Raw genomic sequence first — 133,092 nt, 5'->3', positions numbered from 1 at the left:
TTCACAGTCGCTGTACATAAAGGAAAAACCCATGTCCTAGCCGACCACCTGTCGAGAATCCCAAACGTTGAAGCCCCAACGGGAGTCAAAGATTACCTCCCTTGATGCTTCTCTCTTCTTCCTCGACATCAAACCTAAATGTGCGGTCAAGATCAAACCCTACCTGGCCAATGGCCTACTCCTTGGCCAAGCTTTTAAGAAAAATAGAGCTTGCAAACTCACTAAGGATGCAACACCATATCAGCTAATTGTAGGCCAATTATACCACAGGGGCAAGGATGGCATCCTGCGAAGATTTGTGTGCGAGCACGAATACGTCAAGGTGCTCGAGGAAGCCCACTTAGGAATTGCAGGAGATCATTTTGCCGCTGATGTTACAACATGTAAGGTGCTCCAAGCTGGCCTTTGGTGGCCGACTCTCTTCGGAGGTGCAACTGAATTCATCAAATGGTGCGACCCCTACCAGCATGTCCAATCCCACACAAGGTGGACATGATGCCCATAACCAAAGTCTTAACCGATCAGCCCTTAGAGAAATGGGGCATCGACTTTATTGGACCCATAAGTCCAGTAGCTAAAGGAACCAGGGCCAGATACATCATCTTGTCCATAGATTACTTCACCAAGTGGGTAGAAGGGAGAGCCACCGTGAAGGCAGATGTGAGATCCACCGCCAAATCCTTATATGAACAAGTTATCACGTGGCTTGGATGTCCCTTAGAGTTAGTCAGTGATCAAGGAAATCATTTCCTCAACAAAACGATAGCAATCCTGACTAGTGAGTTTATGATCATACATAGGAAGTCAATGCCATACTACCCTAGGTCAAATGTCTTGGCTGAGAGCTCCAATAAAACATGATGTAAGATCATAGCTTGTATAGTAGAGGCTAGTCATACTGACTAGAAGCATAAGCTCATAGTGGCGTTATGAGCCTACAAAACATCCTACAAGGTGGCCATGCATTGTACCCCCTTCAGCCTAGCCTTCGGGGTGGAGGCAATGATGCCAATGGAGTATGTAGTGCCTAGACTTTGTCTTACCATTAAGGAAAGGCTTATAGAGAATGTGTTGGTAGAATAGCTAGTTGACCTTTAAAGGTTAGAAGAGACAAGGTTGCATGCAACCTACTCTCTCTGGGTGGAGAAGGCCTGATGCAAAAAGTGGTTTGCTCCCCTCTCTTCTCCCCTCTCCCCCTTCCCTCTTTCTCTCATGGAAACACATTGCAAAAATCCAAAAGCCGCTTGAGTGGCACCTGTAGACAGCTTGTGCCTTGCATTGCTCTCACAAGGAGTAGCTTGGAGTGGAGGCTCCATTGGCATCTCTTAAACATCTCCACGACACGTGAGTCACCGTCGAGACCACACAGCCTAAGAAGCTCACATATTGCTTATATTATTCAAAAAAGGAGCAGCATGGATTAATGAAAACATAAAGTTCAAGTTGTTCAAGAAGGGTGATTTGGTGTTGATGTTCAACACATAGTTGGGAAAAATGCCAAGGAAGTTTAAGCTAAGATATGATGGCCCATTCAAGGTACTTGAGTCTTTTGATCAAGGCACCTTTCAATTGACTGACCTTCATGGCAATGCATTTGACAAACCAATGAATGGTTTCAGGCTAAAAGCTTATATTGGGCGTAACCCCACTCAAGAAAAGATAAATACAATCTCTCTGTAGCTCTCTACTGACATCAATCAAGATGATGTTTTTGTTTCACCTATTCAAGTTGAAGGATTTGTGTACAATAAACTCTGACAGAAGTTCAACCAAACACAAAAGAAACGAGTTGTCTCATCTCCAGCAAAACTTAGATATGCTCTAAACCATACAGATACAATCACATAAGTGGTGAAGGTATAGGGGAGTTAGCATGCATGGCCACAGTGGAAATCCTAGACCCAACAGTGATCTGATGCCAGTTCGCTCACGAAGGGTCCGACTCCAATCCAATTGCTATGATGCCGACTAAGAACTTCGAGTACGATTCGAGTCTGACTAGTGTGACTCCAATCCAATGAGTGCGTGCGAGTGGACAAATGACTCCGACTCCAATCCAATGAGTCTTTTCGAGTTTGCTCTGACAACACAGATCCGACTGAAACGTCTGATTTCGATCTGCTTCAGGCAAAAGAAAAGACTATGCGTCTGATTTGACCACTGATTTGGCATCCAACCCAGCTCTGCTGACATTCCAAAGAGACTCCGACAGTGCCTTAACTCTCCACCAAAACCTATGCAATCTATGCCATGCATACTGGATTCTCTGTACCGATCGCACCACCCAAGGATGTACGAGGTATTCAATCGAGTCCTATCGACAAGCCTCTGCCCTCGGATAAATATCTCACTTCCACAATCTTCATCCTCACCAACCCCTGCCTGATGAACTCCATCATGGAGTATAACACCCGTAGTGCCAAACACAAGATCAACACTAGTCCCTCCCAATCGCCGAAATGCACTGCCAGTTCCCTGCATGTCGAACTGACTAATCGTCAATTGCCACAACACATCAATGCAAGCTTCTCTGACACAAGTGATCTAAAAATGGCACCTAAGAGAAGCCATCAGCTCACACTTCCTAGCACCTCAAAATAGCAAGAGCCAACCCTTGAGCTCTTAAGCAATACAGTGCTCCTCGCGCAGACATGGGTTGCAAGAATTTTCTCACCCCTGCTTGCAAAAGCCCACGCAAGAGCCCGGCCTAGGAAAAATCTATACTCATAGTGGACCTAAATCAAAGGGAGAACCACCCCTTCCTCTGCTAAAGAAGCAGATGCTCATGGCCAGCTTTGCAAATTTCAAGGTATCGGTGGATCTCTCCAAACATCAGAAGTGGCTAAAGAAAATCGGTTTATTGTAGTATGCAAGCTTACCTTGGACATCATGGAAGGCGCCCCATGATGCACTGGCACAATATGAGAGCTTCCAAAGAAGCGGAGGTATGCTTGCAGAGAATGTAGTGGTTTCCCCTGAAATTATAGCACAGGTCTTTTAGCTACCCATTATCAATGAGGAGGTTGTGTATAAGAAGGATGTTGATTCCGACATGCAGAAATAATTCGCGCCACCAGAGACACAGAAGAATTCTTTTTTATCAATAATGTTCACGATTCGAAAAGGCGCCAATAGTTTGGTATTTAGAAAGGATGCAGTTGCTAGTAAAGACAAATACTATGAGTAGAGATTCTTATGTGACACTGAGTGCAGCAGAGAAGGGGACAAAGATATCGTGGGCACATCTACTCCACTCACGCCTTTTGAGCGAGATAGCCAGAAAGGATTTGAGTGCTTCAAATGCTCATTCCAAGATAGCACCATTTATTGCTGGCTTGTTTGAATTTGCTGGCCAAATCAGTACGAGGAACCCAGAGGTAATCGTTCATTACCGAGAGGAGTGCACCAAAGTAATGCAAGACAGCCAGCAGCATGAGGAAGAAAAGACAAAGCAAGCCATGCTTCAAGCTTTGGAAGATGCTCAATACTCCAAAGATGAAGCTACTCTGGCCAATCTTTAGCAGAACACCTCTAGGATACACCCTTAGCAAGAGAAGAGCTGTTAGTTAGCCCAGTAGAGCCCAAATCTGCCAAGAAAATTAAATTAAACTTCGAGGCCTTTTCCCCTATCCACAAATTGACAGACTTGTAGCAATCCCCAACACAAGATGTGACCAGTCTGCCATAGCAACATGAATAGTCTCTAGCATGGAGGTAAAACATGCCCTCACAGTCTTGTAGAACTATTTTGATAAGCAGAGAAAGGTACAGATGCAGCTGCAAAAGCAAGTGCAGGAGTTGACAGAAGATAAGAAGGCAGTACAAGAGTATATGCCTAAGCAATTAGAAATGCAGAAGAAGTTCAATGACACTCAATCTAAACTAGAGGAAATCAAGAAAGAATATGCCCAATACAGAGAAGTGCAAGACAAGCAAATCTCAAAGCTCACTACCCAGGTGAGAGTACAGAAGGAATCCCTACCAACTATAATAACTTGGCCACAGGAAATGAAAGTAGAATTTTTTCTGCAACTAGATCAAATGGGTCCAACCCACACAGACTTAAATATTGAAAATATTATATTGAAGGAACAAATCCATGCATTGGAAGGAGTTGAACAACAACTCAAGGACATGGTAGAAGAGGTAGAGAGGATTACCAAAGAGCGAGCAAGGAAAAGCGAGCGTGATTAAACAACAGGCAAGCGAGCAGCCCTTAATCCACTATATGATTAATCAAATTTCATTGGAGAGAGGAGTCATGCCCCAAAATGATATTGCTTCCCTCCTTCCTTCTCATGCTATCACATTAGACTCATTATGGAGAGAGATTCAATAGTATATAAAATATATGATTCACAAAAACAAAGACTACTTAGAGGGCACATTGTTCGAATTGCACATCTCCTTCCTTCTCATATATTTTACATTACAATAAATTTGGCAAGCAAACATAGTGGTACTGAATACGAGATTTGAAAAAGAACTAACATTGCACACAAGTTTTACACTACATATCATGCCTGCCATGCTTATATGATTACATATTCCATACATGCATCATGAAGACAAATATCAGGCTACACATATCCTTCCTCCCCATACTTGGTATCTTCCTCCATACACCCATCCAAAGAAAAGGAGTAGCCTACACATCATATTAAATACCTTTCTCTCCTTACTTTCACACTAAAATCCTTATGGAGAGACAACAACATAGGAGCAGGTAGAATATAGCCAAGACCTGCTCATACTCTACATGTACATATCATGCCTTCCATGTTTGCAGAAGTACATCTTCCAAACGTCTGATCCAAAAAATGGAAGGCATGTAGAGCAAAAAAGCACATTACATCTATTGCATCTTCTACTATTCACATTAAAGGCTGACATATCTTGCCTCTTATGCTTGCAGAAGTATATCCTTACTTCGATTACAAAAACATCGAAGGATCCCTACCTCTGTAATCTACATGTTCAGCAAAGAACAACAGAATGTCTTTCACATCATCTAGTCTATGGAAGATGGATTTCTTTTTCTAGCCAGTGCTTGAAACAACTCAATCTTAGTCAACGCTGCTTGATGCATAAACTGATGCATTGTATCACTCAATCCCAGCACTACAATGGACACAAAATATATGTGCTTGCAAGGCATATAAGGAGTTTTACTTGTCTCCCTTTGAGCAAAATCAAGACATGTACAACGTGGGAATTCTGAAATTGAGACACAGTATGTTAGAACTTTGGAAATTGAACCTGATGTACGAATGTGGAAAAGATGCACCTCATTTGGAATAATAATGCTCTCTCTTACAACCTCCCCATTCTCTGCAACTGCCTTGCTTATCCTTTCTTTGAATTCTTTATTCAACCTAGTTCTCCATGACAAGCTTTCCACCACGACGAGACTGGCGCACATGGCTTGGCGTATGGATTTTTTGCATACGAGATGGGAAGCTCATGACACCAATAGCATCATCAGTCTCAAATACAAATCCTGCCCTTACCAGGGTCTCCCTCTCATCCACAATAATTGATGTCCCACATGCAACCTTCCACACACCTAGAGAGTTTCCAGGAACACCTTGAATGGAATTATCCGCCTTCCATGTATGGGTCACAGTACTATTGCAAAACCAAACAAATTGTTCTGTTAATCCATTGGAATGTTGCCTTCTTCCCTTAAAGCAAGGCGCTGGCACACCATTGCTTGCACTTCTACCAAGTGCGTTGATCATTGCCCCACCGTCTCCGACTTTCTGTCAAGTAACCAAAGCATGTGACAACACTATGTGCTTCAGTTCTCCTAATTGCCCAATTGGCATCATGAATGTTTGCCTCTCTACAAACTACCTAGTTTGTAGGATTTAAAAAATCAAGTTGTCATCTTTTTCCAATCACTCTCTTTGTAGTGACAGTGATGTATTCAAGGTGATGACTATCAAGTGCACGGACCACAGTTGAACATATAGAACTCCTTTTTCTTCTCATACTTATCGGTTCTGTCATCGGTCTATCCATCTCTGGAGAGTCTAACCCAGCCTCTTCAATCATAGTGTGACAAATCAACAAGCCTATTTCTATCTCCTTTACTAGATCCACCACCATCAAGTATTCTTTGTCGTAGAACATCCAAATTCGGACCTGTACCCAGGTGTTTTCCATTCAAAAAGGCATTATAGTGAGCACTCTGAAGGACACTCATTGCAAGATCTGTAGCACAAGCTTCATACAATGTTATGTGTCTTGCATACCCATGTGCTACTCTCATGCTAGAGTGTTTTGTCTCCGAAAGATTTACTATAGGAACAAACCCAGAATTTTTCTCTTGCTGCAAAAACATTCCCCCCCATTGGTTGACTCTAACATCCCACCAAGCCAACCATGGGTGGAGTGCTAGCAACTCACCCTCTTTCACATGCAATGGAGACCAATACAAGGTCAATGTTCTCTTGCATTGATCTGCAGAAGCAGCTGTCGTTGCCTCCCTCCATTTCCTACATAGAACCTTATGCTCCTCCTGAAATTGTGGCTTAATGCATCTTTTGGTATGCTCAACCATGCTCATCTCCCAGTGAAAACCACAAGTCCTTTCTTTACCCTCCATTACATTTTCAGGCCCACCATTGTAAACTGTGTGGATTACAAGCCAATTTGCTCCTGCTCCATCTGCCATGAATCCTCGGAATTCAGGTGGTTCAAAACCATTCTTCTCCATCTAAATATTCAAAAGCTTCCAGAATTGCACTTGTGCATGGGTATCTTCCACCTTGAATTCACATATAGCTATTGTTAAGAGTTCTCTTATGTAAGGGTTATACACATGAGCACCCATAGTTGACCATCCTTTTACTCAATGGACATGGTCAAAATGCACCCATTGTGATCCAAGGCTACCTCCTGGCCGCATTCGATTCACCAACCCCTGATCCTAGACCAATGGTCGACATTTTGAAAATATGTGATTGTTGTTCATCTTGCAACTACCCAGGAAACAAGATACTTTGCACATATGGATATCTGCATCTCTTTTTCAAACCCAGTATTGAATCCATTTCACCATCTCCTCCTCTAGCATCACATCTTGCACTCTGCACTATTCTCTGAAGCCTTCTCCTTTGTGTCATTGGTGTGATTGTATCCAAAACCTCTTCAAATTGTTGGTAATCTAGAGATTCCATACTCAAGTATCCAAAACATCTACTCATCCTTACAATTCCATTGAAAAAGTCTTGTGAACATGTTGAATATTTTGTCCATACATGACCATCGGCATTTTGTTCCATTCCAGACATTGGAGATCCATCAGGCAAAGGGGGGAGTTCAAAGACAACATACCCATCATAAGTTTTAGGCAATTCAACAACCTTCTCAACTCTAATTGCAGAAGTTAACGCAACATGCAAAGAACTATTCAAAGGCATCTTCTCTATAAGTGAAATAACACTATTCACTTCAGCATTTTGAAAGTCACTATGAGAATCTTTCCTTCTTATCACCTCAACTCTGAAGGTTGAATGTTGTTTTCCATTGATCTTGTACCCTTTTTGACCATCCTCCAAGTCCACCAAGGGAAGCACTATGGCAATGTCATCCACTCCGATTTCTTGATGTAGACTAATCTCCTCATCCACAAGGTGAAAGTGTTCCTTGAGATCTACTAGGGAGACCTCCAATAAAGGAGTGTCGTAACGAATGCACAATGTTTCTGATTCTCCAAAGCGAATGAACACAAATGCAGGCATGTTTTAGATGCACAAATGAACACTAAAGGATTGGTGCCACCCACTACGAGAACAATTTCATCAATTTGCAAGCGCAAAAGAAGACAGAGCTCTAGAATAGCTAGCGGCTCTTCATTTACAAAAGAAGATGTAGCTAGTAGAAGAGTGTGATAAAAAATGACATTGCCAGAGAAGAGGTGGCATCAAAAGAGCAAATGGAAGCACAAGAGATGGAAATAGAAGAAAAGAGGTTGATAGAAGAGGACATGGCAGCGGAAGAGAAGATGTTGATAGAAGGAAGAGATGACAAAAGAAGAGAAGACGTGAAAAAATTATGTCTTTGAAAGGTGGCGAGTTAGATGGCGCCGTCACAATTATCTTCATAAAGGCTCCATGACATGGTTCATAATATCCTGTTTCTTTTCCATGAAAATGGTAATCATTTCACAAGATGGTAATCTGAATAAAGGCTCCATAACTTGCAAACACGAATCTGGTAAGAGGAAAAATTTAATATCCTTGCCTATAAAACTAGAACGTTGTAACTTTAATGGTAGAATGTTAATTAATGCATACATTTACGCATGAAATGCTAGTCATGTAAGAATGTTAATTTTAGTAATGATAGCATTAGTTAGTAACGCATGGGTTAGTCATTCAATGTTATTAAAGACGAGCTGCAAAGCTGGGCTATAGTGGACACTGCACTAGTATACAATATATGCAGTGTACACTGCACTACTGTAAATAGTGCAATTCAGTATGCTCAATGTACATTGCATTGCAAAGATGTACAGTGTACTGGGCTCTCACATTCATTAAAATGCCAGGAGACAAGTAGGCCATGAAAGATTACTGGCTCTTCTTTTCCAAGTACTTATTTCCCATCCAGCTAGTTCTTCTTTCTCTTGCACTCATTTTCCATGATGTAGGTGAATTGCTCTGACGCTCTGAAGTGTTGAATTTGTTGTAAGAGATATGATTGTCATATATCTTCTAAAAGAATCCGAGGTAACAACAGGAATGCGAGTTCCCAAAAACAATGTAAAGGCATTAGATTAGACCTCCAACGCCCTAGCGATAGCCTCTCTACTCTGAGTGAACTTGCAAGAGACCCATGATCGACAACTAGCTTGTGTAGTTCTTCCAAAAGCTTAGTTGGATCAATAAGAAAGGAACCGAACGAGAGAATATGTTTAAGAACAGAATCAATATGAACCATTACCTTCTGTCAATATGAACAGAATCAAGTATAGTCAAGATTTAGTGAAGATTTAGTAATAAATCCTTCCTTGACTCAATAGCTAAATCTGGAAGCGAGGCAACTAAAGGTTGGACGTAGAAGGCAAAACAAGGCATGGACAGCAGAAGGCACACACACAACGGGTAGTAAAATTGGACATTCTCTCTCTCTCTCTCTCTCTCTCTCTCTCTCTCTCTCTCTCTCTCTCTCTCTCTCTCTCTCTCTCTCTCTCTCTCTCTCTCGCAGACCCATTTCTCCAATGCTTGCTTGTCTCGACTTCGCGAGCTTTCTTCCATCGCTCTCATGGATTCTCCTCGCTCTTATGCCAATGGCCACTCTCCTTCTCTCCCCCAAACGGTCTCGGATTCCTTTGATCACCGCCTCCAAGAGCTCCGACAGCTCTTGAACAATCCCTTGCGCATCGTCGGCGTTGGCGCCGGTGCATGGGGTAGCGTTTTCATCGCCATGCTACAGGATCCTTATGGACACTCTCGAGAGAAGGTGCAAATTCGCATTTGGTGACGAGCTGCTAACGCGGTCGACAAGGCATCCGCTGAGCATTTGTTCGAGGGAAGATGTGCTGAGGCGCCTTATACGTAAAGTGGAGGGCCACTCAAGGTAGTGACGAATTTGCAGCTTCTCTTCTCATGCAGCTTCTCTTCTCCCTCCTCTCATGCAGCTTCTCTTCTCCCTCCTCGCCTTCGCCATCACCCTCGATTCGCCATCGCTCGCTCCTCGTTTCCTCCCTCCTTGGCCTTCTCATTTTTGTGTGGAGCGACAAAAGGAGGTGTTAGTTGCTTTAGTCTCTCCTATGCTACCAAGTCCAAGTTACATTATCAAGATAATTATAATATATTATCAACTTGCTTTACTCTCCCAAATATGGAAAGTAGGTTAAGTTTCATTTTGGAGATTCTTCCCAAATAGTGGATTTCACAGAGCTATGTTGGCTACCTCTATAAGGGATTGTGGAAAAGATCGCTCACCTTTTTGGGCCCGCTCGCTTTTTCTCGCTCGCTCTATCGACTACCCCAGAGGTAGATGGAGTTTTCCTCAGCTCCGCCAAAATCAAAGATAAGAAGAATCAGTTGGTAAAGACGTCTCAAGACCTATGGTCAAATCTCAAAAAATGCATGTTCGTAATTGCTCAAAGACCTTATGATGCCTTTGCATCTGCTGCATATGCATACGATATCATGGCACATGAATTAGAGATGCTCTGATCTACTACACAGGATGCGAAACAAAGGTAGATGCCCATGCATGATGACACATCATTGTTTGATTTGAAAGCATAGTTTGAGAAGATGGCTGCAACACACTAGCCGAACCTGTTAACAGAGTTGGATGCAAAGCACACCACATTCATGGATGCCACATATAAGGACATAGAAAACACAGCAACCCCAAGCCATGCCTTAGCCCCGGGTGTAGATATTGCAGAAGAACAAACAGCATTTGAGGAGGAATCAGAACTGAACAAGTACTGCAAAGAGGATGCAAATGAAGAGAACCCAGTTTTTGATGAGGGAGCAGTCATAGACCTGAACTCCACGTACACCATCAAAGTTCAACTGATGGAACTTCTAGTGAAGGGTTTGAGTCCTCCACTTTTTGCAAAAAAGTTCTACCACTGGGTGTGCCAGGTGTTGAGGATGACTCCTCCACCCATGTGGACCTCAACCAAGGAGGGTTAGTAGACCTCTGGTAAGGGGGGGTTACAATAGCAAGTAGTGGATACTTTTGTAACTGTAGGGACAGTTATAACTGTCCCGATGGCCTTATCCACCACATCATTTCTTGGACTATCTCTATTTTCTAATTGTTATCCGATTGAGGTTGGATGTTGTTATAAGCTGAGTTGTTTCTATATACTGTAATACAAACTATACATAATATTTACACTCTACAAATGATTGTCTCAGCTATTTGTATGCTTTGTACTGTCTCTTTCTTTTCTGACATTAGTCAAATTTAAGTCCCAACCCTGGCATTCCCATTGCTGGGCAAGAGGGAGGCAAGTGGGAGCCTAGTGGCAAACCAAGGGAGGACTCTCCAACAATGAGAGGACAATATGGAATCCTCCATTATTTTAATGCCCAAGCCTTCCCATTGGCTGGTTTGCTAATCACAAATCTTAAGGGACTAATCCCAAGAGGACCTTTTTGAGTCCAAAATTTGCCTAATGCATTTCCCAAGCATAGGCAGAATGGGATAAGAAAGACAAATATGCATATCATTTGATTAAACAAATGTCCAAGATGTCATGTTTGGATAGCTCAACATAGTGAAGATTGATATAGTGTACATTGTCATAGATTGTAATTCCAAAGGGGAATGTAGCTACACCATGTTGATCAAGCAAATCAAGATCCTTGGTACATTGATATCGATGCATCATCTCACACGACAAAGCATCAGGAATGGTTCATAGATATGAAACCATTAGAAGGACTAAATAATGTTATCTACACGGCAGGTACCATACCAAGTCTAGTTCAAGGGAAATGCATTGTCCCTATGAACAATTTCATTGGTACGAAAGGATTGGTGAAGATGTACTCTATGTTCCAAAGCTCAGCAAGAATCTCTTGCCAGTTGGGCAAATGACAAAACACAACTATCGAGTCATTCTTTGATGCACTATCAACATAAATCCAAAGGACATTAGCTAGTGGGAAAAGTAGTCAAGGAAGGACGCTTGTTCATAATGCTAGTTTCAATACCAGACTTGCATGCAATGTCAACTCAGCACAATAACCGATGCCACTTTTTGCAATATGGCATAAGAGATATGGACATGTCAATTTCAAAAGCTTGATGCAACTAAGAAATTAAAATATGTCAATTTGAATACCAAAACTTCAGTTCCTTGGAAAAGTTTGTGAAGTATGTTGCTTCAGTAAAAAGAGAACCAATTTTGGCGAAAGCACCTCTTGAGCAAGAGGTATTCTTGATTTGATACACACAAATATACAGGGTTATGCACAGACCCATATCATCAACGGCTTAATATACTTATTGACTTTCATCGACGACTACAGTAGATATTGTGTTGGATCTTTTTTTTGAAAGAGAAATCTAAAGTATTTTCTAGATTTCAAGAATTCAAAGCCATGGTAGGAGAACCAAACAAGTAGAAAGATCAAAGTCATCAAATAGAGGAGGTGATGGTTAGCTATAGTGAAGAGAGCAAAGCATACAAGTTGTATAATCCCATCAACTGCAAGGTCATAATCTCCAGAGATGTGATTTTTGGTGATGAATCATCATGAAAAACATCAAATACATAGGAGATGATTACATCGATTACTCAATCACCTACAGAAAAGGTTAATGAAGAACAACAAGAATTGCCAGAGAATCCTCCAACAGAGCAGCAACTCAGATGGTCTACCAAAGAAAGCAGACCACTAGCAAGATTGATATATGCTCAGAAAGGAAAAACAATTCAGATTGAAACTACTAATTATGCTCTTATGACTACCATCATGGCCACATAAGAGCCATTGTACTTAGAAGATGCAGTTGACAAACCAGAATGGCAAACTGCTATGAATGAAAATAGAAAGAAAGTGATGTAATGCCTGTGTAAATGATGAGTGGCATCCATCAAAGATGTACATTATATCAAAGGCTCACAAAATTTGATATCCATTTAGGTTTCCACAATGTCAAATGTTGTGAATTTGGGGTGCATAAAGAACATAGATATTTGATATAGTTGTATGAATGATCAAAATAAGAGGAAGCATTTGCTTATAAACAAATCTATCACTTTGAAATCATAATCAGTATATCACACATTTACTCATACTACAACTTCAATCGTTTAATATAAGATTCTAGTTTCGAGGCTTGATATATATTTGATCTCTTAATTTAAGTTTCACTCTTATGACTTGCATTACTATCCCTTAAATCATTTTTAAGGTGTTGTTGAGATGGAAGGAAGATGGAAGGAAAGCTATAAGGATGCATGATTTTATGTACCAAAAACAATGTGACTAGGTTGTTATTATGTTTGGAATACATATAGGCATGCAAAATAGTGCAAGATAGAAGCAAAGCAAAATACTAAAAGTGTGGGAGTTTAACAATGTGTTGCTACATTAACAAAAGAGAAAAACAATGTTGCCACATTGCTCCAACCATTACCATTATGAACAAGCTAAGGGTTCTATAATACAATGCAATTTAATATTGATTACTACAAGTTAATGTAATCGAAAGCTTGAAAAACATCTGAGTGGTAAGTTGTCTTCACGCACAAATGTTTTCTATTACACGTGCTTGCTTTAAGTAAAACTTTAAGCTTGTGTATTAAGTTGGTCATTTTAAATAGAACATCCCAAAAAATAAAGTTTGAAAGGATATAGAACATACAATCATTATTCAAGAAGCACATGATATGTACACTAACAAGGGATAAGAGACCAACTTGTGCACTGACGATATAGGAGCACCCCTAGAATGTCTCAATGTGACCTCTTCCATTTTATCACACAAGGATTATCTTACATGTCCATCACTATTTTGGATGATGGACATCAAACAAGGACTATCCTACATGTCCATTCCCATTGGGATGGGATGGATGCACTCTTTATTGAGTTAATTGAACACGACCATCACTTGGTAGTATTGGCTTGAACAAAGCCAAGCTTGGTTTCCTATGATTGTTTAGGGATGGATTTTTTGGGGGGTCATTGAATAGGGATTTAGGAAATATTTATGAGCAAATGACAAACCAAGATTTTATTTACTTCATTTTAAAATAATGCTACAAGGGTTTCTACAATCTGTTTTTACATGTTCCTCCTATTGCCTCCTTCTATTGCATTGATTTTTCTTTGCAAATCTAATTCATGCATTTTGCATTGATTCTGCATGTAAGGTAAACAAGGTGCATAGGACGCAAATGATGTCAATGGATGTAAGCACAAGTCAATTTTTGCGTTTTGAAGTGATTATACAACTAAGATAAACCAAGGTGCATAGGGCACAAGCATGTCAAGTTTTGGTTGGTTTAAAGAGCAATTACAGTGGGGCTTTTTAAAGCTCAACGTTGAGCTTTATCTTAGAGATGATGATAGCAATAGATCTTGGACATAGCGGCCTAAGTATTCCACACATTTTAAAGGAACAAAGCTCCCCCCACATAAATCATATGACACATCACCTCAAGGCTCACTCATCCTCGAGACACGCATCTATTTCTACCACTGCTTCTAGATTCGACAATAGATTCTTAGGGTGGGCTAGACATTTGTACGTCTCCCTCTTAGGATTCAATCCCATAGGCCTCTTTGGAATTCCACTAACATTAAGATAGCTCCCCCCCCCCACCCTCTCTCTCTCTCTCTCTCTCTCATACACACACACAAATGCGTGCATGCACGAAGAGAGAGAGAGAGAGAGAGAGAGAGAGAGAGATGCATGTGAATTGAAAACATTGGTATAGTCATGGAAATTCATAAGCTAATTGTTTTATCTCATTGTGGAACTTTTAGTCTCAAATTTGTTTGCGTATAAGATATTGTGAATCTGTCACTCCTATATAAAATAGCTTAAATATATAAGTAAGTAGCATTTGAAATAAGGTACCTTCAAGTAGTGCAAGCGTCACTCTAATTTAAATATGTAAATAGTAGATGAAACAAGGCAACTTCAAGTGGTGCAATGCAATAGACAAAGTGCATTTAAATAATTGTCAACACCATACTCTAACTCATTAGACTACATATGAAGGCACACATGAAGATAATGACCGCAGTCTTCATCAAACTCGAAGTAAAGTTGACCGCGGTCTTCATCAGACTCGAAGTAAAGTTGACCCTTTCATATTGCTCTTGTACCCCCACTAAAATATGTCATGCTTTATATAAATTTTAACTAAAAAACCAAGGTAATCATTCTGTCATAGCCTTCAAGGCATACATTACTAAATGAAGAGCCACATCAATCGAAAGTGACATGGTGTTTTCCTCCTAATTATAGCATGATAACGCATTGAGAACCTCCATCAATTCATAAAATAAAGGGTGGGGCCTAGGATGATAATGCATTGAGAGGCCCCATTGTTGCATAATAATAAAGGCAATGGCCTAGCATGATGAAAGGATGATCAAAGTACAATGAGGGCATAAATGAAAGCCAAGCCACAAATAAACTGTCACGATTCATGAACCACCTAGAGACTATTTAAGATTTACCACATAACCATTGGCCTAGGAAAAAAAGTACATCATTGAGTCTTTTTGTAGGTCACTTTTTGCCATTTATCAAGAGCAGATATGTTAGGGCCTTATTTTTTGCCATTAAAAAAAATTTATTATGCTCTAAAAGTTACTTATGCTTGAATAATCCATAAGGGCATATTGGAACCAATAGTATAATTGCATTGAACATAAATGTGGAGAGCAATATGTAGGTTTAACCATTTTACTTAACCTTAGATCTGTGCTATCCTCATCTACTATCATTGGGTGTTACGAGAATACTTGCATTTTTCATCTATTGCATTACTAGAGATTTGTTTCTCATCTACTATCATTACTAGCTCTTGGCAACATTGTTGAGATAGTACAATATGACCACGGGCAATACCTTCGAGGGCAGGTAAGGACTCGTTCCCAAGCGATGCCTACATAGCAAATGTGCTGCGTTTATGCCTAGGCTTCATACGTTCCCACGACAGGTTTTGTAATGCTAGGTGCCAGAAAGTGGCATATCAAAGCCCTGTTGGAATAGGTTAATTGGACTTTCCACCAGGGCAATACGGGTCTTGAGGATGTAGAGCCAATCAACCTTTTTGCGAGGGCGCGTTCAAGATGGAAAATGGAGCATGAGCAAAAAACGCTAGGCGATGTGGTTGTTGCTTGCTCTATGCGAGGAGCATAGTAGACATGCTACGTCTTGCGGCACGAACGTGCTCTAAGGTTTTGATGACGCATGGCCAACCCGCTTGGAGAGGTGACCCTTAAGGCTTACACATAAGCGATGTGACCCTTACACATAAGCGATGATGTAATGAAAACGAAAAAGACCGGGGGCGGTTGGATAAAAAGGCTGGGATCCAAGAAGGGCGGCAGGGGCACCTACCCACCTTACTATAATTTGGCAATTTCAATTATAGAATTGCTGAGTGTAAAACATAGGCTTTCCATCAACTTCTCTTCTCTGATGATGAACTTCTCTAAGCTGCAAGGTCAGCTGGACGAATTCCATCAAATGGGCGATCTTGTTTTGGTATCCAATTGACGGATTTGCACATCTACGACGCTAACTGATCGGTTTACTCAATTGGGCGATCTTGTTTTGTCGTCAACGTGATCCATTTGTCTGCTGCTGAATTGACCGATTCCTGTTGTGATCCCCCATGGAGTCTGCTCGACGCCGCTTGCACACCATCAACACGCACTTGCTTCCCTCCACTCCAGGTTGGTTCCTCTGCCTTGCGCTCTCTCTGCAAAATTGAGTCTGCAGCTCGCTTGCACACATACGTGCTGCCTCCAGTTGCTTCCTCTGCTTTGCGCAGTGCCTCCCCTGCCGATTTTCGAGACTCCAATCAATCTGAGTGCTCTCAGATTCATTGGGTCGTATTTGGTCTCCTCGAACAATTAAACAAAATCGACCACCTGCTCTCTCTCTCTCTCTCTCTCTCTCTCTCTCTCTCTCTCATGATCCCATTGGCTCCAGTTCAACTTGTGAATCCCTTCCCCTGTGTATAATTTGCATTGGGTTAGTTTACGCCCACTCTTTGGATGGTAGTCTGCAAATCGTTGCTGCTACGAAGAAGTGTATTTAAACGCTTTGCGTCGTCGTTGGAAGGCGGAACGAAAGATGGCTGTGCTCGCACGCTCAAATAAGGACTTTGGGGACCGTGGTACCTTGGTGCCATCTACACGTCGGAGTTGTGCCACTCTCCGCGATCTTCTAGACATTTGCCAACCTATGCTTCTGTTTGAGCAAATAGGTCATGTACCCATGATGCTACTTTGCTCTCGAAGCGACAACTGTAGATTTAAAAACGAGGCATTTGGAGATGCTTATAATTGCAGCAAAACAAATTGCGTGCCTTTGTAACGTGTCAGAAAGCTGAGGCATGGTGCATGCCAACTTAACTTTTCATTCTACAAGGGCTCCTCTGATTCTCGTAGATTATGCTTAACATGACTGTGTTCGTAAAATTAACCATAAATTTGGTTTTGGCAATAGTTTTGTGCAAAGAGGACTCCAGAGTCCAGTGTCCATTTATACGCAGCAGGAGCGTAAAGCTTGTAATCCGAATCCTCGTTCCGCCATGAATTCACAAGAGCTTATTGAACTTATCAACAAATGGGCCATACAGTATTGGGGAGAGAGGACCCCAATGTCACCGCTTTTTTTGACAATTTCACTTCTCAACTAATCTAAGATTAACCTCTTTTCGGACTTGGCATTGTGTCAAGCAGCCCTATAGTGCATTGTTCCTACCTTTAGACCGTTGTATGGTGCAATTGATGTGTTTTTTGCCATTAAACTGCTCAACTTTTTGTATCCTTTTGTCCCACCTTTGAAGATAGGGACTATTTTATTTGCTTGCCATGCCTTTAGGGCCTTGAAGTCTTCCAAAGCTCTTAACAATGCAAATGAGGATTTCCTTTTATTTCTGCCCTCCCATTTCAGCATATGATGACAATGGTGAGAGGCACCTGCAAAATGTTAGGATTTGGTATGTCATAGGGGCGAGCAGATCTGAAGCACACTAAGGGCTAGTACTTTGTCTGCCTTGTAGACAGCATGCATTGTTGCCATGCGGGGAGATCTTGGACCAGATCTGGCTGCCACATGGGCTGCAAAGGATACCCAGCCATGGGTGGCTGGAAGGCTTAACATTGGGCAGGCTTTGGGGCTTTAATAGGGCATGATTTGCCATGGAATGGACCCAACCTGGGTCAGATGTTTCCAGGGGGTCCAGGCCATGTAAAGGTGTAACATGTGGGGACTAGCTGAGTGGAAACATAGCTGAACATACAAGGAGAACTCAAGCATGAAAGATACAAGAGATCTACCTAACTATAGTACGCTACTTTATTTATACATGGTTGCCAAATCGGCATACGAAACTGTGCTGAGACCACTCCCCTAACTATGACATGTGGGAGATGGAACTATGCTGCAGAACTAGGACACCCAAATGTCGCTCATCTGTTGGAGGCTGGGAGCTGAGTCCTGAACTGAGGAAGGCTGAGTGAGTGAAAAGGGGGACTGAAGGCCCTTATATAGGGCTGGGAACCGGCCAACCTTGGGCCAGCACAACCGACTGGCTGGTCGTTTTTGGCCAACCAGGCTGCTGGTCCTTGCCTATAAAACCAAGCTGTTTTGGGCCGTTTCAGGAAGGCCTTGGGGCTGCCTATGCAGGGTGCCCCTCCACATTGTGTGCCTCCCTCGGAAACCCCCAAAGCTTGCCAAATATGCTGTGATTTGCTGACTAGGCAGCTAGTTGTCACTGCTACTCGGGTGTTGGAAGGGTCACCTCCCCGTCTGGAAGCCCCCATATGAGGAGAGCATGGGGGAGGTAGACCAGGGGATATTGGGGCTGCCACATGGGCAGCACACAGTCTGCCATGTAGGCAGCTGTCAAAGCAGGGATCCATGGGCCTGCAAAAGAGACGCACAGGTGGTGGCATAGGCAGGCTGGAGGCGCCTGCATGGCGGGCTGTCTGGCAGAGGAGATGGCGCAGAAGGGCGGGGCAGACCAGCAGATTGGGTCGGCCACATGGAGGCCAGGTGGAGCAGCAAATGGGGCTGCTAGTGGGCAGTGGCATGCCTTATATAGGGCTGGGCCCTTGCCTTGATTGGAGGGCCAAAGGCCCTAGAAGTGTGGGCCAAAGGGCCCCGGTTTTAGAGCCCTTAAAGGGCTTTACCAGCAGCAGACTGGTCGGCCAGTATGAAGCTGACTGGTCGGTTTTTATGACAGGTCCCTGGGCCTATAAAAGGAGGGCCTCCAGCCCGCATAAATCATCACTTGGAGCAGCAATTCAGGGAGCAGAAAGAGCAGCAGAACAGCCACCTGTGGGCCTCTATCCAGGAGGATTCAAGTGGGCTGTAGAGCTGCCGACCTAGCTCAGAGTGCTGCCCACCTAGGCTGGTGCAGAGACAGCAAGGTGGAAGGGATCTGGACATATAGTCTACAGAAGCTCGAGGTGGAGCATGCGGGTTCGAGTCTAGAGATAACTGGCAGATAGGAGAAGGACCTTGTGGTAAGATCAGAGGACCACACCATTGGTGGGACTCTGGATCTCTCTCTTTTGTATTGTGTCCATAGCTTTGGACGGAAATATATTATTTTGGTGGTTTCTCTATCTGGCTGGTTCATTGTCTATTGATGAGTGTGCACATCTATTCTATGCACATAAGTTAAGAAGTTTGTGATTCCACACCCCACATCACACTGTGTGAGCTCCTGGGCATTACTATCAGGCTTCTGCTGTGGGTACTCTCTGTTGGGTCATTTCTAACAGCTTGACCCTGGTGCATGTGACATTCCCCTCTTCTGAACTTGTTGCTAGGTGGATACCTTGCAATGCTTTGCCCTGGCGACCCGAACTGCTCCCTTGTGGCTTGTGACTTTGGGAACTAGGAACAGACCCCCGTAGCTCGTGCCTGACTCATCCTTGGACTAAGGCTCACAACCCTTTCACGACGTACGACAAATGGGTCAGACTGTGTGTCACCATGCTCCCTATTGTAGGGGTGCATGTGACATTCCTTCCTGCTTAAATTTTGGATGATGATAGCTGCTAAGGGACTGTGTGAATTTGCGAAGCGAATGTGATCGTGATGACCACCTGCATGAACTGACTGATCCTCTCGGGTGGTAACTACAAGAGAATAAGCTGTTGAAACTGGATGATCCCCATGGGTGGTAGACCCAAGAGTCTCATCATCTGGGCATGCAGGATGAGTTGAGCTGGCCCCACGGATGGAAGACCCCTAAGAGCACGCTGAGGAAATGGCTGCACTACCCCCATGGGTGGAAGACCCTGAGGCACTGCTTGTAAGTTGTAGCTACCGTGGAAATTGAATGATCCCCTAGATTTTTTTGCAAACACGGTCGAGTTTCAAAAGAGAGTTTGTTTGAGTATACTTGTGCTTTCTAAGTTAGAAATGTATTTTTGCCTCTTTGCAGAAACGAGACATAAGTGTAAAGTGCCTTTTAACTTTTTATGTTTTAAATAAGAGAGAGAGAGAGAGAGAGAGAGAGAGAGAGAGAGATTCTAGTTTTTTGGAAGTTTTTGTTTCTTGACTTGCTTGTTTATTTTTGCTTAAGTCACCTGCTTCGTTTCTTCTTTATTTCTTGTTTTCATTCTCTTTTGTTTATTTGACGTATTTTAGCAAGCATTGGGTTTGCCCAAGAGACTCCGCGGGTCTTTAGAAACCCAGTATAGCTGCTTATGCTTGGGCACTGATGACGACATAAGTGTTGCTTTGCTTGCTAAGTATGTCTTCCTTTTGCTTTTCATAAAAGTTTTTGTTTACCTCTTTTTTCTTCTCTTTCATTTTCTCTTTTATTTTCTTTGTAGATTTTTGATCTTTAGAACAACAAAAAATTCTAAATTTGTATGATTGGACTTATTCTAGTCTTACAAAGGTATATTTTTCTATCACCTTAGCGGACATGCAAATTCTTTGAATTTTCGTCCAAGTGGTGATCAGCTGTTCAACTACATCGTTTTATCTTATGCGGGTGCAGAAGCCCCAACAGCTAATCTTATTCTCATTTATTCTTATTATTATTTTAATTCTTTTCTTTTTGTTTATTTATTTATTTTTAATTTTTAATTTCTGTCTCTCTTCCCCTTACTTTTATTTTATTTATAATTTTATTTCTTTAAAAAGTATGCTTTTGCGTTTTGTTTTAGTTGCTCTCCTTGGTTTATTTCTCTGTTTGATCGCTTTTTTAATGAATTTTTAAATTTATTGGTAACTTTCCTTTTCTCTCTCTCTTTCTTTGGTGCTTCTAGGTTGATTAAGCTCTTACAGTGGCCTTGGGGCCCTGGCTAACCCTAACTGTATTCGCCAGTTTGGGGGTATATTGGCTTTAGCGATACATGCTATGATGAATTCGCCTTTTGGAAACCAACAGGGCAATCTCCTGGGATGTCATCTGGCTCCTGTGACATTCCCTTGTAGTAGTAAGGGAGGAGTTACCTTAGGACGAGTAACGACTGTGCAAGCAAGCCCCCCCCTAAATACTAGTCTCGCTCCTGCTAGAGTTAGGGGTTATAGCAAGGGAGAAACTGCCTTGGGATGGGCAGGGAGAGTGCAAGCAAGTTCCCCAATGTTGGATCGTTTGACCTCACCGAACAACATTGGAAATTCTAGTGATGGTCTTGTCTCTTTGGTAGGTGATTTAGTTGGGTCTAGCACTGTAAATCAAAACAAAAAAGTTAGAAGAAACATATATAGAGAAAGGTATAACTTTTTAGCTAGGTCAAACATGAATAATCTTCATGATTTTGGGGAAGGTAACATTAATTGGTCTAACTTTAAGGCTTTATTAGTTAGCACTCATTATACTAATAATAACATAAGAATTCTTAATAAACTAAGACGTCTTAGAAACAAGCATCTCAAGACTTCTATTTCTATTAGTCCTATTCATGCCACGCAAGTAATTTATGTTGTCTATAACATACATAGTAGTAATATGCTTTATGTAGGACAAACCTATAGGACAGCTTTTATTCGTTTTCAAGAACATGTTAGGGAAGCTAGAAAAATTCATAGGAAGAATTCCTTAATTGAGAATTCAAAACCCTTATATGCAGCAATGGCAAAGTCTGGTTTTGAATCTTTTCGTTGCTTTCCCATTGAGCATATAGAGGGCCATTTTAATAATGCCAAGGACTTTTACAAGGCTGCTCGTCCTCGTGAATTGTTTTGGATGAGAACTTTACACACTTTCTTCCCAAGAGGTTTTAATTTAGAAGGAAAATCAACTCTTCGTAAAAATAAAAGAACCTCTAAAAAGAACCCTTTGATGTGGAGAACTCATATCAAGCCCTTTAACATTCATCATTACCAACATAGTCATACACCTAACATCGTATGGAAACCTAAAGTTATGTTACGAGGTTGTCCTAGCTCTCCTGCAATCTCACATGTAGTTCGTGAGTTGCCTCCCTCACTTCCTCTTCCTCCACTTCCTCCTCCTTTAGTTCCTTTAACTTCCTCAGTTCCAAGAGTTTTTGCTTCTCGAGACTATAAAAGAAGACTACTCTACCTAGATAGATTAATGTCACTGGGTCTTTTTTCAATAAAAGTTTTTGGAAAATATAATGTCAAAGTTCTTTTTAAACTTCAATACACCTTGGAAAACTTCTCTTTTGAGGATTTGAATCTAAATAAGCTCCATTATATACAACTTAAAACTTCGTTGGATCGCTTCTTAAAAGTAAAAGCTTCATTTCAAACCAAAGAAGTCTATCTAAATAAGGAACTCTTGATTTGTATTTTTACTTCTCCCTCACTTGACAAGATAGGCTTAAACTCCATTTTGAAGTCTCCTGAAGTAATGGATTCTCTCCCTCATTTTGTGAGAAGAATTTGGAAGCATCCAGTAGTAGCTTGGAAGTATGTAAAAACTTTAGGACAAAAGGCTTTCAACTATGGAGAGATAGGTAAAAGGCTTTCAGAGCATTCAAAATCTTCTATCCTTAAAGAACCTTGTTGTTGTAAAAGTAAGAGATTCCAAAGCTTTATTGATGCTGATTTAGGACATGTAGTCACAACTGATACCTCAATTTTGCTTTCTAGTAACCTAAGAGACCTTTTCATGAAAGGCATAAAATTTCGATTGTACTCTTTTAAAGAGTCTTGCCTTTTAAAAGCTATCGATAAGGGAATCTCAAAGTTTGTTTTGCAATTAGAAGAATGTTTAGGAGTTAAAAATATCTTATCAGAATGGAAAGGGAAGATTTTGAAGAAAGTTGCTTTGAAACTAGAAGAAGTCCCTTCGGTTATTTGCTCAAAGAAAAGTAACCATCTTTCGAAAGAAGATGAAACTCTTCTTCGAAAATTCCATAGGAATTTTGTCATTTCTTATGTGGACAAATGTTCCAATAACTTTGTTTTTATTTGCAAAAAGTTTTACTTAGAATGTCTTTTGAGAGAAGTGAACTCGTCTGCCAAAACTTACGCCCCCGCCTTAGTTTCTCAAAAGGATTTGATCTCAAAACATCAGAGTTTTTGCAAGTCTTCTGGGTTTGTTTGCAATCCAAGCATACCTTTTCTTTGTGCTGCTTGGAAGTTTCACAAAACTCCAAAAAAGCCAAGATTTATTGCAGCTGCTTGTGAGACTACTTTGACGAATATCTCTAAATGGCTAAGCTACTACTTCAAAGCCATGTTGCCTAGTGTCCATGAACTTTGGAGGGACTTATTAAAAGAGGCAGATGTCCCCTCGAACTCAAGCTGGATTTTAAATGACTCTGTAGGAGTGATTCCTGTTGTAAAATTTTTTAATTCCTCTCGAAGCATTCAGGAAAAAGAGTCTCCTATTCTCCTTCAAACCTATGATTTTACGACGCTTTACACAAAGATTGAGCTGGAAGACCTGAAGTTTAGAATTAAAAAGCTAGTAGCTGAAGTTTTCAAGCTGAGATTTGACAAAGATAGATGCAAAGTGCTAAAAGTTGAGAAAACAGCCTTATGCTTTGACTTTTTGTGGCTAAAAAATAAAGATCATGACATAGGTTCTAAAAAGAAAAGATACACAAAGGTAGTAAGTGTAGAAGATGTTTGCTCTTGGATAGATTTTCTTTTAGATAATCTTTACATCACAATAGGTGATTCTTTGTTTCAACAAGTTATAGGAATCCCCATGGGCACTAATTGTGCCGTCTTTTTAGCAAACTTTTATCTTTTCACTTATGAATTTGAGTTTATGCAACGTCTTATTTCTATCAATACCTGCCCTATCATTTTACATAAGCTTAGTCAAGTTAGGCGTTTTATAGATGATTTATTTGTACCAGATGTTCCTAACTTTCAAGACTTTATGTACAAAGACGCTAGAGCTTTTGGAGAAGGAATCTATCCTCGTGACTCTTGTGAACTGAACTGCACTTCAAAAGGGGATTCTTGTGTTTTCTTAGATCTTAGACTTTCTCAATCTACCATAGGATTAGAGGTTGATATATACGATAAACGTGAACAACCTGAATATAGTGGTTTACACATTATAAAAATGCCTCACATTGACTCAAACATTTCTGATTTGGCAAAATATGGAGTCATTTCTTCCCAATTCCATAGATTTTCCCGCCTTTGTACAACTAAGGAGTCTTTTATCACTCATTGTAGTAATTTGATCACTTTACTATTACACAAGAGGTATAATCCAAGGAAAATAATGAAAAAAGTTCGCACATTCTTAGATATGAAGTCTTTTATCTATGGTGTTTCGGCCTTAGGTTTGTTTAGAATGATTGAACTTAAGCTGAAAACAAAAAGCGGGGAGCTGAATAGCCCGTTTTTCTTTTAGTTTCAAAAGAGAGTTTGTTTGAGTATACTTGTGCTTTCTAAGTTAGAAATGTATTTTTGCCTCTTTGCAGAAACGAGACATAAGTGTAAAGTGCCTTTTAACTTTTTATGTTTTAAATAAGAGAGAGAGAGAGAGAGAGAGAGAGAGAGAGATTCTAGTTTTTTGGAAGTTTTTGTTTCTTGACTTGCTTGTTTATTTTTGCTTAAGTCACCTGCTTCGTTTCTTCTTTATTTCTTGTTTTCATTCTCTTTTGTTTATTTGACGTATTTTAGCAAGCACTGGGTTTGCCCAAGAGACTCCGCGGGTCTTTAGAAACCCAGTATAGCTGCTTATGCTTGGGCACTGATGACGACATAAGTGTTGCTTTGCTTGCTAAGTATGTCTTCCTTTTGCTTTTCATAAAAGTTTTTGTTTACCTCTTTTTTCTTCTCTTTCATTTTCTCTTTTATTTTCTTTGTAGATTTTTGATCTTTAGAACAACAAAAAATTCTAAATTTGTATGATTGGACTTATTCTAGTCTTACAAAGGTATATCGAGTATGCCAGGCACTTCGACCCCTGCCAAAGAATTTCCATATCCCACAAGACTAAATGCCTCTTATAAGAGTTCTCATGGACTAACCCTTTGAAAAATGGGGCATCGATTTCATAGGACCTATTAGTCCAGTGGTGGCGAAAGGGACACAAGCCCGATACATCATCGTGGTGACCGACTACTTTACCAAGGGGGCAAAGGCAAACGCAACCAAGATGTAAATGCATACGGGTGAAGACGTGATGTGCGATGAAGGTTGGTAGGGAGAGGCTTATGGAGTAATGGTACTACCACTAGTCCGGGGTACAAACAAAAATACAAAATTAGATAATTTCTCAGACCTGCTCCCTCCTCTGCTAACTGAGTCCCCATAACTGAGTCACCATAACTAAGCTTTGCTGCTAGGACTCCCTCCAACTGAACTCAGATCAGAAGGAACCATACTGCTTTGATACCATGTAACATGCGGGGATTGCCTGAGCGGAAACATAGATGAACATACAAGGAGAACTCAAGCATGAGAGATACATGAGATTTACCTAACAAAATACAAAATTTGATAATCTCCCAGGCCTGCTCCCTCCTCTGCAAAATGAGTCCTCGTAACTAAGCTTTGCTGCCCAGACTCCCGCCAACCTAACTTAGATTAGAAGGAACTATACTGCTCTGATACCAATGTAACATGCGGGGACTAGCTGAGCAGAAACATAGATGAACATACAAGGATAACTCAAGCATGAGAGATACAAGAGATCTACCTAACTATAGTACACTGCTTTATTTATACATGGTTGCCAAATTGGCATACAAAACTGTGCTGGGACCACTCCCCCAACTACGACATACGGGAGATGGAACTATGCTGCGGAACTAGGGTACCCAAATTTTGCTCATATGCTGGCTGGAAGCACTGCTGGAGGTTTGGAAGTTGAGTCCCGAACTGAGGAAGGATGAGTGAGTGAAAAGGGGGGCTGAAGGCCCCTTATATAGGGCTGGGAACCAGCCAACCTTGGGCAAGCACAACCAACTGGCTGGTCGGTTTTGGCCGAGCGGGCTGCTGGCCCTTTTTGGGCCATTTCAAGAAGGCCTTGGGGCTGCCTATGCAGGGTGCCCCTCTTGTCCTCCATCCACACTGTGTGCTGCCCTTGGGAACCCGCAATGCTTGCCAAAATGCTGCGATTTGCTGACTAGGCAGCGAGTTGTCACTATCACCTGGGCTTGACCTTGGTGCATGTGACATTCCCCTCTTACTGAACTTGTTGCTAGGTGGATATCTCGCAACGCTTTGCCCTGGTGACCCGAACTGCTCCGCTGTGGTTTGTGACTTTGGAAACTGGGAATGGACCCCCGTAGCTCGTGCCAGACTTGTCCCTGGACTAGGGCTCACAATGGGGTCACGGCATACGACAAATGGGGTAGACTGTGTCACCATGCTCCATAGTGTAGGGGTGCATGTGACAATCGATCAGGGAAGCCTGTTTGGAGGTCGGCCATATGGTCTGCACAGGTCAGCCAATATTGGACATGGGTCGGTTGATTGGTTGGTTCAGCTAGGTTAGCAAGTTAGGCCCCATTTTAGGGGCTGGTTGGCCTGTCCAGCAGCCCCAGCCACCCCTCCACCCCTAGAAAAAGGAAGGTTTGGGCCATTGTCTCCATCCACCCAAAGCCATAGATTACCAGGAGGGATTCTGGCTAGGAGCTTGAAAGAAGGTCCAACTCTCTTTTTTTTTTTTGGGGGGGGGGGGGGGGGGGTTGTGTTGGCGAACAAGGCCTCCTATGAGTGGAAGCCTGTGTGACAACTGTGGGGAGGCTTGGATGGTGAGTAGTCCGTGTCCATGCAACGGCGCAGTAAAGGAATCACCTGGTTCAATGCCCATGTTTAGGGCCCACTGCATCAACCAAGATGTTTGCACACCTGGTTCAATAGCCAGTGAACCATCTATTTGAGCTGCACATTCGGATATGCAAATCACCACTGGTACTAGGCCCAAACCTCTTACATTAGTAAAGCCTAACGGGAATGTAGCTGTGTCTCCATGCATGATCCACAACTCCTTCCCCTGCTGCCCTAGCCACTTTGTCCATCATCCTGAGGATCTGACTCTCAACATCAGAATGGGAGTCCATTGCACTTACCTGTGGGCATGGAATGGAAGCACTAGAAAGGTTGAGTCGAGCTTCCAACTATGGCAATGGTGCCCCCTTTTTGGAGTAAAATTAGGATTGATATCTCGAGTGCCAGCAGGTACAAATCTGGTATATCTAGATAGTTCTAGGGCCTGGCCTCTAGAATTCTGGTGGAAGAGACTATCCTAGGCGAGGCTTTGGACCTGGGGTCCTCAGGAAAGGGGAGGACTCCTGCACCGACTCTGGGCCCCTCTTGACCCTGTGAGGAAAAGGGCTGATATCTCGAGTGCCAGCAGGTACACATCTGGTATATCCAGATAGTTCTAGGACCTGGCCTCTAGAATTCTGGTGGAAGAGACTATCCCAGGCGAGGCTTTGGACTTGGGGTCCTTAGGAAAGGGGAGGACTCCTGCACCGACTCTGGGCCCCCCTGTCTTGACCCTGTGAGGAAAAGGGCTGAGATTGAGAAGCCGCGCTTTGACCCTGGGGTCGGGGAAGGGGTGGGTGTGTGCGGCTAGTAGGGTGGAAGAAAGAAGCTCTACCTGTGTATTCCCCGTATGCGCATTGAAATCATCAAGGAGGAGTACCTCTCCCTGTCGGTAAACCTCCACTAAGTCCTTATAGATCGTTTCATAAGGGCTGTGACCGTTCGTAGTGACCTCGCACGCATAGGATGATGTGTCTGGAGGGAAATAGCACACTGCAATAAAGAGCGGTGGTGTGTTAGGTGGCTGGAATCATAACCACATGTGTCGTGCAGGCTCCTCCTTTCGCACCACAGCTATAAGTGGCCTCAAATGCGATTTAAATAGGACTAGGACTGCTACCCCTCCAGAGCCTCGTATCCCATTGTCCTTCTTGTCTCTTGCCCAGAGGCTGATTTGTAGGTATATCCAGTGACTGTAGGTAATCCTCTTTCAGGACTCTCATGTGTTTCAGTATAGAATATCATCTCCCTACCATTGTAGCTTTCTGAAAAACCCCCTGGATCTGACTGTAGGGTGCCATTACAATTCCATACTGCAATTTTCAACTCATGCTGTCCTTTACCCCATGGTCTGGGCACTGTCATACATTATCTCCATTTGCATCCTCTCCTTTGTCTTTCCTTTCACGGATTATGACCTTACGATCCCTATAGACGCCCATTTGCCCTCTCTCTTGCTGCCATAACACATCATTCCTTCCTTCCGATGTTCTTGCTGCAGTAATGTAAGATCATCATCAAGGTATATCTTAGTCCCTTTCAAGGTGGCTCTCATGCTCATAAAAGTGGATCTATCCATGGCAGTCCTGAACTTTATTATGAGCGGCCTCGTGGGTACATCATCTCTTCTTACTCACCATGCAGCCTCAAAGGTTAGATTGATGTTCGTCTTAGTCATGAGCGCGTTCACATCTGCCATCGGGGTATCTCCCACTACCAAGCCTCTTGCTAGCACATTAAGGGCTTTATCACTTCGTCTTTTTTCCTCTTCCAATGCATCAGAAATGAAAGCCTTTTCCAGGGCTGCTGCACCTTTTTTGACCACTTCCTTCCATTCCATAAATTTTTCCTTCCCTTCTATTATTTGCTGTGTAAATTCTGCATGCTTGCCCTGCATATTAGCTTGAATTACAGCCATTTCCTTCCTGAAATTTTCATTTGCAGGTTTCATCTCTTCCAATGCTTTCTGTGTTTTCTCATCTTCTCATGCCTTGAGGGAGTTGACCTGCTCTTTGATGGTGCTCAGCTCCTCATTGAGAGGTGGCTGAAATTCACCCTCCTCTTGTTGCATGCATGCTTTTAGTACTTCATTTTCAGCTTTGAGTATAGCAACTTGAGTATGCATATTGGCTGGCTTTCTCTTCAATCATTCGAGTCATATTATCGTGCATTTGTTTGAGCTGAGTATTCCACTCTGCTTGCATTTCCTCCTTCTATTTATTGAAATCCTTTTGCATAGAGTCTCTTACTTTGTGCATAATCCCATCTCCCTTGGTTTCTTGACACTTTTCTGTAGTGACTCAATCTTGGCATCTTGTATCTTGATGATATCCTTAGATGCTGATATGCATGCCTTAGCATTTGTGTCATCCACTTTCTGGATATTTGCCCCAATGGCGCTATATTTTTGTTGCTTTTCCCCACGTGTCTTGTTACCCGGTGAATTATCCATTTCCAAATTTCAAAATCTGAGTCTCCCCAATTATAACTGCTGTATGTGAGAGAACCCTGCTGAATATAAATCCAAATCTGATGCTATAGACCTCATTGGACTTACATTCTGAGAGAGCTCTGTTTTTCAAAATAATTCTGTTCTGGTTGTCTTGATTGAATCAGCTTCACTGTTTGTATTCCTTTCTTGATTGTACCCTTGAGAATCGTGAAATTATTGAGAGAGAGAGAGAGAGAGAGGTTTTAATTTGGAATGTTTTTTTACTTTTGCAGGGGAAAGCAATGGACTAAGAATTCAGCCTACAGTTGGAGAATTTTATATTAGTATGTGCTCTCCTTGCCTTACATTGCTAGCTTCCAAAGTAATTTGTCGTTGCTTTCTTGCGCGAGTTTTGCTATTTCAATACAACATTCGACATATTGATGGGAATAATTCTATTTGAATACCACTTTAGCCATTAGAAACATAGTTTTAAGTGGTTATGTATGTATCTTGTTACAGAAGAATGAAGATGCATACATATATACATACATTTTTTGCTTCTAGAATTCCTTCCTTCTTTTCATTAGGAGTTGAGGCTGCAACTTGGGTCTAGGGATTAGAAAACCAATGTAACCACGCATATAGGCTGATGATGTGTGCATGAAGGGAAGACATGTGGGCAGCTCAATAGGTTTTACATATTTACCTAAACCTGGTTAGCTATTTACTCACCTATGGGCCAGGGGAGGCCCTAGAAGGTGGAGTCAAGTGGTTGGGATGAGTAATCCTAACTTGAGTGTTTATCTAGGAGTTCTAGATGGGAATGGGGCTTGTATGCTAATTACAGCTATGGATTGTGGCTATACATTGGCATAGGGGGCTAAGAGTTGAGGACTCTGATCAATAGTGCTTCCTACCTGGATTGGGGACTGACTAGTTGTAACTATGGGATGAAGTCTCTAAGTTGGTTAACGGAGGCCCAACCCAAGAATCATAATCTTTGGAACCCAGGAGCCATCAAGTTTAGGTGACCTATTCTGGTTAAGGCGGACACAAGCAGATTGAGTCAAGACTTGAGATGCAACAACATCCGGGCTCTTCCTGTCTCTTGGATGCTAGTCCCCCACCTCTTTGCACCCATCCCGCTTCCCCTCCTGACGCCATCTCTCCCCCCGCCATGCCTTGTGATCCCCTCTCCTCCCCGTGACTTCCCCCATCTCCTCCACTTGTATCGGGCCTTCCCCCCACTGTGTGCTGTAGAGGCCCACTTGCTGCTCCTGGTCGCGGGACCTTTTGCCCCCCCCCCCCCCCCCAAACCGCGGTCGTGAGCAGCTGTTGGAGGTACTCAGCTCCCTGCTCCTGCAGCATCCTCGTTTGTGTGAACTCTTTTCTTGACTTTGCTGGTTAACTAGCATAGTTGGCTATCAATTTGTGGGTTTGCAGTAGAGTATCTATTTCCTATTGAAGCTCCTTTGTTTGGGCCCTTTTTGGGGTTGCTACTCTTTGCAGAATCCTTGTTTTTCTCCTTTTTCCCTATTTTCCCATCTCTCTGTTCCTCTTCCTTCCTTCCTTCTGCTAACAAACGCAGCTTTTATTTTTGGTACATAATCTTGGCAATGACCTTTTTGGTCTAGCAAGAGGGGCTCTCATGGCAACTCCCTCGACTCTCACATCCTTTCGGATTACACTTTTCACGGAGGACAAACTACAGGTGAAGATTGTCATGGCGAGCTTGGCTTTAGAGGGTGACCTCATTCAACAGGTTACCATCTATGGGAGAGGTGTTTTTCTCCTCTAGCTGAGTTCACTTGACATCACCTAGGCCCTTGTCGAGCAGAGCTTGATTTTCCTTGGCCCACATCTGGTGTTCTTCATATTGTGGTACCATGGTTTCACAGTTGACCATATGGATGCAACACACCCTATGCCACACTTTTTAGTGACTCTCTCTTTCCCTAGTCTCTTGAAGAAGTATCGTTCCATTTTATCCCCGAGAAGGATGAAACCGGCCTCTCATTACTTCAGAGGGCAGTGTAACTAAACCTTTAATCACTTCAGCACTTATTTACAGCTCACAAAGCATATATCACAACCATTAACCATTGCATGATCACCATTTGACATTTACCCATTTGTTCACAAACAAAACCACTGAAAAAGGGATGGAGGCTAGAATGTCCCTGCTCAACAAACATAGACAAGTGCACCCGATTGGCCCCAAACACCGTGGCGCCCCTTTCGGTATTTCTTTATATTTCACAGTGAAATGATTATAAGTTGCATCTGGGAGACCTTACCTGCAACTGAGCACGCAGCCCCAATTCACTGAGCTTTCGCAAGGCTTTCAAGCATAAAACACCATCACATAAGTGCACTTAACCCATAGGCTCAATCCAAAGACAATCTCTTTTCCGAGTGCAATTCCATTGACTGTCCAGATGCAATCACATTGCACCCCAGCTACACTCTCTTTGAGTGGTTTCCAGATGGCATTCACAAAGCTTTTCAAAGCTCCAAAATAAAATCAGCAAAGTACCCAACCAAAGAATGACTCATGTAGCATTGCCTGGGCACCTATGAACCAAGAAAGAGGCGGCACACGAGCCCAACCTATAGCTTATGGCAAAAAGAAATTGCAGCAGCAAAATCACAACTCACCAAGCCCTGAAAACTCGAGCCAAGTCCTCAATTGCCAAGAGGACATAGTAGCCAATGCCCAATTGCATTCGCAGCCGAAGAGGAATGCAAAGGCATGAAGAAAGAGCATTTACAAGAGCCGACCAGCAAGAATTCCACTGAAAAATGCGAAAGGAAGCACTTCTGTCGCGAAGAAGTGGGAGTTCTTGGGCTCAAAAGAAGCGTGCTTGAGAGAGGAATGCATTGAGAAGGTTTTGGAGAAGTTTCATTGCCAGAAAGTCCTCCAAAATTGAGAAAAACCAGTCAACCAGTGCGTGGGACCACTCGAAATTCAACAGAAAGATGTAGCTTTGCAAGAGGAGAGGCCCAGGAGGCCGTAGAAGCAAAAAGGTCCAGAAAAAGCCACTTTTGTAAATTCGACCAGCAAAAGAAGTGCTCAGCTCTGCCCGTTCTACCAAATGCACAGAGGGAAAAGCATATCACTACAAAGGGGAGGCAGAGGGGAAGCCATCGGGCCAAACGGAAGTCGAGGAATCCAAACGGGTGAGGAGTTGAAGAAAAACGGAATTCAGCTGAAGGAGGCTGAAAAACCAGTCCAAAATCTCAACAAAGGGAGAAGATGAGAGAGAAAACCACACATGTGAAGTTTAGAAGGCCCAGGAAGGTCCAGGAATGGCAAAGGAGCATGTAGAAGGCACTAGAGCCACCTGGAACTCTAGGGGGCCACTGAAGGTACATGGCCCTCTAGGGGGCCCATTAAAAATGCCACGTCATCATTTTTAAACAACCACTCTTTTAATTCCTTGGAATGCCTTTGGGCCTAGAGATTAATTACGCTTATGTGCTAGGCACCATGCCGCGTTTAATTACACATTATTAAGCCCACGCTTGGACTTTTAAAACCAAAGTTGTCACAGTCTTGTAGTACATTAAAGTACTTAGAATTTCACGCCCCCGTGATACTTACCCCTCTCTTGAAACAACAAACCATAGTTTGTTGCCCCAAAACACAGGAGCGAGCATGAAATATACCATGAAAGAGTATACAAGAAAGCCGCAGCTATAGTATACAGGGACTGTGAAAATATGGCTAGGAGAGGCATGCATCCATCCATATACACTGCTCAAAATCTATGTGATCCTCGGCGATCAATAGTCAAGATGCATCAATATCATGAAGTCTCACATCAGAAATACTGTCAGCTCAGTATCTCGGATGAAACATACTGTGTCATCGAGCGACCTCATGAAATCACGGTGAGCCTATCTGTACTGAGGGAGTGGAGATGCTACCCCCCTTCGAACACTAGGTAATGCTCCAGACGCTCGCTCTGCTGAACTACCTGTAGGAGCGCGGACCGCAGTCGGCTCTAACTGGAAAGCATCAAGGTAAAGCTGCAATATCCAAGGTGAATCTGCCAGTTCACCTTCCTCCATCCATTTCGCATCAAGTGATGGGTAATTTTGAAATTTTACCAAGTAGCGACGGATAACTTTACCCTTGAGCTTTCTATCTCTGTGTGCTAGAATCTGCTCTGTTCTTCCACTTCAGGTTGTACCTCATCAGGTAAACCCTCGGCAACATCTCCATGATATTGCTTTAATAAGCTCACATGAAAGGCATTATGTATCTTCCAATGCGGAGGCAACTTCAGCCTGCTGTAAGCTACCTCGTTTATCTTTTCAGAAACCTGGAAAGGACCATAGTAACGCATGTTCAGCTTTGTGTACAACCTTTCCTTGCCTTTTTTATTTTTCAGCCTTGCCTTTTGAAAACACAGCAAAACCCAATCACCTTCTGTGAATACCAATTCCCTGTGGTGCTTATTTGCTGCTCTTTTCTGCTTGTCCTGACTTCTTTGCAAGACATATTTGATCTTCTTGTAAGCCTCTTCAAGGCTTTACACAAAACGATCAGCTTCGAAGATTTTCTCTTTTGTATGCAAAATGGGAGGTATCTTCTTGGCACCTTCCACTATTTCAAAAGGGGCTTTACCTATGGATGTGTGCACCGTATTATTGTAAGCATATTCCAGCAAAGGCAAATAATTCTGTAATTTGCTTTTGTGGTATGAGACATATCATTTAAACATATCCAGGATAGTAGAGTTTTCCTGCTCCGATTGTCCATTAGACTGAGGGTGAGAAGATGATGAAAAATTCAGCGTAGTGCCCATATTTTCAAACAGCCCTATCCAAAAGAGGCTGGTCATCCTCGGATCTCTATCATTGATTATGGATTCAGGCATCCCATGATACTTGAAGACATATTGCAGAAACAATTTGGCCATTTGATCTGCGGTAATTTTCTTTCTTACTGGCACAAAGTGGGCTTGTTTGCTAAACCTGCAAATTATTATCCACAATCCATCATGTCCAGTAGGAGTACGTGTAAGATCACACGCAAAATCCATAGCTATGCTTTGCCATGATCTATCCGGAATTGGCAAAGGGTGTAACAACCCAGGTGCCTTTTGCCTGTCAAACTTTGCTTTCTGACAAACCATGCATGTTCTCACATATTCTTCCACATCTTTCCTCAAAGATGGCTAATAAAAGTATTGCTCCACTGCTGTAATTGTTGCTGTAATTCCTGTTAGAAAATACCCAACAGAGGGTACATGTAGCGGAAGACTTATAGTAATGCCTAGGAGCTCACACAGTGTGCGGTGTGGGGTGTGGAATCACAAACTTCTTTACTTCTGTGCATACAATGGGTGTGCAGACTCATCAATAGACAATGAACCAACCAGATAGAGAAACCACCAAAAATATATATTTCCGTCCACAACTATGGACACAATACAAAAGAGACAGATCCAAAGTCCCACCAATGATGTGGTCCTCTGATCTTACCACAAGGTCCTTCTCCTATCTGCTGGCTATCTCTAGACTCGAGTCCGCGTGCTCCACCTCGAGCGTATGTAGACTTTCCGTCTAGTGTGTTCTCCACCTTACTGCTTGTGAATCAGCCTAGGTGGGCAGCCCCTGCCAAGCTTTGTCTGCAGCACACAGATCCCTGTTCCACTGCTCCAACCTGCTTGTGAATGGCTGCTCCAGAAGGTATAGTGATCTCAGCACCTTGCTGCCCTAGATGACAGCCAAGGTCCCAGCCCTTTCCTGGCTAAGTCTGCAGCCCTTCAAGCACCTCTCTATCCTCCTGAATGTAGGTCCAGAGGGTGGCTTCCTGCTGCTCCTTTCTGCCCTAGATCTGCTGGAAGCTTGATGTGAAATGAGGCCCAGGGCCTCTCCTTTTATAGGCCCCAAGGCCTGGCAAAAATACCGACTGGTCAGCCCTAATCTGGCCGACTCAGTCTGTCTGAAAACGGACCCCACAGCTCCCCATTTATGGGGCTGTGGGCTGCCCTTTTGGGGCTGTGTGCTGCCCTTTTGGGGCTGTGTGCTGGCCGACTTTGATTGGCCAGCTGACCAGCCTGCTAGCCCTATATAAAGGGCAGGGTACTGCCTTATTTGCTTATGCAGGGGGCATTCCACTGGCCAGCCCATAACCAGGCCTGTCTGGCTGGCTATACCCAGTCCAATCAGCCTATCTACACAGGCCGACCCTGCTGCTGCCATATCCAGAGCATGTTGCGCCTGCCCACAAACCTCGCTCAATAGCTCTCCACGTAGGCTTCTGTACCTCGGGATACCCCGCCAACCATGAATGCTCCAGATCTGTCCCAGATCCACACATCTAGGTAATCTCTCTTTGGGCACATCCTGCCCTAGGTCTCCCTTCCCCACGCACTCCTCATTTGGGGGCTTACAGATGGGGAGGTGACCTTTCCAACACCCCCTCTCACCGACACATGTCGGCCCAATGCCAGCACGTCGATGACGATGCTCCAGTAACTCCGTGGTCGTAGTCCTCTGGAACTCTTCGATGTCGAAATCTTTTCCTAGCTTTTCATCTAGTGGCTCCTGCTCCACCAGGTCCGGTTCCGCTTCCGCACACCATCCTGGTACACTGGTCCATCTCTAGTAGCACCTCTTGGTACCACCTCCTTCAGTCACGTTCCCGCCTCTGAACTTGAGCAATTGAGCTGTCACGATCTTCCAGTCGTCCCCCTCATAATGAGTGAACAACCTGGAGTCTTCCAGGCACCATGCTCTGAGGGTCTGTTTCAACCCGTCCTTCCTTTGGCAAGGTCTGCAACCAATGAATATTTCCAGATAACGTGGACCATGAACTCTCGCTGAGTTCTCAAGCAGGTACTCTTCTGGCTTCAGTACTCTTTGTCCATCACCTTCTAGCAATCTGCGTCCAAGATTTGAAGAAGCATTTGAAGAAGCACCAATACTTCCCCTTCTGCCTTCGAAGTCCTTCCAATCTCTTATCACGTGAGACAAATGAAGAGCAGAATCTCTCCACAGCATGCTATAAAGGATCAAATGCAGAATATCAAATACATACCAGACTGTTGTACTGCTTGAATGTTCGCTCTGAAAGCAAACCCTGTACCTCAATGAGGCACCCGCCAAGATCCTGTGTAATCCTGTACTGTCCCCTTTTGAAATCCAGCATCCATCTGACCATGAGACCCCAGGGCTTTCCATGGAATCCACCCTCGTGTCAGTGTCAACAGCCACACACCTGGAAGGTACCAAGCTCTCCATGCTGTCCTTCACCTTCACAAAGGCATCTGACTCCTCGTCGACCCACATCTCTATGTGAGACATCCTCACTGTGATTTCTGGATCTCTGCTGTTTATACCACACAGCAAAGTCAGCCAAACTCAATTTCAGTAAACCAGAACTCTGAACGCACCTGACTGAACCTGAGTCACCCTCCTTCTCGCAAGGGCACAATCCTCCAGTCGTGGAAGTCGATTCCCTAGAGCTTCTGAATCAGGGTCATCCTTCAGCAAGGTCCCTGCCTTCAGGCTCCCACACCTGTGAGCCTCCTACTTGGGCTCTGATACCATGTTAGAAAATACCCAACAGAGGGTACACGTAGCGAAAGACTTATAGTAATGCCCAGGAGCTCACACAGTGTGCGGTGTGGGGTGTGGAATCACAAACTTCTTTACTTATGTGCATACAATGGGTGTGCAGACTCATCAATAGACAATGAACCAACCAGATAGAGAAACCACCAAAAATATATATGTCCGTCCACAACTATGGACACAATACAAAAGAGACAGATCCAGAGTCCCACCAATGATGTGGTCCTCTGATCTTACCACAAGGTCCTTCTCCTATCTGCTGGCTATCTCTAGACTCGAGTCCGCGTGCTGCACCTCGAGCGTATGTAGACTTTCCGTCTAGTGTGTTCTTCTCCACCTTACTGCCTGTGAATCAGCCTAGGTGGGCAGCCCCTGCCAAGCTTTGTCTGCAGCACACAGATCCCTGTTCCACTGCTCCAACCTTCTTGTGAATGGCTGCTCCAGAAGGTATAGTGACCTCAGCACCTTGCTGCCCTAGATGACAGCCAAGGTCCCAGCCCTTTCCTGGCTAAGTCTGCAGCCCTTCAAGCACCTCTCTATCCTCCTGAATGTAGGTCCAGAGGGTGGCTTCCTGCTGCTCCTTTCTGCCCTGGATCTGCTGGAAGCTGGATGTGAAATGAGGCCCAGGGCCTCTCCTTTTATAGGCCCCAAGGCCTGGCAAAAATACCGACTGGTCAGCCCTAATCTGGCCGACTCAGTCTGTCTGAAAACGGACCCCACAGCTCCCCATTTATGGGGCTGTGGGCTGCCCTTTTGGGGCTGTGTGCTGCCCTTTTGGGGCTGTGTGCTGGCCGACTTTGATTGGCCAGCCGACCAGGCTGCTAGCCCTATATAAAGGGCAGGGTACTGCCTTATTTGCTTATGCAGGGGGCATTCCACTGGCCAGCCCATAACCAGGCCTGTCTGGCTGGCTATACCCAGTCCAATCAGCCTATCTACACAGGCCGACCCTGCTGCTGCCATATCCAGAGCATGTTGCGCCTGCCCACAAACCTCGCTCAATAGCTCTCCACGTAGGCTTCTGTACCTCGGGATACCCCGCCAACCATGAATGCTCCAAATCTGTCCCAGATCCACACATCTAGGTAATCTCTCTTTGGGCACATCCTGCCCTAGGTCTCCCTCCCCCACGCACTCCTCATTTGGGGGCTTACAGATGGGGAGGTGACCTTTCCAACAATTCCCCTATGTCCTGCATATGGAGGAGCATGACTTTCCATTATGACTTTTTGTCGCATCTGATCAGTGACACAGAGTCGTCCATGCATCAAAATGAAACCCTCTTTCAACATGATCATGCCTTTGACTATCAGAAAGCTGATCATAAATAGTTGAAAAATTAGCATCATTAACATACTGATCTTTCATCACATCTAGGACATTGTTGTAAGCAATGCTCAATGCTGAAACACTGGGTTTCTTGGAGACTGCTTCAGGGTGTGGTTTCTTGGAAAGTGCATCAGCCACGACATTTTTGTTACCCAGCACATGTACAATTTGAAAATGAAACATTGAGAGGAAGTTAGCCCCTCTCATGTGCTTTTTAGATAATTTTCTCTGTGTGAGAAAATATCTAAGTGACTAATGATCTGTCTGCACATAAAAATCAGCTCCAAGAAGGTAATGTTTCCATGTGGTCAAAGCATGTGTCACTGCTAACATTTCCTTCTCGTATGTCTGCAAGTACAATTCAGCATCTTTGAGAACTCTACTCTCATATGCAACCACTCTGCCATCCTGCATCAAAGTGCCTCCTATGCTGTTCCCACATGCATCACAAGTTACAGCAAAGGGTTTTGCAAGATCTAGCAAGATAATAACGGGTTCAGAATATAACTTTTGCTTCAGCTCTTCAAAAGCTGCATTTTCCTTTGGTCCCCAGCGAAACGGTATAGCTTTTCTTTAGTAAAGCATGCAAAGCAAAGTACTTTATAAACCTCCGATAGTATGAACACAACCCAAGGAAGCTTCTGACTTCATGCAGATTTTTCAGAATTGGCCAACTCCTTATGGCCTCAACTTTTGCAGGATCCATCTTGACTCCATCCTTTGACACTATATGACCAAGAAAATGAATTTCATGCATAAAGAACTCACTTTTCTTGGTGTTTATTAACAGCTTGTGTCTTTTCAACTCTTGAAACACAATAGTGAGGTGTTTCCTATGCTCCTGCTCATTTTTAGAGAACACAATGATGTCATCGAAGAAAGTGCCCACAAACTTTCTGTGTGCTCTAAAAATTCTGTCCATCATTCAGGTGCATTAGTGAAACCAAAAGGCATCACAAGGAATTCATATAAGCCAAATGAAGTGCGGAAGGCAGACTTGTAGACATCTTTAGGCCGTATCCTTATCTGATGGTATCTACTTTTAAGGTCAATACAATTGAACATTGGTGAACCTTCCAACCGATCCAATATATCATCAATGCGTGGAATTGGAAAACGGTTCTTAATTGTGACTTTATTAAAAGCCCTATAATCAATACACATTCTCCAACTGCCATCCTTCTTTTGCACAAGCAACACAAGGGAGCAGTAAGGAGAATTACTTGGTTGTATTAATCGCTTTTCCAAGAGTTCCTTCACTTGTGACATTATCTCTTCCTATTGTGTCTTACTGACACAATAGGGAGGTATATTAGGCGGTGAGCTTCTTGGAATTATATCAATTTGATGATTCTCGGGCCTCTTGGGAGGTAATTCTTGAGAGTGCATCTGAGAAACAATCCTGAAAATCTGAAATAAAAGCAGCCCTTTCTCTATCTAAAGCAAAAAGAGTAGAGCCTTCCTGAACTGGTTGGCTGTCCTCTTTGACAAAAATCAAGTACGCTGAAATATGACGCTTTATTACATTGGAAATACAAGAAGCTGAAACTACAGGGATGGACTCCCCTTTCAACTTTACATCAAGTACATGATTTTTGCCTCTATGAGTTAAAGAAATCTTCTTGTTTCTCATGTGCACATCAGCCCCCACCCTGTACATCCAAGGCATCCCAAGCAAAGCATCACACTCTGGCAAAGGCATAATGTAGAAGTCCTCTGCATCCTGATATCCCTAGATATGCATCCTCAACTTGCCAATGATAGGAGTGACAGGTGTGTTGGCCATATCACAGATGCTGGATGGCCCCATTTCCTCAGGCTTGATGCCAAGCCTTCCTGCCATATCAGGAGTTATGAAATTCGCCTTTGCCCTAGAATCAAAGAAAAACAAACAATTCTGATTTCTGAATTTTCCCCATGCTGTGCACATCTCAGTCTTTTTCGTTTCCTCTTCATCATGTGCACGTGGCAAACTCCCAATCACATCTGGAAGAAGTCCTGCGGAAGGTTTAGGCCTTTTGCCCTTTTGATCAGCCTGTTTATCATCATTCTTATCATCATCTGACTTGTCTCTTTTCTTGGATGGGCAATCATAAGAGCGGTGTCCCTCTCCTTTGCACATAAAACATTTGTTTTGCTCCATGAGTGGCTTTTTCTCTTCATCAGATAACTTGGTACGAGGCTGTTTATTAGGCTGTCCATGCCTTTGACCAGCTTTGAATTGGGCTTTTCCTCCCTTTTGAAACAGTCATTTGCCATACTTTTTATTTTCAGATTTGATGTCCTTCTTATCCTGGTGTTTGGCAGCCCATTTGGTGTCTTCTTTCTTGCTGTCTATAAAGCCCAAATTCTTCTCGTGCATCCATGCATATGCTGTCCTTGCATTCTCAATTAATTGAGTCATAGAACCCACCTTGGTTTTGATGCAATAATCACGTAGCTCACTAGGCAATCCACAACAGTACCTCTCTATTTGCTCTTTTAAAGAAACATGCCTATAAGAGCTCAATGGTAGTGAAACATCCCAAAACCTTTGGGTGTAATCATCAAGATTCTTGCAAAGTTTGTATGACAAGTCATGCCAGTGTGAAAGTACTTCAACTTCAAAAGTTGGAGTAAGCCAAGTAGAAGAGAACACTTGCTTAAATTCTAGCCAAGTAGCAGGTGCATCTCCATGAAGCATAAGGTTGGTGTACCACTTAAGTGCATTGCCTTTCAAAAATGTGGCAACCTTCCTCATCTTGGATGCTTCTGTAAACAAAACCCCAAGAAATGCAGCATCAAACTGTTGAAGGAATGTGAGGGCTTTGTACCTGTCTCCTACTCCATTATATGTCTCAAACTTGACATGAGAACCACCATCCTTAAATTCTTTATGTACATTTGATGTTGGCTGTCCCAAAAGATGGCTGTATTTTTGCAGCATTCCCTTCACTAGGGAGAGCCATGCTTGGCTGAACATTAGGCATGGGAGCATGTGCTGTGGCTTGCATGCCTGGCTGCATTCCCACATTGTCATACATGGCTTGCTTTCTATGCCCAGTTGGCGGTCGAAATCAACATAGCATCAAAGATAGAATCTGTAACAAAATATTCAGGTTGCTGTCTCAAATATGGTTGAGGTGTTTGAGCCACATTTATGGACTGCACATTATTATTTTGAGGAGTAGAAGTACCCAAACCAAGGCCTTGTGCTGGCTGCTCATACTGTTGCATTGGCTGTACTTTTTGTACCTCTTTCTCAAGTGCTCTTTTGGGGGATTCCTCTCTCTTGGAAGTCACTTTCTGAGTCATTTTTGATGGCTGTCCCTCATGGGAAATTGATGCATGAGTGTGCTGTCCGCCATGAGAAGTTGATGCATGTGTGTACTCACTCTTTCCGTGCTTGTGCTTTCTTGATTTCTTCTTCTTCTTGGCATTTGTTTACACAATCTGAGCCAAGTTTTGAGTCAGCTGAGTCAAAGCAGTCACTGCACTTGCAAGCTGTGCATTCAACATAGTAGCATCATGTAACTCACTGCTAGAACTAGTATCACCGTTGAGCTGAGTTGTAGCTTCATGTGTGGCCTGCTCAAAAGGCATTTGTTGTGCTCCCTCCTGCAGCTGTACACTAGCTGGATCATTAAGGCTTTCCTGCCTTCTCCTTTGAGGAGTTGTGGAGCTCTCTTGCTCATGGGTACTCACCATGTTTATGGCTGTAATATTCAGCTGTCAAAAAGTGTAGCAAAGATATCCTTCCACCAAACTACCGAGGCCCACCTCTTGAGGAAGAGTGTGTGGTATCCCGGCAATGGAACCAATGAAACCAGCCTCTAATCACTCAGAGGGCAGTGGAACTAAACCTTTAATCACTTCCGCACTTATTTACAGCTCACAAAGCATATATCACAACCATTAACCATTGCATGATCACCATTTGGCATTTACCCATTTGTTCACAAACAAAACCACTGAAAATGGGATGGAGGCTAGAATGCCCCTGCTCAACAAACATAGACAAGTGCACCTGATTGGCCCCAAACACCGTGGCGCCCCTTTCAGTATTTCTTTATATTTCACAGTGAAATGATTATAAGTTGCATCTGGGAGAACTTCCCTGCAATTGAGCATGCAGCCCCAATTCACTGAGCCTTCGCAAGGCTTTCAAGCATAAAACACCATCACATAAGTGCACTTAACCCATAGGCTCAATCCAGAGGCATTCTCTTTTCCGAGTGCAATTCCATTGGCTGTCCAGATGCAATCACACTGCACCCCTGCTGCACTCTCTTTGAGTGGTTTCCAGATGGCATTCACAAAGCTTTTCAAAGCTCCAAAATTAGCATTGCCTGGGCACCTGTGAACCAAGAAAGAGGCGGCACACGAGGCCAACCAATAGCTTATGGCAAAAAGAAATTGCAGCAGCAAAATCACATCTCACCAAGCCTTGAAAACTCGAGCCAAGTCCTCAATCGCCAAAAGGACATAGTAGCCAATGCCCAATTGCATTCTCAGCCAAAGAGGAGTGCAAAGGCATGAAGAAAGAGCATTTACAAGAGCCGACCAGCAAGAATTCCATTGAAAAATGCGAAAAGAAGCACTTCTATCGCGAACAAGTGGGAGTTCTTGGGCTCAAAAGAAGCGTGCTTGAGAGAGGAATGCATTGAGAAGGTTTTGGAGAAGTTTCATCGCCAGAAAGTCCTCCAAAACTGAGAAAAACCAGTCAACCAGCGCGTGGGACCACTCGAAATTCAATAGAAAGCTGTAGCTTTGCAAGAGGAGAGGCCCAAGAGGCTATAGAAGCAAAAAGGTCCAGAAAAAGCCACTTTTGCAAATTCGACCAGCAAAAGAAGTGCTCAGCTCTGCCCATTCTACCAAATGCACAAAGGGAAAAGCATATCACTGCAAAGGGGAGGTAGAGGGGAAGCCATCGGGCCAAACGGAAGTCGAGGAATCCAAACGTGTGAGGAGTTGAAGAAAAACGGAATTCAGCTGAAGGAGGCTGAAAAACCAGTCCAAAATCTCAACAAAGGGAGAAGATGAGAGAGAAAACCACACATGTGAAGTTTAGAAGGCCCAGGAAGGTCCAGGAATGGCAAAAGAGCATGTAGAAGGCACTAGAGCCACCTGGAACTCTAGGGGGGCCACTGAAGGTACATGGCCCTCTAGGGGGCCCATTAAAAATGCCATGTCATCATTTTCCAACAACCACTCTTTTAATTCCTTGGAATGCCTTTGGGCCTAGAGATTAATTACGCTTATGTGCTAGGCACCATGCCGCGTTTAATTACACATTATTAAGCCCACGCTTGGACTTTTAAAACCAAAGTTGTCACAGTCTTGTAGTACATTAAAGTACTTAGAATTTCACGCCCCCGTGACAAAGGGATTCGTATGGATCCGTAAAAGGTAAGAGCCATATTGGAATAACCACATCCTACAAACCTTCAAGGTGTTTTGGTATAGCTCTAGAGTCCTTGCCTACAACAGCTTCGGTTTTGGCTAATAACGGGGTTTTCGCTCATGGTGATCGTAGAGTACACAAAGTCCCTACTAGAGCAGATCCTTCTCGAGACCTTGGGCAAGGGCAGGTTCCGTCAGAGGGTTGAGGTTTTAGGATTCCCAGGGCAACGTCTTTGGTGAGGACAGATGGGACACTTGGCGAGAGCCTATCCTCACAGTATAGGTTGAGCCACCACTGAGCTATAGCCTCGCTTAGGTCAGTAGTAGTAGCGGGAGGGTTGTGCGGACAAACCACCTTGTATAAATAGACATCAGCACAAGATGCAAACCCATAGCTCTATGGTTGAGCCTTTCGAGGGGGCTTGGAAGCGGGTGGACCACAGGAAACCGAGTACGCAGAATTGCAGATGTTGGGCAAGCCGGCAATAGCAGGCAAGCGGGAGATTCCCATGGCCCAAGAGGAGTAGGCAGAGGGATTCCCTGTAGGACGAACCCTGGTGCTTCGGATGAGGTTTTGATGATCTCCCGATGAGCTTTCTTAAGACAATACTGTAGGTCCTCCGACCGGCTCAGGAATTGTTGACCCAAGCTCTGGCTTAGGAGAGATTGCTCCTTCCCAGTCTTACCCCCCCCCCCCCCCCCCTTGGCTGGCCCCCGGCACCCCCTTCCCTCTACCCCCACCTCTTCCATGCCCCTTCTCTCCTCTTCTCCTCCATCGGCTTGCCCTTACCCTCCCCGCCCCATCCTGTTGCCATTGCAGGCGAAGCTGCGCCCTCACTACTCATCCCCTATCATCCCTCCCCCTTCCCCTCCCCCCTCTACCATAGCCTCTTTCCCTCCCTCTCCACCTAGCTAGTCATTCAGAGCTTGCCTCTACCTAGGTCCCTTGGCGAGTGTGTGGCTTCATCATCTTAGTCACTTCATGCCTCCTCGTAGGCTCTCTTTCAAGGCCGGTACTAGAGGCTTCTCCTTCCTCTCAGGTTCCAAGGCCAAAGTCTCAACTAGGACAGCCCCTCATGCGGGAGTTCTAGCGGTTGAGTCCTTGAATCTTGATGTTTGACTACCCGATTGCTCTGGAGATGCTAATGCTGATTTCGCAGCCTCGGAAAGGAGGTTCCATTGGTGCAGTTGGGAGCCCTTCCCGTCTTTTCTTGGGCTTCAACTTCGTATTCACAAGAGAAGAGCAGTGGCTCTTCTCTTATGATGAGGGATCACATGTTTAGTATGATGGAGGAGTGGTTGGGACAGCAAGGGAAGGAGTTGTGGATCACACATTGACACATGAATACCTTTGAGCTTGCTTTCTCGTGGGATAAACAAGGCATGGGTTTGCAATAGCAACTATGCATTTAGGACCCAAGGCACACTTATGTAGGTCATACATTGGCCATTCAATTAGTGTGCGAGCCTGCTAGGTGCAGAGACAATGTGTAGCTAGTCATGCCTTTGACGTGCCGTGGCATAGACACAAATTTGTGGTAAACGTCCAAGGGGTGGTGAAGAGAACTAATGTTGGTGGAAGGGTGAAAAGACTAGTGCCATGGGCACTATCCCATGCATGCTTCTATGGTGTGATTCTCATCTTGGCTGAGGGACTTTGAGGCGGTTCACAGCTATGAGAGTCGGAGATCTAGGCATCCGTGAGCAGGCATCCATGACGTCTGGAAGAGGCACCACATTTGGAGATTGGCTCTCTTAGCTGGCATGTCTTCTCCATGACCTCGAGTATCTCTCCATCGACATCTCTATATTCAGATTTGTTCTGAACAGTTTGTATCGTGTATCAGTCTACCTTTACGCTTTGTGTGTTTGGAGCTTGTGGTGTCATCTTTGATTCATCCTTTGTAGCTTGAGTGCTAGGACGTATTGTAAGCAGATGAAACAAGCTCTGTACGGATGCGCATTTACTAGCTTGTGTGTAAGAGCTTTTCTTATTAAAGACATTTCGACTTGTGTGGTCTATCATTCCGGGTTTTCTTGTTAGTCAGATTAGTGATTAAGTACATTCATTTGTATTTCGGTTTGCCAGCAAAATTACTCGCCATCCAAGCTTTTATTTGAAATCACAGAAGTCCACGATTGTTGATGCCTAGGCTTCCATGCATAAGAAGGCCTTGTCCCCCCCCAAGTTGGAACTTTGCGAATTGGAATGTGCATGGCCTTCTTGATCGAGCACGTCAGCAGCCGTAGCAATTGATTCTTTGTTAGGAGTTTCAGTGGGCTTTGGTGTGATGGGCAGTAGTTTTCCTTTTGATTCAAGAGCACATGTTCTTAGCCGTGGACATCAGATGAGAGTGGGGGCAACATGGGTATGCAAGTTATTGCTTACCTTCAGGGAAGAAGGGGTACTTGTTAACATGTTTCAATGCACCTTGGTTGGTATTTGCTATTGTTTTTGAGGGTCTTGCTTGTCCACTCTTTCCTACAGAGGAAGTATTGATTGTTCTTTCATGCATCCTCCTCTATTGGAGGAATTACACAACAATATGTCCCTTGGGTGTGAGAGATGTGGGGGCGGATGGAATTTATCTCTACAATTGCAGCTAGAACCAAGATGCCCTCGAGATTGTGTGCCTAGGAGAAATGCCCGATTGCACAAAGGATGGAGTACTCTTTTTATTTGTGAACCCACATTCAAGGGGTAGTGGTTTCAATGGAATTTGTGTGCCCAGGCTTCGAATTGCTGTGGAGTGTGCAAGATTCTGACCATGTTGACAGCCAAGGGCTTTCTGATTGTGGGTCTTCTTTTGAATGAGGCTGTTAAGAAGGATCAACACTTACATGACCCAAGAGGTGCTACAACATATGAGGCAAAGAATTATACCACTTTTTCTTTTGACCTTAGGGGCATACATGATGGTGGATGCCTTCTTACAGTAGGGCGCCTTGGTATTTGACCATCACTTGGCTAGGATGATTGGACTTATTCTAAATTTGTATGATTGGACTTATTCTAGTCTTACAAAGGTATATCACTTGGCTAGGATGGTTGTAATAAAGGAAAAAATCGCACCAAGTTAGTGGGGCTTAGGACTAATGGCAAGGCTTAGAGACGGTTAGAAGTGATATAGTGGAGGGGAATATATCAGTATACCTCCCACTCATTGTAATCTACTGTAGCTCTCTTGCTTTCATGCCAACTATATTGAGCACTCTCTCTCTCTCTCTCTACATACATACATACATACATACATACACACACACACACACACACACACACACACACACACACACACACACACACACACACATATATATATATATATACATATATATATACACATATACATATACATACATACATACATACATTCATACATACATACATATATATATATATATATATATATGTATATATGTATATACATATATATGTGTATATATATATACATTATATATACACATATATATGTATATATACATATATATATATGTATATATGTATACACATATATATGTATATATTTATATATGTATACACATATATATGTATATATATATACATATATACACATATACAATATATATATACATATATATGCTTAGACCCACTACGTGTCACTTGTTTACGGCATAGAATGTATGGGTTGCTCTTCTCCAGCTTCACAACCGGAGATCACCAGATAATGAGGGACCATCCACCGAGCACTTCGCACATGGACAAAAGATCTTGACCCCAATGCTAGCATAGTTGTTCAACCATGCTGTATGCCATGGCTTCCCGCCTACTTAGAGCAGCACCACCATAGTATTGATATACAAGGCAGGCGATCTCATGGAAACTGAGAACTACCACACTTTTATGATTGGCCACACTCTGGCTAAGATATATCTAGAGACAGAAAGAAAGAAAGATGTATTAATGTCTGTAGGAGGCCTGGCGGGCCTATGAGACAAAGTGCAAAACCAAACGGTAACTCAAACAAGCGACTAAGGGCTGAAGCAAAGGGCTCACTAAGGCCCTTGCTGAAAGCTAAAGTGCTAAGCTAGTGAACAAAATAGTAGAGTAGCAAAGTATCATAAGAGTATCAGGTGCTCAGAGCTAGCGCTCCTAGTACATGCCCAGGTTCCATATATCTGGAGAACTTGGTCTCTCTCTGATGAGTTGTGAGGAGCTCTCGTATATGCGTCTGTCAAGTTGTCTCTCGAAGTGGTAGGGGGCGTGGTCTCCTCGATCTCTATATCCGATGGGCTACGTCAAGGGTGACCCCTCGTATCTGACGGTCACCTCTGAGGAGGGCTGAAATAGACCGGACCTCGATCATGCGTGCTCTGGTCCCTCTCCGTGTCACATGTGGAGTGCGTATCTCTCGTCTAGTAGCATCTTGGTGGAGACTCCCACTGCTAATCCATGATGCTCTCATCTCATCAAGCTCCTCTTCCTCAGCCTCCCCGGCAGCTGCGTTAGATGCATAGAAATTTGTAACAAGTGTCTATGCTTTGTCGATCTTGGTGACCTCTGGCATTAATCCCTGCTGCTCTTGGGTCTGTCACATCAGTATATCTCTCTGTCATCGCATCTCAATCAGATAGAGCCCAACAAAAACCTGATCGGTAAAATGGATCAGCTGTGTAAGTGGACCAAAGCCATGCCCCTCTCTGAAAGAGGCAATGATATCGCCCTCGGATCTCATAGTAGATTGGGCAGACACATAGAAAGTGCTCCTCTATCTCGATCTCCTCCATCCGGCATAGTGTGCAGATACTCTGCTCTCTAGGTATGCCTATAGCTCTCCCTACCTCAATCCTCAGCTGACGTGATGAGACTTGCAACTGACCGATGGCGATCCTCAATGCATGTGAGACTCTCCTATCCTCGAGGTACTGAGGTTTGATGACGAGACCATGGTCAGAGACACTCAGGAATTGGTCATGGTAGAATTGGATCTTGGTGGGGAACTCCTGTCCCCCCCAAGCCCTCCCTATATGGAGCTGGAGGAGGTCCAACCGTATGATACGGTTGATCTCATCTTGTGGGATCATCTCGGGTGGTGCATCCATGCTATACTGAAAGGGGGAAAGCCTGTCCATTTGAATGCCGTGACTACCAAACCATGTGGATACCTGTGCGTACCATGTTGTATCAACACCGCTGTTTGCAAGTCGCCTTGAAGACTCCAATGCTAGGCTCGGTATTCTCCACTTGGGTAAGGCCCAGACTTACTGTCTGAAAGATGGCATCAACTTGGAGAGGGGTCATGGTGAACTCTGCCTATATAATCTGATGGAGGACTGAGGGCGTACTTCGAATCATCTTGGATCCCATAACCACTTGTAGCCTCTCAAATCTCTTTCACCTTGTCGCTGAAATATCACTCCCCCAGAAAGGTGCTGCATACATGGCAATCGGTCCCACTAGCATGTCAAAAAGCCAACCCTTCGTTTGAGGATCCTGGAAATGTGCCTGGAAGCACCGCCTCTCTAGTCGGGCTAGAGCACCCCCTCCTCGTTAAGTCGTGCTGTACGTGTATGGATCATCGTGACACCTGGTCCGGTGAACACTACCCCCCACTGCACTATCTCCATTGGCTCGTCTCGGTATGTGAAACTATGGTGACGAGACACTACTCGCGAGGTGTTGAAGATCATAACCTTGGTTTTTCGAAGGTTAACCACCAATTCTCTCTCTGTGCAAAACATCTCCAGAGCCTCTAGATGTTTTTGCAATCCTTCTGCTGAGGATGATCAACAGAGCCACACAGAGGGTCACGGGCACTGGGTTCTTGGGCAGGCAGGTTTTCGGAGACAACACTCCACCCTAGACCACATTTTCACCCTTGTTGTCTATCATTCAGGAGGATGTCGAGGCATCAGAAAGTCTACACCTGCTTCGTAGACTTTCGTAAGGCATTTGATACTGTCCCATGTTCTCATCTGATCAGGAGGCTACAGGAGTATCAGCTCCCAGAGATCATGATCTAGGGGGTCATAAGTCTATATGAGTCCGTCAGAAGGAGGGTACATGCTCCAGGTGGTCTATCAGACTAGGTTGAGAGCAATGTTGGAGTGAAACAAGGCTGCCCCTTCTCACCGACTCTCTTCGGGCTCTATATTGATGAGATCACTCCTTTGTAGACCGCCTAGGCGGAGAGGGTTCACTTCTAGCTGACCTCATGGTGCAGATACTATTGTACGCACATGACATAGTCCTCATATCATCCTCAGCAGAGGGACTCAAGAAACATCTAGAGGCTTTGGAGGTCTTCTGCAGAGAGAGAGACTGGACAGTTACTCTTGGGAAAACCGAGGTTATGATTTTCAACACCTCGTGAGCAGTGTCTCGTCGCCATAGTTTGACATACCGATACGAGCCAGTGGAGATAGTGCAGTCCTATAAATACTTGGGAGTAGTGTTCACCGGACTAGGCTTCACGATGATCCATGCAGGGACGGCACGAATTACGGACGAGGTGCTCTAGCCCGACTAGAGAGGCAGTGCTACCAGGCACATTTCCAGGACCCTCCGATGAAGGGTTGGCTTTTTGACATGCTGGTGAGACCGACTGCCATGTATGCAGTATCTTTCTGGGGGAGTGTAAACCTTTCCCTCGTAAAAATATAGCAGAGACACTCTCATTTCTTTCCCTCTCTCCCTCTCTCAACAGAGACACTAGGGCCCAGGACAACAATCGGGCTGGACCCCCCCGAAGGATTTTATTACTTGAGAGAAGATGAAGTACATAGTTCAGCGTAGAGCTGTTCATACATGAAAAATCCAAAACGTGAATGAATGAATGAATCATTACATGAGCTCTCAAGCTCCCCTTCTTGGCAACAAGCCACTTGTCAATTTCTACACTACTTTCCTAATTACATGCCACTAAGGGCAACTCTGGAGTCTTCGAAGCACTTGGTCATGCGAACCGCCTCCTAGACTCTGATTAGGCTCCCGTAGCGCTTAGGAAAATAACTCTTCCTACCTGCAACAATTAATTAAAGCGCACCACCATGGCACCCATGAATTGTTAGCGCTTTGCATGCAAACAACACATTGTGGACTAGTTCTAGTCATGGTGGGCGTCCCCATTGAACACATGTGCACACATAACAAATATAAAAATATATATTTATTCTCTGGTTGACTGAAGTCAACTCTCTTGATCATAATTAAGGAGCTTTGACCAAGGGTCGAGGTGCCTTAATTATAGCCAAGTCTCTCCAACCAAAGTTGGCTTAACTCTCCAATCGAAGTTGGCGCATCTTGGTTAACCGTGGTTAACCCTCTTGGCGCATGCCAAGTCTCGTTGACCGAAGTCAACACTCTCTGACCGTAGTCAGCTCTGTAGTTCTCTGGTTAACCGTAGTTAACCCTCTTGGTAATAAACCAAGTCTCCCCGACCAAAGTCAGGTTTACTTGACCAGAGTCAAGTATCTTTGACTGTAGTCAATTCTTTGACCATTAAAAGAACTCTTTGACCATAATTAACACATATAAACTCTTTAATTATGATTAAATAAATGGTCAACTGTACTTTGACTTAGGATATTTACATTGTGGTGACAAGGAGTGATTGCAATCAGCTTGCTGAGCCATTATGTCAATTCTCTCAATCTTTCACTTGTGCAAACTATGGCATAATAGCAAACTTGTAGAAACGGTTGGCTGGCCTGTTTTGACCGCCACCGTTATGCTCATTGTATCAGTTATCTTAGTCTCATAGACCTTCACGGTCTCCCGAAGACTTTAATAAACTTTCATTCTTTCATTCTTTCTCTCTCTCTCTCTCTCTCACACACACACACACACAACACACTAGGGCCCAGGACAACTTGTCGGGCTGGCCCCCCCCCAAGGTATTTTATTACTTCAAAGATTTGAGTATAGATGGTTCAGCATGGAAGCCGAGTTACAAAAATTCCAACATGAATCAAAATACAAAGGAGCTCAAGGCTCATCTTTTGGCAAGTTGCCACTTGTCTATTTCCTAGCCTAATTCTAATCCCATGTCCATGGGTAAGGTCTTTTGGGGTCTTCTTAGCACTTGGTCACGTGAATAACTCCTAATCGCTCGCGAGGCTCCTCAATGCCTAAGTCTAGAAACTTTTTTATACGTGCAACAATTAAATAAAGCGCATAACCATGGCACCTATTAATTGTTAGCGCTTCGCATGTGAATATTAATCTCTGGACTAATCCTAATCACTGTGGGCGTCCCCATGAGGCAAACATAGCACATAAACATAGAACAATTTCTTTGGTTGACCAAGGCCATCATAATGAAGAGCGTTGACCGATAGTCAAAGCGCCTTAATTACGGCCAAGTCTCTCCAACCGAAGTTGGCACATCTTGGTTAACCGAAATCTTGTTGACCGAAGTCAACACTCTCTGACCGAAGTCAGCACTTTAATTGCTTGGTTAACCATCTTGGCCGAAGCCAGATCTTTCTAGCCAAGGTTAGGCTTACTTAACCCGAGGTTAAGTATCTTTGACCGGAGTCAAGACTTTGACCAAATAAGTAGCTCTTTGAACATAATTAAATAAATGAAGTACTCATTAATCATGATCAATAAATGGTCAACTTATGCTTTGACTTTGGAATATTTACAACTTGGTGACAATGATATTCAACGACAGAGTGGAAGAGATTTGAGGGGCTACATGTGATTATGGGATCCAGGATGATTCAGAGCAAGCCCTCAGTCCCCCAGTAGATTATACAGCCAGAGTTCGCCATTACCCCTCTCCAAGTTGATGCCATCTTTTAGACAGTGACTTTCCTTCACAGAGTCTGGGCCTTACCTCAGTGGAGATTACTGAGACTAGCATTGGAGTCTTCCAGGCGACTAGCAAAGAGTGGTGTTGATACAGCATGGTACACACGGGTATCCACATGGTCTGGTAGTCACGGCATGCAGATGGACAGACTTCCCCCCTTTCAGTACAGCATGGATACACCACCCAAGCCGATTTTCCACGAGATGAGATCAACCGTATCATACTAGCTCCACACATCTAGTTCTTGGGGGTAGAGGAGCTCCCCACCAAGATCTAGCTCTACCATGACCACTTCCCTAGGGTCTTGGAGCATGGTCTCATCATCAAACCTTGGTACCTCGAGGATAGGAGAGTCTCACATGCGTTGAGGATTGCCATCGGGCAGCTGTGAGTCTCGTCACATCAACTGAGGATCATGGTTGTAAGACACGTTAAGACACGACACGTTAGACACGCTCCAGACACGAGTGTCTAAAGTGTCTTAAAGATAAGACATGTAAGACATGCCATTGTGGTTATAATAATAAATATTTAATTAATATATGTATAAGTATACAAATGTACAACTTGCTAGCATAGCTAGCTGCTAGATTCTAGAAGTACAATAAGCTACACTTAAATAATGCAAGAAGAAACAATGCACTTGTACAATGTAGTTAAGAGTCAAGACTCATCACTCAAGACTTAAAAGTTAAAGTTAAGACTCACGACTGAAGAGCTCACAAGTTTTGAGAAAGGTTTAAACTGACAATTGAATCTTGTCACATGTGACATGAATGAAAACTGCATCTCGATACATATAATTGAAAGGAAGCTTTCGACTCACAAGACTCAAATCTTTGAAGATTCATCCTAATCTGAATCTATTAGGTCACTGCCACTGCTAGATCCAAAGTCACGATCAATGATAGCATGGCTAAGTCAAACTCAATGTGTGTTGTTACTCCCCACCCACCCAAAAAAAAAAAAACGCAAGAGTGTCTAAAGGTGTCTTAAGGTAAGACACGTGTCTTAAGTGTCTTAAGTGTCTTATCATAAGACACGAGTGTCTTAACAACCATGCTGAGGATTGAGGTAAGGAGAGTTGCAGGCATATCCAGAGTGCAGAGTATCTGCACACTATATCGGATGGAGAAGATCGAGACAGAGGAGCATTTCTATGTATTTGCCCAGTCTACTATGAGATCCGAGGGCGATATCATTGCCTTTTTCAAGAGGGGCATGGCTTTGGTCCACTTACACGGCTGATCCATTTTCTCAATCAGGTTTGTGTGGGGCTCTATCTGATTGAGATGCGTCGACAGAGAGATATACTGATATGACAGACCAGAGACCAGCAAGGACTGATGCCACAGGTCACCGAGATCGATAGAGCACAGACACTTGTTACAGACTTCTATGCATCTGAGTCAGCTGCCAATGAGGCTGAGGGAGAGGAGCTTGATGAGATGAGAGTATCATGGATGAGCTATGGGAGTGTCCGCCATGATGCTGCTAGTCGAGAGACAGACACTCCGTGCGGCACGGAGAGGGACCAGAGCATGCACGATCGACGTTCGGTCTATTTCAGCCCTCCTCAGAGGTGACCACCAGAGACCAGGGATCACCCTTGACGTAGCCCAGTGGATCCAGAGATCGAGGAGACCACGCCCTCCACCACTTCGAGAGACAGTTCGATAGATAGAGATACGAGTGCTCCTCACAACTCATCAGAGAGCCACCAAGTTATCGGGATATATGGAACCTGGGCATGTACTAGGAGCGCTAGCTCTGAGTACCTGATACTCTTCTGTTATTTGCTGCTCCGGTATTTTGTTCACTAGTTTAGCACTTTAGCTTTCAGCAAGGGTCTTAGAGTCCTTTGCTTCAGCCATCAGTGGCTTGTATGAGCTACCTTCTTGGCTTCGCACTTTGTCTCATAGGCCCGTGACGCCTTAATAAATCTCTCTCTCTCTCTCTCTCACTCTCTCACTCTCTCTAATGAAGCTATTTGCCTTGGCTTCCTATGCACCTGACCCTTAATACCATTCCGCCTATTAACAAGGCAAGGGATCCCATGAACCTAGAGAACTACATCATGATTGGACATGCCATGTCTAAGATCATGCATCATTACTTGATACTGAGGTTAGTCGAATTCGTAGAGATGCAAGGGCTTAGATAGAGGGGCAGGTCAGGTTTCGAAGTGACCGCAGGACCATGGATCACATACTCACACTCAGGTGTATCATTGTTACGGGTACCTGAATTTGCTAACCACGACTACCTTTGACTTTGGGGACTAGCCTAGGGGAAGTGATACTTCCCAGAAGTCCCTAGGAATGCATCCAATGCCTAGGTGCAATCACTAGGCCCAAGTGCTAGGCCAAGGCAAGGTCAAGCGTGGTCTAAATGTTGGGCCCAAGGGAAACCAATGTGTCATTGGTAAGGTGGGTTAGAGTTTTTGAGTGTGTCATTGGTAGTAGGGGTTAGGACTTTAATGAAGGGAGGGGCTAATGTGCCACATGGCAATTTCCCCTGCACCCTTCTCTCCACCCCCCCTACATCCAACGTTTGAAGTAATTTTGTCAAACACTCTCTCTAGTTGATCACGGGAGTAGCACCATGAATCACCTCCGAGCCATATCTCGCTAAGGCTAACGAGCAGACAGAGACCTTCGTTACAAAAATCAACGTGAATAATTCCCTTCTCTCTTCTCTCTAGCCTCAGCAAGCCCCAATTCCCTAGATAGATCTAGAGGCTACATGTCGTCCATATAGGGCCTTCCTAATGCAACATTTCACTCCTCTCTTGGGATGTATTAATTCCTTTGCCCCTAGGCACAATCTTTGCACTAGACCCTTGGCCTTAGATCTACCTAGTCTGGTGCTATCAGCCCTCACCTAGGACCTTGACATTAAATCCCTCCCGATCATTTACATGAAGCGCAAACACATATATTACAGAAATAGATCCTTTAAGGGAAATGTCGAGTGATTCTTCCGAGGTCATGCTACCTCGGCTAGAGCGTAACAATCCTTCCCTCTTCAGACATCAGCGTCCTCGATGATAAAGTCTGGGAATACTCTCCGCAACTGATATACGGATTCCCAGGTAGCTTCGGATAGAGGCTGACCATGCCATGCAACCAACACCGTGGATATCTTCCGATTTCGTATTTGCATTGTTCCTCGGTCCAGGATTCTTGTTGGTTTGCGTCTTGCAATATCCTCTATCTCCTGAAACAAAACCACACCTTCGATTAGTGAGTCACCTGTATGTAAAAATTTCTTTAAGCGCGAAACATGAAAAACCGGGTGCACCTTACACCCCTGTGGCAATTCTAATTTATAGGCTACACTGCCTATTCTCTTTAGAATTAACCACGGCCCACAGTATCGAGGTGATAACTTAGCACACTCTCCTGAAATCAGCGACTTCGAGTGCGAAGGGACTCTGAGAAAAACTTTTTCTCCTTCCTTAAATACTCTTATAGACTGGTTTTCATCTGCATACACCTTGGCTCTATCCATAGCCTGGCGGATATTCGCTCTCGCAAGTGCTAGCATCTCCCGCATCTGAACCACAAAGTTCGCGGCACTAGGCACTTTCTGAGGTACTACAACTATAGTTGGATTTGCTGGTCTATAACCATAGTTCAGCTCAAACGGACTGAACCTGGTAGAGGAATGTTTTCTATCATTGTAGGAAAACTCCAACAATGGCAACCACTTGTCCCATGTATGTTGCCTCAATGACACATATGCCCTCAGCATATCCTCTAAAGTCTGGTTGACTCTATCGTCTGACCATCCGTCTCAGGATGATCCCCACTACTCATTCCCAACTCAGTCCTTAGTGTCTCAAATACCGTTGTCCAAAAATGACCGGTAAATATGACATCTCGGTCTGACACTATGGATCTAGGCAATCCATGCAGACGAAATATATGTCTAATGAACAAATCCGCCACTTGCGGGGCACTAACAGACTCTCTAGTCGGAATGAAGTGAGCCATCTTGGTTAGACGATCAACCACCACAAGGATAGAATCATACCCTCCTTGTGTCGTAGGCAGCCCTACAATAAAGTCCATGGAAATGCTCTCCCACTTACTTAGTGGTATTTCCAAGGGCTGTAAAAGTCCGAGTGGCTTCACCCGCTCGGCCTTGCTTACCTGACACGAGAAACACTGTGTCACATATTCATGAATATGCTTTTTCATCTTTGGCCAAAAGAAATCTCGCTTCACGAGATCATATGTCTTCTCGACTCTTGGATGTCCCGCACACGGGCTATCATGGCACTGTCGAATGACTCTCTGCCTGAGATCATTCTGACTAGGTACTACAACCTTGCCATTTCTAACTAGCATACCATCCCTTATGGTATATCTTGCATATGTTTGGCCTTTTCTGGATGTCATCCTTCTCACTTTCCCCGGGTTTCAATACATGAGCCTTAGGCCATAAGCTCTGGACAAACTCGTCCACCTTTTGAGTTTCTCTTATCTCGGTCATTAGAGCATTCTCTAATACCGTGAAACTCAGGTTGTGCATAATGCGAGACAACGCATCAGCAACCTTATTGTCTTTTCCTCTTCGGTACCGAATCGTTAGATTAAATTCCTGCATGAGCTCTGCCCACCCTAGCTTGGCGGCCCCTCAAGTCAGGCTGTTTACAAAAATGTTTCAGAGTATCATGATCCACATCCACATAAAACTCTGAACCATACAAGTAATGCCTCCATGTTTTCAAAGCATGGATAACAGCATGCAACTCCAATTCATGAGTTGGCCAATTCCTTTGGGAGGGAGAAAGCTTCTTGCTTTCAAAGGCTACTGGCCTTCCCTCTTGAAGGAGAACTGCTCCTACCGCAATGCCACTTGCATCGGTTTCTAGGAACAACGGTTTCTGGGGATCAACTATTTTTAACACCGGTCCTGTGACCACAGCTTGTTTTATAGTGTTAAAACTTTCTTGTTGATTCTGTCCCCATATAAAAGGTACTTTATCTGAGGTCAGATCAGTCAATGGCGATACTATTCCGGAATATCCTTTGATATGCCTTCTATAAAACTGGACAAATCCCAAGAATGATCGCAACGCCGTCAAACTCTGAGGGATTGGCCAAGTTAGTATCGCAGCCACTTTCTTCGGATCCATTTCTACCCCCTGTGGAGTAATTATGAACCCTAAATATTCAAGCCTAACCATACACAGTATAGTTTTCTTTTTATTTACATAAAGACTGGCTTTCCTCAAAGTACTGAACACTACTCTTAAGTGTTCACGATGCTCAGTAATACTTTTACTGAATATCAGGATATCGTCAATAAAATGTACTACGAACTTTCCGATATACGGACGTAGTAAATCGTTCATAAGCATGACGAAGGTTGCTGGCGCATTGGTAAGTCCGAAGGGCATTACCAAAAACTCATAATGACCAAACCTGCTTTTGAAAGCGGTTTTATGCACATCCTCGCCTCTAATCCGGATTTGATGGTAGCCACACTTAAGATCAATCTTACTGAAAATCACGGCTCCATGTAATGCATCTAGCAAATCATCAATCCGAGCCATCCGATACCTGTGCTTAACAGTGATATTATTCAATGCTCTGTAATCTATACAGAGGCGAAACATATCATCCTTTTTCTTCTTTAATATCACTGGCGAAGCAAAAGGTGAGAAACTTGGTTGAATCTGCCCCAACTTGAGGTATTCTTCCAGTTGTCTATGCACCTCCGCCTCTTCAGTAAAACTCATTCTATAGGGAGGTCTATTTACAGGTTCTGCCCCCGGGATCAGTTCTATCTTATGCTGAACTTTCCGCTCTGGAGGTAACCCATAAGGTAGTTCATCCCTAAAACATTCAGAGAACTCCTCTGTTATAAGATTAGCCAGCTTGGCCATCTCACCACTTTGCGTAACGCGAAGAGCTACTAGCTGGAAGATTTGATCTGCTGATCTGATACACTGATCTGATACAATGGACTGGGGAGGTCGCCTCTTTATAGCTGTGAGGGCGATAGTTGGGTCAACATAGTCGGTGGAGTCGACCAGTCGACCTAGTCAGTGGAGCCGACCAATCAACCTAGTCGGTGGAGCGAACTAGTCGTCCATGGAATATTCAAGGAATATTCCCTATACCATCGCCTCGAGGGCTCCTGCCCCCGAATCCCCACCAAGGGGGCCACTGGCCCCTTGGGATCCCCAGCTAGGGGCCAGTTGGCCCCCAAGCCCCAGTAAGAATAAGGGGCTCCCACACAATCACCTTTCTACCATCAATAGTCTCATTGATAGACCTCATCTGACATGTAAGTCAGGATCCATCCAGTGTCTCGGGCTCACACATGGCTTCTCCTCATATGGGGGCCTTACAACTTGAGCACCTTGGACCACTGGTGGTTACCAGGAGGGTGGGGCATTGAGCATATCTAATATTCCAGTGCCACACGGATGCCCAGTGTGTTTCGAGCATACACAAGCTTGTGTAGGAAAGTAGAGTTTTAGAAGAAAATAAGGTTTGGATTGGCCAAATGCATACCTTGACTCACCTATGGGGTCTTGAAAATGTTGCCTAGCCACTTTTTGAACATTAGAGAAGATTGCTAGGGGGATTTGATTATTGTTCTAGATTTGGGACTTGCAAAATATAATATGGGGTCCTATAGGCTCTAAGTGTTCTTAGCATTTAATTGCAGGGACGTCATTGTAGCTCTAGCCCGACGTAGAGCCTCCGCTAGGAGATCACACCAAGCAACGCCCATAGATAGTCAACAACACTCTATCTCTGATTTTATACTACATTGTCCCGCCGGTCACTGGGTCCTCCCTGATATTGGACTGGATTTTGCTCGTTCAGTAGCTCCAATCTTTCAGCTTGTTTCTATCAAATTTTTCACAGTCTCATAGACCCACTGGTCTTCTGAAGACTTTAATATACTCTCTCTCCACATCCTGCACCCTCTTCACTAGGGGGGGGATAAAGGATGCCATAATGAAACTTCATAATGGTCGATGAAGGATCATGAGGGACTATGCACTGAGTTCCTTGCATATGGGATTAACCTCCTAGCCCCGATCTTAGCAAAGCTATTTAATGAAGCTGTTTGCTTGGGGTTTCCATGCACCTGGACCATTAACACTATCTCATCCATTCACAAGGCAGGGGATCCCATGAGCTTGGAGAACTACAGGACCATTATGATTGGACATGTCATGTCCAAGATCTATGCATCAATACTTGATTTTGAGGTCAGGAGATTTGCGGAGTGTCGAGGACTCAGAGTAACGGGACAGGCCAGTTTTAGGCAGAATCATGGGACCATGGACCACATTCTCGCGCTCAGATGTATCATCAAGGAGGCGAGGGCACGGACATTGACGAGATCGAGACAGTGATGCAGACATAGGGAGGGGTAGGTTGCTCTCTCGCGGGCACGCTGATCCGGATATTGCTTTACGCAGATGACGTGGCTCTCTTGTCTTCCTCAGTAGAGGGGCTCCAGAGACACCTTGACGCACTACAGTCCTTTTGTGAGTCTCATGATTTGAAGGTCAACTTGGGTAAAACCAAGGTTATGATCTTCAATACATCTCGAGCCGTCATGCGCGAGGAGCAATTCGCATTTGATGGGTCCCCTGTTGAGATAGTTTCATCATACACTTATCTTGGGGTCGCCTTTTTCGGACCCATCTTCACTATGAGACCCACGATGCATGCACGCCTGAGCAAAGGATATGCTTCATTGGCTAGACTAGAGAGGCAGTGCTTCCACTCTCACTTTCAGGATCCACGGACCAAAGGGTTGCTTTTTGACTCCTTGGTCTGCCCAGTAGGGATGTATGGCAGTCCATGCTGGGGGCCAGACTTGTCGGATACAGAGTAGGCTAGGGTGAAGCGGCTATAGGTTCTCATGTTATCACGGATGATCCGTGGTAAGCCATCCGTTCCTCACCAGATCATTCGGGCAGAGTTTGGGTCACCCCCATTACAGCTAGATGCTGCATTTTAGGTCATTACGTATCTGTACCGAGTCAGGGAGTATGGGGATTACACCTCTAGGCGTAGCAGGATACCATGGCTAGCACTATCCTCTTCTATGGCACTTGCAGCAGGGGGAGACCAGAGGTGTTGGTATGCACGCACAGAGAGATGGTTTGCGGGAGTAGGGCTCCACATGGACAGACTACCTTCATTCCAGTACAGCATGGATGCTTCGTTTTCTCCCCTCCTATCACACGAGGTCAACCAGGTTATCCGTGAGGATCTACTACAGCTACACACATTCCGGACTTGGTTGGGCCCGAGTGATCTTCCAAAGAAGCTAGGCTTCTACAGAGATCACTTCTTACATATCACGGCGGAGGGTTTTATTGATCCAACAGGATACATGCAGATTCACCTACCCCACTTGCTGAGGATCTCTCTTGGGAAGTTCCGGGTCTCTTTACACAGACTTCGTATCGAGAGCGGCAGAGTAGAGCAGTTACCCAGGGAGAGGCGCATATGCACACTGTGTGACATGCAAGAGGTTGAGACAGAGGAGCATTTCATCTTCAGGTGTCCTGTTTACTATGAGATTCAAGGGCGCTTCTCCTACCTCTTCAGAGATAGTTATGGGGTTTTGGCCCGTTTCCTCTTCTACCCAGACCAGTGGTGTTTGGCTGGTTTCATTCATGAGATGCTTAGACACCGCGAGTGGATAATCCGAGCATGGAGACAGGAGCATACTTCTTCCTCGACTGATACCTCTCAGAGCTCTATCCCAGAGTTCTTTCAGCCAGATCACATACCCCCACGAGACGAGACCTCGGCATGATTGTGACCTACAGCCAGTGACCCGACAGCTCAGACAGAGGGTTGACACACAGATCATACTTGGGGACATCCCCTCCTTGTTTAGGGTCAGTCCAGACCGACGCGGGTCACAGTGGCCCTAGTTAGACGCAAAGCTATGACCAGGAGACGTACCAGGACTGTACCCTTGAGGGGCCTACAGCGCTCTATTGCTGACCTCATGCCTCCATTGCCTCATCCATCCTGATGTCCTGCTGCTGCTGCTGATGATGATTATGATGATGTCGATGTTGATGCTGAGATTGATATATATAGTCGACTATCGACATGACTATGTTATACTTAGGCCATTTTGCATTTTTTTGCATTCTGCATTGGTGTGGATGCTCATTTAGTAGCTCCACTACCATAGTTATTGTATCAGGTCTTTCACAGTCTCATAGACCCATCGGTCTTCCGAAGACTTCAATAAACTTTTTTTCTTTCTTTCTTTCTTTCTCTTTCTCTCTCTCTGGGCAGCTATGGAATGTAGAAATACCTCAGGTAAGACATTCCAACATTTAAATTGCATCTAATCTGCAAAAACTAGTTCACATGATCTCAAGGTAGAGAGGGGTAGATGGGCAAGACCTGGGATACTTAAAGAGGAAGGAACTTGCAAAATCTGTCCCATGGGGGAGGTAGAAAATGAACAACACGTACTCTTGAGATGTAGAGCCTACACACACACACACATAAGAGAAGGCTATGGGGACAGCAGAGATCTAAAAAACCTGTTGGAGCAGCCAGCCAAAAGTACTTGAAAGAGATTCTAGAACATCACATCAAGGTGCTGGGTCTAGCACACAAGCTAGCCCATAGGTACTCAATACATGACAAGTTTGTAATCCTCTCTCATTGGATGTAAGGGATCAGTATTAATTGATAGTGATCACCAGTCCGATAGATCCTGAATCCTACTGCCCTCCCACAAATAGGACAGCCAGCCTGTGTTGGGCGGTTACTACTTATAGTGTCAATCTTGAATGTTGCAGTTATTTGAATCTGCTCACTCATTGCTGCCTGAATTTTGCTTTTGAGGTGTTTTTAACATCTGAAATTTAGAGTGAGATAAAATGCTCTCAAGCTATGCCGCTCTCTCAAGCTATGTTTTTAATATTGGAAATTTAGAGTGAGATAAAATGCTCTCAAGCTATGCCACTGATCAAATTCTGTCTTATAGACCGATAAGACAGCGGATATTAATATTTTAGTCCTGTGGCAAATTTCTTGTGTTACACCTGAATCAAGGGGGTTTGTTCTTTGTATGAACGCGATAATGTATCAGTCAGTGGAAATAAGGGTAAGGGACGTTTTTGGAACTGTTTGATTTAAGTTTAGGGATGATAAAGGCAAATGGAAAAATTGGCTTTCTTTTAGTTGTTTAATTACTTGCAGAATTAATACCGCCGTTTCAGGATTTGTATTTCTCATGTCATTATTCAGTCCCCTTCTGCAGTTGAATAGTAAACATGAGGGTTTCAAGCAGATTTGATGTCTAAACTGGTCCTTTTTTTTTGGCAGATAATGGATATAGCGTTGTATTACCAGAAAAATTGAGTACTGGGAAGTGGAATGTTTATAGGTATGGTCAAAATAGTCCTTTCTGTCTGATTGCCATCATTTTTATATCATTGAAGAAAGCAGAGAGAGTTTGTTTTAAAAGAATGGAATTTACAGATGAAATTTCCCCTCTTCTACTCTTTTCTTTTTTTGGGAATAATTGAAACCAAGTTATGAAAATTAGTTGTATTTTAATGGGTCAGCTCATACGTTTCTCTTTCTGTTTTTAGATCAGCTAGATCCCCTACAGAACTCATTGATCACTTTCCCGACTGTCCAGAAGTCAAGACACTGCATGACAACTTTGTGTAAGTGGACTTTCTCAATCTCTATCATAGTCATTTCAAAGCTTGTGGAATCGGATTATGTATTATGTGTCATGATGGGCTTTGTGATCATTGTATAACCTTTTATTTTGAAATAATTTCCTGGTGCAGACATGCTGCGAAATGTTTTCAAGACTTGAAGTACCTTGGCACAAGGATTCATGAAGATGGGAGCATTGGAGAGTAAGTTGTGGAAGTATGGCACCTAAGGCATATTTTCAAGAACCTTGTCAAAAATGCTGTCTTTTAGTTGACATGCATCGATTTCTTGTGATCTTTGTTGCTTGAAGGTACAAGTGGATGACATATGGAGAGGCAGGCGCTGCTCGAGCAGCTATTGGGTCTGGCCTTGTTTCACATGGAATTTCAAAGGTACTTTGTTTTGATCATCATCATTATTATGCACTCAACATACTGATTTATGTGAATTATAGAACTACAATGGTTTATGAAATTACCATTGTTTTTCATCTGCAGGGCTCCTGTGTTGGGCTGTATTTCATCAATCGTCCTGAATGGGTCATCACAGAACATGCTTGCTCTTCTTACTCTTACATTTCAGTCCCTTTGTATGACACTCTAGGTAAGTTATCTACGAGTTGTTGACTTGGTTGCATGCTTATTTTGTGGTGAATTGTATTTCAGTGTTTAATACTGTACTTTGTTTTTGCTGCTTCAGGTCCAGAAGCAGTAAAGTTCATCATACATCATGCTGAATTGACTTGTGTATTTTGTACTCCTGATAAAGTGCAGACGGTGAACTTCCCTGACTTTGAATCTTGAGCAGTCACAATCTCTTTTTGGAAGGAGGTCTTAAATAGGTTCTGCCATCTGGTTAGGCTGAAGTTTTTACAGCATGTGTGTGTTCTTCCACAACTAGTAGTGGTTATAATGGGCTACAGAAATGTGCATAATTGTGGATTGAAAAGGGAATATATAATTTCCACAGCAAACAAGGTGGCAAAATCATGTTAAACCCTGCTAGGGGATAAGGTATTAAGGTGATATGGAGAAGAGGAGAGGAACAGAAAGGGATTGAATGTGGAAGAGGTGAGGGGTGACAGGGAGGAAGGGGATCATGAACTAGAGAGGGAGAGAGGTGCAGTACAATACAATGATTTTCGGGGGACAACCCAGGGCAGAGTACCCTTATTGACTCCAAATACATTCCTTTTAGAGGGACAACTCAATGCTGAGAATCATTATTGACTCAACACAAAAACACACAGCATTTAGGGCCTAGAAAGCCCAAGAATCCCAGTCATAATGCTCCTCAAGAGAGAGGCCATGAACCTCAGCTGTGGTTGCATGTATCTCCTCAGGGGGCTCTTCAGGTTCAGCCTGGTCTCTCCAGGTCTTCAGCAATAAGATTGGCATGGTGTTTCTTTTGTTCCTGTTCCTTCTTCTTGAAGCAATTAGGGGAGTGGAGCTTCTTGTTGTACATTTAGTATAACCCCATGTAATGTATACCCATGTCATACGTTGAATAAAGGGGTGCCATAGGTTTAAACTCCTAATCAATAAACTAATCCCTACATTACCACTTATCCAAAATGCTAACGTATTCACCTTTGACCATAGCAAATTCATAAATCCGACCCAAAAATGCAACTGAGACTCCATAGTTCCCCTATGGGCATAGAAATAGATCACAAGGGGCAAATACGATGACACCCAGAAAAATGAGGAAACTGAATGGCTCAATAATGAGGGGTTGGTGAAAAATTCAGTTCATAATGTATTCTATGAGAAGAAAGAATATATTATAATCCCATGCTTTGAGAAGTTTTGAGTGGAAATCTTGTGGCTTGTGAGCGGATCTGTCTGGATGGCTTGAGAGGGTGCCCAAATTTCACTGGTTGTTGACCAGAGGCTTTGAACACTGCAACGAGAGACACAAGTAATACTTCTTTCAAAGCGTGTAATTAGTGGCACTTTTGCTTCATAGGGTATTTTATGAGGTGGCATTATTCTCGTTCAGACTTTGCATCCATTGATCTTGGCTCTCTACCTTATGTGCTTTGTTGATTCCTCTCAATCGGCTTCTGTTTTACCCCCATGATGTATATACTACGTTTTAAAACAAGCTAATATGATATTGCTTTTTGCTCTAGATATCATTCCGATTGGATTTGTTTGATTTCTTTGTTATAAGGTTTTCTTCAACCTCAAAATGTAGGACAATAGTGTTAATGTTGAAGAAGTCATATCAAGACATAAGTCGAGACAATGTTAAAGATATGCCTTTTCAAGTTGAGTGGTTCATCCCAATGATGGTGACACATAGAAAGGGGCATATGTGTGTGTGGGTATGGCCGCACGCATCTCTCTCTCTCTCTCTCACACTTTTTTTTTTTTGTGAGAAGAAATCTTTATTGCTATGGAATAATTACATTCATAGCTGCTTCAAAAAGCGAAGTAGCTACTACTCAAGAAAAGATCTCAGTATAGGCCGTATATACATCCTGATCAATCAAACGAGTCTGAAAACAATCGTAGAATGATTGTTGCAGAGATCGTTTGAAAAAAAGGAAGGATGAAAATAATGGATCACCAAAGACTCTATGATTTCTATCCATCCATAAAGTCCATAGGGTCCAATATCGCACCCATACAAAAAATAAATCAAAACCCTGTCTCTGGGGATGAAATCCAAACAGCCAGAAAAATCTGCCAAAAGTAACAGTAGGAAATCGCTGTCGAAGCCTCTGTCTGATGAGAGCAATGAGATCAGAAGTAGTTGGACAGGACCAAAAGATGTGGAGCACTGATTCAGTAGAGTGCGAGCATCTGTGACAAACAGCTGAAGCAATATGTCTGTGTGCGAGTAACTGTCTAGATGGAAAAATGCCAAGGAGAACTCGCCATAGGAAAAGCTGTTGTCGAAGAGGGACTTTGTAATGCCAAAGGAGACGCAGCCTTTTTCTCCACCACTTCATTGGACGATCCATATGCCAAACAGTATTTGCTCTGTTGGAAATCCAAGGTGGAGGTAATAACACTCTATACAATGATGACACTGTGATATGTGAAAGCTTCAATGGACGGACATGTGAGGAAGGAGAGCGTAAAATCCAATCCTCAAGCCGATGCTGAATTTCTAAATGAGGTACCGGCAAGTACGGTTGGAGCATTGCTGAAATTTTATGCCATAAAGGACGATAATGAGCTCCCAGGCCATATTTGCGAGCAGCCAAAGAAAAAGATAGAATTGTGCCATCATCTTGAAGTACATCTGCCACAGATGAAATGCCTTTGAAGGAGAGAAAATATGAACGTCGGGGTTCTTGTATGGCCAAAGGTGGGTGGAATACTTTAGACCAAAAGAGATTCTCTTCCCTCAAAGAGTTGCCCAAGAGAGAGTCCCTGCCTTTCCATTCCAAGTGGGAAAGAATGTGTTTCCAATCAAGAAGCAGAGAAGAGACAAAAGGGCATCCTCTGATCTTGCCTTGGATAGAACCAAATAAAAATTCCCACTGAGTAAGCTGCCAATTCCCAAAAGCAGATGTATGAAGATGTAATAAGAGAGAGCGAATCATAAAAGCCCAAGGCTGATCTCCTTGTAGAAACTGCATCATCATTTTCCCCCTGTGAGCAAGTAAATGCATTTGAATATTAAGAATGTTCAGACCCCCGTGCATCTTTGGAGAACAGAGACGATGCATGGAGAGTAATCTGAGACTTTTCTTGCCATGTTTTGAACGCCAGAAAATTTCCATGATAGCTGACATAAATGAAACTAAATCTGCCTTAGTGAACATAGTAAGAGGCAGATAAAATTGTATGTATGCTATCAAAATGGATTGTGTAATTCGCAGACGAACATGTAATGGCCAAGTTGCAAGCTTCCAATATTCAAGTTTTGCCCTCAACTTTACTAGCACCCAATCAGTTTGTTGTGAGCGGGTGAGTCCCCAGCCTAAAGGATAACCAAGATGTCGAATGAATTGAGAAGCAGGGACAATTTCCCCAGGCCACAAAAGGTTGTGCCAGTCCTGTTCATGTAAAGGCAACAATTTTGATTTTTGAAAATTTACCCGAAGGCCAGCAGCCAATCCATATGTAGAAAGAGCATGCATGATCATGGACAGATCAGCCCGAGTATTTTTTGGAGTAAAGAATGAATCATCAGCATATGCTTGAGCAATCATGCTGCGACTGCCAAGGATCTCCAAACCGTGCAGCTGGTCAGTGTCCAAGAGGTGATCCAGATATTGAAGCAGTGGATGAGTGGCTATGGCAAAAAGTAAAGCACTCAGTGGACATCCTTGTCTGACAGAGCAAGCAAGAGTCCAGGATGGAGAAATATCTCCTGAAAGTATGCAGGCAGCTTCACTATCTTGATATAGCCAATTGATGAGTTGCTGCATTTTTGTGCCAAAACCCAAAGCCTGCATAGTTGATGAAATAAAATCCCACTGAACTGTATCAAAAGCTTTGGCAATATCAACTTGCAATAACAAAACATCCTGCTGTGTGTATTTGGCATATTCAATTCCAATGTAGGCATTAGCAATGTTATCGGTGATATGCCTACGCGGAACAAAACCATATTGCGCAGGATGCAACCCATCATGTAAAAACCCCTTTAGCTGAGCTACAATCATTTTAGTAGTGACTTTGTAAATTACGGGCATAAGAGTGATGGGTCTCCAATCAGCCAAAGACTCACAAATTTGTTTTTTAGGAATGAGTTTAACAAGACCTCTCTTCCATGTGTCTGGCATTTTCTGATGTTGCCATGCAACATTTACCATAGATAGTAATGTATGCTTCAAAAGAGGCCAGTATGCTAGAAAAAACTCGACTGTCAAGCCATCCCATCCAGGGGATTTCCATCTGCCACATGATTTGATGGCATCTGACAGTTCCCTCTCAGTAAAGGGTTCCTCCAATTCCAAAGCTTGAGTAGGAGAAATGATTGGAGAAACATTTTGCAACAGTAAATTTCGTGCAAGCAAAACCTGTTGCGAGGGAGGAGCTTCAGAGCCAAATTGCTGAGAGAAGTGATGCACACAAACGGAGGCAAGCTGTGACCGTGAAGTAGTCCATGATCCATCAGGCATAAGCACTCTGCAAATTTCTGTTTTGATTCTCCTCTGATGCAAACTCTTGAAAATTTTTTTGGAAGAGCAACCTTTATCTGTGAAGGCTCTTTGTCTTGCTCTAGTCTCCCATTTTGCCAGTTTCCTGTGATCATTTAGTTTAAGACAATGTCTGGCCTAAAATAATGTGGTTTGCTCATGCATGGACAACGAACGATGATGACTGAGTTCAGTGAGGTCTTGACAAGTAGACTTGGCCTGAGCAATGGTTTCCCTCAGCGTCTTCATGTAAGACTTGCCATACGCTCTAATCACCATTTGCATTTTAGAAATAAAAGAAGCCCAGGCATCATCAACATGAAAATGGCTGTTAGATGAAAGACAATGAGCTGCTTCAGTAACCATTGCCTTGAATTCAGCATGTTGCAAATAACTGTTGTTGATGATTAGATGTCGCCTTTGTGGCAATCTATCATCTGGCATCTTATGAAAAGATAGTCTCAGCCATAGTGGTGCATGGTCTGAATGCACAAAGGCATAGTCAATCCACATTTTGCATGCGAAATCCCCATTTTGTTGTGGAGCAACACTGTACCAACGATCCAGTCGTGCCTTATAAGCAGAGAGAGCATTATGTTGAAAAGTGTAGCCTGGTGACTGAGGCTGCAATTCCTTCCAGAGGTCAACTAGATCCAAATGCAAAAGTAGTTGAGACCAGGCATGCCTTTCAGGAGATAACATATGATCGTGGTTGGAAGTGTTGTCTCCCTGTTGTGGAGCATTATTGAAATCCCCACATATGTAGGCATGAGATCTCCACGGGTATTGTTGCATAGCATCCCAAATTACAGTTCTGTCTCGGGATGACTGAGGTGCATAAACTGAAGCAAATTCAAACACCTCTCCTCTTATAATGCATTGGAGAACAAGCCATCTGCCTTTGTTATCATTTAATGCAATGACTGGTTGAAGCTCATGTTTAATCAGAAGGACAACCCCTGAGAAAGAGTGCTCCCCAGCATAGAAAATGTCATACCCACAGTAGTGTCCCGTCTTGCCTGCATAAATATGTTGGTTGTGCTCTTGTAATGCTACTATGTCAGGCTGAAATCTGTTGATGTACAGCCACACAGATTTCCATTTCCTACTGTCACACATGCCCTGGACATTGAGTATAAAAGAGGTGATGTGAGCAGTCATATATACAGATATTTATAGTAATGTAACAACTATGTACAGCAGCAAAATGTATGAGGTCAGCCTTGCATTTCTATCTCAGGGTCGAGGCCTCGCCCCTGAGGAGAAGTAGTCGCCTGAGAAGTGGACAGCAAAGCAGCAACGTCTTCTTCAGGGAAGAGTGTTCTGCTGGCTGTTACTGCAGCCCATGTAATTCCAATTCCTGTATTGATCTCTGGGGTGTTTCCGCTAGAAGAGGCACCATTCCAAGTGCGGGGGGGTGGAATTCTTCGAGCAGATATAACCTTTCTTGGGCTCTGCCAGCCATCAGTTGAAGGTTGCTTTCCTTTGGACAAAGATTGAGTAGCAGGAGGCGAATGTAAAGTAAGATTCGCATTGGTGGCTATTGAATCTTTGCCTTTATCTTGACTCCCAATATGCTGTCTACTGCTTTTATTTTTGTTGGCAACTGGAGTAGGAGCATCTTTAGTGGGCATGTGGACTGGCAAGGAGGCATGATGTATTTTATGTTGGTTCAGTGGACACTGTGAAGCCATGTGTCCAAACTTTTTGCATTCAAAGCAGGCCCCTGCAAATAAACCCCATTTGAGTTTATAAAATGCACTCCCCATGTTCACATTATTCACCGTGACTGAGTAAGAGTCCGGTGTGGGGTTATCAGTATCCCAAAGAATGCAAAATCTGTTTGAATTACCATTTGGCCGTGGTGGGCAGACCACTTTACCTAAAGAGGCTGCGATTTTGGGCAGAAGTGAAGCCATGCATTGGGGAAAATCAACAACTTCAACCCAGACTGGGCATCTATGTCGGATTAGAGCCTGAAAGTCCCTTGTGGGAGACCATGGCAAGACATGCACCATTTGCTGCCCAAAAAAGAGAGGTGAATGTTCCAAAAGCATTTGTCTGTGGATCTCATCCACCATGATAACCTCAAAAAAACCCCTGGCTGCATAATGTACTTTACGAACAAAAGAGCCAGCCAATGTGCGTGTCAGCCAGTTGCCTATTTCTGCAGCAGGTGGCATCCGGCCTGGAAAGAATAATATGACTGCATTCTTGGCATACTCTCTGACTGGATCCACAATTTCATCGACCTCAACCATGAGGCCAACTGAAGGAACCGAGTCTTTCCACTCTTTTCTCGTATCTGCAAATCCTTCATGCATTACATCATATACTAGTTGAGCCTCAATCGTGTCATGCAGCGGGTCATGCTGACCCTCAACCTGCTTTTGTTTCTTGCAGGGAGCCGAACGCTCCTTTTGAAAGGTTTTTTCATATGAATACTCTGCCATGACTTAGTAAGAAAAGGAGCTCGAGGATGAAGTACGAAAGGGATTGAGTAGGTTATGCTGTACAGACCACCAACGGGGTTGTACAGAGAAGTCTGTACGGACGATGATGAATTGCAGAAAAATACCCAAGGAAATTTGTACGTAGGCTGAACTGTATAGAGAAACTGACGAAAACTAGGAAAGTGGTACGGTACAGGCTGGGCGTACGGAAACTGACGAAGGGCTAGGCTGTACGGAAACTGACAAGGAGACTAGGCTGTACGGAGAGGCTGACGAAATCTGTACGGAAAGGTTAGAGTATTTCTGCGTAGTACGAAAGAGGACGGAGAGCAGGGAGACAGTACGGCCTGCACACAGATCTGCGCAGGGACGAAGACCGTACGGACGTACGGAACGTACGAAACGTACGGGGAAGAAAAACCTGCAGGGGGATCAAGGCGAGGCGCTCCTCCGCTCAGCTCTGTTACCTCTCACGAGACGTGCAAAACAGCGTTCCAAAGGAGACGCACACCAACGCTACCACACACTCTCTCTCTCACGACAGGATCGAACCTCTCTCACGCTCACGCACACACACACTCACACACCTCTCTCTCACACACACACACACACACACACGGTGATTCGGTAATGTGTTTTTGGATTTATGTAGTATGCTATGTTACATACATACATATAATATCTTAAAATGAAGTTGCAGTTGATAGGAATTGATTTCTTGCCTTGCAGTTGCTGGATTGTCTTTCAGAAACTACTCCAATCCGACTTATTGTGGTATTTTCATATCTCCCATGGCATTAGCACCCTTTATTTCTCTATCAGTTTCTGAAACAGTCATGTTCCAAGCTTTTTAATTTGTGTGCTTTGTTGTCTTTAAACGGAATTGTTGTGCAGGTAGTCGGTGGAAATGAACAGCTTGTGCCATTACTTCCTTCAAGGCAAGGAGTCGAGATTATATCTTACTCTAGGCTGGAGGCTCAGGTAAGGAACTTAGACAGCTCACTATTTTAAGTGCTGTATTACTGTGCCTTTGTCTGATACTTTCATTTTTGTTTCGAGTAATGCATTTATTATTCAATTATCACATTGTTCTTTGATACTTCCAGTGAGCATTCAAAATTGTTTTCAAGGATGCATAGCTTGTACCATGAACTTGTTCAGTTTTTGATGATGTAGCTAGGTAATGAGCTGCCCTCAGAGAGTTTTTCCCCAAATTTTTAGGCAAGCTTTGAATCATGGATGCTTTCCTAGATTGAATCATTGACATTACCGATTTTGGGTAGCTTTTGGAGGCTTTGGTGATTTAGAATTACCCATCGTCTTGACCCTGATGGGGCAAGTGTGACTGAAGAAGGCCATTGGCTAGTTTAATACAAACTTTGACCACATCGTCAGGTTTGAATACAAGATTTTTTGGGGTGCTTTGCCATTTTTGACGTCCTAGATTGTCATGGGCATCCACAACCTGTGGCATGCTTGGCTGTCACATCAGCATCTGCGTCAGCAGCCATGTCAACACAACCAGTCAGCAGTCCTGTATCGGTATCACTATGATTGTGTTCGTCATGGGTGTTGATGCTTGTTTAGAGGCTCCACCCATCAGCTCATCGTATTAGGTCTTTTTTAGTCTCATACAGCCTTTGGTGTTCCGAAGACTTTCAATAAACCCGATAGCAGATAGCACATGATATGATATGATATATTTATTTTTTTGGTACTTGTTTTTGTTTGAGCCATTGAGCTCTTTTTATTTCAGCACAGTACTCAGCAAAGGGTCTTAGTGCGCCCTTTGCCTCAGCCAGAATGCCTACACGTGAACGCACATGGTGAGGCAACGCAAGCCCATCTTCGTCACCCGATAGAGACCTTGACAGAAGTCTCACAAAGTCCATCACGCCAGGGCATTCGAAATCGTTAGTTCTATATGCCGCGACACTGTGCGCATCATCTCTGACGTGGCGTCTTAGGTGCAGCAAACTAACATGGAAACTGTGCGCTAAGGTGGCGCCTAGGTGACGTGGCAGTTTGACACGTGGCACCTCATGCAGAGTTGACGTGGCGCACATGTGTGGTGCTGACATGGCAGTACACGTGGCATCATCCAGCTCAGAACTGATGTGGTGCACTGACACGTGGCAGCCTGTTGGCAGACCTATGGTTAGTGTGACCTTGGTCAAGTTAACTACAGTTAGCTGACCCTGGTTAGAGATCTGGTCAGAGGACAGCCTAACTAGACTAGACTGGTTCCGTTAGCCAGTTTGGTTAAGTTAGTGGCCAAGTTACAGACTAACTAGTCTGTCAATGTAACCAGACCAGAACAGAACCAGTCTGGTCAGTTTGACCAGACAGTAACCATCCAGTCACAGACTAACCAGAACCAGAACCAGAACCAGTCAGTCTGGTTAGGGTAACCAGTAGTTACCTATCTGGTTAGTCCCCCCCCCCCCCCCCCCAAAAAAAAAAAAAGACAGTTGCAGAGACTGTTTCTGCCAGCAGTTTACACCTATCTGAGAGAATATTACTGTTAGAAAAGCAACAGAAACACAGTAAAATCAGAGATTTGCAGAAAAAGAATATGCATGCCTTTGTGCTCAGGAAAAGATAGTCAGATGCATTCTGAGTGCTTTTTGCAACAGCCAGAAAAGGGGCAATATAGTTGTTGATGCCTTGGCAATTTTGTGGGATTATGCTTTGAACTGGCAGCCCATTACTTTTTAGAATTATTGTTATAATTTAGCAGTGACCAATGTAATGTAATAAGTAGGTTAGGGGCACTTTTCCCTCACTTAGAGGTTTTTGCCCCTAACCACAATTAGTTCACTAACTACGGTTAGTGAAGGATAAGGTTTTGTCACTTAGACAAAACCTATCACTCTATTCAGTTGTAACACACTCATCTAATTGCAACTATCGTTTTCAGCTCTCTCTCTCTCCTGCTCCTGCTCTCACACTTTGCTCTCTCCCTATTCCCACATTTGGTATCAGAGCAGTGTTCCTTCCCGGACGTGCTCCCAGCTCCTTGCCCAAGCTCCTCCTGCATCGTCGCTGTACAGCCCCAGCTTGTGCACCTTCCGTACCATTTCGCATCAGTCTGTACAGCCAGTCTAGGCTGTTCCGTTGGGGCTTTTAGATCATTTGCCCCTTTCTGGTTGCAATTTCAAGCCACAAATTGGGGCTTTTGTGTTAATTTTGTAGGTTTCAGTTCACACTGCCTTTCTGTGAGTGTTTTGAAGCACTTTTGGCAAGTTTTGGGATAGATTGGATGCTCTGGCAGATTTCTGACAGAGACATTACAGAGATTTGAGTTGCATTTTTAGCCAGTGTTTGGCTGTGTTTTTTTTTTTGGATTTGTGCACTCCATTCCTAGCAAGGGAATTCAGATTTGCATTTGCTGTATTTTCTTTCTCAGACATGGCCCAGCAAAATCAGAATGATTTCGGTTTTAGTGGTCTCTCACAAGAGGATAAGCTGGATGGTACCAACTACTCCCTCTGGAGTTTTATGGTACGCAATATTCTGATTTCTCGTAATTTGTGGGACTATGTAAATGTGGATGAGTTCCGGCCAGCAAATGGGCACCTAATACCCCTCCCTAACAAGGAGGAGGCAGAGGTCGTGCACAGGGTACAGCTGCAGCATAAGTTATTGGTGTAGTTATACCTACAACTTCAGAGCAGAAGAGATGGGATTCTCGTGATGCTTTAGCTTTGTCGTGTATTTCTCTTTCAGTGAAAAGATTCATCATTCCGCATATCCGGTTGTGTAAGACCTCAAAGGCAGCATGGGATATTTTGGAGAGCATGTATGCAGCTCAGAATGATGCCAGGGTGTCTTTTTTGAAAAGAGAATCGTCTCATACACATATGGAAGAGGGTGACTCCATGTCAGTGCACCTCACAAAGCTACAGGATTTACGAGAGCAGTTGCTGAATATTGATGAGATCATTTTTGATTCAAAGATGATTACCACTACTCTGAATTCTCTTCCTGAGTCTTATCTCAGCTTTCATACCTCGCTGAATTTGTCGTTGAGGGGGGGGTGCAAATCCTCTCAATTTTCACGAGTTGATAGGACTTCTGCTGCAGGAAGAGCAGACCAGGAAAAACATGGCTTCACGAGCAGGTGAACATGCCATGCTTTCAAAATTCAAGCCTAAAGTAAAGGGACAGGCAAAGACTTCAGCAAATCAGCCTTCCAGTGGTTCAGGACAGCCTTCTCAAAAGGCTAAGGGTGATGCAGGTAAGCCCAAGAAGAAGGGAATATGTCATTACTGCAAAAAGCCAGGTCACTACATTGGAGAATGCAAGAAAAGGCTTGCAAAAGAAAAGAAAAATAGCTCCGGTATGGCTGTTTCAGATTCAGCTCCTCATGCATTTGACAATGAGCAAGCTACAGCCAACTTTGTGGAGCACGACTATGCCTTCTTGTCTTGCATTTCAGACTCTCAGTTGGCTGCTCCGGATAGTACAGCCACTTGTAATGATGACTCTTATGCTTTTCTGACATGCAGTTATGATTCTTCCAAGGATGCATCAGCTTTCAGTGTCAATGAGACACAAAATACATGGTATTTTGATAGCGGTGCCTCAAAGCATATCACTTCCAGGAAGTGTCTTTACACATCTCTGCATCCACCACCCGTTGGTAAAAAGGTCACATGTGCCAACAACTCCTCCTATTCAGTTCGTGGTACAGGAGAAGTTGAACTTACAGCCATTGATGGCTCAACATTCAGAATTTCTGATGTCTTGTACGTGCCTGGTATCACAAAAAATCTACTTTCAGTGTCCACTCTTAACAGAGCTGGATTTCAGGTCATTTTTGAAGATGACAAGTGTGCAGTCCATGACAGAGAGCATGACTATGCCTTGAGATTGTCTGGCACTTTGTTACGTGGTCTTTTTCAGCTTGACATGTATGAGAAAAGACCAGCACATGCTCTTGCAGTTTCCACTCCTACTGCTGCTATGCAGAATGCGGAGTTATGGCATGCCAGATATGGACACATGCATTATGGCAGCTTGATGACGCTTCAAAAACATGCCATGGTTGATGCATTGCCTCCTCTTGAAACACCTCCTCCACATGCTTGTGAAGGGTGCATTCTTGGTAAAATGCACAGATCTCCTTTTAAGAAGGATGGATAAGTAAAAGCTATTCGAAAATTACAGCTTATCCATAGTGATGTCTGTGGTCCCATGAGGACTCCATCATTGGGTGGTCATCTTTACTTTGTCACTTTTATAGATGACTACTCCAACTACACTTGGGTTTATGGGCTGAAACGCAAATCAGAAGTGTTTATGGTTTTCAAACACTTTGCAGCCATGGTTGAGAATGAATCCGGACTCAAGATACAGACATTACGCACAGATAGAGGAGGGGAGTACTTGTCTGCAGTTTTTGAAAGACAAGGGCATTGTACATCAGCTTACAGTGAGGCTAACTCCTCAGCAAAATGGCAAAGCTGAGAGGAAAAATCGTACTCTTATGGAGATGGATAGATGTATGCTAAAAAGCAAAAAATTGCCTCGCAAATTTTGGCTTGAAGGTCTCATGTGTGCCAATTGTGTTTTGAATCGGGCACCCACAAAAGCTTTGAAGTCCAAGACTCCCTATGAAGTTTGGCAAGGGAGAAAGCCTTTTGTGGATCATTTCCGTGTCTCTGGATGCCTTGCATATGCTCATGTGCCCGTTGAGTTTTGGCATAAGTTGTCTGATAAGGCAATCAAATGCATTTTTGTTGGGTACAGTGCAGAGAGCAAGGGCTACCGTCTCTACAATCCTGTCACACGCAAGATTATTGTCAGTAGAGATGTTATATTTTCAGAAAATTCAGCTCACTCAAGCTGAATTTGATTTGCCTTCTTCTTCCGATGATGTCTTTGAGGGGTTACTACCCATTGCCTTGGGTTTCCCTGTTGATATATCTGATGCAAATCAGAATTTTCAGATACCTCCACATGCTCCGATTCAGCCACAGGATGTCTTACCACCTCCACAAGCCGTGGAAGAGGTTGTTCATCAAGACATTGCAGATATACATGCAGCAAAAACAGTCCCAAATTGGCTGTTACAAACTCTCAGGGAGAGTAAAATTGATGCTCCATTACCTGGCAGAACTCGGAGTGCAGTAAGGCATGGGGGAGGTGCTCTTTCAGTTGAATCGGCTTATGCAGGTACTCTTCTTGATGAGGAGGAACCTGATACATTTGAAGAGGCACAGGATAATGTGCATTGGATGAATGCCATGCACGATGAGGTGCAGTCCATTCAGAAAAATCAGACATGGGCAGTTGTCAATTTGCCACCAGGTAAACATGCCATAGGTACACGGTGGGTTTTCAAAGTTAAAAGAAAGCCAGATGGCACCATTGATCGGTACAAGGCACGGCTGGTTGCAAAAGGATATGCTCAGAAAAAGGGCATAGACTATGAGGAGAGTTTTGCTCCTACATCCAGAATGACAACCATCTGGTCAGTTATAGCAATGGCTGCAAATTTTCAATGGAATGTTCATCAGTTGGACATAAAAACAGCCTTCCTTAATGGAGACTTGTTGGAAGAGGTTTATGTCAAACAACCTCCAGGCTTTGAAATTTCAGGAAATGCACTTCAAGTATGCAAGTTGAATAAAGCTTTGTATGGGCTGAAACAAGCCCCACGTGCATGGTATGCTTTTTGACCAGCAAGGGGCTCCAACTGAGAGCACCCTCTACATCAAGAAGGATGGGGGGGATATTTTAGTCATCATTCTTTATGTAGATGACTTACTGCTCACAGGGTCAAATGAAGATAACATTGCAGATTTTAAAGCTGAATTGCAGACCACTTTTGACAAGTCAGATTTGGGGCTGCTACACTTTTATTTGGGGATCCAGTTCACTCAAGAGAAAAGTGACATCGGTATGTCTCAATCCAAGTATGTGCAAAAACTCTTGGACAGATTCAACATGCAGGATTGTAAGCGCATAGCTACTCCCATGGAGCCGGGGCTGAAGCTTACAATGCATGAAGCAGGTGAATCATTTGATGTCACACTCTACAGTCAGGCTGTTGGATGCCTCATTTATCTCTGCAATACACGACCTGATATTCAGTTTGCAGTTTCTCAAGTGAGCAGATATATGCACAGCCGAAAGACTATGCATTGACAGGCTGTAAAACGCATCTTCTGTTATTTGCAAGGTACCAAGTCTTTTGGCTTGATGTTTCCCAGGGGGGGTGACTTGCGGATGCATGCCTACAGTGACTCAGATTGGGCTGGAGACTATGACACTAGGTAGTCCACAAGTGGCAATTGTTTCTTTTTGGGCAAATCTTGGATTTCTTGGTTGAGCAAGAAACAATCTACAGTGGCTACCTCTTCATGTGAAGCTGAGTACAGGGCAGCTTTCACAGCGACAGTTGAATGTGTTTAGTTGCGTCGTTTATTTGCTGATCTTCATCTTTCATTGGAGGGTCCTTCTCCAATTCTCATTGATAGTCAGAGTGCTATTACAGTGGCAAAGAATCCTGTGTTTCATGCTCGCACGAAGCACATTGAGGTTTACTATCACTACGTTAGAGAGAAGTTGCATGTAGGAGAGATCAGTATGATCTATGTGTCAACACATGACAATGTTGCAGACATTTTCACCAAAGCACTTCCACGTGAAAAGTTTGAGGCATTTCGCAGTGCCCTGAACTTATGTCCTTTTGGTGATTGATCATTTCCTTGTACATGGCATTGGCACTGTAGGGGGGTGTTAGAATTATTGTTATAATTTAGCAGTGACCAATGTAATATAATAAGTAGGTTAGGGGCACTTTTCCCTCACTTAGAGGTTTTTTCCCCTAACCATAGTTAGTTCACTAACTACGGTTGGTGTTTTGTCACTTAGACAAAACCTATCACTCTAATCAGTTGTAACACACTCATCTAATTGCAACTATCGTTTTCAGCTCTCTCTCTCTCCTGCTCCTGCTCTCACACTTTGCTCTCTCCCTATTCCCACATTACTGGCACAAGTTGTGAATACAAGACACCTCTTGTTAAGGTACTTTCTTTCTGAAAAGCAAAGGCAACGTGCATCAGTTGCATACACAGTGTGTGTGAGAAACTTGCAGATCTCAGACAAGTTGTAAGAAAATGGCTCAATCACCTATCCAGAGGGATTCACAAGATAGGGATGCACATCCAAGACAAAGAAGTGTACAACAAAATCAGCAAGAATTTGAGCAGATGGTACGTACTCGTATACAAGAGATGGCACACTCTCGTGTACAGCTAGAGAGAGAGAGATCTCATAGGGGACGATCTCATAGTAGGAAGAGATCGAGGCATCATCACCGATCTCCCAGTCCTTCACCGATCTCCGAGTCCTTCACCGTCTACCTCGAGTTCGACTTCTGTATCTTCTTCTTTATCAGATAAACCATCCAGGAAAAGAAGGAAACACAAGAAGTCTAGGAAAAGAAAGTCTTCCAGAGAGACCAAGGAATTCAAAGAGGGAGGTAAATCTGTCAAGTTTATGACCTATAATGGACAATATGGTCATACAGACAAAGCATTGCAGTTCATCAGGCAGTTTGATGCTGCATTCGGTACAAAAAAGTTTTCAGAATCCAAGTTAAGAATGGTCAGTTTGCACTTGATAGCTACAGCTAGTGCATGGTGGAGTGCACAGACCACAGATGGGTCAACCCCAAAGAGGTGGAAGGACTTTAAGAAAGCCTTCTACCTGCAGTTTATGCCTAAACAGTTTAGAGATCATGTTCTTCAAGATTGGGACAGTTTGCATATGGATGCAAGAGATACAGTGGATGTGTACAACCAAAAGTTTTGGGATGCTTAGTGACTATTGCTTATCATCAAGACCTGGAAGGCATGAGGGAGCAATATGCTAATGATGCAGACTTTGGCGAGATTTTACAGCAAATGCAAGAGGGGCAGTCCACCTGTCACTATTCCCTGAAAGATGGGTATCTAATGAAAGATGACTGCCTATGTATCACCCAGGAGATGAGGAAAAAGATTTTGGAGGAATGCCATGCACCTCCCTATGCTGGACATAGAGGAATTACAGCAACAACTCTAGCACTAGAGAGGTATTTCTTTTGGCCAGGAATGTGGAAAGATATACATTAGTTTGTTACTGAATGCCTGACGTGTCAGAAAGTGAAGTATGATAGATGGAAGGCACCTGGCCTACGTATGCCTCTTCCCGTGCCTCAAGCACTGTGGGAAAGTATTACAATGGACTTCATTTTTTATTTGCCAAGATCAAAGTCAGGGAATGATGGGATTTGGACTATCGTTGATAGATTGAGTAAGTAAGCTCATTTCATTCCGGTTTGCAAAACCATAAAGGCAGATCATATGGCTAAGCTTTTCATGGCACAGATCTTTAAGCGCCATGGTATGCCTAAGTCCATTGTCAGTGATCGAGATCCCAGAATGACCAGTCTACTCTGGAGAGCTTTATTTAACAACATGGGGACGAATTTGAATTTTTCTTCTTCTTTCCATCCCCAAACAGATGGTCAAACTGAAGTTAGCAAATTCTACAATATTGGATATGCTGAAATGCTACGTGGGTGACCAAGGTTCAGACTGGGAAAAGTACCTACCATTGGTAGAGTTTGCTTACAATAATACAGTACACAGCTCTACAGGGAAAGCCCCCTTTGAGGTCATTTATGGGAAGGTGATTCTGCCACCTATCCTGAGGACTAAGGATGGAATATTTGCAGCTGATCAGTTTGTGAGAGACCTCCAGACAGCTTACAGCAAAGACGGACAGCAATTGAAAGGTCTCAAGAGAAGCATAAAAGAGCTGCAAATAAGCATAGGAGACAGCTAGATTTCAAGGAAGGGGATTGGGTACTTTTGAAGTTCGAGAAAGCTAGGCTCTGCAAGTTTAAAGGCAAACAGAAAGTGTATGCAAAGTTATCCTCTAGATATTATGGCCCTTTCAGGGTTACAAAAAGAATAAATGAGGTTGCATACAGGTTAGCATTGCCAGAGCATTGGAGGATTCACAATGCATTTCATGTGAGTCTTCTAAAGAAATTTCAGGGGCCAGAGCCTACAGAGCCAGTATCAGAGGATCCACCAGAAGTGGATGAGCTGGAAGAGGTCCTTCAGCCAGAGCAGATTGTGTACCATACTGTACGCAAAGGCCCTCAGGGCAAGGAGTTTTACAGGTATCTTGTAAAATTCAAGAATTATACGGCATTAGATGCCAAGTGGATGGATGAAGACATGTTGTCTGATCATCCATAGCTTCTAGATGTTTACAAGGAAGCTTTTCAATTGAATAGAAGCCGAGGGGATGTCACCATCATGTAAATATCCTAAGTCAAAGTACAGTTGACCATTTATTTGATCATAATTAAAGAGTTTTCATATGTATTAATTATGGTCAAAGAGTTCTTTTAATGGTCAAAGAATTGACTATAGTCAAAGATACTTGACTCTAGTCAAGTAAACCTGACTTCGGTCAGGGAGACTTGGTTTATTACCAAGAGAGTTAACTGCGGTTAACCAGAGAACCACAGAGCTGACTACGGTCAGAGAGTGTTGACTTCGGTCAACGAGACTTGGCATGCGCCAAGAGGGTTAACTACGGTTAACCAAGATGTGCCAACTTCGGTTGGAGAGTTGTGCCAACTTCGGTTGGAGAGACTTAATTATAATTAAGGCGCCTCGGCCCTTGGTCAAAGCCCCTTAATTATGATCAAGGGTGTTGACTTCGGTCAACCAGAGAATAAATATATATTCTTATATTTGTTATGTGTGCACATGTGTTCAGTGGGGACGCCTACCGTGACTAGAATTAGTCCACAGTGTGTTATTTACATGCAAAGCGCTAGCAATTAATGGGTACCATGGTGGCGTGCTTTAATTAATTGTTGCAGGTACTAGGAAGAGTGATTTTCCTAAGCGCAATGGAGCCTAACAAGAGTCTAGGGGGCGGTTCGCGTGACCAAGTGCTTCGAAGACTCCAGAGTTGCCCTTAGTGGCATGTAATTAGGAAAGTAATGTAGAAATTGACAAGTGGCTTGTTGCTAAGAAGGGCAGCCTTAGAGCTCATGTAATGGAATTCATTCATGTTTGGATTTGTATGAACAGCTTCCACGCTGAACTCATGTATTCCTTCTTCTCTCAAGTAATAAAATCCTTCGGGGGGGTCTAGCCCGACTGTTGTCCTAGGCCCTAGTGTCTCTGTTGAGAGAGGGAGAGAGGGAGAGAAATGATAGTGCCTCTGCTGTCTTTTACGAGTAAGATTTCATAGAGAAATAAGAGCAAGAGGTTTCAGTTTCATAACCCGGGGGTTAGGTTAAGCTACGGGGTTCAAACAGACAACCAACTATGGACTACTGGCCTACCCTCTCCTCCAAGTCCCCCTCAACTCCCTCAACTCCTTCAACATCCGTCAAGACTCGGTACTCTACAGTTGTAGCCATGACACCCTCTCCATATGCATGGAATTACCAACAAGAAGGCTCAAAATGACCCATCCTTGGGCAACAGGATCGGATCTTTTATCTGCAGCAGGCAGTGAGAGAGCTACGATTGGAACTGGCAAAAGTAAAGGCTTGACTTCACATTCTGGAAGGGCCTAGTAAGCAGGCAGTAATTGATGAGACTGTAAAATCTTGTAAGGATCCCCCCCTACCCCGCAGCTAGTCTCTAAAGTCAAAGATTTTGTTCACACTGAAGTACAAACTGCTAAGAAGGAAGTGATTGTGGAAGTGGACACCAAAGTATGTAAGTGAGATATTCAAGTAGAGATTAAAGAACACGAAGCTAGATGTGATAATGCGCAGAAGATTAGACAGAAGATTGGTACAAAGAGGACACATATAGTGAAATATTGACAAAGATCAAAGCAAGCTTGTCCAACATTGAATGGGTGGATGATGATGAGCAAGATGATGATGACTCTAGGCCAGCTTCTATTTTGCACTATAAAGGTCATGCTATCCTTACACTGAAGGCAAAAGATATGCGGATTAAGCTTCTTCGACAATCTTACAAGTTGAAGGGCACCAAAGTATGGATAGCAGAGGAGCTTACACAAGCTCAACTTAAGATTAAGGCAACTGAATTAGCTTAAGTCAGGGCTGCTAGAAAGGTTGGAAAATGGGCAGTTTACCTTGAAGGTGTAGCACTAATCAGAGAGTTCAAATCAAAACCAAAAGACTCTCAGTCTTAAACTGATGTTTGGCTATTTACTCTTCCAGACTATCATCTAGGTATTCTAAATAATGGGGGCGGCTTTTTGCATTCCTTGGGAGCTGCCATGTGCCCTCCCTAAAGCAGATGTACTAGAGGGTTTCTTGCTGTCCCATAGACCTTTTGGTCTCCAGTGGACGTTAATAGACTCTCTCTCTCTCTCTCTCTCACCGTTGCTAGGAGATCGCATCGGGTCACACGCACAAACCACCGCCAGTGCTCTATCATAGGTTTCTTGTCACCATCACCTCATTCATTGCCGGGCTTCCACCCCCTTTCAGTTCATTGTATCAGATTTCTTTGAGTCTCCTAGACCCTTCGGGCTTTTGAAGACTTCTACTAAATTTTATTTATTTATTTCTCTCTCTTTCTTACCAAGATCAGAGATGCCTTGTTGCCTTCATCCATGAGGCTATTTGACATAGAGAGCACTTACGTAAGATACATAGGTGGGGTCAGGGCACACAGCTGGGCTCTACTCAATGTATGATCACAGAGTTTTTCGAGCCAGATCTTACAGACAAGCAGATCACAGGTGGTCGACGAGGACCACCGTCAACATTTGATCGCATGTTTCCTATCATCATAACCTCTTTCATCAACTTGGCCATGGACCCATATTTTTCTCATGTATTAGTTCTGATATGATGTGATTTAGTTGTATTCATCATGGGTGATGATTCCTGAATAGAGGCTCCATTCTTTCAGCTCATTGAATCAGGCTTCTTTCAGTCTCATAGACCCTTCGGTCTTCAAAGAATTTAATAAAGTCTTTCTCCCTCTCTCTCTCTCTCTCTCTCTCACACACACACACACACACACACACACATTTCGTTTTCTCTTCTTCTTCTTTGGCTTCCTTTTTGTTGTTGTAGTTGTAATTGTTGGGTCGGGATTGTATAGCTTAGTAAGCACTAGGTTTACCCAAGATCTTTGATACCTAGATGACAGCTTGTGCTCAGGTATAGGTGAGAACATAAGCGTAGTCTTACTTCTGAAGTTCCTTTTCTTTCGTACTCTTAGCTTTGTTTCTTGTCTATTCTAAATTCCTTCTTCCCTTTGTATCTTTCTCTTTCCTCCCTCCCTCTATGTCATTGTTCTTCCTTTTGCCTTACAAAATATCTAATTTGTAAGTTTTGAGGGATCTAGGTAAATATCTGCCAAATTCATAGTATCTGTTTAAGAGTCTCATGCTTTTCTATCAGCTTACCAGGCTTCCTGAAGCCGCGTAATAAAGATTAATGTACCCTTGACCTCATTAATGGAGCAACAATCACTATGCGTGTAATTATGCAATTAATAGCATTATCTACATCAAAGAGCTCCTCATCTTGCATCCGCATCTTGTTTCCCAGCATGCAGAAAGTAAGCCAATGTGTCTTCCATCATTAAAAGGAGGGGTTTTACAAAATTAGTGTACAATTTTTTGTGGGTAAATGTTCCAATAAGATTTCAGGTTAATAATCAATACAGTTGACCGCAAATGCATTGCATGTGCTCTGATATTGCTTCTTGATTTGGCAAAAACATTTTTTTTACCATTTTTTCTGTCTGTTTGTTTGTTGGTTCATGGGGGCGGGGTGGCAGGTGTTTAAAACTTTGGAGGGTCGTGAATTTGTTCATTTTCCCATTTTCGATTCATTTAAATGCTCTATATACCTTTCCTCAACTCAACTTTTTCTTTTGCTCTTTTACGTTTTTCTTTAGGGACGAAGCAACATGAGGCCTTTGCGGCCTCCTTTAGCAGAAGATGTTGCGACTATTTGCTACACTAGTGGCACAACTGGGACTCCAAAGGTATACATTTTGCAACAAGCGCTTTGACTCTTTGTATATTTTTTAAGGTTCTCTTTTGACGAGTACTCATAATGTGCTGTTTTTGCAGGGAGCTGTGCTGAGCCATGGCAACCTTCTAGCTAATGTGGCTGGTTCTTGTCTAAGCAATCCTATCAATCCAACAGATGTGTAAGCTTTATTTTGGGTGATAAGCTATGAACGTTTGAAGTTTCAAGTGGGGACAGTTGCTTGGAAGTTGTGAGTTTTTGTATTCTGTGTTCATGTGCCATGCACATTCTTAATGGCAAATAAGCTTATTTTTATTAGGGGTTCTTGGGATGGACAGGTACATCTCTTATTTGCCTCTAGCACACATATATGAGAGAGCTAATATTATTTGTATGACAAAACAAGGGGCGGCTATTGGATTTTATCAAGGGGTAAAAACTTTTGTCCTCATCAAAATTATTTGGTAGTGGTAGGATCTGAAAGAGTTGAGGAATTCATAGTACTCCCGCTCTCTCCTTGTGGAAAACACAGCACTGTCTGGTTCACCTTTTGTCAAGATTGAATTTGTGGTTGAAGTTTTTGAAGGTCATTCAAGTTTTATGACAGAGTTGTGTTAATTTTGGTGGTAGCTGTGTTTGTACAGGATGTGCTGAAATTAATGGATGACATGGGAGTTTTACGGCCTACAATATTTGCAAGTGTACCTCGACTATACAATCGTATTTATGATGGGTAGATGATCTATGAAAGTTTTTTTGGAGACGATCTTTGATAGAAGTGCTTACTTTTACTAGTCTCTACTATTCTGCATGGTTCTAATGGATTTAGGAGGAAATTGTTTCTATTCTGATGTCATGCTTTTGGGGTTGCAGAATATTGGCAGCGGTCAGAACATCTGGTGGTCTGCGAGAAAGGCTTTTTTTTGTTGCTTACAATGCAAAGAAACAAGCTATTGAGAGGGGTAAATATTCTGCAATATTTAACTTTGAATCTAAATTATATGGAAGGCTAGAGCAACTGATATGTCTTTTTGTGTGTACAAAGTGGAACTTCCAACAGAGCCATGTCGTGCTCTCCTTTTATTTAGAAGAAGGTTATGGATTATAGGATAAGGCATTTCCCTTAGATGATCTAGGATAAGGCAGGGATCCCTTTCATTAGTGTAGAAGGGTGGCTCAATACATTAAATGCCTGCTAACTGAGCCCTTAAGACTCTCACCCTGGGCATAGACCCTTACAAACAACTAACTCAAGCACTAAATATGATTGGGGGGAACAACCTCAAGGAGGGAAAAATTGCTCCTAACCTTATTACTAACCTGACATTGACTACTGCCTTAAAATTTCCAACACCCCCTACAGTGACATTGTCTTGATGTAGAAGGTGTGATCTCAATCACCAAATGCAAACAACTTAAAAGCTTACGGAAAGCCTTAAACTTTTCTCAAGTTAGTGCCACGGCGAGCAGATTCTGATGTGTCAGGGCTGATCTTCCCTGCTTGTAACCTCTCTCTGGCATAATGATAGTGAATTTTAATGTGTTTCCTGTTGGCATGAAACATAGGATTCTGTGCTACTACAATTGTCTGTGACAATTGGAGTGGGAGACTCGAATGACACATGTAGATTCAAGCAATCGTCACAACCAAAGACATTCATGTTGTGACAGCTGCTTTATACTCAACGTTACAATAGGAGGGAGCCACCGTTAGCTATTTGTAACTGAACCATGAAATGCATGAATGTCCCTAAAAGAAATATTTTCCACTGGTTGAGTGCTGAGTGTCATAAGCACTACCTCAATCCGAGTCACTATAAGCATGCAACTGCAAGTCACCCCCCAGGAAACATCAATGCAAATGACCGTGTGCTTTGAAACACACTTGACTGCCTGCCAAGGAAGTGTCCTTGGGCTTTGCATAAACTTGCACGCTGCAAGTGAAATCTCTGGCCTAGTATTGCATAGGTAGATGAGGCATCGAACAGCTCGACTATAGATAGTGGCATCAAATGGTTCAATGGCATCATGCATGGATAACTTCAGCCCTGGCTCCATATGGGCTTGCAGTCCTGAAACCTCAACTACTCTAACAGTCTCTGCATGTGCTTTGACTGTATCATAACAACGCCATGCCCAACTACTAATGCAAGAGGCCCAAATCTGACATTTCAAATGTCAACTGCATTTCAGTTTTGAAATCTACAATTTTCTTTGCATTGGTGCCCTCAGCATATCATCCACTCTCAAAATAATGATTAGCAAGTCCCCTCCATCCTTCTTGATGTAGAGGATGTTTTCAGTTGGACTATTGCAAAGACCGCAGCTGGTGAAATATGCATCTATTTTAGCATACAAGGCTTGAGGAGCTTGCTTTAAGCTGTACAAGGCTTTCCTCAATGTACATACCTTTTGCTCTTGACCAGGCATCACAAAGCCTATGGGCTATTTCACATACACCTCTTCTAAGAGGTCCCCATTCAGAAAGGTGTTTTTATGTCTAATTGATGCAGTTGACAAACACACTGTGCAACCATTGCAAGCACACACCTGATGGCGGTCATCCTCCAAAAGTTTCTTCATAATCTATGCCCTTTTGGAGAATAGTATTTTGCAACAAGCCTTGCTTTGTGCTTATCATTGGTACCATCAGATTTGCTTTTAAACTTGTATACCAACTTTGTGCCAGGAATCTGAAAAGTACTGGGAGGTGTCCAACATCCATGCAGAGGTGTGGGAATTTAAGAAGTGAGAGAAAAGATGCTGCTTCGTCTCTGTATGTTTCTGCACAATCTAGTATATCAGGCCCCTTTGGCATACAACACCTTCTAGTTTCTGAAACAGCACACCCACAATTTGGTTACAACACCTTCTAGTTTCTGAAACAGCACACCCACAATTTGGTTGATACTTTGTCGAAGACGCGTTGCAACCATGGTGACCTTCAACTGGAAATGCGAGTCTCTAATAAACTAAGAAAAGGATGGTTTGCGAATTCATGTGTCCCCTTAATTTGTTGCCTTGCTTATAGATTGACTGGAGAGTTTTTTTAAGTCTCATCTTAAATTTCATAGATGCAATCTCTTTCTGTGATCCTTAAATTGATTTTAATTGATAATTTACTTGTTAGGTTCTAAATGGCTTGATGGTTTGAGTCCATTTATACTGCTAATGCGGAGTGTGGTGAGTTGTTGATAAAAAGCATGTGGCAGGGTTTGCCTTTGAGAGGCAAGTTTTCTAATCTAAGCAACCTTCTTTGTCATGTCAGGAAAATCTCCATCTCCTCTTTGGGATCGCTTGGTATTTAACAAGATAAAAGCAAGATTGGGGGGTCGTGTTCGTATGATGGTTTCTGGAGCATCGCCATTATCACCTGAAGTGCTGGATTTTCTTCGAATGTATGTCGTTCAACCTTTTGGTTTAGGCTGCAGTCACAATTTGCAAGGTGCATTGTATTTGATTTCTCCTGCTCCTGGTTTTGGCATTGTATGCAGCTGCTTTGGTGGGCTCGTGTCTGAGGGATATGGTATGACTGAGACAGCTTGTGTGATTTCATCTTGTGATGATGGGGATAACACATCTGGGCATGTTGGCTCCCCCAATCCTGCTTGTGGTAAGAACACCTTTATGACAAAGGCCACAAATTTCAAAGAGAGTAATTTGCATCTCCTTTGGTGTATGCGTTCATATGCAGTTATGAATGAATAGCTGGTAAGCAAATAAGTGCGAGCCAGTGATCAACATTATCAGATCAATGGCAGTAAGGTGTACATACACTGTGTGTGTCTATTAGAAAAATCTACTGAACACAAAAGTGACCGGTGTCCTTACGGGTTTGACATATTCAAGAATATTGGTGTCCTTTCCAGTTAAAATATTACTATTTTAAAATGAAGAATTAAATTTGACAGACAACAATATGGATGTTATTATTGCTAGAACGTGGGCAATGATTACAAATGAACCTTTGTACTTGGGTAGAGCCCGGTCAATAGAATGAAGCCATTCCATTCGGGTTGGAGTGAAGTGCTTAGAGTCAAAAGGGCTAATCAAAGAGGAGCTAGAGAATTGAGAGGAGTCGAGACTGGATTGTCATCATGATATTCAAAGAGGAGCTATAGACCTGAGAGGAGTTGAAAGAGAAGCGATGACTAAGTGAAATCTGTGGGCTGGGCTCACAATGTGGAGCACATCCCCAGGAGATTGGTCAAGGAAAGCAGTCCATAGTTGTAGTTCTGTAGGAGACACAAAGGAGTCAGAAGGAAGAGGGCAGCTCTGCTATGCATTGGAGTTAATGGCTTTGCCACTATGGGAGCCACAAGCATGTGTGAGTGTAACCTTGCCTATACATCACGAAATTACCTTTCATGGAGTTTTACTTTTCTCATTGTGCGAGTTTCATTTCGTCCACTCTCTTGTATTTCTATACCATATTTGACCTTGTTTTCGAGTGAAGTGGTGTAGTATTTTGGGCAAGCAAAGCCGCTTTGCCTTGCCCATGCATCATGAAATGACCTTTTATGGAGTTTTACTGTTCTCATTGTACGAGTCTACTCTCTTGTATTTCTATACCATATTTGTGGTGCTTGTCCATTCAGCTTTGGGTGGGATTGGTTTCTGACCTTGTCGTTGAGCAAACTGGTGTGTTATTTTGGGCAAGCAAATCCGCTTCTCTGTAGCCATGTCATGTGTGCCAGCTGGTACACAAGAACAAACAAGAGAATGCACTGAATATTAGAGTTGGACTAGCAGGTAAATTTTGGCAAGAGGATGTAATTGTGGAGATGTGGTGGTCCTTGGAGACCCTAATGCCTGTATTGGGAACATGCAGGTAAGTATCAACAGCGTGATTGATTCGGATCCATTATATTTAGATGAGTGTGATGCATCAGAAATTAGATGCGATAGAATGTTAACTAGTAGTGAGATGGTCATACAACATGGGCAAGTTTTCATCAGGATGTTTGCAACACCCACATGTTGGTTATGAATGGCATGAAGCAATGACCGGGTGCAAGAGATTACGCATCCATCATCAGCACAATAGGGGAAAGTGTACCTGACAATTCCCTTGTTCATGAAGGGGGCCTTGCACGGATTATCTCTGCCCTTGGATAGTGTGGAGTAGAGGAGGACATTGATGATATGAGGGCAGCATGGGTCAGCGGGAGGAGACGACAAGGAGAGCTGCAACCTGAGATGCAGGGGCCACACATGATGCAAAGATGGACCAGAGAACGCATGATGGATGTTCAGCCCATCATAGCTTTACTCAGACAGGATCGGCCAGGTACAGGTGTCACTCTCGATATGGTCCATCGGATACAGAGATCATGGAAACCACGTCCCTTGCCACAGTGAGAGACGACCTAGCAAACACACATAGGAGATATTTTCACGGCTCATAGGAGAGCCACCATGGCAGCTGGTTATGTGTTTTGACTCTAAGATTGAAGGTTTGAGTTTATTTTCACACAGTATTCAGGAAAGGGCCTTAGCGAGCCCTCTGCTTGAGCCCACAGTGGCTTATATGAGTTACTTTTGGATTGTACTTTGTCTCATATGCCCATGAGGGCTCTCTCTCTCTCTCTCTCTCTCTCGCTCTCTCTCTCTGCACTCAGTCGGGCACAGCGTCCCCGACTACCCATGCCACGCCCCAGGCACCCTTTCCATGGACAGATTCGGGCCATCATTGCACGGCATCGGAGGCGTCTTCCGAAATGTGCTGATCTCTTTGGCCTACATAGCATCATGATGGATATACTGGGATGAGCGGGAGAGAGGAGTATCTCGGATAGTTTATGTCTATAGAGCTTTTCCCTTCATTCCATTTCTACTCTTAGTTAGAATAGAGTTCATTCCAGTATTGCCTTTTTCTCTCAAACTGATGAGACTCCATAGTTGCACGTGTATTGGTTTTGGTCTCATAGGCCACTTTGGCCTCTTGTAGATGCTAGCATACCTCTCTCTCTCTCTCTCTCTCTCTCTCTCTCTCTCTCTGCCTCTCCTCCTCGCCTTGCTGCTCCACCCTGCTCCTCTCTGCAGCCCCGCGCTGCCTCTTCCCTGCAGCTCCCTCCTCCGCCTGCTGCTTCCTCCCTGCAGCTCCCTCCTTCGCCCGCTGCCTCCTCCCCTCAGCTCCCCCCTCCGTGCAGCTCCCTCCGCGCAGCTCCCTCCTCCGCCCGCTGCCTCCTCCCTGCAGCTCCCTCCTCCGCCCGCTTCCTCCTCCCCTCAGCTCCCCCCTCCGTGCATCTCCCTTCCCGCAGCTCCCTCCTCCCCTTCTGCCCTTTGCTCCTGCTGCCCTGCCTGCAGCTCCGCCTGCAGCCCCGCTTCCCCTCCGTGCCTACTGCCCCGCCCTCCTGCAGCTCCTCGTCTGCAGCCCCGCCCTCCTGCAGCTCCCTCCTTCAGCTGCCTCCCAGCTCCACCCTCCTCCTTCCACCGTCCCTCCCTCTTGGCTCCCAGCCTAACCTCGCCACCCTCCCTCCCTCTTGGCTTCAACCCCCCCCCCCCTTCAGCCCTCCCTGTCTACACCCTCCTACAGCCCCTCCCCCACCCCGACCTACAGCCTCGTTTCAACCCCTTGGGGGTTCTCTTGTCATGAGGGGGGGGTACAACCCTCTCCCTCTCCCACTCCTGCAAAAAGACTAAGTCCTACACCGAACGCGGGTCTGCCTACGAAATGGGGAAAGGTGGCAAGGATACGGATAAAGCCACCAAGAAAGACGATAACAAAGCCAAGAAACAACACAACTGAAACTCGAAGATGTGAACACACGCTACAACCGTAGTGGACTCGGAGTGGACAGCAAAGCAAAGGCGGGACCCACCTTGGCCTCAGCTTCAGCTTCAGTTTCAGGTTCAGTCTCAGCCTCGGTCTCAGCTACATCCTCATCCTCAGCCTCAGCGCCAGTCTCAGCTTTAGCTTCAGCGTCAGCTCTAGTTCCAATTAGCTGTCTGCTTGGGGTTTCCACGCACCTGGACCATCAACACTATCTCACCCATCCACAAGGTAGGGGATGATGGATCCCATGAACCCGGAGAACTACAGGACCATTATGATTGGACATGTCATGTCCAAGATTTATGCATCAGTACTTGATTCTGAGGTCAGCAGAGTTGCAGAGTGTCGAGGACTCAGAGCAACGGGACAGGTTGGTTTCAAACGGGATCATGGGACCATGGACCATATTCTCGCGCTCAGATGTATCGTCGAGGAGACGAGGGCACGGAAGCAGAGGGTTTACTGTTGCTTTGTGGATTTTCGCAAGGCATTTGACACTGTTCCGAGAGCTCGCCTAATACGTCGCCTACAGGATTTGGGTTATGACCAGGAGATCATTTGGGCTGTCATGGCACTTTATGAGCGAGTTTCAGGCAGAGTCCGAATAGGGTCTGGATGGACATATGAGATCATGAGCACTTTTGAGGTCAAACAAGGGTGCCCATTATCACCTACCTTCTTTGGCCTCTACATCGACGAGCTCGAGACAGTGATGCAGGCACAAGATGGGGCATGTTACTCTCTTGCGGACACGTAGATCCGGATATTGCTTTACGCAGATGACATGGCTCTCTTATCTTCCTTAGCAGAGGGACTCCAGAGACACCTTGACGCACTACAATCCTTTTGTGAGTCTCATGATTTGAAGGTCAACTTGGGTAAAACCAAGGTTATGATCTTCAATACATCTTGAGCCGTCATACACGATGAGCATTTTGCATTTGATGGGTCCCCTGTTGAGGTAGTTTCATCATAGACCTATCTTGGGGTTCTCTTTTCCGGACCCATCTTCACTATGAGACCTGCGATGCATGCACGCCTGAGCAGAGGATACGCTTCATTGGCTAGACTCGAGAGGCAGAGCTTCTGCTCTCACTTTAAGGATCCACAGACCAAAGGGTTGCTTTTTGACTCCTTGGTCTGCCTAGCAGGGATGTATGGCAGTCCATGTTGGGGGCTAGACTTTTTGGATACAGAGTGGGCCAGGGTGGAGTGGCTTCAGGTTCTCATGTTATCACGGATGATCCGTGGTAAGCCATCCGTCCCTCACCAGATCATCCGGGCAGAGTTTGGGTCACCCCCATTACAGCTAGATGTTGCATTTCAGGTATTTACGTATCTGTACCGAGTTAGGGAGTATGGGGATTACACATCTGGACGTAGCAGGATACCATGGCTAGCACTGTCCTCTTCTATGGCACTTGTTGCAGGGGAGACCAGAGGTGTTGGTATGCACGCACAGAGAGATGGTTTGTAGGACTAGGGCTCCACATGGACAAACTACCTCCTTTCCAGCACAGCATGGATGCTTCGTTCTCTCCCCTGCTATCACACGAGGTCAACCAGGTTATTTGTGAGGATCTACTACAGCTACACACATTCCGGACTTGGTTGGGCCCAAGTGATCTTCCAGTGAAGCTGGGCTTCTACAGAGATCACTTCTTACATATCATAGCGGAGGGTTTCATTGATCCACCACGATACACGTAGATTCACCTACCCCACTCGTTGAGAATCTCTCTTGGGCAGTTCCGGATCTCTTCTCACAGACTTCGTATTGAGAGCGGCAGAGGAGAGCGGTTACCCAAAGAGAGACACATATGCACACTGTGTGACATGCAGGAGGTTGAGACAGAGGAGCATTTCATATTCAGATGTCCTGTTTACTATGAGATCCGAGGGCGTTTCTACTTCCTCTTCAGAGATAGTAATGGGGTTTTGGCCCGTTTTCTCTCCTACCCAGACCAACGATGTTTGGCTGGTTTCATTCACGAGATGCTCAGACATTGAGATAGGATACTTCGAGCATGGAGACAGGAGCAAACTTCCCCCGACTGATATCTCTCAGAGCTCTATCACGGAGTTCTTTCAGCCAAATCACATAGACCCCCACGAGGCGAGACCTCGACGTGACCGTGACTCGGAGCCTGTGACCTGATAGCTCAGACAGAGGGTTGACTCACAAATCATACTTCGAGACAGCCCCTCCTTGTTTAGGATCGGAGCCCGATCGGCGGGGGTCACAGTGGCCCTGGTTAGACGCAGAGCTACGACCAGGAGACGTACCAGGACTGCACCCTTGGGGAGGCGACAATGCTCTATTGATGACCTCATGCCTCCAATTCCAGAGCCTCATCCATCTTGATGTCTTGTTGCTGATGATGATGATGATGATGGTTATGATGATGTCGATGATGATGCTGAGATTGATTGATTGATATACACAATCGAGATATGACTATGTTGTACTTGGGATTTAGTACTACCATTTTGCTTTCTTGCATTCTGCATTGGTGTGGATGCTCGTTTAGTAGCTCTACTACCACAGCTCATTGTATCAGGTTTTTCACAGTCTCATAGACCCATCGGTCTTCCGAACACTTTAATAAACTTTCTTTCTTTCTTTCTTTCTTTCTCTCTTTTTTGACTCCTTGGTCCTCGCCCTGCAGGGATGTATGGCAGGCCATGCTGGGGGCTAGATTTATCGGATACAGAGTGGGCCAAGGTGGAGCGGCTACAGGTTCTCATGTTATCACGGATGATCCGTGGTAAGCCATCTATCCCTCACCAGATCATTCCGGCAGAGTTTGGGTCACCCCCATTACAGCTAGATGCTGCATTTCAGGTCATTACATGTCTGTACCGAGTCAGGGAGTATGGGGATTACACATCCGGGCGTAGCAGGATGCCATGGTTAGCACTGTCCTCTTTTATGGCACTTGCAGCAAGGGGAGATCAGAGGTGTTGGTATGCACGCACGGAGAGATGGTTTGCAAGACTAGGGCTCCACATGGACAGACTATCCCCTTTCCAGTACAGCATGGATGCTCCTTTCTCTCCCCTCCTATCACACGAGGTCGACCAGGTTATCCGTGAGGATCTACTACAGCTATACACATACCGGACTTGGTTGGGCCCGAGTGATCTTCCAGTGAAGTTGGGCTTTTACAGAGATCACTTCCTACATATCACAGCGGAGGGTTTCATTGATCCACCAGGATACACGCAGATTCACCTACCCCACTCGTTGAGGATCTCCCTTGGGCAGTTTCGGGTCTCTTCACACAGACTTCGTATCAAGAGTGGCCTAGCAGAGCGGTTACCCAGGGAGAGGCGCATATGCACACTATGTGACATGTAGGAGGTTGAGACAGAGGAACTTTTACATTAGCCTCTCTACTCTTCTCCACTAGCCTCTCCATGTCATCCCGCTAGCCTCTCCGCTCTCTCCACTAGCTTCTAGACTTTGGGCTAGATTTAGCCTTTTGCTTAGGGGTTCATTTGAATGCAAGGGCAGCAGAATTTGGCACGTTACACTAGGAAACAAAACCGAGAAGATGGAAAGACGCTCCAAAACGATGGTTTTCACCTTATGAATCTGCGACCAGCATACAAGGATGACCTGTACACAAACCATCGTCAGTCCAACCACAAATTTGAGAAAATATGCATTTGTTGCAGCAGCGACTATGCCTACAGCATTTGGGAAAACACATTAGAAGGATACTGATGTCTTGGGCACAGCCCCGAGCTAAAGACATAAACTAGAGGGAGTAGATAGAAGCATTGGCCAAGAGCACAGAGGAACTGAAGGTCCCCAACAATGGAGTTTGAGTCATAGGCAGTATTAGAAATGGCGTTGCGCAATGTAAAACATTTTTCTTCTACTGACCCATGACTCTCAAAGTCTACCATTGAGAGTCTCAGCATTTTTGGGATGTCTTATCCCTATCTATCTCAGGTTGGGCAGCGGGTGCAGTCAATTTCCATGCTTGTCTCTGTATGACAATGTTGCATAACACCTAAATACTCGAATGCGTAGATATTTGCGACGTGTCGCTGAGCCCAATCAATCTTTGTGTCTCTCGGAAACGTCTCCTGTTGCTATCTGATCTCACGCAACTTGGTCTCTGTGTGTCGTTGCATCTCTGTTAGATAGAGGCCAACGTAGACTCGGTAACCAAGAGAGGCCCAAAACCGTGCCCCTTCTCGGATCTCATAGTAAACTGAGCAAGTACATAGGAAATGCTCCTCTATCTCCACCTCCCCCAAGGTGCATAACCTGTAGATCTATTGGTCTCTAGGCATACCTGTGGCTCTCCCTACCTCGATCTTGAGCTGATTTGGACGAGACCCGCATCTATCCACTGGCAACCCTCAAAGCGTGCGAGACTCGCATGTCGCCCTTGATACCGGGGCTTGATAATCATTCCATTTTCCGATACTCTCAAGAAATGGTCGCAGTAGAATTGGATCTTGGTGGGAAACTCCTGGTCTCCCCCCTAGGTCCATGATGCATAGAGCTGGAGTAGGTTCAACCGTATAATACAAATGATCTCCTCTCGTGGGACCAAGGGATTGGGGGCATTCAAGCTATACTGAAAGGAGGGGAGACGGTCCATTTGAATACCTTGGCTGTCAAACCATCTGGATATGCGTGCGTACCAGGCCGTGCAAACCCCACTCTCGGCTAGTCGTATGGATGACTCTAGTGCCACCCTTGGTAGTCTCCACCTAGGCAAGGCCCAGACCCTGTGAAGATAGGTGAGCATCCGGAAGATGGCGTCAATATGAAGCAGTGTCATGGTGAACTCTGCCCGGACAATTTGGTGGGGGATTGAAGGCCTACTCCGAATCATCATGGATCCCATAATCACCTCCAACCCCTCAAAATGCCGCCACGTGTAAATGGTTGTCGGTTTCACAAGTGCGTCATGGGGGGTCCTAGAAGTGTGCCTGCAAGCACTGCCTCTCTAGCCGAGCTAGAGCTCCCTGTCCTCGTGTAAGTCATGCCTTGGCCGCGTGGGTCATCGAGAAGATTGCTTCCGCAAAAGACTGCCCCTAGATAGGTGTATGATTGTAAAATCTCCACCGGCTCCCCTCAATAAGTGAAACTTTGGCGATGGAGTACTGCCAGTGAGGTATTTAAAATAATAACCTTGGTTTTGCCAAGGTTGACTGCCAAGTCTCTTTGTTCGAAAAACACCTCTAGGGCTTCTGGGTGTCTCTGTAAGCTTGTTGCTGAAGAGGATAGAAGGACTATGTTATCTCATACAACAGTATCTGTATCATCAAGTCGGCCAGCAATGATCCCTCACCGTGAAACTCGTGATCTCAAGAGGCCTCACAGGCCTATGAGAAAAGTGCAAATAAAAAAGGGATAAACACCAACATCAGTTAAAGACTGAGAGTCTTTTGGGAGCATAGCATCTATGAGATTGTTATAGGCTAGCTATGGTCTACTATTAAAGATTATCAGCCTGCATTTACGTCAGTTTTGGACTGAGAGGCTTAGGGTTTAGATTTGAAGTCTTTGATTAGTGCTTTTCCATCTCTGTAAACAGTCCATTTTTCTTCCTTCTGAGTGTCCTTCACTTTGGTAAAATCTGTGGCTTTCATCTTGAGCTGAGTTGGAGTGAGAACCTCCCAGAGAGAGAGAGAGAGAGAGAGAGAGAGAGAGATTACGCACAGTGAGAGGAAACAAGAAGCAGAGCGCTCAAAGTAGTCTAGGAACTAAAGGTCATTTGAAATGGCAAGTACAAAGAGTGGGAGATAGATTCGTGTAGTCTCCTCTGCAGTCCTCCTATTTAGCCCTCTTTAGTTAAAACACCCTTATAGAAGCTGTAGTGCTAATTCCCACTAGCATAGCTTATTTCCCCTTTATCGCAACATGGAAAATTAGAGGAACCATGTTGAACACAATAATACTAGATTGCCAGTTTTTGCATGATGTTGATGGTTTGACTGAGGTTTTTTATTATAACTAATATCTTGGTTCTTTGTTTCTCTGTGCCAAAATAATTATGATCTGGTATCATGTATCCACTATTTTATGTGTGGTTAAAGTAACCATTTTAACAGCAAACAAGCATTTTAATTCTTTTTGTGTGTGTGTGTGTAAGGTTGACGGTTGTACACCATTCTTTATTGAATTGAATCTTTAAATGTTGGCACATCACTCCTTAAAATTGCAAAGGATACAATATTCCAGAAATAAGGTTATGTTTTGAATTAAACCCTTGATGAGCTAGGGGAACGATAAATAAATACAAAAACATAATTTTGTCTTTTCAAGCATACTTTCCATAAAAAAGCATCACATTAGGAAAGAACTAGGTGATGTTTGGGGTTGAAACTATCATGTGTTGCTAAAGTGCAATGTTTGCTGTTGCAGAAGTAAAATTGGTAGATGTTATTGAGATGAATTATACCTCTGAAGACAAGCCTTACCCCCGAGGAGAAATTTGTGTTCGAGGCCCCATTGTTTTCAAGGGTTATTACAAAGATGAATTGCAAACGTGATTACCTGTCTTCACCTTTATATAGTACTCTTGAAAATTTCTTCTATTCTAATCTGTTTGTTGGTTGTTTGCAGGAGAGAGATTCTTGATGAAGAAGGATGGTTGCATACAGGAGATATAGCATCATGGCTACCTGGCGGAAGACTCAAGATAATTGATAGGTTTGCATCCATTTCTTTTTTTGTTTTTTAGTAAATATCGGTTGGTACATGGAATAATTTTAATATGAAAGCTTGGAAAGTAAGTCAATGAAAGCTACCGATGTGAACTCTCTCACACGATATAGAGATTGAGAAGGGAAGGTGGGCAAGACCTAGGGTCCCAAAAGAAGAAAGAATATGCAAAATCTACCCCACAGGGGACGTGGAAAATGAGCAGCATGTACTCGTAAGACGTGGGGCCTATGTACACATCAGAGAAAGATATGATGACAATAGAGGCAACCCAAAAAATATTTTAGAACAGCCAACTACAAAGCTAGGAATTTATCTAAAAGAAGTTTTGGAACACCGCAACAAGATACTTTGGCGAGCATGCAAGCTAGCTCAACAACTACTTACTACATAGCAAGTCTATAGTATTTTCTTTCACCGGATGTAAAAGATCACTATTTGTTGATAGTGGTCACCAGTCTCATGAGGACGTTAACACAATCATATCATCTCTCTCTCTCTCTCTCCTCCCCCCCAACTCCCCCCACCATCCCCCTCCTCAAATGGCGCCTTTGAATCACGGGCCTCTAGGCCCCGAGGCATGAGCCACAACCACTACATGGCTGCTAGCTGGGCCACGTGACATAGCTTGGCCTAGCCAAGCAAGGCTGCCCAGCGCAGCGCCTACAGTCCAAGCCTCCACGAAAACAGGGCACAGCAAGCGCACTGTCCCTAGACTTGCTCCAGGCTCCATGGCCTCAAGGCTCTACAATCCACTAGCTCCCAACACATCTCGGACCTGCCAAAACAGGAAAACAGTGGAACAAAGGGCAAAGACAGCTTCAAAAAAAGGCCCCTAGGAAAGAGGAGCTCTCAAATATACGCGCCCAAATGCAAAATGACATGAAAAAATGCCAAGGGGATATGCAAAAAAAAAGGACAAATCAACTATGCAAAATTCAGATGGATATAACCAGTCTTTTTGCTTCCCAAATTGAGGCATTGGAAGCCCAAATCACTAACCTCAAACAGGAGAATGAGAAACTGAGGGTAGATACACATAGGGAGGATGGGGAGTTTCTGCCCCCCCTAAATGAGGAGCTGAACCTCATTAAAGAACAAATGCAAGAGCTCAAGGATGCAAAGGGGATTTATGAAGCGGGATGCAAGAGATGAGCTGAAATCTGAGAATAAGGCACTCAGGAAAGAGATGGTAACCTTATAGGCCACTTTGCAAGGTAAACATATTGGATTCACTCAGCAAATCATTAAGGAAAAAGAAAAAATGCTAGAATGGAAAGATGTGGTGAAAAGTGGCACAATAGTCCCCAAGGAGGAGTTCATTTCTGATGCCTTAGAGGAAGACAAGAGAAGGGGCAGCAAGGCCGTGAATGTTCTAGTCAGAGGGCTAACAGTAGGAGATATCCCTTTGGCAGATGCTGCAGCATTATTCACTAAGATGGGAGTTAACTTGACATGTGAGATAACCTGGCGGGTGGGCAAAGAGGATGCGCCAACCAGGCCATTGATTGTGAGGCTTCGGACAAGATAGGTCCACCCTCATGAGCATGAGGACAACACTGAAGGGCACCAGGACTTTCTTGGATGACGATCTCATGCTCTTGCAACAAGAGCACTGACGGGAGGGGATGGCACGTGTAATGGCAGCAAGACAGGAAGGGAAATGGGCTGTGTACCGAGATGGCAAAGTGATCATACGAGAGAGTAGAAAGGTCAGAAAGGAGAGAAGGTGGAGTGGAGAGCACATGACGGTGTCTCCTACCGGGGTCGGGGGTGGAGAATAGCTTGAAAATGGTAGTATGGAATTGCAATGGCACCCTCTGGTCTGACCCGGGAGGTTTCTCAGAAACATACACCGTTAGAGACATGATTTTCTACACTGAAATGCATGAGAGTCCAAAGAGAGAATTGCCCACAGTGACAGGATACGCTTCGGAGTCAGCCCACAGAAAGGATATGAGGAGAGACAGTGGGGTATGCGAGTCGGGGGGGGGGGGGGGGGGGGGCAGCTGTCCTTTTCAGATCACATATGAGACCACTCATATCTGTGGTACGAAGAGAGGAGCATGCTCGACTCATGCGGGTATGAATCCAACCACTAGATACACGACCGATCTTCATTGCGGTGTGCTATTTCCCCCCAAATACATCACCGTATGCACATGAGGTCACTACAGAGGGACACAACCCATATGGGACTATACATGATGACATCATAGAGTTCTCTAGACAGGGTGATACTTCTTCTCGGTGACTTCAATGCACGTACAAGAGATAGACAGGTAGGCCTATTGGATTTTGCATCTAATTCTCTCATAGTGCCATAGTAGATGCAGTAGAGTATCAATCTTCACGATGACCCATGCCACCCAAGAAGGGCTCACACGAGGGTGTAGTGCTTTGGCTCGACTAGAGTGGCAGTGCTTCTAGGCGCACTTCCAAGATCCACCGACGATGCGACATGGGCAGCTGATTAGATGGCATTTGGGCAACACACCCAAAGAGAAAAACAAAGAGAGGGGGCTGCCACATGGGCAGCACCTCACATCAAACACAAGAAAGCCTGCATGGACAAGGCAGCTTATGTCAGCCAAGGTACGGACCTGCTACAGCAGATGTACGGACAGTACATAGGAGCTCCATGTGGCTGTACGGAGCTGGCAGGAGCCGGAACAGAGGCATGATCAGCATGATGAATTTACGCAGCAAAAGCGGCTGATTGGGGACTAAGAGGACTTGGTTTGGGGCCCTACACAAGGGCTGGGGGCAGCCCACAGCATGGAGGAGGAGGTGTGGCCTGGTTGGGCTGGTCCAAGCCAGCCAACCAGGGTCATATATGCTGGAAAAGGGGCCGACTCTTGGTCGGCTGGAGCTAACCCCTGGGTCGGTCAATAAGGCTTGGGGAGTCGGTATTTTTGGCTGGGCCTTTGAGCCCTATATAAGGTGGCCATTTGGGCCTCCTTGATTATCACTTGGAGCAACCTCTGAAGAGCAGGAAGGAGCAGCACTAGCAGCAGCAGTTGGGCCTTATCCAGGAGGTGAACTAGGCTGGATACCTGCAGCAAGAGGTGCCCACCTAGGCTGGCTTTCCGGACAGCAAGATGTAAGAGACCCTTTGGACAGAGAGTCTACATATGCTCAGTGGACCATGCGGGCAATCAAGAGGTCCCAGGCATATAGTAGGAAAACGTTTTGGTATTGTATCTTGTCCAGTTTGTGGACGGACGGAAATTTATAAGTGTTGCTTCTATATTTGTCTTTGAGCACAGTCTATTTACTGGCCTACACACACATGAATGGTTATGAAGTACACACATATTGATGAAGCCAAGAGGCTGATTACAAGGTCTCCACAGACTTCCAATATCTTGCTCAACTTTATATGGCGAATATGCATCCAATCACGCACTCTTCCTTTCAACCAAGCGTGCAACAAAACCCAAAGGCATAAACTATCTGTTTGCTTACTGCACCTACACAGCCAGGTGCCCAACCAGCCAAACATGGCCAAACACTTGCAGAAAAAGCCAAAGACAGCCAAAACTCTGGCACATCCAACTAGGAAAACCCTCCCAAAACAGGTCACCCCTATCTTTAGTCACCCTGGCCATTTCCCAAGAGCATAAATCAGCCTTCCTTTGCTTGGAAACAATACCAAATGCAATAGCCATCCAACAACCAGTCCGGAAATGGCAAAAGCAGGCAGAAACTAGCCTTCCTCTACCCAGATTCGATAGGATTCAGGTCGTTTGAACTGGAAAACCCTGAATCCAGCAAAGAAAAGATGATTCAGCCATGGCACAGCCCAAAGGCAGCTCTAAAACAGGTCTCCCCACCTAGAAAAGGCCCCGAAATAAGCAGCAATTCATAGAAATCAGCCAGAAATCAGTTCGCCCCACTTTCTATAGTCTGCCTGCAACTAGGGAGGCAACATGATGGATTGCCTCTTCTCCGGGAGCCCAGAAGTTAGAGGAATTAGCCTGTAGAAGAATTCACAGCACTTCTGGGGCCCAGAAACAGAAAAACCAGCCTGTAGAGAAATTGCGCAACACTTCCTGGTCAACTTCTGGAAGCAGAAACAGCATCCAAACAAGTCGCCCTGCTTTCTAGAGGTCACCAACAGCAGCAGAAGACCAGAACTCAGCTAGAAAATAGGTCGCCCAGCCCTAGAAACCCTCCAGGCAAAATTGCAATGGATTTTCTCTCTCTTTTTGGCCTGATTTTGGCCTCCTGCATGCCAAACAGGTGCCTTGTGCTGTTTTTGGAGTCCCGTGTCAAAAATAGCAGATTTTAATTGCACCACTCTTTTTCCCCCTTTGTTGCACACACTGGTCCTAGGAATTAATTGCCTAGTAATTGGCTTGCACATTCACAATTTCCAAGGGCCCACTTGAAATTTTTATTCCCCAAGTCCCGCACACGTGGCCAGACTTCCGTGCCCCAGAGGCCTAAGGCAGTCACACGTAAATTACGGGAGTTGCAAATCAAAGTTACCATAAATTCACGTCCTCATGACATACCCCCCTCTTGAAAGAAGGCAAACGTCCACAATTGCCTGCAAACAAAAACAACAGAAAAAAGGAGGAGAAAATAGCAAAATTAAAAGCCAAATCTGAAAGGAATGCCGCCAAAAAATCAACCAATTTTGAAAGGATAGCCAACAGCAGGCCATCCAAATCTTAAAGGACAACCAACCATGCTGCCAGTAGATAAACCAACAATGTATACATACTTGTAGAGCCATGGATAACAAATACATATATCATTGCACGTTAGATGTATCATAACCAAGTGACTAGTACACCAATCATAGAGGTCCTGCGGCAGAAGTACTGTTAGCAACCAGTACCTCGGGTGAGACATATTGTAACACCAAGCGACCTCCAGATACTCAAGCGTGTCTGTACAGAGGGAGTGAAGGTGCTAACCCCCCCCCTTGAGCATCAAGCAATGCTCCAGATCTTGTCGCTCTGCTGAACCTGAATGAGTGCCAATTGGAAAGTCTCAAGGTAAAGCAGCAACACCTGAGAAGTATTTGCAAGTCCTCCTCCTCCATCCACTTCGCATGCAATGATGAATAATTCAAAAATATCACCAAGTAGTGTCGGGTAACTTTATTTTTTACCTTCCTTTCCTTATGTGCTAGAATCTACTCGGGTACCAGAATTTCGTCTAACTCTTCCACCTTTGGCTGCATCTCCCAAGGCAGATCCTCAGGCACATCACCCTGAAAAGGCTTGAGAAGACTCACATGGAAAGCATTGTGAATCCTTCAATGATTAGGCAAGTGTAACCGAAATGCTACATCATTAATCTTCTCAGCTACCTTAAAAGGTCCATAATACCTCATACTCAACTTAGGAAAAATCTGAGTACGACCCCGCGTACTTTTCAGCCTTGCCTTTTGAAAATGCTGCAAGACATAATCACCTTCTTTAACTTCACGACGGTGTTTGTCTGCTACCTTCTTTTGCTTACCTATGATAGTTGAAGTGCGTGCTTCACCTTTTGATAAGCCACATCCGCTCATCAGCCTCAAAGATTTTATCTTTTATCTACAAGATGGGTGGAATCTTACGGCTGCCTTCCACTATCTCAAATGAAGCTTTACTTGTAGAAGAATGTAAAATTTCTCCCACTGTGATTGGTGCTCCGAAACATAGCACGTAAGCAAATCAAAACTGTGGAATTAGCCTCCTCTGATTGTCCATTTTCCTGCGGATGAAAAGCAGAAGGGAACTGGAGACTAGTGCCCATATTATCAAAATGTCCCCGCCAGAACAAGCTGGTCATGCGAGGGTCTCTATTACTCATGATAGACTTAGGCATGCCATGATACTTAAAAATATTATGCATAAACAACTTTGCCATATGAGTTGCCCCAATCTTCTTCCGTACAAGAATGACATCCATATTCCATCAGTACCTGTAAGAGTCTGGGTAAATAAAAAAATGAAGTCCATGGCTATGCTTTCCCATGGTCCATCTGGAATGGGCAAAGGATGTAACAATCCAGGAGTCTTCTGACTATCGTACTTCACATTCTGACAGGTCATGCATGTACGAACATATTCTTCAACATCACGACGCAGCGTAGGCTATTTAAAAAAGATGCTCCACTACCTTAATTGTAGCATCAATACCACAATGTCCTGCATACGGTGGATCATGACCTTCTGTCTCAACTGCTTGGTGACACACAGCCTGCCATGCATCATTGTATAACCATCCTTAAGTACATAATGCTCATGTCTCTACCCATTAACAAGCTGATCATAAATTCCAGTGAATTGCTCATCATTTGAGTACTAATCCTTCATGGCATCAAGCTCATTGTGATAGGCAATTGTCATAGCTGAAACTTGTGGCTTTCGAGACAAGGCATCTGCAACCACATTCTTCTTGCCTTCAACATGTACAATCTGAAAATGAAACATAGACAAGAAGTTTGCCCACCTCATGTGCTTCTCGGACAGCTTGGATTGCGCCAAAAAGTAACGCAAAGACTGATGATCCGTCTGTACTATAAAATCAGCTCCCAGAAGATAATGTTCCCAAGTGGACAAGGCACGAAGTACGACCAACATCTCCTTCTCTTAAAGCTGCAAATGCTTTTCAGCTGGCTGTAATATGCTGCTCTCATAGACTACAGGGTGCTCATCCTGCGTTAGAACAGCTCCAATACCATTCTTACCACAAGCATCCATGTGCACATGAAAAGATTTCTGCAAATCAGGAAAATCAGCACAGGCTCTGTTATAAGCTTTTGTTTTAGCAGTAGTAGTAAAATATCACTCTTCCAAAATTGTGTCTGCTCGACGCTGCTGCTCCTGCGAGCCCTTCTCCCCTCGCCATCGCATCTACCTCCCTACCTCCCTATCCACCTCGCCTCGCCCGTCGCCTCGCCCGCCTTGGCCATCGTCTCCACCTCGCCTCGCCCGTCACCTTGCCACGCCATCGCCATCGCCTCCGCCCCCTGCCTCGCTATCGTCATCGCCCTCGCCTCAGCCTTCGCCTCCGCCCTCCGCCCGTCGCCTCGCCTAGCCATCGCCTCCTCTCCCGCCTCGCCTCGCCTCGCCTCGCCTCGCCTCCTCCTCCGCCTCGCCTCGCCTCGCCTCGCCACAACCTCGCCTCGCCTCCTCTTCGCCTCGTTTCGCCTCGCCACTGCTCGTCGCCTCGCCTCGCCGCTCCTCATCCGCCCCCAGGCTCCACCCCTCGTCTAGCTCTCCCTTTTTGGTGGCAGCCTCTTCCTCATTGGAGCTCTCGCAGTTTGTCTTGGCGGTATGGCGGCCCCCTGCCCGGAACCGGAGGCCCAGCCGGACCCCCCCCTCTCCAGAAGCCTACCGCGTGATTCACTCTCCCTCCAGGCCAGCCATCAGGGATTGGCTACAATCCACCCTTATGCTAGAGGATAGCCACATCGAGGAGGTGGCCCTTATGGGAAGGGGCATCTTCTGGCTTAAACTCTCCACTGCGAAAGCTGCGAGCAACCTGATTGCTGGTTCCCCCACATCTGTGGATGGAAAGATCATCATGATAGTCCCTTGGTACCGAGGATTCAGCGCAGCAGACTTTGATGCTCATTTCCGCATACCTCGCCACCCAGTGACGCTAGTATTTCCTGGCCTTGCTGCTGAGTTTGCGGCCGATAGTCAGGGACCTGGGTTCCCACTTTGGCTGGGTGATGCATGACACTTTTGTCGACGCGGTTGCTGCGGCAGGAGCTCCCAGAATCCGTGTGGCTATGGCAGATCCTGCGTCCCTCCCTGCAGAGATCGAGACTGTGACAGATGTTGGCAGCATTACTTAGAGCATGGTAGTCACAGGACAGCCAGGCCAGTGCCTGCGTTGTCATGGCTTTGGGCACCTGGCTGTTGCTTGCCTGCGCTTCTCCAGCCCATCTCGGCCCCCCCCGGGCCCCCCCCCCGGCAGCCCCCTCCCCCTCCCTCCAGGCAGCCACGCCAGGCAGAGCAGAGGCAGCCGGAGTCCGGTCCAGAGGTGGTTGGTGGCTGGACCGAGATCAAAAGGAAAAGAGGAAAGAATAAGAAGACTTCTGACAAAGGCAAGGAGGCAGAGGTTACCCAGCCTGCAGCAGTGCCTCAGAGACTTGACAGGCAGCCGCCCCAGGGTCTAGGGAGAGCTTCTTCTTCGTCTGTATCCCGCCCCCCGCAGCTTCAGGTCCCCCTCTCTCCCGATCCCCAGCTCCCCCCCACCCAGCCCCAGCCCCTACCCCAGACGCAGTTCCCTTCTTTCGACCCTCAGTCTCAACCCCCGCCTCTTCCTCTTCAGCCCCCGCCTCTTCCTCCTCAGCCCCAGCCCCAGCCCCAGCCCCCTCCCCGCCCCTCTCAGCTCTCCCGCAGTGTCTGCTTCACTGGTGGTTTCTCAGTCGCGTGCAGCCCCTACTCTCCCACCTCCGGCCCCCCTGCTAGTCACTTCAGTGGAGTGAGAGTCTCCTACCCCGCAGCCTCCTCCCCCTTCCTCACCCCAGGCAGGGCACCCCGAGTCAGCACCACCCCAGGAGCAGCCTTCCTTATCTGCTAGCCCGGCCCCCTCAGTTGTAGATTCTGGCAGGCCTCAGCTCCAGGAGAGAGAGCTCCCTCGCGACTTCTACAGGTCCGGTCCCTGGGATTACTTGGATGTGGCCGACCTCGGGACCTTCCCATCTTGCCTCGACATCAGTATCTTCCTACTCCGTAAAGGGGCGGATGGGAAGATCGCAGCCTTGGCCCCGACGGATGGACCCAGCTTTGCCTTCACCTTTCGCAGCGACGACACCGAGATCTGGACAGACGACTCGGTCTGGGAGGCTCTCAGAGAGCAGACACACGCTCAGATTTGCTCCTGGATAGGCCCGACGGGTGGACAGCTTCTCGAGACCCAGTGGTCCGAGGGTGACGTGCGCCTGCGGTGGCGATGCGTCGCCAAGCGTTTCAGATTGATTGTGATCCTCAGGCCCCCTCTGCCTTGGCCCCTCCCACAGGATGTCAGAGTCTGGACAGCACAGAAACTTCGCGCCTTCTACGGGATGACCACCTCAAAGATCTCGAGCTGGCTCGAGAAAGCGTTTGTCCATGGCACCAAAGGCCTCACGCCTTTGCTAAAAGTTTTGAAGAACGGGCAGGATGACCCCGCCTCCCCCTCCAAACCCTCACAGAAGCGTCAGCGCCTTCATTCCGAACTACCAGCCTCTTCATCGACCTCGGCCATGAGCAGACAGTTGTTCGCAGCCTACCAGTCCTCACCATGAGCTTACACTTTGTTTCCTGGAATGTGAACGGGTTTCATTCTTCTGGCACCCGTGGTCCTAGGAAGCTTATCTTGAGACAGGAACTTCAACTAGTAGTGATTGGTCGCTTGGATATGCTCCTGCTCCATGAGCATAAGCTTTCAGTGGCTCATACCCGTAGTTGCGGGAAGATCCTCCCTGGACGCTCTCACACTTACTGGGAGCCCTCGATCGGTGCACAGGGGAGGAGTGGCGGTGTCTGCACGTCCGTCTGCGAGTCGATTGCCCAGGGAGTTTTTGGCCATGGTACGTTGATCCCAGGCCGTGCGCTGTGGGTTGGCCTAGAGTTGGAGGGCTCCAAAATAGGAGTCCTCAACATTTATGCACCCACAGACCTCCGACGCAGAGCCACCTTCTGGAGGACACTTACAGAGCTTCTCCTAGACATGGATTCGTGGATTGTTGGAGGTGACTTCAACAATCTTGAGACCTTGGAGGACCAGCAGGGCAGAGGTCCAGAGTTTACAGGTATAGCTCAGGCAGAGCAGTCCGCTTGGGACTCCTTTCTCTTTGCGACAGGAGGGAGGGACAGCTGGAGAGACCCGTCCTTCCGCCGATGGCACGGGAGCTTGGACTTCTCGTGGGGCTTCCGCAGGGAAGGGGGCAGACTCCTGGAGAGATTGGACAGATTTTATGTCAATGATTGGGCCATCAGCAGAGGTGGTCAGGTGGGTGTAGTGCCAGGGACGACGCTCTCCGACCACGCGCCAGTGCTCTTGACACTAGACTCGGCAGCTCAGTCCCTTCCCCCCCGTTCATGCAAGGATTCCTGATTCCATCTTCTCTAGGGAGGAGGTGCGCAGTAGTATCGGTAGCCTTTGGGACAGAGATTGGGGCGAGTGCGTGGATCTGGCAGAGTCGGTGGCGCAGGCTCTGCAGGAGTCCAGTCAGATTTGCCAGCTAGCAGCCCTTCAGGCTCGTCAAGAGTGGTGGGGCAGAGAGAGAGCTCTTCGTAGGGACCTCGCCTCCATTCAGCGGCTCCATCAGGCAGCTCCGGGTTCGGAGGAGCTTCGGATCCAGGCCCTTCGAGCCAGAGCCCTTCTTGAGGAGACCCTCTAGTGTCGCTCGGAGTTTTCTTATCACGCCTCCCTCTCCTACTAGGCTAGGAAGGGGGACCGGATGAGCAGAGAGTTCTTCAGGACTCATGGCCAGAGGGCGGCAGGTGACCAGATTCGGAGTCTTAGGACAGCGGAGGGCCACATCATTACCGACCAGGAGGAGGTCATGGGGTTGGCTACCGACTTCTACAGGACTCTTTTCCAACAGGAGCAGCTTGCCCCCCGCACCAGACGTTCCCGCGAGGAGGTGTGGAGGCACATTCCGGCCCTTGTTCAGCCCAGCATGCAGACGACGGTGATGGCACCGTTTACCACTGTCGAGATGCAGGAGGCCTTGATGGCCATCGATGGGCAGAAATGCCCTGGTGAGGATGGGCTCTCTAGAGCTTTCTTCACTTCATTCTGGGATCAGATCCATCAGCCCCTCCTTGCAGCCCTCCAGCAGATTTTCAGCAGCGGACATATGCCAGAGAGCCTCTCCTCGGGATTGATCTGCCTCATCCCGAAGGAGGGAGATCGGCAGGAGATCCGTCAGTGGCGCCCGATCACTCTCCTCACCACTGCCTATAAAATCCTTGCCAAAATGATCAGCGCCAAAGTTCGGCCACTACTTCCTGACCTCATTCATGACACTCAGACAGGCTTTGTCCAGGATCGCAGTATCCTGGATAATGTCTTCACCTTCTCAGAGGCGACGGAGAGGGCTCAGCACAGCGGGTTTCACTTAGCCATCCTACTTCTCGACTTTGAGAAGGCTTACGATCGAGTGGACTGGTCTTTCCTGGAGGGTACTTTGGAGAGACTTGGATTCCCAGTGGGATGGATTCAGGGTATCTCAGCGTTATACAGGTCAGCTTCCAGCAGGGTCATCATCGACGGCAGGATGGGAGAGCGATTTCGATTGGAGAGATCAGTGCGTCAGGGTTGCCCACTTGCTCCTTACATGTTCCTCTTCTTCGCCGAGGCGCTGACGCACTATCTTCGTGCGAGGTCGACAGGGATTCGGGGTGTTCGCCTTCCCATCAGGGAGGACACTAAGCTCCTGGACTCGGAGTATGCAGATGACACGGCGCTGTATGTTCAGGATGATGAGAGGACGCTGGAGAGGGTGAGGCTGGCCTTAGAGGTCTTCTGTTCGGCAGCTGGTGCGAAAATCAACTGGAACAAATCAGTTGGTTTTCTCACAGACCCTAGGGCCTGCTCACAGTGGGGGAGGTTTTTGGGTTTCAGATGGATCCCGCAGGGGCAGACTACTAGATATCTCGGTTTTCAGGTCGGCCTGGACATCACGCCAGCTGAGCAGTTTCTCCTAGTGCTAGATTCCATACGACGGAAGCTGACTTTTTGGAGCACTGCTAAGCTCTCTCTTGTAGGTCGTGCTCTTGTGGTCAATCAGGTTCTCCTGGCCACGGCCTAGTATGTGGCCTCTTGTTGGTGCTTCTCGAGATCTTGCGTGGCACAGCTCAGGAGGATGGTTCGGAATTTCCTGTGGTTTGGAGAGGATGGTCTCAGAGATACAAGAGCCAGGGTAGCCTGGCAGACAGTCATTCTTCCGCAGGCTGAGGGTGGCTTGGGGGTCATTGATCCAGAGCTCCAAAGTCAGGCCCTGCTGGGCAAGTTAGTTATCCGCGGTTTGACCCGGGGGGGGCAAACTTGGAAGATGTTACTTCAGCAGGGGATCAGTTCTTGCACCCCGCGCCGAGGAGGAGAGTGGCTACCGTCCCTCAGGTGGATCTTCACCTCTACACCGCTTACCCGCCCCCGTTCCCTGCTCATTCGTAGCATGCTCACGGTTTGGAGGCGACTCCGTCTCAGTCTCATCCAGTCGCCTCCTAGCAGTCAGGAGGAGATCGACCGCCAGCCGCTCATCTGGAACGGTCAGGTCAGAGATGCCTCGGGCCTTTAGCTGGGGGAGAGGTCGCATATCTCGTGGGATGGCTGGATGCGGGGGCCCGCCCGGTCCCTTCGAGTTTGGAGGGACACTTACAGACACTTGGAGATTGCTGCTCTAGCAGCCGCAGCCGGGGGTGTCCGTGAAGCTCAGGCGAGGCGTATAGAGATAGATGGAGCGATTCCTGCCGGATGGTTGGTTCCACCAGAGATTCAGACCCTCATGCCTGGTGATGCCTGTTGGCTTGGACAGTTCACCCCTCGTGGCATCCCACTGGTTGTTGCAGGCCGGCTGGACGACACCTCTGTCTCCTTCGCCGTTTTGGGGGACGGCCGACTCAGGATAGAGGGTGCGCTCATCGATCCCCTTCTCTCGTGGCAGAGGGTTCGTGTCGTTGGCCTCGTGGGGAAGGTTTGGCGGATCGATCCTAGAGTAGAGCAGGATCAGCTGCAGTTGTGGCGTCTCTGGCTCTGGGAGGGGCGGGCCCTTTCAAAGCTTGACTGGGACCCAGGAGAGTGGAGATGGCCAGAGGTTGTGGCAGACCAGGGGCCGACCCCTTTCTTCGCTTACAGCACGAAACTGGGTAGGAGCGTTCTCGGGAGGATGCAGAGCAGACCGCCCACCCAGCGGCCCAGTTGGTATGCTCAGGGTATTTCCAGGTTATTTCTAAAGGCCTTCTAGAAGGCCTCGTGGGAGAGCTGGCGGCCGCAAAAGATTTCCTACTTCCTTTGGCTACTTGCCCACAAGGGACTTCCAGTGGGGAGCTGGTTGCGGCAGATTGGTCAGGAAGGACTCTGTCAGATTTGTCTTGAGGACGAGGAGTCACCAAAGCACTGCCTTTGGAGTTGCACTCGCGCCCAGGACGTGTGGAGGTGGGCCTTCGGGATCCTTTCTCGTGTAGCACCAGAGTTAGGTTTGATCACTTGGGGCGCGTTCTGCTGGTGCAGCACCACACCTGGCTATCACCAGTCGTTCGAGGCAGGCCCGCAGGACCCTATGTTCCTCATCACACAGGGGACTTGGGGGCCGCTTGAGGGCATCCCGCAGCACTTGGCAGAGGTGGACACAGGATCTCAGGTGAGGCAGCCAGTCTGGGAGATTATTAGCAGCATCGTCGGATGGCACACTTGGACCTCGCGCCGCGCGCAGATCCTCGGAGGTACCTCTCTTTCGACTGCCCAGGTCATGGCCGACATCTGGAGTGAGATTATCCACACGCTCAGAGGCCAGTGGGACCAGATCCAGGGGGATTCCCGGGCTGGCCGGGAGAAGCGGAGACGTTTCCTCCGAGATTGGGATACGTAGGGCCTCTTCTTCGAGCATACATCGCAGGGCCTTCAGTGGCGCTACTCACCGCCTCTCTGGCTGTTTATTCACACCCGCCTGATCCCTCCGTGAGAGAGAGCTTTTTGTTTCCTCTTAGGGCTGCGTCCGATTTGTGAACGCAGCCCCGTCAGCTGCAAAACTGACCCCATGTATTCTTGTTTTTTCGAAGTAATATAATCAGCACTGTTTTTTCGGCAAAAAAAAAAAAAAAAGCTTTTGTTTTAGCTCCTCAAAAGAGTCATTTACCTCCTAGACTGCAATATGCTGTAATATGCTGCTCTCATAGACTACAAGGTGCTCATCCTACGTTAGAACAGCTCCAATACCATTCTTACCACAAGCATCCATGTGCACATGAAAAGATTTCTGCAAATCAGGAAAATCAGCACCGGATCTGTTATAAGCTTCTGTTTCAGCTCCTCAAAAGATCATTTACCTCCTTTGTCCACCGAAACTCTCTTCCTTTCTTTGACAGTGCATGCATAGGAGCTGCAATATCTGCAAAATGACGGATAAAGCGGCGGTAGTATGAACACAAGCCCAAGAAACTGCGAACTTCATGCAAGTTATTCAGTTGTGGCAAACTCTTTATTGCTTCCACTTTAGCTGGATCCATCCGCACCCCATCCTTGGAAACAATATGCCCCACAAAATGAATTTCAGCCATGAAAAACTCACTCTTCTTGGGGTTAATAAACATCCTGTGTTTCCTCAGCTTTGCAAACACAATTGCTAGATGCTCCCGATGCTCTTCTTCATCTTTCGAAAACACAATTATGTCATCAAAGAACATATCGACAAAGGCTTTGTGATTTCGAAAGATCCTGTCCATCATGCGATTGAATGTCGGAGGAGCATTAGTGAGTCCGAAAGGCATGACCAAGAACTCATACAACTTAAAAGATGTCCTAAATGCTCATGTGAATGATGTTAGCCACGCGTGATGCTTTGCCTTTCTTATCTTTTGCTCCTAAAGAAGCATCTTCACTTGCGAAATGATGGGTTTTATTTGGAATTTTGCTAAGGTTGTTTGGATAATCAACCCATTTGTGTCTCAGCTACAAATGGTGCAAAGTCCTTTTGATGAGATTCATTTTTCTTTGACGTTCCTATAGCTGCAGCCTCCCTCTTGCTGGCTGAAGTCAATTTTGGAGTTTTCTTCGCGACAATTCTCCTCCCCTTGGTGCTCTCTGTTGCTGGCATGCTTCCTGGACCTGGACGCCTCCATTCTGGGCCATTTCCGGAGGTTTTCTTGACTTTCTTCGTGACAAAAATCCATCTTTTTTGCTTTTGAGGCCATATTCTTGGACGCCTCACTTCTAGCTTCTGTCTGGTGCAAGGCGCACTGAGAACTGAGGTGCTGGTGGGCTGGAATCCTCTTTCTGGTGGACGCAATCATGGTGGATCTGTTTCAGCTTGCTGGACCCTCATTTTCTTGATCTTTTCTGGTGTGGAAGTCAGTCATAGGAAGCTCCCTCCTACCAGAGTCTACTGTCTGTCGTTCAACCAACTTGTGGGGCTGTTTCGGGCTGAAACAGTTCCTTGTGTTGGCCGGATTCTTATCTTCTCTCTTTGCTCTATGCTACTGTCTTTCTTGCTGAGATTCTGCAAGGCTGCCATTGCCCCGGAAGAGGATTGGGGCACTGGTTCTTGGGGGTGCATTGGCAAGCCTTGGGCTCAGTAATGGCTTTGATATATGTGAATGCATTGCTTGGCATGCTGTCAGGTTGTTCTACTTGTGTTATGCATGGCTATTGAAGGGAACCAAGAGAATAGCACTGGGAGTTGATCACTGGCACAGCCACGGGTTGGCATTGTATTGGGTTGCACCTGCGGGTGAGCTCTTGAAGGGAGTCCCTTGTATTTGAGCTAACCAGTAATTAAATAAATACTGCAAGGGGCGCCAAGTGTTGGGGCCAACAGGTGTCACTTTCATGCTTTTGAGTAGGGGCATTCTAGCCTCCCTTGTTTTAAATAGTTCAGTAATGCTATGCTGTGAAGTTACATGCTCTAAGTTTTGCTTGTGGGCAATGGCAATGGTTCAAGTTGGCTGTATTTCAGTTTTGTGAGATAATAGTGTCAGTTACACCACCCTTTGTCAGTCAAAGGCTGGTTACAACTTCATGCTCATCTGATGTTTTTGAGCAAGTGAATCTCTTGGTAGGATTTTCCTTGAGTCTATTGGTTTCGACCAATGGTGATTTGTTTCTAGCAAGTTGACTGCTTCTGAGTTTTTATGAGCTCAGGATCGAGCTCTTTGAGGAAGGGAGTATGTCATGTACACGCTAGGGACAGGCATGTGGATGACAGGCTAGAGTGTTATCCATGGGAACATGGGTAAGTAAGATTGTTTTTTCACTTTTTTTGGCGCTTGTGTGCTTTTCTTGTATTTTCTTGGCGAGCACTCTTCCCTGAGGCTATAAAGGGAAGGACACGGCCATAGTTGCACACACTGGCCAGTGAGGACCAGAGCTAGGAGCTACCAGCGCAGCTGTTCACCAGGCGGTATGGGATGCCAAGGGTGAGGTTTGGCTTGCAGGGCTGGCAGTTTCCATTAGGCTCTCTAGCCTGGGCTTGATGGGGCTGATCGAGTTTGGATCAGCATGGTTGGGTGGCGAGTTTGCCTGCACACGATTCTGGTGTTGTAGACGATGGTTCCGATAGGGTTAGATCCTGTGAGGGCATGACATTAGACCATCCAACTACAATCATCAATAAAAGTCAGAAAGTAGCGAGAACCTGCAAATGAGTTAGATGACTGGGCCCCATATATTGGAGTGTACCAACTCTAGTGGAGCCTTGCCCCTCGATCTAGCCTCCTTCGGGAATGGCTCCTGGTGTTGCTTGCCCTCCAAGCAAGCCTTGCAAACTCCATTCACCGTGCTATTGGTGGAGGTTCATCTGCCATCTTTCTTTTCTGCATCTCTGACAAGGTCCCATAATTGATGTGACCAAATCTCACATTCCACAGCCTGTAGCATCCTTTGCCACCATGAACCGATAGTGCATTGATCCTCTACAACCCATTTTCTTCAACTCCTTGAGCCATGATCGCTATTTCATCTTTTGATCCAACCAAGACTTCCTGGTCATCAAACTCTATGTTCATCGTGTTTCTTGTCATCTGACTCACAGATAGTAAGTTCTTACAAAGATCAGGAACAAAGAGGCATATTTCTTCTATTCTTGTTATTCTTTGCTTGCCTACAGTGAGATCCCCTCCCTTCAATCACTTCTTCTGGTAGGATCCTCCTTCAAGGGTATTTTGCTGGCCTATAACAGCTTCAGTGCACTTTGTACAGAATCTAGGGGTTTAATGTTCTCTGGTAGAGGATATATCAGTACAAGTATCACTAGTAAGAAAACTGTAACATGTTCTTTTATGCTGCATATTGTCAATTTTCAACCACAACTATTCTAGAATCATAATTGTTAGAAAACTGTCCGTGGATCAATCTTTGTGGCCATATATATTAGGACCGGCAGTTGATAATTTTTCTTCATGAATGAATGTCCGTTTTACCTCCTGAGTTTCTGATTATCTTCATACTTGTAAGGGGCTAACCCTTAGAAATTTGAAGAGAAATGCAGTGGCTAAACAAAATTGTAAGTTGCAGGAAAAAAAATATTTTCAAGCTCGCACAAGGAGAATATATTGCTCCAGAGAAGATTGAAAATGTGTATGTGAGGAGCAAGTTCATTTCACAGTGCTTTATATATGGTGAGGGATCCATTTTCTGATAATTGTTGCTAAGACTGAGATGATGAAGGCTTATTGGATCTTATATTGGCAGTGGGTAAACGTTTCAGGTGATAGCTTTAATTCGAGTCTGGTGGCTGTTGTTGCTGTTGACCCTGAGGAGGTCGTAAAATGGGCTAAATCAAGGGGCATGCAGGTCTCTCTACTGTTGCTCTATATTAGTTTGTTTTATTTCAGATAAGGGATGAGTTCTGAGGTGTAAAGCTTGGACTGCAAGTGTGCCTTGGCATCCTATTTATGTCAATTATTGCTAAGTTTGGTAAATCTATGGAGTCATGACTAATAGACTTCCCCGTTATTTCAGAATTCCAATGATGTCCAGAGGTTGTGCAACGACCCTGAACTGAGAGCTGCTGTCCTTGCTGACATGAATGCTATAGGATATGAAGCCAAGGTAAAGTTTGAATCTCGTCATTCAATTGCATAGGTGGTGGCATTTTTAGTCTGATAGAGGTGTTAACATATGCTTTTGTGTTTTGATGTTCGCAGCTGAGAGGATTTGAATTCGCCAAAGCTGTCACACTTTCCCCAGAGCTTTTTACATTGGAAAATGGACTTCTCACCCCGACCTTCAAGGTATGATTTTGTTGAGTGGTAATGAGCATAGTCAGCATCTTACAGGGTGTTTACATTCTAGGTTTGTGTGGTACAGAATGTTGACAAAGAGCGTGTTTCTAGTTTAAAAAAATAAACCTCAAGACTGATTTCTTGGTTCATTTTTTGTGCGGTGCTCTAGATAAAAAGGCCTCAAGCAAGAGCACATTTTGCCAAGGTAATTGAAGAGATGTATAGGGAGCTGGCTGCAAGGGAACATCTCAACAAAGCATTGTAAACAATGTTTGTATAAGTATCATCCACATCGGTTCCCTCCACTTGCTTGTTAAAAAACGAAAAATCACTAACTTGATGTTCTTCCCTGTGTATCTGGAAATTATGACACTTGGAAGAGTATACAAAAGTTCATGGTTCATGAAATACCTATCCTCTTTCATGTTCTGGGAGGGATTGTTTCACCATTGAGTGATCATTTGTTGTGACAAAGTTATTTCCCCCCCCCCCCCAATTATTTCAAGATTTTAATCTCCAACGTGAGTCCATAATCTGATGGTGAAAAATGGGAGTTCGATTTTGTGAGTGGACTGCTTCAAAACCTCATGCTGATTTCCATACATGTTAGGTATTTTATACTAGATGAATATGCTCATTTAAACTTCTCATTATTGTGAATTGCATAGATAAAGTCTAGTGAAAATAAAGATGTAAAAACCATGTTTCCTAAAGAAACACTACTTTTATGATATCTTAAAAAGCAAGCTCGGATGAGATCTACTCAGAGGTTTTTGCTCGTATGAATGACGCACGTATAAATGACGCATTCGTTTGAATAGATTATAATTCCATCTTGCAATTCGTCAAGCATATGTTAATTTAGATGTTTTGCAAATCTAGAATTCGACGGAATGTTAACAAAACTACTCGCTATCTCATCCAAAATTATATTGTTATCCTTTTTCTATGGGATAGTTGCCCTATAGACAATTGATGACTCACCCTTTATTTCTTCTTTTTTTTAAAAGAAAGGTGGTTATCGGGAGAGAGCATGGTGGATGTTTATCTCGAATATTTTTGTTGTAGAATGTTTCAAGGCTGAATAATATAGGCATCATGTGATATTTTTGCTATGTTTGTACCTTAGAAGCCGATGCATTTATAGCCATGGTCTAGTGAATGTACAACATAATGTAGCTTGTAGGCATTAGTTTGCATGTCATCCCGTCCTTATATTTTTGCAATAGTGTTTTGATATCCTTTCATAGCCGTATACCGTGTTTATCCCGTGGTGGCGATCACTCTATAAACATGTTAAGGCAGTAGGTTCATTCATGGAAGGGGGATTTTAAATTTGGGGGACTTGAAGGCTATTTACAAATAGTAGGGGACTAAAGAAAAACCTATTAATATAACTATGGTATGCACATGTAAGGAGGGGACATGTATACATATGAAAGAAGGGTAAATAATTACACAAGAAAATATAAAATTTTAAATATATGGCTATTTTAAATGTGTGGTTGCTTGCACGTGTTTTATGGCTTTTTAAATAGTGACCATCTCGGGCTATTTATTTGTTCAAGATCATTTTGATGCACCCATGTATTGATGGAGTGTCCATATCTACTTTGAAAAAGAGGAAGTGATTAAATGCAAAAATGTTGAGATGAGATGAATAGCAATTTTCATAAATTAACCATATGCATAATGACATTATAAGAAAGTTGTCCCTTTCATGGGTTTTGTTGCTTTTTCTTTAAAGGATCTTCTTTTGGCTCTCTTTAGAGCATGGGTTTCCCATGGTGTAAAAGTCTTTGACTTTATGGGGATAAGTGACCACTTCAAAAAATGCATCAGGTTGTAGAGGATTTAACCCCCAAGTCTACTAGTAGAATACAATGTGGGACTGATAGCTTACTCCAGATCATCTGAGCAAGAAGAAAATCTTATAGTCTCTCTATATGGGACCAATCTCTCTTTGATATATTTGTCTTGCAAAAGGGACTACCCTACATCTCCGCTAGGTGGACGAGTGAGTCAGAGAAGATATTGGGTTCTAGGATTTTAAAAATGTGTGTGTGGGTGTGTTTGTATGTGTGGGATCCTGCCATGTCATAATATCAAATTAGTAGGTTTTCGAGTATAAATTTTTTAAGGATATTGACTCAGAGGATTAGCTATGATGGGAAAATTTTAGTTGAGACTGAAAGATTCAAAAGAAACACTTGCAAAACAGGAAAACACTTTTTAATTGCATCATGATTGTGAAAATCTTGTAACAAGTCATAGTGCCACATGGTCTTGGAATCAAGTTCCACAACGCCAAGTAAATATTGGTTCATGAATATTTGTCAATGCATGAACCTTATCATTTACACTTCGATATATGGGCACTTGAAACTTCTTCTATATCATCAAATTGTTGCTTACCTCATTAATATAGAAGAAGTGCTTAATAGAGGTAAAGATGTTTGAGCACGTAGCTTCTTTCATGAGATAATATGATAGGCTGGTTGAAAATATGAACACCTTTTGTGATGCTTAGGAGTTAACCTTATACAAGTTGTATCTTCACGTTTAAGCTTAGTCATTTGAATCAACTAGTAAACCCAGAAATAGGAAGCTTTTAGATTTGTTATTTGTTCCTTACCTCATGAGGCAGCCCAAAATTCATTACTTAGCTCAAACTTTGGAAGATTTCACAAAAAAATTATCCTTGCTTGGAAAATTTTAAGAAGGAATAAATTCAAACTGAGCATTATTGTATTTGTTGTATGTTTTCCTCTTTTACTCTCATATCTTTGAGAATAATGGTCATACGTTATTTATGAATTGCTAACTCTTCGGTACTTATAATTGCTCAACTAGGTAGTGCTTTGTTGCATCTCGCAATGCAGTGTAATTAAATGAAATTGATGTGGTTGTTCAAATGACATGGAAATCTCAAGCATCAATGTTTATAAATAGAGCCGTATAACCAATATTTAGGTACTTTTTTATTTCACTTCATGTAACTGTCTCAAGCCTCCATCTGATGTAATAAATCCATGTATGGGTGGAGTTGTAATAAATCCTCTCTGATGACCTGATTCTCCTCGTGATAATTGAGCGAAATGGATGGAGCGACTTATTGGAATGGTGCATTCTGCCCATATATAGTCCCAAGCCTGCAAACCATTTGTGCAGGTTCCGACATAACAACTCTAGTGATTCCCTTGGCCTCCAGTGTGATAGATGAAGTCAAGGCCAAAAGCTATGGCAATTTGTGCCATCAAGATGCCATGGTGTAAAAGTCTTTGACTTTATGGGGATAAGTGACCACTTCAAAAAATGCATCAAGTTGTAGAGGATTAACCCCCAAGTCTACTAGTAGAATACAATGTGGGACTGATAGCTTACTCCAGATCATCTGAGCAAGAAGAAATCTTATAGTCTCTCTATATGGGACCAATCTCTCTTTGATATATTTGTCTTGCAAAAGGGACTACCCTACATCTCCGCTAGGTGGACGAGTGAGTCAAAGAGAAGATATTGGGTTCTAGGATTTTGAAAATGTGTGTGTGGGTGTGTTTGTATGTGTGGGATCCTGCCATGTCATAATATCAAAGTAGTAGGTTTTCGAGTATAAATTTTTTAAGGATACTGCCTCAGAGGATTAGCTATGAAAGGAAAATTTTAGTTGAGACTGAAAGTTTCAAAAGAAACACTTGCAAAACAGGAAAACACTTTTTAATTGCATCATGATTGTGAAAATCTTGTAACAAGTCATAGTGCCACATGGTCTTGGAATCAAGTTCCACAACGCCAAGTAAATATTGGTTCATGAATATTTGTCAATGCATGAACCTTATCATTTACACTTCGATATATGGGCACTTGAAACTTCTTCTATATCATCAAATTGTTGCTTACCTCATTAATATAGAAGAAGTGCTTAATAGAGGTAAAGATGTTTGAGCACGTAGCTTCTTTCATGAGATAATATGATAGGCTGGTTGAAAATATGAACACCTTTTGTGATGCTTAGGAGTTAACCTTATACAAGTTGTATCTTCACGTTTAAGCTTAGTCATTTGAATCAACTAGTAAACCCAGAAATAGGAAGCTTTTAGATTTGTTATTTGTTCCTTACCTCATGAGGCAGCCCAAAATTTATTACTTAGCTCAAACTTTGGAAGATTTCACAAAAAAATTATCCTTGCTTGGAAAATTATAAGAAGGAATAAATTCAAATTGAGCATTATTGTATTTGTTGTATGTTTTCCTCTTTTACTCTCATATCTTTGAGAATAATGGTCATACGTTATTTATGAATTGCTAACTCTTCGGTACTTATAATTGCTCAACTAGGTAGTGCTTTGTTGCGTCTCGCAATGCAGTGCAATTAAATGAAATTGATGTGGTTGTTCAATTGACATGGAAATCTCAAGCATCAATGTTTATAAATAGAGCCGTATAACTAATATTTAGGTACTTTTTTATTTCACTTCGTGTAACTGTCTCAAGCCTCCATCTTCTCTTCTTAATTTAGTTCCATATCTCCTTTCTTCTCTTATAGCTCTTCCCTCTTTTGGCTACGTGTCGTAGACATTCCTTTTCCTTCCTTGTGTTCTTTCTATTGTATGTATGTTCATAGTATTCTCTCTTTCTTGGCCTCCTTTTGTGGAGATCCTTTCATGGTAGCTAGTGAGATATCTCTTTGTTATTTATATTCCAAGCATAGCAAATATGTAGATGATGAAGCTTATCAGTGATTGACACTTCAGCATGAAGCATACAAGAGTGAAATTTGGGTGATGGAACATTAAAGATATTAGAATGTGTGCAATCATGAGTGAGTGCATGAAGGTGCAAGGAGAAGAGAGAGAGCTAATAGAACGTCAACTAAAAGTGAGAAATTGCAAACGTGTGCAAGGGATCCATCCAACATACGAATTAGGTAGCCAATGTCAAGGGATATATAGCCTTGATGGATAAGACCTCCAATACCTTGGATCCACTTTAAGGGGTTGAGCTCCTTGGAGTGGCTAGGTGGTTGAGGGGTTGAGGTACGGCTCCACCATTGGATATTGCTACATGCTAAAAATATTGACATGGTATCAAAGCCTAGATCTGATTACCTATCAGTTGGACCACCACGTGGCAGTAGGGCAGTGACTAGGCTACACATCACCTTGTGGTGGCTACAATGATATACACATCTCCACACGGCATTTAGATAAGTCTAGAATGCAACTCGTGCCATCAAATCAGAAGCTAAAAGGTAGACCGCATGCATGAAAACGTGGTGGTTACCTACTACGGAATTTGAGAGCACAAAGTCCATAACATAACTTATCGAAAAAAACTGAGAAGCAGGAGAGTGATGCATTGCACAAAATAGTCATGTAGCAAGTTACAGTAGCTAGCAGGCCAAAGAATGGCATAGGCTAATAGATGTGCGAGACACATGCACGATAGTAAAGGTGTCACTTCCCAAGAGCGAGATGGCACAAGATGAATAGCGGGTTGGCGAGACCTAGTGAATAGATAGTAGAAATCTAGAGCGATCAGACTCGACTAACTGAGGCATGGGTAGATTACAAGAGATGCAGACTAGCAGAGGACCAACTTGGCATATGCAATAGGGACCATAGCTAGCACAAAGTAGGATAAATCATGTTGATTGGATAGAACTCCTTGACATGGATTGTGCTCAAGAGAAGAAGACTAGCATTTGATGCATGCAACACATGGCAAATCGGCCAAACAGTTGGAAAGCAACTAGACATGTAGACAAATAGTGGGGTAGAGCACGTGGTAAAAAAGGCAGCTAAACACAAGTAGCACATAGCAAATATATGGCAACAAGAATGGATGGGAAAAAAGGGGAGGAAATATCTAAGGTGAATTCACACACAAAAAATAAGTATGAAAATACAAGCCCTCCAAGAGAAGCCACACAAGGATTAGTGCAACCCAATCGATCGATGCAACAAGGAAGTCTTGCACAAGGATGAATTCACTGACAAATTTGGAGCCCGTGGATAGAGAGGGAGAACATGAAAAAAACGCCGATGGCATTTAGAAATGAACTCATGATTTAGGGGCTTGTTAGAATGTCTGCAAGCATGAGCGAGTGCACCAAGGTGCAAGGAGAAGAGAGAGGTTTAATAGGACCTCACCTAGAAGTAAAAAGTGGAAAATGTGTAAGGGCTTACTCCCACATACAAAGTGGGTAGGCCAATGCCAAGGTATATGAAGCCTTGATGGAGAAGACGTCCACTATCCTAAATCCACTTTTAAGGGGTTGAGGTCCTTGGAGTAGCTAGGTGGCTAAAGACTTGGGGCACCCTCACTACATGGCTCCATTGTTGGATATTGAGAAAGACTGGATCCAAAATTATTTCTTTATAGTCTTTATCAAGTGGTACTTATTAATTGCATTTAGTGACACCTGTAGTTCATTTAAAAGTATGGTCTCTCTGTCATTTTTTTACGGCTTGCAATATAAGCACATGTATTTGGAGTTAGTATCAAGGTGGAAACCAAAAATACACTTAAGGTTCTTAAAGTCACTTTTTAAATGCGACTCTTTAAAAAAATTACCCTTTCGCTCTATGTTTGTTTATGGTGTCAAAGTATTTACATTAGAAAGCCTAGCAAATCAATTCTTGGGAGCCAAATATAGGAGGAGTCACTAAAACCAAATGGAGGACCTAATTGATCACTGAACTCTAAAAGAAATGAGGATACTAATAGAAGCCTTAAACAATTCCACATTCCAAAAGAAAGAGGATACTAGTAATAGCCTTAACAAAAAGGGACTCAAATGACTATCTGTTTAGAAACATTAGAAGTAGCCTTGTACACGAGTAACCAACTCAAATTGCAATTGCTACTCATGAAACACTAGCATTGGCCTTGTACACAACCATTTTTCAACAAAATACTCAAAATAAGACACTCATGCATTGCTTCCACCACATCATGTAACAGGTTCCAAGCATATTTTGTAATTCCTAGTTGCTCCTTAACAAATCAATGTGTCTTCGGAGCCTTACAGTGAGCTAGTGTAGGTGGTCTTCACAGTTTTTGATTATTGATCCTCATTCCCATTTGTGTCAACCATTAAAGAATGAGTTGCTAGGAATTTATAACCTCACAATTAAATAGCATGTCATTTCATTTCAACCAAATATTCAAGATGGACATACTTCTTAACACATTCCAAGAACCCTATGCCTATTAGGGGCATGTCCCAATGGCAATGTTATAAAATCAAGAGGGTAAGGTCCTACATTCACAATGATTTCATATCAAATCTTCATAGAATGCTTGTAGATTATAAAAACAAGAGCTATTAGATAGGCTTATGTACAATTAGCTAGTGGGGGTACGGTTGTTTTTGGGAATTTCAAGTAGAAGAATCTAGCTCAACCACTTTGTATAGAGACTATCCACCACAAACCTAGACATGAAAGGGATTCTCTCTCCCATAATTGCATTTATTCTTGGATCAAAAACATGTCAAACCTATTTAGCCAATATGTTTCTTAAGATTTCCTCTTGCCTCCATGTCTACTCCTTTGGATTCCATAGGTATCCTCAAGTCCTCAATCCCTTCTTGTTCAACCTTAGTGTCTATTTTAACAAAGTATATTCTAAAATCTTGCCAAAAAACCAAATGGAGTTAATGGGCAATAAAAGCACCCATCTTCCTAGAGAATCTTTTTTTATTGATGTGATGTTTCCAAACCTTCCATATTGACCACCATGGTTCCTTACTACATAGAGCTTTTACTTTGGATGGTGTCTCCAACCCTTGCATCTGAAGGGCCTAGTGTGTCTCAAATTTCTCCTGAGAAGATGTATCCTAGATCCATCTCCCACTTCACAGTAGATTTAGTGGGGGCTATGCCCTTTTTAATATTGGCAATACCCAATCCCCCTCTTGAGTTTGTAAGTGTACAAAAATACCACTTTAATTTGGAAATTTTTGTGGTCCACGTCACCTCCCCAAAAAAATTTATGATCATGGAATTTATTAATGCTCTCTTTAGAAGGGAACTAATAGGAAATAAAATAAATAACTAACAGCTAAATAAAATGGTTGAGCATTAATTTACTTTTTTACCAAAAAAGGCTATAAGCCTTGCTTAGATGTAATGTAAAAGAAAACCTCTTGAAACACCCTTCCTATCCATCCAAGCTAGAATGATTGTGATGTCAATTCACTTCTATTTTGGCTCTAGCATTTTTAAGCAAGGTTTCTACAAAGAATTGGAACCATATCCATACTCCCATGTCTCATAGGGATTGTACAATAAAGCCTCATTCAAAAGACACCTACTATCGGGTGCATCTCTTCATACCTTGGAAATCCATATTCAATTGGCATGATGTTTGCATTACAATTCAGAGAAGAACAAGTATGTGTCTCACTCATGTTGTTGAGAGGTCTATCTAATGAAAGATGATTGTGTTTGAGACCCATCACCATGAATATAGTTGATGTTTTCGCTTCTATGTTTTCTTGTTTAAACTTTACCATAGTGATTATGCAAAGCGTTCTATTTCCTATTATGTTTATTTGTTGTTCTCTGTGTTAGGTTTGCAATAGTCATGAGAGTTGTGAGAATTTTATCTTTTCTTTTTGCATATGTATTAGTTTCGAGTGTCCAGATGAACCCGTAAACACTAGCAATCCTGTTGTTTGACTACTCTATCAACTCCAAGACCAAAGACGACTATGACGATGGACCTTTGAATTATAAATGATGGGACTTTCTAGAAGATCCATTCCAACATGATGCAGTCAATGGATTCCTTGTGCTTTGAAAGAAACTCCTTACTACAAATGCATGGGGATACATTTTTTGATTGGCTAATGACATCCATTGTTGAAGTTACTAATGATTGTTAGAGGTAATGGCCTTCACCCTCATGTGAATATTTTCACTCACTTTTCTATTTAAAAGCATGCTATTAGATAACTTTTGTGCTATAATGGTCATTTCTAAGCAATCCAACAAGAATCTCACCCTGGCACAGGTTCAACATCGCGCGAGGAGCCCAAAAAGTTCAAAACCCGCTATGGCACATATAGACTTTCCCCTTCTGTGCCACATCAAAACCTGATTTCTTGCACCTCTTAATATTTGGGGGACCCTGCACCGGCCTCTAGACATGGCTCCATGGCTGCTTGTATGCTTTGAACTTCTTTCGTCTCTCCTCCCTTGCAACCTCCTCTTCAGACTCCTCTTCCTGTGTCTAGTGGGTTTGTCGAGGTGGCCTTTTGCACCTAGGGGTCTGCTTTGTCCTTGTTCCCTTTCTCTTTTAGTGAGGCTATGAGTCAGGCTGAGGCTCTTTCTTAGCTCATACTAGAGGCTCCTCATATGTGACAATCTCAAGGCACAAAGGGTTGATGGTGCTCTTCCGTGTGGCCTGCTTGGTTGGAGGATTGGGGCCAAGGTTCATGGTATCTGCGAGCTCACAAAATACTTCCTCTTGTTGTGGCTCCTTTGATCTCTCCATCTCCTCGCTTTGCCTTTCTGGTTCCCCTTGTTGGTCTAGATGCTCCATGCCAAGATCTGACGGAGGAGGGACAGGCAGTTGATCACGATTGATTGAACTATGTTTTTCCTCTTGGGAGACATCTCTACTTCCATGGTAGTTGTGTGGAAGGACTGAGAGGACCCCTGATCACACCGGGATCCCTCATCGTGCTGAGATCCTTGGGATCCCCTATGAGAGTCGGATGGTGGGGACTCGCGTTGTTAGGACTCCTGATGATGAGAACCGCCTTCAGATCCTTGTTGATCATTGTGTTGGCCACTAGGGCTCGCAGTGTGTTTAGAGGCCATGAAGTTGTGAGGAGGAGAGCGAGTAGCATCTAAACGGCATCCAGTGGGTGTAGCAGTTTGTTTAACTCGTGCCATAGAAATGAGGGATTTTAGGGTTTTGAAGTGCTTTACATAGTTTTTTTAAAAGCACTTTAGGGTTTTTATTTATAGGCCCGTTTAAATTAGGGTTTTTTGAGTGCACCCCCTCCCCCCCAGTCTTTCGTCTCCAGTTTGGTAAAGCTAGATCTTCACCATCCTCCATCCCAACCCACCCACCCCTCCACCCTGACATGTCGCACATGCACATGCACATGCACATGCAACTCTACAATTTCCAAAAAGAATTTTGAATTTTGAAATCTATAATTAACTCAAAATAGTATTAACTTTATTCATCAAACATTTTGCATTTGGGGTTCTCTTAGGACCCAACGCCTCCCCTGTCTGACTCTACATTGCAACCAAAGCACAACCCCTTGACTCCCTGTTGAGGACTTCCAAGCAACACATCTCCTTGTCTTCTTGATATGTTGAACTGCTTTTGCGTGACTTGAGACCTCTACCTTGTTGCGCTTGAGAGTCTTGGCCTCTAGACATCTACAAAACCAGTCGAACATTTTGTGTAGTGCATTGTTTCATGCCATACCACCCCCATGCCTTGTATTCTTGAAGTACCGCCTTTGCTCTGTAGTACGATTTCTCCATTCCTTGAGTATTCCAAATGGATAGAGAGCCCCATTGCTCTAAAAACCACGGTGCATGTGCATAAAGAATATGTTGTAAAGAATAACATCGTATTAGAAACATAAACTGACTCAAATTTAAAGCACAAAATTTCAATCTAAGGAGGATTACCATGTAATGTGTAATATGTGACTTCCCCCATGCTTCTACCATCAATGATACGAATTCTCCTAGTGATGTCTTGAATCTCTCATAATAAATCTCATCTATTTGACATTGTCTAAGCAACTTTATAAATGCATCAAGCTTTGTCCATAGTTTTGCTCTCAAAGTAGAAATTCGTGGATGTGAAGGTTGATTTGTAGTGCACTCACACAAAGCTTTCCAATACTCCCAACCTAGGGTTCTTTGAGCCAATGTATGTTTTTCTTTATCAGCATTGTGGTTAGACAAGAACCTCCTTGCCTTTCCTCCACCCATGGACACTTTAGCAGGAAGATTTTGTCTTTCTTGATTGTTTGTTGTCCTACTTAAGCTTCACATTGCCTCTCTGAAGTCCCATTAGTGAGAGTAGTTCTTCAAATTTTGCAATGCATTGTGCAGAGACTTGTTGTGGCCTCAAATTCCAAGCATAAACTGGATGGAGATAGAGTAACTTTTCAAGTATACATAGTTCAGCATGCAAAGTACACACGTGTACCCAGATGGAATTAGGATCCTTTTTGTGATGATCAGGGGCTACACTTTGGTTGCAAGAAACGATGGCATTTTTGAAGGAATATGGTGGAGAGAGAGAGAGAGAGAGGGTAGGCTAGGGAGAGAGGAAGTGGTACTCAAAAGGAGACATAATGAAATGGAAATGAAATGACTACAGCAATGAACAAAAATGAGAGTACTCACATGTAGACCAAAGAGCTTGTAGCTTGATACTTGATTGATATGACACTAGACAAGTACAACTCTTATATAAGAGCACACACACACACATATGAACACCTATGCATATGGGATAACTCCCAATATGACATGTGGCATCCATAGGACACACTAGACTAGAACTCACACTAGAACACACTAGAACACACATTTTTGACTCACTTTGGCTACATATTCCAACACCCCCCCATGAAGGCAAGGTGAGAGACTACTGGAATGGAACCAAGAACAAAACATGATAATGACGGTCATCAAAACTGTGCATGCTGGTCTAGAACTAGACATGGCTCCCACACAATCTCAGAGGCAAGTGAGCATGACTCAGAGGCTAGTGAGCATAACATAAAAAGCTCATCTAGCATGGCTAAGAGGCTCATCATGCATGGATGCATGATCAACTAAGAGGTCTAGGAGACCAATGCACCAACATCCTAGAACTCATATGCTAGGCCTGATAACTAGACCCTATCAATGTCAATACATGGCTCCCACATCAATCGATTGCAATAACTGAGCAATTCAGCATGTCCATTGCCAACAAACTGAACAACATCATGCACTGTGTGAAAAGGAGGACTCTTTTGGGTGGCAGGGTCTAAAGGATACAAGGTTCCATCCACCCAAAGGTCAAGATTCTTCTTCCCTTATAATCGAAAACTATGGAGCACACTTTGAGGAGTTCCACTAAATCCCAACGGCATGTGCTTGCATATTCAGCCTCGAGTTGTTGGATATGTTGGGGGCCCTGTAAGAAATTCACTATTTTCTCTTTTATCTCTCTTATAAAATGTGGAGAAAGCAATAAAATACAGATATCTATCAGTTTAGGACTACAGGTGTGTCAGTCTAGGGAGGAATAAAAACGTTCTTTCAAATAATTGAGAAGATGCTGCATTAAACTCTCCATATAAATTCTCTCTCTGTATAGATTCTGCATCTCTTTTGATGGCATTCTGGTGACCTCTCAAAAAGAACCCATCAGGCTATCAATAATCTTTTTTTTTTTCAAAGTAGGCAAGATGAAGAACCAACCCTCATGAAATGGCTACGTGCAACCATTCTGCTGAGGAAGAACCTCAAAAGAAGTGAGTACACTATTTGCACATTAATTTAGAATAACAATATGCACCACTACAGAAAAGAGGAAAGGTTCGACTTGTAAATGCTGAGCAAAAGGAAAACATGAGAAGAGTAGGCTCCCAGCATATCGACTTATGGTGTGAGGAATAGATTTACCCAAAATGTCCATTGAGAAATTCGAGCCCTCCATTTTGTAATCTGACAATGCTATTGAGGTTTATGGGTGATGGGAACAATGGAATGTATGGATACATTTCAACTCAACATTTAACTGCGGAAATGTACAAGACATTGTATGTCTAAGAAAGAATGGAGAAGGCGCAAGAAATGTCGATAAATTCAAACTTGAAAGAGCAGCTGCAAAGGGAAATCAAAGAGCATTCAAAGACAAAGAATGAGATACGAAGAACAAGAATGAAGAGAACAGTTCTTGGAGATAGACAATGAAGCAAGAGAATTTCAAACATTACAAAGTTGAAAGCTGGCACTGAAGGATGTAAGCATAGAGTACAGAAAGTAAGGTAAGGTTACATCAAGTTTAACCATTGTATTTGTAGGGGGATATTCTTTTGCGAGCTTTGCATGCGAGCTTTTTCATTTTTTTGCGAGCTTTTTTTGAGTTGTGAATGGAAAAGACATGAAAGGGAATACTAAAAACATACACCTCTGTAAGCTTAAGGGTTTTCTTGCTATCTTTATTTGAGCCTCAAAGTAATAATTTTGTGCATAGATCACCAATTATGCACACCAATATGTCACCATGAACTTGCGTGATGGAGCCCCCTGAGCTCAACTAGCAATTGTGTTGGCATAGCCCTTGGCCAAGAAGGCAATCTTACCCTTCACATGAAGCTTATAAAGATGCCCTTTTAGTATAATTCATTATTAATAACCACTAAGTATACACGTTCAAACTATTAATATACAATGATGGTTGGCAATATATTATGTCCATGTGTAGCATGATAAGCTCAAGCTCTTATGAAACAAAGAAATTTAAACAAAAACTTTTTAAATATGTAGAATTTAGACACTACAACATAATAAATGGATTTGTTCATATTATGCCGATCACCATGTTTGGAGTCATATTGTGACCAAGGCATGCTTGGGGGGCTTGGACAGCTAGTCTTATTTTGGCAATACCTTGGTCAATATGACTCCTGGGGTGCCAACTCCCTTTAGTAAAAAAACCTATCAAAATATTGAGTATGAGATGAATTTAGCAATATGCAATGAGTATAAATTTGTTAAATTAACATGGTTGTGTTCTACACTAAAAGAGCTTCAAATATGTCTTTACACCTTGAAATTTTGGTAACACATGAAAAAGTTAAATTAATTTGAAAGAAGATGGGTTTTCATATTTTTTATTTCCCCCCCCCCCATCCAAAAGACCCCCCCCCCTTGGGCCTCACATATTATGAAAAATATGTACAAACCTTAAAATCTTGCATATTTTTCAAGGTATATGCTTTATATTTTGTGGAAGGGGGGACATGAGATTTTCATATTTTTCCCTTGCATATTTGAAAATGTTTAAGTAAATCCATCCACATTCTATATGGACCTTGTCCCCCCATACCCTGGATTTTGGACGAGGGTAGTAACATAATACATATTGAGTTGGCACCCCAGGATATGACTCCAAAAATTATCATGTTTGTAGTCAAAATGATTGGTGTGATATGAATAAAGCCATTTCTTATGTTAGAGTGTCAAAATTCAATATAATTAAAAAGTTTTTTTTTAACTTCTCTATTGAATACTTACAATTGGCAGCTTTTAACTAGAACTAGGAGGCCTTATTGGCATAAAGGCTAGCTTCTTGTCCATAGAGACTCAAAGAGTATCTTTATAATTGTCTTTTGAAATGATTTAGAGAACCCAAAGAGCTAGGTGGGGCTAGGAAACCTTAGTGGTATAAAATATTTTATCGACTTTAAGAGACCCAAATAGTATCTTCATGATCTTCTTGTGACATGGTTTGAGGATTACATATATTGTCATCAACACTGGTGATTAAAGAGACATGAAAGGTCTTCAACATTAGGATCTATTACATTATTGGTGTATGTGCCGTGGTTGTAGTGCTTGCATGGAATGCAAGTTTGGAATGCTTGCCTTCAAATACATGATGGTTTTTATGCATGACCAAAACGATGCTTTGAAGGCATGCTTCTAATTAGTCATTGCATTGGTTTAAAGATCAATGATTTGAAGGTTTTTTTAAAATGTGATTTTGAAATGATTACCTTCAAACAAAAAATGCATCCTTCTAATAATTGCATTGCTTTGAAGATGTGCATGCTTCCAATCAGTCAAATGCTTCAAGTCACAACATTACTTCAAAGATTAATGCATGTTTAGAATACTCTTAATATGTAACCAGACAATAACCTATAATTTGAAACCCTTACCTTCAACTCACTATTCAAAATTTTTGGACTTTCTCTGTTGGTTTGGAATTTTTTTTGGAGCATATCCTCTCCACTCAACTTCAATTAGTGAGCTCAAAAATTGGGTTTTTTAGAGCATTAAATGGGTCACTTATATACAAATATGGCCTTATTAAGCTAAAAAGTCAAGTGGTGACCTCTAATTTAAAAAAATATGGCTCAATGAAGCTATAATTCCCAAACTTGTGCATGGTGCCCCCATCCAATAACTATAATAATAATAATAGTCTCCTAACTCTAGTTCAATTTTAACACTATGCTGATAAAGTGAAAATATGATACCATATGAAAAGAGTTTGTTGAATTTAACATATAAGTGGTGTATAGATACACCATTTTTTTGAAAAAAAAGAGTTCAATGTTGAATTCAATATATAAGTGGTGTATAGATACACCCTTTTTTGGAAAAAGAGATGTCATTGAAGTGTTGAAGGACCTAGACAAAAACGGCTACGTGAACAGGTTGCTAGAGAGGTAATGTAGGACTTCAAGGGCCTCATGCAAGCAAAGGAGGTGCTTGGAGCTTGTGATGTTGTTGATGTAAGTTGTGAAGCTTACAACTCTATTTTTAAAATTTTCAAGTTTGCTATGGAGGAAAAGGATAAGATATCTACAATGCCATTGCCAACACCCTGGTCTGTAAGGCTTGCACATTAAGAAATAAACCAATGTGCTAGAGAAAAGCTTGGATGATACTATTGTGTAGGTGGCACAATGACTTGGAAGAGTATCCTAGACTTAGGATCTAGTTTCTTCTGGGAGCTCTTTTGGCACATGTGCATATGCCTCACACCCAAATATACACAAAATGAGAGTAAGCGGGCTTCTCGCCACTCTATGCCTTTTCAAGAATACCACCATCCAAACTCTTACTAGGTGATCTATTGATCACATGCACTACATTCTTCATTACCTCAGCCCAAAAACCATCAGCAAGACTTGCATTGGAAAGCATACATTGCAACCTTTCCTGAATGGTGGAGTTCATCTTTTCTGCAACTAGATTTTTCTCTCAAGTACCAGGGGACATGAGCTCCCTCTTGATCCCACATGTATCACAGAAATGATGAAAGCCATGAGAGAGATACTCTCCACCATTGTCCTTCCATAGGCATTTAAGCATTCTATTTGATTGATTTTCAACCAAAGCCAGCCATTTCTGAAATACTTGGAACACATCACTCTTCTGAGCCAGAGCATAAGCCCACACTTTCCTAGTTGCATCATTAATGAATGTCACATAGTATTCAACCCCACCTAATGACCATGTAGGCATGGGACCACATATGTCTAAATGCACCAAATCAAGCTTTTCAAGCTCTTTCTTGCCTCTTCTTTTATGGGCTGATTTAGTATGCTTCCCATAGAGACAATGCTCACAAAATTCAAAGTTAAAAAAACTCAAATGCGGTACATAACCCAAATGGCATAAGAGTTTCATTCCATTTTGGCTCATATGGCCCAATTGGCATTGCCACAAAGAAGTAATTAGCTTCTCAATTATTGCAACAACATGATCAGACACCCTTGATACATGTAAGGAATACAAAGTCCCACACTTGGCACCCCTGTCCAAAAGCATAGAGTCCTTCTAAATCTTCCAACCCTAGAAATTAAAGATGGTCTTAAAAATGAGCATCATCTAGCTGACCCGCTGAAATGAGACTCTTGGTCATCTTAGGCACATGTCTCACATTTTTCAAAACAAATGCAGACCCATTTGCAAAAGAAATCTTTATGTCACCTGCTCCCACTATGTCACATGCATAGTTATTTCCCAGATGCACACAACCTATCTTTCCACTGTCATAAGTGGAGAACCATTCCCTTTGGGGAGTAACATTGTCTTTCCACTGTCATAAGTGGAGAACCATTACCTTTGAGGAGTAACATAGATTGAAGCACCAAAATCCAAAATCCAATTCTAGGAATATGCATCATCTAAAGTGGTAAGCAACTTTGCAGGGCAGTAGTGCTAGTCTACCAGTGAAACTGGAGAATGGCATGAGTGCCATTATCATATTGCACTAGTGGACTTGCACTAGTGCCATTCCATCCATTCTTTGAGTTTTGGAGAATGGGGAGAATGGCACTATTGCACTCGTAGAGTAGCACT

General features: G+C 44.0%; 1 protein-coding gene across 1 annotated transcript; it reads left to right on the top strand.

Annotated features, from left to right (window-relative positions):
• The first annotated feature begins 16,125 nt into the window (after positions 1-16,125).
• On the top strand, positions 16,126-116,599 carry LOC147888437 (long chain acyl-CoA synthetase 6, peroxisomal-like). Its single transcript, XM_087393041.1, has 24 exons — positions 16,126-16,412; positions 29,599-29,649; positions 62,739-62,799; positions 63,008-63,085; positions 63,215-63,286; positions 63,394-63,475; positions 63,581-63,686; positions 63,783-63,859; positions 71,370-71,414; positions 71,535-71,621; positions 84,572-84,661; positions 84,750-84,829; positions 84,987-85,080; positions 85,293-85,381; positions 85,522-85,610; positions 87,917-88,046; positions 88,143-88,261; positions 97,821-97,944; positions 98,022-98,108; positions 115,299-115,402; positions 115,492-115,577; positions 115,746-115,835; positions 115,931-116,017; positions 116,178-116,599. Exons 1-24 carry the CDS (start codon positions 16,352-16,354, stop codon positions 116,271-116,273), a joined length of 2,085 nt encoding a protein of 694 aa, XP_087249167.1. The 5' UTR covers positions 16,126-16,351; the 3' UTR covers positions 116,274-116,599.
• The last annotated feature ends 16,493 nt before the right edge of the window (positions 116,600-133,092 follow it).

This window comes from Dipteris shenzhenensis, chromosome 21 (genome assembly GCF_047967505.1).
Source record: "Dipteris shenzhenensis isolate YYH24624 ecotype China chromosome 21, Dip_SZ_1.0, whole genome shotgun sequence".
Lineage (NCBI taxonomy): Eukaryota > Viridiplantae > Streptophyta > Polypodiopsida > Gleicheniales > Dipteridaceae > Dipteris > Dipteris shenzhenensis.
This window is presented reverse-complemented; position numbering and strand designations above follow the sequence as displayed.

Excerpts from the sequence above, each read along its gene's own strand:
- LOC147888437 (XM_087393041.1), top strand. The coding sequence starts at position 16,352 with ATGGAGTCTGCTCGACGCCGCTTGCACACCATCAACACGCACTTGCTT. Across the intron at positions 71,622-84,571 it reads ACTCTAGGCTGGAGGCTCAG|GGACGAAGCAACATGAGGCC; the intron begins GTAAGGAACTTA and ends GTTTTTCTTTAG. Across the intron at positions 88,047-88,142 it reads GTGCTGGATTTTCTTCGAAT|CTGCTTTGGTGGGCTCGTGT; the intron begins GTATGTCGTTCA and ends CATTGTATGCAG.